A 144,179-nucleotide genomic window follows, 5' to 3' on the forward strand; every position below is an offset into this window, starting at 1 on the left:
GGGTGAATGCCATCTGGTCCCGGTGACTTGTTAATGTTGAGTTTATCAATTAATTCCAAAACCTCCTCTAGTGACACTTCAATCTGTGACAGTTCCTCAGATTTGTCACCTACAAAAGCCAGCTCAGGTTTGGGAATCTCCCTAACATCCTCAGCTGTGAAGACTGAAGCAAAGAATCCATTTAGTTTCTCCGCAATGACTTTATCGTCTTTAAGCGCTCCTTTTGTATTTTGATCATCAAGGGGCCCCACTGGTTGTTTAGCAGGCTTCCTGCTTCTGATGTACTTAAAAAACATTTTGTTATTACCTTTGGAGTTTTGGGCTAGCCGTTCTTCAAACTCCTCTTTGGCTTTTCTTATTACATTCTTGCACTTAAGTTGGCAGTGTTTGTGCTCCTTTCTATTTGCCTCACTAGGATTTGACTTCCACTTTTTAAAGGAAGTCTTTTTATCTCTCACTGCTTCTTTTACATGGTTGTTAACCCACGGTGGCTCTTTTTTAGCTCTTTTACTGTTTTTCTTAATTTGGGGTATACATTGAAGTTGGGTCTCTATTATGGTGTCTTTAAAAAGGGCCCATGCAACTTGCAGGGATTTCACTTTAGTCACTGTACCTTTTAACTTTTGTCTAACTAACCCCCTCATTTTTGTGTAGTTCCCCCTTTTGAAATTAAATGCCACAGTGTTGGGCAGTTGAGGTGTTCTTCCCACCACAGGGATGTTGAATACTATTGTATTATGGTCACTATTTCCAAGTGGTCCTGCTATAGTTACCTCTTGGACCAGCTCCTGCACTCCACTCAGAATTAAATCTAGAGTTGCCTCTCCCCTTGTGGGTTCCCGTACCAGCTGCTCCATGAAGCAGTCATTTAAAGTATCGAGAAATTTTATCACAGTCTTGACTAGAATAAGGGCTTGTCTTCATAGAATCATAAAATCATAGAATATCAGGGTTGGAAGGGACCTCAGGAGGTCATCTAGTCCAACCCCCTGCTCAAACAGGACCAATCCCCAATTAAATCATCCCAGCCAGGGCTTTGTCAAGCCTGACCTTAAAAACCTCTAAGGAAGGAGATTCCACCACCTCCCTAGGGAACTCATTCCAGTGCTTCACCACTCTCCTAGTGAAAAAGTTTTTCCTAATATCCAATATAAACCTCCCCCACTGCAACTTGAGACCATTACTCTTTGTTCTGTCATCTGGTACCACTGAGAACAGTCTAGATCCATCCTCTTTGGAACCCCTTTCAGGTAGTTGAAAGCAGCTATCAAATCCCCCCTCAATCTTCTCTTCTGCAGACTAAACAATCCCAGTTCCCTCAGCCTCTCCTCATAAGTCATGTGCTCCAGCCCCCTAATCATTTCTGTTGCCCTCCACTGGACTCTTTCCAATTTTTCCACATCCTTCTTGTAGTGTGGGGCCCAAAACTGGACACAGTACTCCAGATGAGGCCTCACCAATGTTGAATAGAGGGGAATGATCACATCCCTCGATCTGCTGGCAATGTTCCTCCTTATACAGCCCAAAATGCTGTTAGCCTTCTTGGCAACAAGGGCACACTGTTGACTCATATACAACTTCTCGTCCACTGTAACCCTTAGGTCCTTTTCTGAATAACTGCTGCCTAGCCATTCGGTCCCTAGTCTTTAGCAGCGCATGGGATTCTTCCTTCCTAAGTGCAGGACTCTGCACTTGTCCTTGTTGAACCTCATCAGATTTCTTTTGGCCCAATCCTCTAATTTGTCTAGGTCCCTCTGTATGCTATTCCTATCCTCCAGCGTATCTACCACTCCTCCCAGTTTAGTGTCATCTGCAAACTTGCTGAGGGTGCAGTCTACGCCATCCTCCAGATCACTAATGAAGATATTGAACAAAACTGGCCCCAGGACCGACCCTTGGGGCACTCCGCTTGATACCAACTGCCAACTAGACATGGAGACATTGATCACTACCCGTTGAGCCCGACGATCTAACGAGTTTTCTATCCACCTTATACTTTACATAATGGACCTAATAAAAGAGGGCAGCGGAGATGAAGGAGACTCCTGAAAGGAGCCTGAGAGAAGGCCAGCCCAGAGGCAGAAACCTTTGTGGAGAGACTGGAGCTGAAGATCCAGATGAGGACAAGACACCAGGGAGGTAACCCCTGAAAGTCAGCATTCTTCAGAAGACTAGATTGCTGGGGAGGATCCACAATGTTTAAAAGCCCAGGCCTGGGGAAGGGGCAGAATTTTCCTTTGGTGTGTCTTGTCTAACTATGGATTCGACTTAAAACACTCCAGTGAGAAGGCTTGGGGCCACCACTCTGACAGAAGAGTTGAATGGAAGAAGAACCAGGGCAAAATATGTCATCTTGATGCCCAGTATCAAGTGGGACACTGTCCATCTGGGACATTCATATCCCAGAAGGGGAGATATTTTTTAAGTGACCTGAGTCACAAGAAGAGAGACCACTGCAGGGCTGGAGCAGCCATCAGACGGGGGTGCTAGGTGATGAATGAGCTGCTACCCCACGCCCTGCCATGAGGAGGAACACCTGCAATAAGTGCACTCTTTTATACTAGGAAAATCCAAGTTAGCTGAGAAAGAAATCTAAGTGGGAAAGTTAAAAGTGGGAATATTTTCTGTGGTGATGTGCCCAGACAGAGAGAGAACTGTGTGCACTGGAACCTCACTCCTCTACATGTAACTAAACAACTTTTCTTATAATCTCAAAAAAGTTTCCCTTCCCCCACCTCTCATTACTAAGATTTCAAAACATACCACAGAATATCTGTTTTACTATGAATACTCTCTTATACTATCCTAAATAATTGAAACTGACTAGATTGCCATAATAAGGCCCCAATGTAGCTTTTTGTCAAGTGCTCCCTGCAAGATACCTCATCCCTTCAACTCCCACTGAGGCCAAAGGAAATCTCAGGTGCTCAGCACATCTGAGAAGACTTCCCGCATTTAACAGGATCGGGTTCTAAATGAACAAATTACCTCTTGGTGGTGCATTCTTGTTGCATTATTATTCTAATTGTTTATTTAATCACTAACTTGCAAAATTCATTAATTCCTGCTTGATCTACCTGAGATGGAATCAATGAGTTTCCTCTATAATTAAGAAGAAATTGGATAAATAGAAGGAGCACAGTGTAAAGTGAGCGAATGATCAAATACCACTGATTTAAATGCCTCATCTCAGAAAGTAGGGCCAGATCCACAGCTGTTACAGATCATGTTGCTGCAGTACTCCCATGTTGATGATCTTAAGCAAGTTTTGTTGCAATGTGCCTGTGACAACCCTCTGAAGGATGCTATATGAGAGTATTCTTTCATTGTTCAGCAACTAACAGTTTTATTACAATAAGGAATAAATGCAAAAGATTAGGCAGAGGTGGTCTATGGAAAAATAATATTTGAATAAATATATGATAAACAGACCATTTTGGATCTCAGGGGATTTGGAAAATCTAATACAGAGGTAACAGAACAGTACGGAACCAAATTCAGTCCTGGCAAAAATGGATGTAAGTCTATTGAAGATTCCATGGTGATGAGTGACCTTATAAAAATCTAGATAGAAACATGTAAGTTGTGCTTCCAAAGCTGAATTGTACTTGTTGTCTTTTAGCTTCAGGTTAATTTCAAATAACAGCAACCTGTCCATTCAAGGACAGCAAATCGCTCTTTACACACATGTATAGTGGTAATGGTTGGGCCACTTATGAATTTTATGACTTTACTAAGTTTTCATAAACTCTAGATGCTATAATTTACCCAGAGGGTATATTTACTATATGCTTTTGTTTCTTCTCTGTTACAAAAGAAATAGACTTGATTAACTGTCTGTCCTTAGTTGTGTTCTATATCAACATACAGGCCAACTTTTTCTCTCTTTGAGACCTAAAGTGGGATATCTAAATCCATAATTAGTCATCTAAGTAAGTGGCCTGTTTTTCAGAGGTGAAGTCCATGGGTGCTGTGGGTGCTCATTATTTTCAAAGGTAAGGCCAATAGACTTGGGCTGAATTATCTTTTTCACGGAGTCTCTTACTCAGTTCTACATCCCCCAGAGGACAGCTGCTGGGACTGCTTCTCAGGAAGTGCTGCTTGGTAAGTATGGCTCCAAAGGAGCTGTGCTACTGTGGAACCAGGAGAGAGTTTGTCAGGAAACAATCATAGTATAAAGATACAGGGTCGCCATGCAGAGAACTCTGCCCTCTCACAGATCTGGATTTGATGTGAGCCCAGCAATATTTTCCATGGTGGAGACAAACCCTGCTTCTGCAACAAGAGGATGTGGAGAATCTCTGCAAGGGGATGTCCTGGAACCTTTCTTTCCTCAGAACCTCTCTGTCCCAATAGGCTTTCCCACAGGAGAAAATGATCTGTCTCTAAGATTAAAATAAGATGCATTGAGAAATGCATAGAGAAGGGAATGACTTAGAGGTTGTATATTAACACTACTATTAACTCACTTTTTGTGGACATTGCAGCAATGAGTCTCGAGGAGGGATCTGAAGGAGAAAAGGGTGGTGGCAGAGCAAACTGGGAGTAGCAGGATATTCTGTGGAATTTGGCCTTTGGTTTATTTTTTGTTTTGGAAAGTCAAAGGTTAAATCTGTATTGTTACTATTATAGGGGAGCACCAGCTCCACTGTAGTTAAGGTTGAGCAGAACTTTCTGTATAAAGGTTGACTCTTCTAAGGGTACATCTACATTACAGCGAGGGTTGTGAATGGCAGCCTATGTAGATTTACCCATGTGAGCTCTATTCTAGCTAGCTCACTAAAAATAGAAGTGAGGATGCCATGGTGCAGGCTTCAGGGCTAGCTGCACAAGTAAGTATATACCTGTGAGGGTCAGGCAGGCTTGTGCAGCCTGCATTGAAGCCCACACTTCAGCATCCTTCCTTTTATTTTTAGCTAGCCAGCGAGAGTACAGGAAGGGCAGATACATCTACACGGACTGTAATAGGTAATAATTGGAGATATAACAATCTCCTAGAACTGGAAGGGACCTTGAGGTCATTGAGTCCAGCCCCCTGCCTTCACTAGCAGGACCAATTTTTGCCCCAGATCCCCTAAGTGGCCCCCTCAAGGATTGAAGTCACAACCCTGGGTTTAGCAGTTCAATGCTCAAACCACTGAGCCATCCCTCCCCCCTGTCATTCACACTCCCGGTTACAGTGTAGACGTACCCAACATGCTCTAAATCTGCCTGCAAACTCAAATTGTCTTGAAATATGTTGTTCCTTATGGGGTGCTGGGTAGTGATGGTGGTCCACATCTGAGGTCATTTGAGCAAGGAATTTCAGACATACAGACCCCTCTCTACCCCTTCCTCCTGCCCAACATTTTACAAAATCAAGAGCTTCTTACAACTATTTTGTGTACGGCTGGGACTCAAACCATGTCTCCAATCGTCTCCCCCTGAGCTTGGTCAGCCAACATTTACCTCCACTATGGCATGGCACCCACTGCCCCTTTGGCAAAGCAATAGTGCCAATGTTATTAAAGGAAGAGTTTGACTGTCTAGAGAGGTATGTACGAAAACTCTCAGGCCAGAGAGATTGACGTGCATGTGAAGCAAGACTAGGCAAGAGGGTTTCCAGGCAGACCACTTTCAGATTATATGAGTGGCTCGAGGGGACATGCTGTGGCCATTGAACGTGAGCTACACGCATGCACTGTAAATTCAAACCCTATCCTTGGCAGGAAGCTGAGAATGACGTGTAGGCATTTTGAAACAATCTGTTTGAAATAATCGCTATGCAAGGTGTGAACTGCCTCGGTAGGTCTCAGTAGGGCATTAATTCTAAAGCCTAACAACTATTTAAATATCAATGCTTTTAGCTATTTCACTGCTGATGAGGGGAAGCATGAAAGAAAGGAGGTCTTTAATATGCAAATCTTCATATCTCCTGAGTGGCATATAATTATAGTTTCATCTCTGGTTGGAGTATGGGTTGTAGACAAAGACTTTGAGAGTAGCACCACTTATTTCCAATCTGACCTCCAGTAGTATAGGAATGGTAGAATCAAAGTCTGCCTTGATGACAGAATCAAAGTCTGCCTGTGGCAATACAGAAGAAACACTGTATTAGCAGAAATAAGTTAAAGGACATCCGTTCTAATCATGTAAAAGCAGCAAAGAGTCCTGTGGCACCTTATAGACTAACAGAAGTTTTGGAGCATGAGCTTTCATGGGTGAATACCCACTTCGTCGGATGCCACGTATTCACCCACGAAAGCTCATGCTCCAAAACGTCTAATGAGACAGGAAGGGGAGAGTTAGCTGGAAATGGCTGCCAGGAGCGAGGGCGGGTTGCAGGGAGCAGTGTAGGAGAGATGCCATTTTTCTCTCACATGCTTAAAGTTGTTGTAACTAACATGGAATAAAAAATGGTCATGATTTTGGGCCATAGACCATGTCTGTGATTTCTCTCTCTAGCCAGTCAGAACTCTATCCTCCAAATAGTTCAAAGCACAATCGTTATCACTATTCTACTATAAAAATATACAGGATGGAAGAGGAGCACTTAGGAATCACATAGCTAGTGCCTCAGCCAGAAATCTATGTGATAACTACAGCTGTTTAAATGAACACTAACTCCTACAAAAACACCTAGGAAATTCACTGACAAAAAACTTTGTTTCTTGTGCCCTTCTAGAATGTTGAGTTCATAAAAACTCAGACCACTGAAAATCAGGAAATAACATTAAAATAAATTCAGACTTACACTTCTAAAGCAGAAAATATGGAGCTAAACTACAGGCCAAAAAAACCTTAACTCTGCCATCTTTGAGCAAACTGTCAAGATACCCATTAAACACGTAACTCACACTCATCCTTGACAGATAGTTCACATCGCTAAGGGAATAGGACACACAGCAGTTGTAGAACAGACTCTAATGCCCTCTCTTTGCTAAGGCAAAATTTGTGTTTTGGTGCACTGGACAGGAGCTACCTACACCTGCTGTACACTCAAACACTGAGCCTACTCCACAAAAATTAGCCCACCACACCTGCTATATTTTACAACCCCTTCACTGTTACACATAGGTTCCATCAAATACCACACTTTCATTTATCCATTTCAACACCCACACACTGTTCTTATATCCTATCTTACTGCTGACAGTCTCCAGGGCAAGAAGACTCCTGGGCTGCTAGGTACCACTGCTGATGCATGCTACACAACTCAACACTGAAATGAGGCAAACTGCACTCCCCAACGTACACATGCTCCTGTTTCTTTTCATCACCCACACAGGGTGAGGGGCAGGCAGATGCACTGAGCCCCCCACACTCTTGAGGGGCAGGATTCCCCCAGATCACCTCATATCACAGTCACAGCTCTGCCAAGCTTCCCCAGCTAATCCCTCCGTCATTCAATACAGCTACATCTAACTCAGAGAACACAGCTGGAGTGCATACAGTGGCTATTGCCAGCACTTGTGGGGGACAGAGTTAAGGTTGTGTTGGCATTTACCTTTACTCTGTATTTCATGGTTTTCAGAGGTTTGAGTTTTGATGAACTCAGCATTCTGGAAAGGTGTGAGACACCATCAGGCAACCTTAACTATGTGTCAAAGTTTTTTGTCAGTGAACTTATAGTTTGGAGGATCTTTGCTGGGCAAGCTTAATTCACAAGGTCAAAACCTGTTTTGCCAAGTTATGGCATTCTCATTTGCATAAGCAATGTGCCTGCCCAGTACTTTGTGAATTTTGAGAGTATTGTGTAAGAGGTAATTAAAGCAGTCTGTTTCTACAGCACGTTCTGTCTGTTTCTTCTTTTCATTATTAGATGTGATGACACATTTGCCTGTGTGGTTTCCCACAGATGGCACCGAAGTTTTGCTATCAAATGGTAAGAGTAAACCAACTGTCATCTCTGATCACAGCTTTCCATATTGCTCCCCTGGTGTAAGAATCTTGTTTTAATAAAGGACTCTTTAAAGTGACACTGTACACAGCAAGAATTGAATCTGAAAATAAAGTTTACAACTTTGAACTGGCAGACTCTAAGACACTATTAAGCAGTTTTGTGCCCAAAGGACAGATTTTATTTTCTTAAAAGGGCTTTACAAGAAACTAATACAACTGGAAATATTAACATGGTTTTATCTTTTCCTGGAAGACAATGGGGCTTTTTAAAATATAAACATTTCTCTGTAATCCTGAAAAACCTAAGATAGAGAGGAGATATCATTGAAACACTTTTGATACATACACAAAAAAGCTTTTTGATTAAATAGAATTTTTTGTGAGAATTTTCATTTTTGTTAAAATGTTTCAAAACAAAGAAAACAAAATTCTGTGAAAAACGTTGACACAATCAAAAAGGTTTCATTTTCAACTATTGTTTTGTGGAAAATAAAATTCAATTCTGAACCAGCTCTACTGAACAGTATTATGCTAGTACATTATTATCAGAAAGTAGGAATGCCCATGAAGTATATAGAAATTCAACAATCTAATTTTCATGGCCAAGCTAAATAAAATGCAAAATAAGTAATGTATATAGCAAAAATGTTTTAAAAAATTATTTCCTTTATAATGATCAAAAGTGGTGGCATTAGTAACCCAGATAAGGAAATTTAAAAATTAAATTTTTGGCCTGATTCTAATTTCACATTGCTTAAATCAGAAAACTGGTATAAACTGAGATCAGATTGAATGATGCCAAATTCCATCCTGAGGTAAGTGGGCTCAACTCCACTGATTATATCATAGAATCATAGACTTTAAGGTCAGAAGGAAACATTATGATCATATAGTTTGACCTCCTGCACAATGCAGGCCACAGAATCTCACCCACCCACTCCTTCATCAAACCTGTGTCTGAGCCATTGAAGTCCTCAAATCATGGTTTAAAGACTTCAAGGTGCAGAGAACCTTCCAGCAAGTGACCCGTGCCCCATGCTGCAGAGGAAGGCGAAAAAAACCCCAGGGCTTCTGCCAATCTGCCCTGGAGGAAAATTCTTTCCCGACCCCAAATATAGCGATCAGCTAAACCCTGAGCATGTGGGCAAGACTCACCAGCCAGACACCCAGGAAAGAATTCTCTGTAGTAACTCAGATCCCACCCCATCTAACATCCCATCAAAAGCCATTGGGCATATTTACCACTAGTAGTCAAAGATGAATTAATTGCCAAAATTAGGTTATCCCATTATACCATCCCCTCCATAACTTATCAAGCTTAGTCATGAAGCCAGATATGTCTTTTGCCCCCACTACTCCCCTTGGAAGGTTGTTCCAGAACCTCACTCCTTTGATGGTTAGAAACCTTCATCTAATTTCAAGTCTAAACTTCCTGATAGCCAGTTTATATCCATTTGTTCTTGTGTCCACATTGGTACTGAGCTTAAATAATTCCTCTCCCTCCCTGGTATTTATTCCTCTGATATATTTATAGAGAGCAATCATATCTCCCCTCAGCCTTCTTTTGGTTAGGCTAAACAAGCCAAGCTCTTTGAGTCTCCTTTCATATGACAGGTTTTCCATTCCTTGGATCATCCTAGTAGCCCTTCTCTGAACCTGTTCCAGTTTGAATTCATCCTTCTTGAACATGGGAGACCAGAACTGCACACAGTATTCCAGATGAGGTCTCACCAGTGCCTTGTATAACGGTACTAACACCTCCTTATCTCTACTGGAAATACCTCACCTGATGCATCCCAAGACCGCATTAGCTTTTTTTACGGCCATATCACATTGGCGGCTCATAGTCATCCTGTGATCAACCAATACTCCGAGGTCCTTCTCCTCCTCTGTTACTTCCAACTGATGCCTCCTCAGCTTATACCAATAGTTCTTGTTATTAATCCCTAAATGCATGACCTTGCACTTTTCACTATTAAATTTCATCCTATTACTATTACTCCAGTTTACAAGGTCATCCAGATCTTCCTGTATGATATCCCAGTCCTTCTCTGTATTGGCAATACCTGCCAGCTTTCTGTCATCCGCAAACTTTATTAGCACACTTCCACTTTTTGTGCCACGTTCAGGAATAAAAAGATTAAATAAGATTGGTCCCAAAACTGATCCCTGAGGAACTCCACTAGTAATCTCCCTCCAGCCTGACAATTCACCTTTCAGTACGACACGTTATAGTCTCCTCTTTAATCAGTTCCTTATCCACCTTTCAATTTTCATATTGATCCCCATCTTTTCTAATTTAGCTAATAATTCCCCATGTGGAACCATATCAAATGCCTTACTGAAATCGAGGTAAATTAGATCTACTGCATTTCCTTTGTCTGAAAAATCTGTAACCTTCTCAAAGAAGGAGATCAGGTTGGTTTGGCATGATCTACCTTTTGTAAAACCATGTTGTATTTTGTCCCAATTACCATTGATCTCAATGTTCTTGACTACTTTTTCCTTCAAAATTTTTTCCAAGACCTTGCATACTAGAGATGTCAAACTGACAGGCCTGTAGTTGCCCGGATCACTTTTTTCCCCTTTCTTAAAGACAGGAACTATGTTAGCAATTCTCCAGTCATATGGTACAACCTCTGAGTTTACAGGTTCATTAAAAATTCTTGCTAGTGGGCTTGCAATTTCATGTGCCAGTTCCTTTAATATTCTTGGTTGAAGATTATCTGAGCACCCTGATTTCATCCCATTAAGCAGTTCGAGTTTGGCTTCTACCTCAGATGTGGTAATATCTACTTCCATATCCTCATTCCCATTTGTCATCCTACCATTATCCCTAAACTCCTCATTAGCCTCATTAAAGACTGAGGCCTGGTCTACACTACGCGTTTAAACCAGTTTAAGGAGCATAAAACTGATTTAACGCCACACCCGTCCACACTAAGAGACCCTTTATATCGATATAAAGGGCTCTTTAAATTGATTTCTGTACTCCTCCCTAACGAGAGGAGTAGCGCTAGTATCGGAATTACCATATCGGATTAGGGTTAGTGTGGCCGCAGATTGACGGTATTGGCCTCCGGGTGGTATCCCACAGTGCACCACTGACCGCTCTGGACAGCAATCTGAACTCGGATGCAGTGGCCAGGTAGACAGGAAAAGCCCCGCGAACTTTTGAATATTTCCTGTTTGCCCAGCATGGAGCTCCGATCAGCACGTGTGGCGATGCAGTTAAAAATAAAAATAAAAAAAGAGCTCCAGCATGGACCATGCGGATGTGATCGCTGTAAGGGCAGGCAAATGTGTTCTATCAGCGCTCCGTTACAGAAGACGAAATTCAAAATCATTTTTAAAAATTCTCCACACAGACGCCATAGCAGGGACTCAGCGCACTGCTGCATGACAAGCGTAACGGAAAGCCAAAGAATCAAATAGACGCTCATGGAGGGAGGGAGTGGGGACTGGAGGACTCAAGCAATCCCACAGTTCCTGCAGTCTCCTAAAAGCATTTGCATTCCTGGCTGAGCTCCAAATGCTTCTAGGGTCAAACACAGTGTCCGCGGTGGTTCAGGGCATAGCTTGGCAATTTATGCCACCCCCCACCCACCCCCAGAAGTCAAAGGGAAAACAATCCTCTCTTGACTCTTTTACATGTCACCCTATCTTTACTGAATGCTGCAGATAGACGTGATGCTGCAGCAGTCATCACCAACATCCTCACTCCCCCCCCCCACCATGGGTGGCTGATGGTGCAATATGGCTGATATCCATCGTCATCATCAGCCTTTTGGCACATGGGGAAGTGCAAAAGGACTGGTAACCATGCTGACTAGCATCCAGTGAGGTCGATCATGGGCGCCTGTGTAAAAAACTCCTAATTTTTTCTGGTAGATGGTGCAGTATGGCTGGTAACCGTCTTCATCATAGCAACAGGGGGCTGAGCTCCATCAGCCCCCGCCCTTCATGTGTAAAGAAAAGATTCAATTGTCCCTGGACTAGCAGCGGGATGCTGGGCTCCTCTCCCCCACACTGCTTAATGTCCTGTCTGGAGTATCATAGCAGCTAGAGGCTGCCTTCCACTCATTTCTCACTAACAAGTCACTATGTCTTATTCCTGCATTCTTTATTACTTCATCACACAAGTGGGGGGACACTGCTACGGTAGTCCAGGAAGGCTGAGGGAGAACGGAATCAACAGGTGGGGTTGTTGCAGGAGGACCCCCTGTGAATAGCATACAGCTCATAATTTCTGCGGGATCTGACACAGATCAGCTGTGCTCTCTGGTTCTATGATACACTGGTTCTCTAGTACACTTGTCCCATATTCTAGGAGGACTGATTCTATTTTTAGATACCAAAAAGGAGGGATTGACTCAGAGAGTCATTCCCAAGTTTGGCTTTTGCGCCCCCGGCTGATCTCAGCCAGGGGCACTTATGACAGCAGCAGATGGTGCAGTGCAAAAGGACTGGTAACCATGATCATCTTATTGCCAATTTATGGCATGGTAGATGGCACAGTATGGCTGATAACCATCTCTGCGGTCATGCAAAAGCAAATGCATGCTGCTGTGTAGCACTGCTGAATCGCCTCTGTCAGCGGCATCTAGTACACATACGGTGACAGTCATAAAAGGCAAAACAGGCTCCATGATTGCCATGCTATGGCGTCTGCCAGGGCAATCCAGGGAAAAAAGGCGCGAAATACTTGTCTGCCGTTGCTTTCCCAGAGGAAGGAGTGACTGACGACATTTACCCAGAACCACCCGCGACAATGATTTTTGCCCCATCAGGCACTGGGATCTCAACCCGGAAATTCCAAGGGGCGGGGGAGGCTGCGGGAACTATGGGATAGCTACGGAATAGCTACCCACAGTGCAACGCTCCAGAAATCGACGCTAGCCTCGGACCGTGGATGCACACCACCGATTTAATGTGTTTAGTGTGGCTGCGCGCACTCGATTTTATACAATCTGTTTTGCTAAACCGGTTTGTGTAAATTCGGAATAATCCCGTAGTGTAGACGTACCCTAAGGCAAAGTATTTGTTTAGATATTGGGCCATGCCTAGATTATCCTTAACCTCCATTCCATCCTCAGTGTTTAGCGGTCCCACTTCTTCTTTCTTTATTTTCTTCTTATTTATATGGCTATAGAACCTTTTACTATTGGTTTTACTTCCCTTTGCAAGGTCCAACTCTACATGGCTTTTGGCCTTTCTAACTTTATCCCTACATGTTCTGACCTCAAAAAGGCAGCTTTCCTTGCTGATCACTCCCATCTTCCATTCCTTGTAGGCTTTCTGCTTTTTCTTAATCACCTCTCTGAGATGCTTGCTCATCCAGCTTGGTCTACAACTCCTGCCTATGATTTTTCCCCCTTTCTTGGGATGCAGGCTTCTGATAGTTTCTGCAACTTTGACTTGAAGTAATTCTAGGCTTCCTCCACCTTTAGATCCCCAAGTTCTTCAATCCAATCCACTTCCCTAACTAATTTCCTTAACTCTTTAAAGTCAGCCCTTTTGAAATAAAAAACCCTAGTCACAGATCTAGTCTTGGAGACCAATGAGTTTTGATCTTATATTTAGGGATCTACCTAGAATTCCTGCTTGCTAATTCAGGTATAGAGCAGAACCGAGAAATCTACTCAGAGCAAATAATTTATTTGCAGATTAGCCATTTTTTTCTATTTGAATTGACAGATTTGTGTGCTATTCAAAATTTTTCAAACATATTTGTGCCTGTGGTTTCTTTGAAAATTGTTTTAGCTGTGATTAGTCACCTAATCATAGGGTATGGTTTCTACTACCTGATTGGACAAGTGAGAATCTCATAAGAAAAGGGAAATCCAAGAAATATCAGAAGCCCTTCGGCATCAACCTTTGTTTTATCATACATGTGCATGAGTATCCATGAGACTTTTGCTTTCTGTTATGAATCTGATTTTTATTCCAGAAAATATTTATCAATACTCCACTCACCCCAGTATTCTCCAAGCTCTTGTATAGAGAGCGCAAACTTACTTCACTAGAAAAACTGTCAAAAAGCAACCAGTGGAGGCTGTCTATGGCATGTAACCCAGTTTTAAAACAGAGAGTGGAAAGCCTTCAATACGATAATTCTGGTACATAATAGTTCCATGCTGACACTCACTGTGGTGACCTGATATTCTTCTTTCTATCTAGAGGTCTCAAGAGACTGATTAAAAGGGGAGATCAATCCAGGGCTTCACAGTAATTTCACACTTAAATAGGATTTCTTCCACTCCTTCTCATAATTAGAATAACTGGCATTTTTCTATGTTAATAAGCTACTTTTATATCTTGGTGCAGGTTTCTTGGGGTATAATGAACTCCAGCATGAACTGGTTTGTTAATGTATATTGCTCTTTCTAGTTGTATAGATGCAGATGGTCTCTCGATCACATTTGAAAGGCCAACCTGACTAAGACAGTATCTGGCACTGAGTTTTCTCATGTGCAAATGAAATATTTTTTAAAGGTCATGGTAATTTTAAATGTAATGTCTGATGAACTTAGCAATTCAGTACAGTATGGGTTTGGGATGTATGTATTAACTCAAAGAAATTCAATTACAAAATTGTTCTCTAGTATGGTGGTCTTTAAAAACTTACCACTTTTATTTTAGATGACACAGAGGGCTTATTTCAGTTGCTTTTAAAGGCCACTACCATGGCAGCGAGGAAAAGCAGAGAGACCAGTTCACCTTCTGCAGCAATCCAGCAGAGAGTGCAAGATTTCACAGACAAGATCAGTGCATGTCCAGCAAAGCTGTACTTTGAGCTGATGCATAGTATTAGGTACTGATTGCAGTTTACATGCAAGATAGCTGGGGGAAGGGAGGGACATACAAACACACCCCCTAACCCAAACACCATGTTGGTGCACAGACTTCCATGTGTGCCAGCAAGAGTAGTGTTCTCTTGAATATTATGAAGAACTTCTGCCCAGTCCTTGCCCATAGAAGAGGCTATTTATACATAGCATAATCCCACACAGCCAGGCAGAGAGCAGGAATTAGCCCATCCAGTGCTTAAAAAATAACCCTGTCTGAAAAACATGACACAATAATCTTGTTTCTACAACACAGAAATAAACATCTTGTTTTAAAAATCAAATACACATCCTCAAGGCCTTGTTAAATTGCTGGATGTAAATTGCAGTTGGAACTGACTATTAAAGATCTTAGTAGGGTAGGTTAAACATCTACTCAATTTATTACAATTTTATTTGTACTTCAGCTGTAACTGGTACAATTAAGCCAATCAGAGCAAGCAAATCAAATCTAATTTATTATCTAATGGACTAAAAAGGAATGAATAAACACTGCAGTACTGGATTCAAATGATTAAACATGTCTCTGAAGAGACTTTTTTTCATTTCAGCCTAGAAAAATCATGGTGCTTATTCTATAATTAAGCACTTAGGGGTGACGTAAACCATTTGAACATTCATTCATTTTTCATATGTTTTCATAAAAATGCTAAGCAAAGCATGTGAATTTAATGAATTAGGTTCCGTCAGAACTGGGTAAGTTTACTTATAAAACCATTTTGTTTATATCCAAGTTTGTGATCAGATTGATATGACAATAAGAGACATTTACAGAGACCCCATTTCTAAAACTAGAAGAAAGTTAATTATGTGAATTTTTTCATTCCCCCCTCCTCCCTTTTATAACCAGATAAATTAAGATCAACATTCCGTGGTGATGTAAATAGTTGTTTCAGACACACACATCATATTAAACTCATTTTCTAATCAATTTGAAGTGTGTATAGAAGGTAAAGTAACATAACCAGCAATAATTTGGCTTTCAATACGCGTATGCAAAATGAAATTAGGGAACTGTCTCCACTACATTATAGCCATGAGTCAAATCCTGTTCTCAGTTACATCTCTATAAATCCAGAGTAACTCCTCTGTCACATAGACTATGAAGAAATCCTTAGTGTATAAGCTATTTACTCAAGTGTTGGAATGGAAGGGGATTTAGCCTAATTAAAAACCAACCAAACAAAATCCCCTTTAAATCATTAATAAACTGAATGCCTAGCATGATATAGTGGTGTTATACAGAAGCCCCACCCTTGCCCCAGAACCACCTTTTTTGTGACAGTGTTGTTCTTAATTACCTTTTTTACTGTAGGGACACACTTTGGTAAGGATTTTTTCCCATGATGCCCTTTTGGAGGTAGCACTGGGAGATTACAAGGAAGAGGGAAGCAGCTGTAGCCCCACCATTTTGTAGCTGGCTATTCCTTGTTCTTTCTCTCTCTCTCTTGTCTTGTAAGTATTCTTAGCTCAAGTTAAATTTTCCCTTTTTTGTTCTTAAGAAGATGACATACTCTCATATATAGGTAGACTTAAAGTGACATAACTTTCAATGTGAATGTTTTTATGACCTGTCAAGACCAGAGAGCAGCTTTCTGGGTTTATTCTGCCTTATCACAAACACATAAAGCCTTATAAAAGATGTTGCTTCCTGCACTGCTTTAGGGGCTTGGCAGGGAGCTAAATCCTGCAGGAGAGAAAAGAACCAGTTTTCAGTCAAATCTGGGAAAGCAGGAAATTATTTTAAAAAATCTGCTAAAAATTGCATTTCTTTGTAATCTTTACAGCTACCTGGCAAATAAGTTAGGATTTTTAAAATGTGACTTGTATTTTAAAAGCAATCTGCTTCACCTTTGAGCAATGATCATTTTATTTGCCTTGTGTTTACTTAGATTATAAACTCATGGGGCAGGGGACTGTCTTTTAGCTCTGTGTTAGTACAGCACCTTGCACAATGGGGTCCTGGTCTGTGATGGGGCTCCTAGGTGCTACTGCAATACAAATAATAAATGAGGATTGTGTTGCCTACAGCACCAGCACAAATTGCCTGGAGTAGAGAATAAGTCATGTTTTTATCGGTCCTTTGCATTCACAAAGTATTTTGCACATATGGCCGCAGAGAAGAGGGAATAATTCCCAGGGCCCAGGCAGATTTTCTTTGAATTGATACCTTTAGTATCAGAGCGAGTACAATATTGGGACTTCTCCATGTTGCATTGATGCCAGCTTTGTGTCTGAAGAGCTTCTTGTGATCTACAGTCTGTTCCTTTCTGTAACTAGAGTATATATTGGCGTTAAAAAAAACAAATGTTCTCTTTTACATTGAGATGTAAAATTGTCAACTGAGCAGATGATAATGGTTAGCGCAGTGGGGAAGGTGAGAAAAGAAAGGTCAGAGCGGTTGGGCAGAATAAAACGGAGCAGAGGTGGGAGCCCAAGACTTCTCTCAGAAACTGGTTGAACATACTTGGTTTATTGACCACAGAGAGTGGGAGAAGGTCCTTTATGTTCGCTTAGGACATTATGTTTGAAAGTCTGATGAGAACAGATTTCTAATAGAGTATTCTTACTATGCACATTTTGTTTAAGAGATGAGGTTGGTGATGCAAGCTTATCTTTGCTAGGTAGGGGACCCTTTCCATTACTTCTTTCATGGCACTGCTTTATTTAAGCAATAATGTCAATTAACTTATTCCTGACATTCTCACTTAGTCAAAATCCCTGTTACCTTCAGCAAGAGGCTTTCTTGAATAAGGATTTGTGGAGCCGGTCCAAAGGGCTTATACACTGTGACTTTGATGCTGAACGATAAATGCCAATGAAACATCGAGAGACTGGTTGGAAACTGACTCACACCAAAAAAAGTGAATTCTGTAGACAAGTATTTCAGCTTTAAATGCTGGAGCAGACATTTAACTGCAACATTTGCCTACAGATTTTTGTTCCTTTGGTTTTATGCAGACGTACAGCTGGGCTTTAAGCAATGCACTTCTAGAAAACACATGTCAAGGCAAAACCAAAATGTTTATTTTCTAAGTAGCAGACTGATCTGAAGTCACGATGAATAATTCACTTAACATGATTACTAATTTATTTATCTTTAAAAAATGAGTGCAATTAACTCTGTGTTTTACCTAACAAACATGAGTTTTTAAAAACCTACTTTTAAAATAATGTTGATAATCAGTCAGGAAAATAATCATGTAACAACTACTGGGATTACAATGGTCAGCAGCCACCTGAGAGTCTGGCTTCCAGGAGTCAAGTTAGTTTTAATTTGCAACAAACAAGTGGGGAATAAAGTTCAAAGGTACATGTCACTGTGGTATCTAAGTACTACACAGCAAAGCTGCAGTCAGGGCTCCATTTCAAGCCCCATTTTTAATTCCCCATAAGTTTAGTTAGGAAAAATGGGTATGAATGGAAACTGCCAGGTTTCTTCAGAATAAAAATTACCATGGGAACGTACAAGACAGATACTTTGTGGATTGAGTTCTGTAAGGAGAGGAATGAAAGGCGAGATAGGGTGGGTAAGAGAAATACACTGATGAGGGAGTGACTTAGATGGTTTTCTGTTGATAGTGATATGAACTATATTTGAATATTTGCTGGGTATTTATGAAATTATGATCTTTGTGAAGAACATAAGCGTTTATTGAATCAATCTCTGCTAAGGCAAGGGTGGACAGATGTTACAGTGCTGATTTGGTATAATGCACATCACTCATCTTCATAAAAGCTGTGAATTTCTAAGATACAAGCTAGGGTCTATTGTCATTTACTAACTATTGGGTATTTATCTGCTGTACTGGCAAACTACAATGACTGAACATTTCATACAATTTCTGGATAGTACAATCAAAAGGAGAAGTGGTCATCACACAGGTGAAGGAAGAGCAAACATCAAGCAATCCCAAGATATAAAGAGGTAATAACGGAATGGTACCATTAACACAGTTGGGTGTCCATATTGGGATAAAGGGGTCCCTGTCACCTTTAGACGGATGAAGACTTGGTGACCTGCTGTTATAGAATCAAAGAGATCTTCAACACAGGAACGTGGATATTGTTTTCTACATTACACTGGATTTACAGTTACTTTGAAATATCCACAAACCCTGATAGTATTATCCTTTTCTAAACACTGCAGCAATTAGTTGCCCATTCACAGTATACAACAGATGAAAGAATTCCTGACATGACTAGTTCCAAATCCACTTCAAGCTTTGGCATATGGTACTATCTTTGCCTTGCAATATTTGGGCTGGCTGCCCGACTTCATGGCTACTTGTACAGTGATGTCTTTCATGCTATTCAACTTCCCCTTGAAAACAGAAGCGTATGGCCATAACTCTGCTGTTTAGACACGTTTCACCTTTCACTATCATGAATTTCTGGCCAGTTCCCTTAGAATTTTTCATGCCACGCTCAGTGCAGCAGGGATAGTAGTCTCTCTTCACTACAAACAGTGGCAATCTAGTTTCTTTTCCATGGAGCTTCAATCTGTAAATCCAAAAGCAGCAGCATGATCTCTGTGTCCCCCATGAATAACTGCAGCACAGTTTTGGTAGCGACCAGGGGGAGGTGACTGTGTTAGCTATGTTTCAAGTGGTATTGCAGTGACTTCATCCAAAGTGACTCCTTCCCAGAATGGAATTATTCATTATCCAAGGGAATGTACAATGTTTTGTCCTGAGTGATCATCTCTGTGTTCTTCGTGGTCCTGCTGCAGGGAATGCAAGTTATTTTTCTAGCCACACCTCATTGGCCCCTTTTACCTCCTCATTTCCTGCATCCATTTTCTTCTGTCTGCACACGTGTTTCATGTGTCATCTTTTACCATGGTACTGTCATACCAAGACTTTACACCCATATAGTCCGTCTGAATGACCCTTTTAATACCATTGGTAACATCTTAGACTACCTGACACTTTGCTTGAAAATTCCACTCTTGTTCACTTCTGTTGTGAAGATGCAGCTAAGACTTCAACTACTTTTTATAGACAAAAGCAAGGGATTTTTCAGTGATATTAAAAGATAGTAATGAGACAGTAGAAAGTCTGGACACTCATTCTGAAAATTCTAGTGTCCCCAAAAAGTAAAAACTGCATAAATAGATTAAAGGTCTGAGGGACTATTCAAAGGGAGCTTGAGGGAGGCTGCAATAGGATAATGAGGAGGAAGAAGTATCTTCAGTGATTCAAGAGATCAGGATAAGCTTACAAATGTTTTCTTGACCAAGGCACCAAATCATTTCAGGTTAGCCATCACTTATCCTAGCACACTCCTGTTTAACTTCTAGCTTTTCTATGCATTTTTGATCTGGCTACCACTTATTATGTCTCTGAAAGGACTGAATGTACACACCTTGGTGAGTAATTATAGAGACTGCATATTAATGGTTTAAAATATCCATTTTGATGATACACAGTGGATAAATTTGGACTACATATGGCTCCTTATGTAAAAGAGACATTCTTTTTCTTTTAGTAACACATTGTCTGCTGTGTTTGCCTAGCACTCCCTACCATATGCTCCTTAAAACAAGCTGTTGCATTTCAAGAATTGTCCCTAGTAATTAGTATGAATTTTTTTTTCTAACTAAGCTAAATTACTTGGCATCCATACAGACTTATTTACTTCTGGCTAATGATTTTCATTACTCCTGGTCTCCCCATCTCCTTCAGTCAGCCCCTTCACTTGACCTTTCAGCACAAAAGTGTCCCCTTTACTTTCAAAAATAGCCTTCCTTTCCAACCATCGTCTTGTCTGTCTTTTCCCATCATCTCTACACTCTTTGAACATGCCATTTTCAACCAATGACTCAATAGATTCCTTCTGGGATCCCCTTCAGTTTAGATTTTGCTGCCTTCTCTCTCATCCATACTTGAACCCTATAAAGTCTCTGATGACCTATTTGTAAATAGGTCTCAGAGCTTCTTTTCCATTCTCCTTAATCCTTCTCCTGTGTCTGACCCATGTAGCCTCTGACTGATATTGGACAACTGAGGATGGATCACTGGATTGATTGCCTGTTCTGTTCGTTCCCTCTGAAGCACCTGGCTTTGACTACTGTCGAAAGACAGGATACTGGGCTAGATGGACCATTGGTCTGACAAAGTATGGCCATTCTTATATTCTTAAATCACTCTTTCCCTCTCAACTATCATTTCCCCTTGGCTTCTATGTGTTATGTTCACAGCATACTCACTCAGAAGTTAGATAAAAATGTAAATACTCTTGCTGGAAGTTTGCTACTGCTACCTAACTTACTAGAATACTGAAGAACAATAACAAGAAACCAAAAAAAGAAAAGAAAAAAAAAAGAAAAAAAGCAGAGGCAGCAAGGCACTCACTGCTCACTTCAGCTTGCTTTAAGGGAGAAAGGAAGGACCAGGAGAGGAGAGAAGACTGGATTGTTGAAAACCTGAAGAAGAAACAGGGGTGGGTGGGGGTGTGGACTGTTTGTTGTGTTGTACACTATCACTTTGAGTGTGGAGTAGGGAAGGGCAGGGTTGCAGGCTAGGGATCTCTACAGCAAAGCATGCAAGCAGAGTCAGTTATATAACATATATATGCTTGCATGCTTTGCTGTAGAGATCCCTAGCCTGCAACCCTGCCCTTCCCTACCCCACACTCAAAGTGATAGTGTACAACTCCAACACAGTCCTCAATACACCACCCCATGGCCTTCTGTTCTGGTTTTCCACCATCCAGTCTGTCGTTGTCTCCTTTGGTGGTTCCTTCTTTCCCATCTTGCCCTCTTTTAGGCTGCTCTGTAGGGCTACCTTCCTCTCTCCCTTCACCTTATCTTTGGGCCACCCCATCGGCTTGAAGGTTCAGCTATCATCTTTATACCTATGAGTCACAAATTGCCTCTTTACCTCTGACCTTCCAACTTCTGTCCAGCAGGGGCAGCTCTAGACATTTTGCCGCCCCAAGCAGGGCGGCATGCCGTGGGGGGGTGCTCTGCCGGTCTCCGGGAGGGTGGCAGGCGGCTCCGGTGGACCTCCTGCAGGCGTGCCTGCGGAGGGTCCACTGGCCCCGCGGCTTTGGTGGACCTCCGGAGCCGCAGGACCAGCGGACCCTCCACAGGAACGCCTGCGGGAGGTCCACCGGAGACGCCTACCGCCCTCCCGGAGACCGGCAGAGCACCCCCTGTGGCATGCCGCCCCAAGCACGCGCTTGGCGTGCTGGGGCCTGGAGCCACCCCTGTTGTCCAGGCTCCCATCTCTGGTCTTTCCAACATATCCTGGATGTCCAGCCACTATTTCAAATTCAATATGGTGAAAGCTGAGATCCATTCTCTTTCCTTTGATGTTGACAACATAATCATCCTGCCAGTCTCCCAGGCCCTCACTTCTTTGGTATAATTTTTTTACTCCTCCTCTTCATCCCATGTATTCAGAACCTCATGTATTCAGAACCTCACCAGCGCCAACAATTTTTTTTCTCCATGTCTCAAAACTTCTCTCTGACCCATTGGCTAAAATGCTTGCGTAGGCCTTCATTATCTCCCATCTTGACCACTGCAGGCTCCTTTGTTTCTCTGACTTCTCTGATTCCTAACTATCCAAAACACAAAAAATAAAATAATCTTCCTTACCTGCCACTTACATTCAAAGAAAAGAGTAAAATGGTCTTTCTCCACTAGATTTATTTAATCTATTGGTTTTATACTGCTGCCCATCACCACAGTATCTGAGTGTCTTGCATCTAAAACCAATAGCAACAGTAAAGTCCCTAGGAGACTTCATGGAATTTCTGGCACCTTCTCCCTTTTCAGAGTCAAAACTGTGTTCAGAGCATGTTTTGTTTAGGGAAGGAGCATTGAGAGGGGCTTAGTAATAAAAGGGGCATTTGAATAGTGAGTATTTCTTATGGTGGAAAGGCTTTCTTAAAGAGAAAGGCCTTGCAATATTTCGTAAAGATAGGCAAATCCAAAATCTGACCAACTTCTCTTGGAAAATTCTTCCATAGCTGGATCCTCTCAACAGAGAATGCTGTGTCCTCAGCTCTCACATGATTCATGCTGGGCTTTAAGATTTACATTGTCCCCGAGGAGCACAGCTGGCATGGCAGTTTATAGATTGAAATTTATTCTTTGTAGCTGGGGGCTTAATGCATTAATTGCTTTGAAAATTGGGACCAAGCCTTAAACTGGCCTTGGAAGCTGACTGGGAGCCAGTGGAGAGCATAGACCTGATATGCCTGTGGTGGTCTGAGCCCTGGAGAAGATGAGCTACCAGCTAGAGCATGAGTCTCATCTTCATGTTCAGCATCAGCTATAATAATCCAGCCTGCAGTGCCAAATGACTGGATCTCTGTGGCCAGGTCCTCATGGAGGAAGAAGGGACAAAATTTCCTAGAAGCTGGAGGTGAAATAAGGTATTTCTGCAAACTGATGCTACCTGGTCACCCAAGCTTTGTGTGAAGCCAAACAGTACCCTGAGGCTCCACATCACTGTGGCGAATGGAGGCTGTATGGCTTTAGTGGAAGAGGCAGACAACATCTTGGCCAGCAGTTTGTAGCGTTTCCCCTGCGTTTCTAGCCCATGTGAGTTGTGTAGAAAAGTTTGACTATGTAAGTCCGAACCAGAAGGTAAATAAAAAGAATCCATAAAGTAGTATTGGCTTAAAAGCCACAAGATTTCAAATTCAATATGATTTTGGTGGGGGTCTGACTGAAGATTTTTGAACACTTATGGTTGGCAATACTGTAATAACCTAGACAGTTATGCAAGTACTGGAGGAGAGAGGCTTAAACATATCTGTAATGAGTTGGCAGTTGTATGAAAGTTGTGCAATTTTTTTATGCTTCTTGTGGATTTGGTTTCTTCTTAGTTATTGTTACTTAAATCCTGCCACAAATCTTATTTGCAAAAATTGCACACTTTGGAGTGTTTGTAAATGGTGATAAGAAGCCTGACTTACTCTGTCCTCAAGGAAAAAAGCGTGTCCAGAGGGATATCAAGGAATGCCACCCAGCTCAGGAGAGCTGTAACCAAAACAGAGTAGTGGCAGTGTAATGGCCTGGCTGCAAGTGATATTGCCCACTGGTGATTGTCCCATCTATGGCTACATTCAGCTAGAAAAGTTTCTTTAACTAATTCAAGGCCAGGAAGGAATTTCCCCCCGGATCAGATTGGCAGGGACCTTAGGGTTTTTTTTTCACCTTCCTCTGCAACATGGTTCGCTTTCTAGGATTTTCTGAGTACGTGTCTATTCTAGGGTCCTCTGGCATTGGTGCAAATCAGTTCCTCCTGCTCTCTGCTTGTGGCACACAATGATTTTCATCTCCTGAGGGCTGTAATTCCTAGTTGCTGGGCTTGATGTGGGTGGTGGTGCGTAGTGGCCTGTGACCTACAGGAGGTCAGAGATAATCTGGTAGTCCTTTTTTACCTTAAACTCTATGACTGTGACTCAATGGCCTGTCTCTTTTTGGAACTGAATTACGAAGACTCTAGTCCAGTTTTATCAATGTGAGAGTCATATAATATCTGTCTGCAACACATGTATTCATTACAGTGACAACATGCAGTATAAAACTAAGGTATGCTCTCAAAAGCCATATGTTAAGAATAGGGCAGAATTTGCAGAGGCCCATGGAAGTGGGCACAGTACACAAAGTCTGCACACTTGTAGAGCTTTTACATGTGTTGCCACAAGGACTCAACCATAAGCACACAATGGGAGCTAAGACTGCATTATTCCCTCTAGGTATTAAAATAAACCCTGTAGCAAGGTGGTCTGGTTCCCCGCCACGCCGGAGAGTCTCTCTGGACACCAAAGTGGGTGGATCCAGTGAATCCTGTGCCCACCCCTCAGAGATCAAGGCGCAGGACAGGAAGTATAAAAGCCCAATCCCAGAGCTCACTTGGCTCTCAGGCACCGGAGTGACCAGACGCTTGTAGCGTAGCTCCCAGTTGGGAGACTACGGCAATCGGCGGCCGACTCGAGGACTGACCAGACCAGCCAATGCCTGCCGCTAGCCCGAGCCCAGAGAAGCTGCCAAGCCAACCGTGCACCAGTTACCCCAAGGAGCCCACGGTGCGTGACCTCTTGGAGAATGTTGTCCCAACCCAGGTACCTCTAGAGTGGGAGGTAAGAAGTAGCCCGGGGGCAGCCGACCCTAGTCTGGCTGCAGCACACCCAGAGCCAACATTGGTGTGTTGCGGACAGGATCCCCACTGACACAGCAGTGGGTCTTCTGCCATTGCTAGGGCCCCGGGCTGGGACGCAATGGAGTAGGTGGGCCTGCGTCCCCCCTGCTACCCACCTTGCGGGTGGCATCTCCCCCTCTCTCAGGCTGCTTGGAGCCAGGAACCTGGTGTTTGCTGTTCAACTGTATGCTCAGCCCCTGCCTGAGGGCCTGAGCTACTGACTGTTTGCCACACAGCCAGGCTAGTTCCCCGGCACACTTGACTGAAGTAGTGAGGCGGTCTGGCTCTCCGCTGCCCTGGAGGGGACAAGCCCTGGCCGAACCTCCCTACACATGGTGGAGAATGTGGACAGTGACCCCCAGATCCTTGTGAGAAGGGATCTGTGGCGGAGCGTGCCCGAGTGACCATGGATATGGACAAGCGTATTAAGTTCTTAGCTGAAAGCCAACAGCAGCAGCAGGCCTCCCAGCTCCAGCAGCAGCGGAAGCAGCTGGTCCAGCAGCTTGGGACCCAACAGCAACAGCTGATTTTGGAGCTGGGGAGCCAGAACCGGGACCAGCAGCAGCAGTTGGCGACTTTGCTGTCCCGTCCTGTGGAGCCCAAGCCTGCCCTTTGCCACTGGACCACCCAGCCTAGCCCCTCCCATCCGGTTGACAAAGATGGGCCCCAACGACGACCCAGAAGCCTTTCTTGTGACTTTTGAAAGGGTGGCGTTAGTCGCAGGCTGGGCCCAAGACCAATGGCGACTTTAAACCTGGGGACCGGGTCCTGCTTCTCCTGCCCTCGAGCAAGTTAAAACTACTGGCCCACTGGCAGAGCCCTACGAGGTGGTCCAGAAGGTGGGGCCCATCACCTCTGAGGTCAACCAACCGGACCGATGTAAGAAAACCCAGAGGTACCATATCAACCTCCTGAAACCCTGGCAGGAGCGCGAGAGCTCATTAATTAACCCCTACCCGCCGGAGCCAGAACTGGGTCCCTATGCCGCCCTGACCCAGGACACCGAGGGGCCCCAGCTTGCGGAGACCCTCATGGACGAACAACGCAAGCAAACCCAGTGCCTCCTGCAGGCGTTCCCACGAACCTTCACCAGCCAGCCGGGTTACACAACCCTGGTCTATTATACCATTCAGACAGAACCTGGGATAGTGGTCCGAGAAGCAACCAGGCCCTTGCTGCACCGAATGCAGCAGATCGACGAGGAAGAGGTACAAGCCATGCTAGAGCTTGGCGAATTGAACCCTCACAGAGTGAATGGCATAGCCCGATAGTGCTAGTACCCAAACCCAATGGGACGCGGTGCTTCTGCATCAACTTCCAACATGTCATTGCTATTTCTAAATTTGACACGTATCCAATGCCTCACATAGATGAGCTGCTTGGCTAATTAGGGGTGACTTACTTCCTCACCACACTTGACCTCAGCTAGGGCTACTGGCAGATCCCCCTTCACCCCGCTTTGAAGGAGAAGACCGTGTTTGCCACCTCAGCAGGTCTGTACCAATTCACCTGGATGCCCTTCGGCCTCCATGGGGCCTCAGCCACATTTCAGTGGCTGATGGACTGTGTCCTCCAACCCCATCGAGATTATGCGGCCGCCTACCTGGACGATGTAGTCATCTACAGCCACCACTGGGAAGATCATTTGGTACAGGTAGCTGCAGTCCTGAGATCCCTGTGGGCCACCGGGTTGACAGCCCACCCAAAAAAATGCTGCATTGGATGGCAATGCAATGGATCTGGGCTACACAATAGGGAACGGACCAGTGAAGCCCCTCGTGGGAAAGGTCCAGGCCCTGGCAGCCTGCCCACCTCCCACCACAAAGCGTCAGGTGCGACAGTTCTTGGGGCTCACCAGCTATTATCGGCGTTTCATTCCTCATTTTGCGTCTGTTGCTACCGTTTTGACAGGCCTTATAACCAAGGACAACCCTCAACATGTGGCTTGGACCCAGGAATGCAAAGACGCTTTCAGGAACTTAAAAAGAGTCTCTGCCAGGAACCGGTCCTCTACAGCCCAAATTTCAACCGAGACTTCATCCTCCAAACAGATGCCTCGGAGGTAGGACTGTGCGCCATCCTGTCCCAATAAATAGATGGGGGAAGACCATCTGGTCTTATATATCAGCCGGAAATTGTTACCGAGGGAGAAGAACTATGCGGTGGTGGAGAAGGAGGCCCTTGCAGTGAAATGGGCTTGTGATGCCCTACCTGACTACCTTCTTAGAGTCCCATTCACCTTAGTCATCGACCATGCCCCACTTCAGTGGCTGAACAAAATGAAAGCCAATAATATGAGAATACAGCGTTGGTATCTGGCACTACAGCCGTATGCCTTTACAGCTCGACAAGCGGGAGCCAGACTTAAGGGGGTGTGTGTGTAGTGAGGCAGTCTGGTTCCCTGCTGCCCCAGAGAGGGACAAGCCTCTCTGGACACCAAAGTGGGTGGATCCAGCGAACCCTGCGCCTACCCCTCAGAGGTCAAGGCACAAGATAGGAAGTATAAAAGCCTGACCCCAGAGCTCACTTGGCTCTCAGCCACCGGAGCAACCAGATGCTTGTGGCATAGCTCCTGGTGGGGAGACCACGGCAATCGGCGGCCAACCCAAGGACTGGCCAGACCAGCCAATGCCTGCCGCTAGCCCGAGCCCAGAGATGCTGCCAAGCTTGCCACTCATCAGTTACCCTGAGGAGCTGCCAAGCCAACCGTGCGCCAGTTACCCCGAGGAGCCCATGGGGTGTGACCCCTTGGAGGACACTGTCCAGACCCAGGTACCTCTAGAGCGGGAGGTAAGAAGTAGCCTGGGGCAGCCGACCCTAATCTGGCTGCAGCATACCCAGAGCCAATGTCGGAGTGTTGCGGCCAGGATCCCCACTGACGCAGCAGCAGGTCTTCTGCCATTGCTAGGGCCCCGGGCTGGGACGCAGTGGAGTGGATGGGCCTGCATTCCCCCTGCCACCCACCTTGCGGTGGCATCTCCCCCTCTCTCAGGCCGCTTGGAGCCAGGAACCTGGTGTTTGCTGTTCAACTGTATGCTCAGCCCCTGCCTGAGGGCCTGTGCCACTGACTGTTTGTTGCCCGCCCTGACCCAGGGCTGGGGCTTGCTCATGTTGAACTGTTTGCTCAGCCCCTGCCTGAGAGCCTGAGCTACTGACTGTTTGTTGCCTCACCCTGACCCAGGGCCTGGGCTTGCTAATATTGAACTGTTTTCTCAACCCCTGCCTGACTGTTTGCCGCACACTCAGGCTGGTTCCCCAACACACTTGACTGAAGTAGCGAGGTGGTCTGGTTCCCCACAGCCCCCGAGGGGGACGAGACCCAGCCAAACCTCCCTACAACCCCAAACTCCTAAAATGGTGGTACCTCAAGCATTACTGTAAGTCAATGTTGACTTTTCATTCAAGTGATGACCACTGTACTATACCAGATGGAAAGGATGCTTCCTTCCCTGTGTACCTGTTAATGGAGAACTTGGTTGAATTCACTTTTATTCTAGATTATTTAAACTTTTCAAAATGTGTTTTATGAGGGGGAAGTGGCCCAGAGGTTGAGGGGCTCACCAGAGTGACTGAGTATACTTAAAAAGAAAGTATTTAATATGTACATATAAAATTGCATACTGTTGTGGTGTATAGTACATATTTTGATGGTATCCCTTTCCCCACCATTCATATGTCACCCATCTTTGGGTTTAAAAAAAGATGGCACTAACAAAACACGCTTGCCAATGTTCCGGTCACTTTGGGTATGTCTACACTGCTGCAGGGAGGTGTGATTCCCAGTGAAAGTAGACAGACTCCACTAGTGCTGGAAATAGCAGTGTGGACATTGTGGCATGGGCAGCGGCTTGGGGGTCACGTGGGCATGGATTTGAGTGGCTGTCCTGAACCGCTGCCTGTGCTGCAGTGTCCACACTGCTATTTTCAGCACACAACTTTGAGCTGAGCTTGCATGAGTCCGTCTACCTGCATAGGGAATCACACGTCCCAGCTGCAGTGTAGACATACCGTTTGGGTGTATGTTGTATCTCTCTCCCCATCCCTTCCTTTCAGTATTCTTGGACTGTAAACTTCTAGGGCCAGCTATGTCTCTATGTTTGTAGAGCATGTAACACAATGGGACCCTGGTCTGAGATAGGGCTCTTAGGCATTGCTGCACTACAAATAACTAATACAAGAGGAACGACCACTGACTTTGCACAAACCCATAGAGTTTAATTGCTTCAGTTTAAACAATGGGTTTAGCACAGGGAGAAGGCACAAGCTGTAAAAATGCACTGGAAGACTGGCAACTGTTTGCTATTAATACTAATGGATTAATTAGACGATAAATTTGAGACGTTGCTGCCTGGAAATTTTTCTTTCCTGAACCTACGCACTGAAACTCAACAGGATGAACGAAAGCCTGGTTGTCAATGGTTACCCTGTAGCTTTTTGAAGAAAGAAGTTACCAAAAAAGTATTTAGATGAAAACATGTTAAATAGTAGTGAAATTTACGTTGCAAGATTTAATGTAGTGAAGAGTTAATTCAATAGGTGTAATGTTTTAAAACAGACCAGATGGATAATGCTATATTTTATTGGAACAATAAGTTATAGCATGCAGGTCTGCTGGATTAAGATGATTTGAGCCTTTATTGAGCCATACTACTTAAAATCAAGGATCTGGGGAGTATTTAAGGCATATGGATTTTTTTTCAGAGATGCACATTTTGTTACTTGGCTAGTATAGTTAAATTCTGTGGATATATGAAAAGTGTGAACAACAGTAACTGATCTACAGAGAACTGACTATTGGAAAATGGACACAAGGCAGGCAAAGGAAACAACATCAAAATGCTCTGTAAAGGAGTTTAAAGCTGTGTAGTATTGACTCAGTGCACGTGGGAACTTTAGCTGCCATTCAGGCTAATTGGCAACAGCGAATGATGGAGTGGAGTAGTTTGAAAATACTGTCAGTGTGACTGCAAAACAAAGCACCAGCAACGTCTACAAGAGCAGTCACATTCCGCTTATCAGCTGCAGCGGACAGTCTGTCCAACCGACAGCAGAGTGCATCTGTCGCAAAGTGGGCTTGATTGCCAGGAATGGATTCATAAGCTGTAAACCTAACATTTTAGTTTTGGAAAGCCCAATCCTGCTGCCACTGAAGTCTTCAATGGGACTGAAATTCAATGGGAGCAGGACCCCCTTATACCCACATGGTTCTTTGCAAGATCAGGACCTTGGCTTGTAAGCTTATTGAAGCATGGACTATGCCTTCTTACCTTGTCTGTAAAGCTCCTACCACACTAGTGCTTATCAGTAATGAATATACCACCACATTTTACCCAGTGTAAAAAGTTATGGAATTGGTTTGAACTGTAGTGAGCTTGTATTGAAAATACTCCTGAAAAACTTTATACTGGGGTTATCCTTGAATAGTGAAGCAGCCAAAAATTTCCCAGGTGGGATTGGGATGCCTGATCAGCTGCTTTCCCCCAGTGCTAAGCTGCTGTTTTGTTAACAAAATGCTTGCTAGCCTACATCCTATATATTCAGCATTGCATTAAAAAGGGAACCAGATGAAGAGGAGGGAGAAATACCTATGCAGATGTTTGAGGTGGTGGTGAAAAGTTGAGTTTTGGCTCTGATTGCTAAATCGTCAGTTTTTATTAACTTAAGGGTATTGGTAGAACAGATGAGCTGGTAGGAAGAAACAAAATGATTGAAGCTGCTTGTGTTTTAAAAAAGAACCAACATATTCCCTTATGATTGCAGGAGTTACTTGCATACGTCTTTGCAAATTGTGATAAAGGTGGAGGCAAGCCATTTAAATCTGATGTTTGGATGTCCAGATCAGCACGAAGGCCGTTTGTTGTGCATAGGAAGGATGGTCTCATGGCTAAGGATGGTTTCATGAGAGATGGGGTTTGAGTTCTTGCTCAGCCACAGACTTCCTGTGTAACCTTGTGCAAGTCACTTAATCTATCCTGTATCTCAGCTCCCCATCTGCAACAGGGGGAAATAATATATCCCTCACTCACTCACAGGGGTGTTGTGAGGATAAAGTCAGGGGTGCAGTGCTCAGACATTATGTTGATGAGGGCCACCTAGGGTATCTTGAGCGAGAAGTGCTGAGGATCCAAATGGAGGATTTGGATGGCCTCTAAAATGCCCATCTGTGAATATTGGGTGTGAGGAGAGTTCTAATCCATGCCTGTGCCTTCTCCAGCTCTTCCCCCCTCAGGTGCTGCTCATCACACAGGACCAGGATCCTCTGAGGCGCTGAACACCATCAAGTCCCTTGGAGGAGCAGAGGGCACTCAGAGCCTCACAAAAGTGGGCCTACATTTACTGTGCTGTCTTGACAAAGCCCTTCTCTGACCTTTCCCACCAATGGATGTTGGTGCTCAACTGCTTCCTTATTTGTAAATATTCATCATAACGTAATGATTGACTCCTTCATACGGTAGTGGCTTGTCACGTAAAAATGGATACGTCTTTAATCCCTGCTTCACTGCAGGTTACTGCATTGGTATGCAGAGGCGGTGCCAGCCCATTGGGGGCCCCAATCAGGAATATTTTGGGGCATCCCTCGACACAATACATAATAAAAAGTGAATAGGGGCCCCCCTGTGAGCTGCTTGGGGCCCTAAGCAATTGCTCAGTCTACTTATGCCTAGCACTGGCTCTGGAGATCTGCTAGATGCTCTTAAATGTACACTGGGGACCCAGCACCATCGTGGCTCTTGGATACCTTGGTGATGAGTGTGTGGCATAAATGTCTGGGTGGATAAACTGAAAAATAAACTACCAAGGCATGGCCAGTCCTGGAAAAACAGCACAGTAGCCATGGCAATGTGCAAGTCAGCTTTGAAACGTAAATTAAGGTCATTCCGATTTGTTCCTGCTATTGTCTTTTGTTTCATACTTAGATTGTCAGCACGTTGGGGCAGGGACCATTGTTTTGTTCTGTGTTTGTACAGCGCCTTTCACAATGAGGCTAGGACCCCTTGCCCCCTGCCTGGGGTTCCTAGACACTACAGCCATACAAGCAATTAATGAGGATGAGGTAGATTCAAGCTTCTATCAGGGCCACCCAGAGGGGGGGGCAAGAGGGGCAATTTGCCCCAGGCCCCGAGCCCCACAGGGGCCCCCACGAGAGTTTTTTGGGGCCCCTGGAGCGGGGTCCCTCACTCGCTCCGGGGGCCCCGGAAAACTCTTGCGGGGCCCGGGCGCAGGAGCTTCTGCCGCTCCCGGTCTTCGCCAGCGGGGGGTCCTTCCGCTCCGGGGCAGAAGGACCCCCCGCTGGCGAATTACCGCCGAAGACCGAGCGGGACCCACCGCCGAAGTTCAGCTCGGTCTTCGGCGGTAATTCGGCGGCGGGGGGCCCTTCCGTTCCGGGACCCGCCGCCGAAGTGCCCCGAAGACCCGCGGCGGGACCCCCCCGCCACAGAAGTACCGCCGAAGACCGGGCTGCACTTCGGCGGCGGGTCCCGCTGCGGCGGTAATTCGGCGGGGGCCCGCCGCGGGGGCCCGCCGCGGTCTTCGGGCACTTCGGCGGGTCCCGGAATGGAAGGGCCCCCCCGCTGCCGAAGACCCCGGGCCCCTGGAATCCTCTGGGCGGCCCTGGCTTCTATAATAGCAAAGATTACACCTGTTCAGGCTCTTCCTCTCAGTAAACAGGCTGGATTAAAGGCTGAGAAGAATTGTGCCTGCTAGTCCTCCAGCCTGTCACAAAATGCCTTCTCACTCGCCCTTGTCAGCTTAATTACATTGTACAAAAAGCAAATTAAAAGTGTGTGTGTGTGTGTGTGTGTGTGCGCGCGCGCATGTGAATACTTTCCCAAAGTCTGTGGCCCACTTCCTTAATTTACCTGTAGGGAACAGAGATCACCACACTAAAGCCTTTTTTAATCAATCCAAATGAGTTAAGTAAGGGGGGGTGGGAAATCAGTGTCTAACATTATAGTGTCTAACATTGGCAATATAATTATGTACCTATGGCAAAACTCCAAATCACTTTGATGGGAGTAGGCTCAGGCTGTTAATGGCTGCGCCTTTCAGGTTTGCCAATGAATTTCGGTATTTTCATTTAGGAGCACAAACGTTTCTTTGCGTCTCGGTGACACTTGTGCTAGTGTAATTGCATGCCCAGGTGTGGGAGGAGAGTGGGACTTTTCAGATACCTGACACAGGTGCATGGTTTTTCTGCAGATGGAGACTCCTGAATTATCATAGTAATCCTTTGCCCGCTGGCCATCCAAGTTCAGATTCTACAGTGCTTAGCTCACACGTGGAAATCAATTTAATGCTCTTATCCTAGTCCCTCTTGGACAATGATCCACATTTTAAAACTCATGTTAGTTTGGCGCTGTGTTTCTTGTAGATTCAGTACTGGGAAAGGAGGTGAGATGTAGATGAGGGCTGAAGTTGGGTAGGGATAGCTGCATAGCACTTGTCCTTTCCATGCCTGACTCCAGTCTTTCGCTTTTATGAGCACCAAATTTATACGCTTTTAAAAAAAGAAGTTAACATAAGGTCCCTGTCAACCAATCATAATGAGCGTTAGTATTTTGATACATGAAGCAGCTGGTATCTCTTACTAATATTTCATTAATATGAATACCAATTATAAATATTATTTCTGTGCACTTTGTGAATTCACAATTGGAAGAGTTGATCTAAGAAAGCATTTTAAATGCTAGCATTTCCTGAGAAGTCATACTGTGCCTTTTGCTATGACAGTCAGGTGGGATGCTCCATGCATGCTATCCGTAGATATTACAGGCTAGGCTAAGAGCACTGTCTATTACTGAGCTTGCTTGAGACTTCCCATTATAAGACTCTATTTTCAGTTGCTTGTAATTTTGTCAAACTTTAACTGTTTTGGCTGAAACTTTCCATACTGGGTGTTTGTCTCAGGCCAAATGTTTCTGGAAAATTTGAGCCAAAAGGGCTTAGCTATTTCCAAGAATGAGGCTAAGGAAAAAAATACATTGTTTTATCTATGTTAAATTGCAGCAAAGTTTTCTTTGAACACTTCTAGCACCCCCAAGCTATGGAGAAGGCACTTGAAATTTGGCAATGGCTGGCTTTTATGGCAGGGATGTGCCTTTTGCTGACATTGTGAAAATCTGTCCAAATCTGGCCAAGTTATAAGCCTTTGAGAAATTGCAGTTCACACATGCTCAGTAGAGAATTCTTGGATTTTCCCTCAAGAACGCCAGCCGCACTGGGCATGCTCCCACCTGAGGCTGAGCAGCACGTTCCTTGCAGTTGCAGCTCTGGGCAGACTGTGCCGTGTCTGGGCACCTGAACGAAAATCAGGAAACTTGTCTCTCCTGTTCTCTCAGTGCCCCCTGCTGGGCCCAGGAAGTGTGGAGGAGGAAACTGTCTGATCCAGATGCAGAGGGGACAAGAGCCTGCCTTGAGGAGGGGTTGTGGGGATAGAAATAGTAGATTGGAACAAGGACCCTAAGGATGGCGAGGGGGCAGAAACTGGGACTGGAGGAAAGGAGCGGGAGGAGGAATGGGAGCTTGGGGGGAAATTGGGGCTGGCTGGGCAAGGAGACTGGGACCTGGAGAGGAAAATGAGAGGGCTCAGGGAGCCAGTAGATGGGGGAGACATCAGTCTAGCTGGGCAAGGAGACTAGACTAAGGACCCATGGGGTTGGGGGGCAGATTTGATAAGAAGCCAGGGGGCAGGGAAGAACTGGGACTGATTGGGCAAAGAGCCTGAAACAAGGAGCTGTGCAGAGAGGGAACTGAGATAGTTTGAGGAGTCCAGAAAAGAAGATTGGGACTGGAAGCCAGTGAAGAAGGGAAACATGGAGGGAAGGAGTGAGAGATGGAGCTGAGTGGTGGAGAACTAGGAGTGTGTTAGCAAGGACATTGAGACTGAGATGAGAATCCTGAGGAGTAGAGACTGGGGCTGGCTAGGTGAGGAGAATGGGACTGGGATGAGGAGCGAGGGGTGGACAAGAGACAGGACTGGAATATGGACACATTGTGGCAGAAGGGATCATGCTTGGGGGCAATGGATAGATGAATCTGTGCCATTAGAGCACACTCCCCTCCACAGCCTGGCATGGAACCCAAGATTCCTGCATCTGTCCGTTCTCCTGCTGTCAACATATATGTGTGAACTCCACTGGCAAAGTGTATGTCTCATACTGTCCTAATGCTGGTCTACACTGAGGATGACAACCTACTACAATTATCAGTTAATCCATTAGCTCAAGTGACACTGGTCTGTATGATGGAGCTGAAGGTTCCAATCCTGCTGATGATCCAGGTGGGTGTCAATTTGATGCTGCATGATATATTTTGTTGTCCCTGCCCCCCCAGTTTGCTTTTTTAAAAACCTAGGTAATCAAATTATATATATGTGCATTATACACATACACACACACGCACGCACCATTAAAAGATCGTTATAAAGATTGCAAAGTCAAGGATTCAAAATGCCAGAATTAAGGTTGTCTGTGAAACCTTAATTTGCATCCCTTGTGCATATGCATAATTACATACTATTTTTTTTCACATGACCCTTTACTCATTCAATGCACCTTAATAATGTTTGTTTAATGTGTTTTGTATGCAAAATATGTATATAATAATATACATATCTTTCTATTATCTTTGGTAGACCATGAAATTAGTGTTCTGATAGCACCTATGTTTCTCCTTTAAATTTTATTAACACGGTTGTGCAAATGTTTCATTTTATTCTAAGTGAAGACTCATAAATAAATAAAGATAACTTTCTCTTCTTTGTTGCTCTCCTCAGCAGTAGACCTCTTAAATGGAAAAATGCAACCCTCTGTTCAAAGGAGCTGCATGTTCCCATCCTAAATTTGCAATTTACCTACTGTAAAGGTGTATGCTGCTGTTTGTTGCCACTTGAAAAACAAATGCAGAGGTGTTAGAAATATTGTCACAGTTGTCTGAGGAAGGCCATGTCAGCGTTTCCAGAAGGAGAGGGGAACAGCAGGAGTTCTTCAAATGTAACTTTAATTACAATACCCAAGTAATTCAGCATAAGCAGAGCATAAGTTACTGCTCCCTGTGTCTGATGCACCTGCCAAGAGGAATTTCAAATTCTTTTAGATATGTGTCTAATAACTGGTGTCATTCCCTTAAGGCACAGGCCTTCTGCTCCATATCCTCTTCCTCTTATTCACTCCTGATTAGACTACTAAAAGACATAACAAATGCTCTACAATTAAAAATGTACACAATGAAATAAGATTAATGAAACGCTTTATAAAATAGCTTACTCAGTGACAAGGCTAAATACTGCAGTTCACAAGTTTTGAACTTGGAAATTCACAAAGTAAATCATTTCTGTTTATTCATGCTGGGTGTATGTAACTCGCATAGTAACAGTAATCTTCAACAGATAGGCAGACTCAACGTAACTGGAACAAAGGAACCAGCTTTGCCTGCAATTGTTTATCAGTGTTCAATAATTTTTCTATTTTGATTTGTATAAGTTTTCAAGGCTATTCGTGAGTGCATAAAAATTTGGATTTGGAAAAATATTTCACTTGAAATCAAAGTTGCCTCATGCCCATGAGTAGAATGTGTTAAATTTTCAAGGCTAGTTTTAGTGCAGCTATAATAGCCTGAATGGAGTCTCAAAATATTTTATATCTGGGAGCTTTTTCCCCTCGCCTCCATTTTCACTGATTGTTGAGACCATTCCAGGAACACCTCCCAGGCATGTTACTGTAGAATTTCCTGTGGGTGTGCGATAGTCTTCCACTGCGACTGTTATTTCTGTAGGAGTGTTGGGCAGCAGTTTCAGATGAGACGGCAGATAGTATGCCAGTCTTAAAATCCGCTTCTAATCCCACATACATGTTATCAATGGCACTGCTCTCCTGAGTAAGGTTGGCAGGATTAGGTCCTATGCAGTGGGGTATTAATTTAATGGAATATATAGTGTAAAGGTGTTAACATAACCCTATCGCTGTCCAGCATTAAACAGTGTTAAACAAGGGCTGAGGTTTTGTATATAGAGACTTCAGCCTGGTTAGTACCATGGCAAACACACCAGGAAAAGAAGCGTATATTTTATACACACAGAAAAGAAGGAAAAACAGTGAAATCAGTTGGAATGTAAAGTATTAAATAAGGATTTCATTTTAACGACATCCCTTGTTCCCTTTCCCTTTAGCTGGAGAGAGTTTTTAGAAGGAACCCCCTTGTTCTTTGATAGTCTCTTAGATGATATCAAAGATAGTAACAACTGTCATAGAGTTTAAGGCCACAAGGGACCACCAGATCATCTAGTCTGACCTCCTGTGCATTACAGGCCACCAACAACTTAACATCTGCACATTAAACTCAACAACCGAAATTAGACCAAAGCATTACAGCCCAAAGATGCTAGACTATTAAGTGCAATGGGCAGAGAATAGGAGGGACCAAGACACACCAGTGCTCAAGGCCTCAGAAAAGGCAGGGGAATGATTAAGTAAGATATACCAGATAATACTGGGAAGTGACCCACACCCTGCACAGAAAAGCAAAAACACCCTAAGATCCCTGCTAATCTGACCTGGGGAAAAATTCCCCACATATGGAGATCCTTCTGGGCAAAAGAGAAGAAGTTAGTTGAGATGGCTGGAGTTGCTGTTGTTACTTCTGTTGTTAAAGTCCAATCCTGTTTTATCTCAGGTGGAGCTGGCAGGGTGGTGGTGTCATCTGGATCCCTCTTTCTGGCCTGACAGGATTTGGAGAAAGAAGATCTGGGGTCCCACGAGATAATGGGGGTGGTAGCCATGATAGTGAAGCTCGCACCAGTATCTTCTGTCTATTCTTTTTATTTCCTCAACCCCAAAGTGTCTCTTTAAGAACCCCAAAAGAGAGTGATGGGTGGAATAGCCCATCCCCTATTTTGTTTACCAATTAGGCCTAATATCTGATACACCAATTCTGGTTCATTAATTTCTGGTTCCACATCTTCTGCTTTTACCAAGCAGCATGATTCCAACATAGTCCTTGAATCATATCAGTGTGGCCTATTTTAAGTGGACAAATTTAGTCCTTCTGTCTCCTTTTTGTACCTTTTCCCATCAATATTTCTTGTTATAGGTTATTGTGACAACTGATGAATTTACACTCACTTACAGTTGAGCTCACAATTAGGGTAAATGTGTAGGTCCAATTATCACAACCGTGTGCATTGCCATATATCTTGAGAAATTTACAGTGGATGCTAATAAAAAGTTTACATTTGCTAACTGGTCCCACACTGGGTTATGAGATACCCTAGTTTTTCTTTTTCTAAGTAATAGTGACCTGCTGTGCACAAGTCTGATAGAAGATTTGCTATGAGACAAGATGGTACAAGCTATAGCTTAGAATTCAGTGAGCATGGAAACAGGGCAAAATATCAAATGGGTAATTTTATGGCTCCTTCATTTTAAAAGGGCAAAAATAAGATTTGGACTTGATGACTCTTTTTGGCCAAACTGATGCTCCCAGAGCATACAGTGTATGAGCAAGCGGTAGAGTAGCAGACTGATGCTTTTTCTGATTTTACATCCATTGCTGCTTAGTTGTATCGTTCTGTTTCCTGTCTCTTTTGCTTCTGCTTTTCTTTCCAAGAATGGAATTTTGTTCAAATTTTGTTGATTTGCCTTGAAATTTGGGTTGCAACAAACTTTTCTCGCTCAGTGGAAAAGCAATGGGAGGCTTTCCCCAGAGAAACTCTGGGGAAAGCCATTTGCTCATTGTACACTCGGCCCCTTGGGCGAGGCAATGATGAACCTCACCACTCCAGGGAGAGCTCTGGGATGAATTCTGCAAAGATCTCCTTTGCTACCTCATTGTCCTGCAAAATCCAATCCAGTCATTTCTACTGCCTAGGCTCCTCGCCTGACCACAGCAATGGTTACTGAAACAAAAGGGGAATGTTCTCCTGTCGTACTCTATTTCATTTGATGCCCATGTACCCAGTCCAAATCCCAATGAAGGCAATAGAAAGACTTCAACTAACTGCTGTGGGATTTGATTGGACCCTTAATCTCCTGGGCTTCACTGACATTCCTCCACTTCTTGGATCCTGGCACCAAAATGTTGGTCAAAAATAAGTCACCATCTAAGATTTTAACCCCCAAGCACCTTAAGTAAAATGGGAACGAAAAATCAGACAATATCCTACGGGAGCCTCCCCACCAAAACTGCTTTAAAATACTTTTGGAGGATGTTTTCCTGCTGTGTGGAAGGAAGTGGTGCTGGGACGATGAATCTGCACAGGGACCTGTGTGCCACTGAGCCTGATTTCTTGTACATTGTTCTGCAGCAGAGAGTTGAGCAGGAGCGAGGGCATTGCCAGAGAGTCTGCCAGACCCACTGGCTAGTTCCCCCAACAGAGTGTGTGTGTGTGTGTGCGCGTGTGTACGTGTGTGGAAGGGGCAAAATATCACAAGCGGTGTGGTAGTTTCTAGTACCCTGTGGCTAGATTGAGAGTCGTAGGGCAGCTCTACTGTCACGCCACACCAGTGTAACTCCTGAGGATTTGGGCCTATATCAACAGAGCACTTACAGCTGGAGCTTAGTGGGAAACAGCTAACCCATCCCACAAGAATTTGAGATTTTGAAAGCTTTTCCTGTCCTGCACTGAAAATTTGACAATTTCAAAACACTTTTCAATTTTATTTTTTAAATGGGAAATTCAGGAAAGTATCTCTCTGTTCCCCCACCCTCCTCAAATTCCATGTTGGACCTGAGAAATTCTCTTTTGCACTCTGTCTCTCACTCTCCTTTTCTCTCCCTTCCATCCTCCCCACTCAAATGCCATCCTAGACTTGAGAAGCCTCTGATGAAATGTTCATCTAAACCTATATATTTCCACAAAGAATTTCTATTTTGAAGGAAAACGTTGTCAGTTTTTTTGACCAACTGTATTTTTGCTATGAAAACGAGCAAAAATACCTATAAACAACTCGTGACCCTTTTAAATAAGAAGCAAACACTGGGCAACATGTAAACAGATCAGTTAGGAGCACCACAGTCTGCATTAGAAAAGCGCACACACATTTGTAGTGATAATCCTCCATTTATTTATCTTTCCAGGCACAGATGTCTCAGGCCTCAGGGCCTAGAATTAATTGTGAGAGGTCAGTTACTACTTTGAGCTATTTGATCTGTTTCTAGCTAGTGTATTATTTTTTCTATGTTGTTTACATGGGATTTGCAGTATCTGAAGTTAGAGGAAATGTTAATTCTGATGTTTCAACATTTGAATTGTAAATCTGAAAAAAGTCACCAGTTGAAATTTTTTTGTAGTGCAGAGATAACAAAATGTTGATTTGGAAACAGCAAATTGTTTTGATAATGTTGAAACATTATATACCTATATGATATTAAATGTATATATACAATATTCAATATAATATGTACATATAATCATCTAAATGAAATAAATTGAAATGAAACATCAGCATTATCAAAACAAAATGCTTAGACATTACTGAAATTAGTCAAAATGATTCATTTCAACTTTTCTTCTACAGAAAATTTAGTCAAAATCAACACACTCCTGCAAACAACTTCAATTTTTCACAAACCTGCCTTTTCTGTCCGCAAACTGGACCTTTGAAACTTTTTCAACCAGCTCTACAGAGCAACCTAGCTAATGAGTGTGATGATCTAACAGGGTGTATATGCTGCTACTCACTTTCAAAACATTGTCTAGTACAGGCTCCGGCGCAAAAGGGGAAACGGCTTCTGTCTCATCCTCCTATAGAAAGGAGCTTGGGGAATGGGGAAGGAGCAAAGAAGAGCAGTATATATGTAAGCATGAAAACAATTCATTCCCTTGCAAAGATGCATAGGTTAGAGAGAACTGGGTTCCATCCCATGAGAGAGAGTCTCCTGTTAGCAACATATGAATGAGTTTGTTGGGATAACAATACAGCTTAGTGAGCTCCTGGGAGTATATTCTTCTCTTGAGCCTGCACATAACTCCTATTAGCACTAATGGGTGTTACTCACAGACTTGAAGAGGGGAATCTATCCCTTGTCTGCGAAAGGCAAAGGCCTCAGTCAGTTTCATTATCATTCAAACTGATCCTGGCCTACCTCTTCATTTATCAATCAGCTGAAAGCCCTGGATTCCTTTCTCCTGGCTCACATGAACAGGAAATAGTGTGCACTTGGCCGTGCTGAGCTGCATCACTCCAGTGAGATATTCTGTCTAAGGGGGTGCATTGTATTGCCCCTGTTGTGCCAGGCTCCTATGCCAGCTGATGCACCAGCCTGGTCCAGGTGCCTCTCCATGTCTTCTCTGCATCTTTGGGTAACATGCATCCTTGTAGGCTCATGATGCAAGCAGTTACTGCCCTTTCCTGAGTATGGGGATTGAAATTCTAACATGAGGCATGCAGGGGCTAAAGGAATTGTCCCTGTGAGCCCCCCATGCACCCCAAATGTATTTTTTTTAAATCCTTTTGGTGGCTCTTCAAAAACGAACAGGTATCTGTGACTGACCTGCCTGGGTCACCATGGCATGAAAATGACTCGTTTTCTTGGCACAGTTGTATTTTGTTCTAAACTGCAGTATTTATCTGTAAGCAACTGCCCTGTGTAGCTTGAATGTATCTGAACTAGACTAGGCACAGTTGTGAATGCCCTGGTCTGGCACTGATTTCAATCCACCTTTCTTGAAAAAAATGCACTCCAGCTTAAATAAAAATGCTACTGCCACTCATCTTGTACTGGTACTGCTACTACCTTTTTATCAGCCTAGCTGCTTCACATGCCAAAATCCCATGAACATCTGTAGGAATCCCACATGTGAAATGGCTACACAATTCACCTCCAAGTTTCTAAAGTGGGTGCCCTTACAAGAAAAAAACCATTTTACACAAGCCCACCTATCTGGAAGTTTGGGGCATAAGGGATACTTTTTTCTCATCCTGTATTAAACTGTATTTTAGAAAAATAACTTTGGAATGCCTGAGCCTACTGCTGGCAACAGCCATTTTGCAAAAGAAACAAATAGTTTAATTGGGGACAGGGTGGGAGCACAATGTAAGTCTGGAAGGTGCTTTCCAATCTGCCTTAATAATCAAAACCTGAACTTTAAAATGTAATATTTAAATGTTATCAACATTCTATTCTAGAATGCTTATCACAGTGGCACCATCTGGTGGATCACAAATGCTGTAAGGCTTCTTCCTGCCCTAGAGTGTGCGATGCTGACAAGGGAGAGGGAGTGTAGACAACCCTCTTCAGGCCCATAAAAGGGTCCTGACCTACCAGAGGCAGTTTGGGGAGCACTGGTTGTATTGCCAGGCCTGGCCCTGCATTGACTTCTTGTGATCAGTGTTCATCTCTCCATGTGCTCCCAGAGAAAGGAACTAGGATTAGGTGCTGTGCAGTAGAACCAGGTGTGGTGATGTCAAAGCAGCTGAAAGATCACACAAATGCAGTGATCAGTGTCAGTATGGGGCTCACAGCTGGACATACCATCTCCCCTAAAGCTGTCCTGGTTTTATGTTGTTTACAGTAGGGAATCAGAGTGGGACAAGCAGATTGGAGTGAGAAGCAGTGAAGGAATCAAGAAAGAGCAAGAATTAGTGAGGGACAAGGAGGGGGGAGAAAAGAAATAGAGAGGGAAGTGGGTGGGGGGGGGGAGTGGAGGGACAAAAGCGAGGCCAGAAGGGAGTGGAGGATAGATGGGAAAGAGACAGAGATAGGAGGAGTAGAAAGGCAAAGAGTTTGAGTTGTGTGGGGAGACAGAACAATAATCAGGAAAAGGAGAGAGAAAGGAACAGTCTAAAATTCTGGGTATGCCCCTATAATGGGAGCAACAATGATAGAGTCTAATGAGGGGTTCTCGTAAGTAATGGAGGATGGGTTTAGAACAGTGGGTTTCAATCTGTGATCTACAGACCCCTGGTGATCCACAGTTGATGTTTATGATTTCCAAAGGGGTCCGCACCTCCAGGTGAAATTTTTTAGGGGTCTGCAAATGATTGAAAACCACTGGTTTAGAATGAACTGTCTTGGGAGGTTAGCTCCTGACAGATGACAGTGCTGTGCTATGGAAGGTAGCACAGCCATGCAAGTGCCATCTACGGACGAGATCAGAGATGTGCAGGAAATGCTGAGAACTAGTCAATTGCCTGCACTTGGGGTTCATAGAGCCACTTGGAAAGGGGCACTAAAAAGACATGTATGTATTTAAAGCCTCCAGTTTTATAGATAAAAATTTTACCTGTTTATCAAGGTGCCCGCAAGGCTGGAGGCCAGTTGTAAATATCAAACCCCTCAAACTGAGCAAATGGCTATGTCTATATGCAAAGTTGAACTGGTTTTACTTTAGATTGGTTTAAAAATAGATGTAGTTAACCAAGAGCAAGAGAGTGCAGACCCTTAATCCAGTTTATACCAGCTTTATACTAGTTTAGCTGAAATCAATTTCTTACCAAATTAAGCTAAATTGATATAAACCTGATTTAAATCTTATTGAGTGTCCACAACTGTGTATTACCACTGGTTTAAATACATCTGTTTTAAAATCACACCTTTTGTTAAACTGGTGCAAGTATGTATATAGACAAGGCCTGAGCGACAACAGAACCAGAGCTACCTGGCAGCAGCAATTGTACTTGGGACTAACGCTGGCCAAAACTCAGGATTTCCATTTCATGAGAAATGTCAGTATTTCAAAACTTGGTTTTGTTCTGAATCGGAACAAACCTCATTTTTTCAAAAATCCTTGCAGACCAGAAATCCTAAAAAAAAATATCTGTTTTGGAAACACTGATAGGTGGTGGTTCCAAGAATAAATTTTCTCTGCAGGACTAGCAGCTGCTGAGTGAAACTGACACTCAGCAGCTCCCAGCACTCCTAGCAACTGCAGCTCAGGGACAGCCCTGCTATGCAGACAGCCCAGAGCTGAGGACCCCAGAGTTTCCAAATTTCCAGGCCAAACGGCTTCCTGGGCTGTCTGACTCCCAAGTGGGTGTCTGGAAGGCCTGGGGATCCCCAGCCCTGGGGCAGTCCACATGGTGGAGCTGTCCTGAGGCTGCAGACCATGGAAGTCCATCCCAGGATCTCCAGGCTCCCTGTTGTGGTGCTGGGAGACTAGAGCCAGGACTCCCAGCTTCCCAGCCCCACAGCAGGGAGCCTGAAAGCCCTGGCTTTAGTCAAAGTTCTCAGGTCTTCCAAGCCCCCTGCTCTGGAGCCAGGAGCTAAGCTCCAGTTCAAGTCAGAGTTTCCAGGTTCCCTGCCACAGAGGTGGGAGCCTGGAAGTCCTAAGAGCCCCAGCTCATGTCAGGTCTCCCAGGAATGCAAGGCTACTGGCTTCACACCCTGTAAGCCCAGCAATCTGGAATGCCCTGGAGCTGTGTACTCTGGAAGCCTGGGTTTCCTTGCCCCAGAGGAGGACTCCTCAGCAGCTTGCAGGTCAGCTGGCAGGGAGTCAGACAGGAGAAGGGTGCGTCAGAAACCTGCCTGTGCCATAGCAACACTTGATTCACATTCCTGAGAAATGCCAAGTACTAGTACTATAGTGTAACCCTCCTACAAGGTGAAGTAAGCAGCAACCAGGGCCAGGTTCAATATCTAGGGGTTCCTTTCCATTGATACAACACAGAACTGGCTCGAGCCCCTGCCCAGTAACCTGGGAAAATTACACACCACCCCTGGGTGCCTCTGAGAGGCAATACTTCCCCACTCACAAGCACAGAGTCTGAGTGTAGAAAAGAAACTTCTAATTAAAGGAGGGAAGTAACTCAGCGTTAATTTGGGAAAACACCGCAAACAGGGTTCATAAACATAAACCATGAGCAAAAGACCCACCCCCAAGTAGGTTGTGCAGTGTCCTTTTCCCCCTAGGTTCTTAACTCCATCAACCCAAAAGTCCCTTTCATGTGCCTGACCCTTCTCTGCACCCCACTGACAGTTGCTGTCCTTGGTCAATGCAGACCCAGAGTTCACCTCCTACCCTGGGTGGGGTAAAGAGGTACCTTACTCACTCCACTACTCTGGCACTCGCTTGCCACCCTTCTCTGCTGGCCACCCTATTGGCCTCTTAGCAGCCGCTCCTGCCGGCTGCCTGCTCACCACTCTTGCCGCGCCACTCCACCAGCCGCCCTACTGGCTGCTCGTCGTGCTTCTCTGCTGCCACCCTGGTGGCCGCGTCTCTCTGTCATGATGGCTGCCTGCTCACCGCTCTCACAGGGCCTCTCCACAAGCCTCCCTGCTGGCGGCTCATTGTGCCTCTCCTCCGCACCAGCCACTCGTTCACCAGCTGACTGTCAGTCACCTTCTGCTGCGACCTCTGCACATCAGTCTCTTAGTAATTTTTAGCTCTTTGCAGGCCAGACAGAAGCACTGCCCCCAACTCAAGTGATTTCAGCTTTTAGGGGCTTTTAGCTCTTTTAGCAACTTTTAGCTGTTAGCAGACAAGGCAGAAACACAGTCCTATCACAATTGATTTCAGCTCTGATTGGGCATTTAACATAAAAAAGAAGCTCCCAATGAAGCCTGTTTACTCTATTCTTTGAACAATGGGGAGGAACAGGTCTAGGGAGGATCCTTGAGGGTGTACAGCCTTCTGGTTGGGGATACCTGTCTCCACCCTTCTTACTTTCACAGAGTTCTGACATTCGAGCCCCTGGCTTAATGAGGTTCTTTCAACTGAGGGTGGCCCCCCTCATTGGGACAGGTTAAGCACAGTCCTTAACCATATTGGTAACCATATTTCACTACCCCTACATTCAGCACTAAGGTAATTTGTACCCAACACCAGCCAAAGTTGATCACTTTGGCACCGCTGTATCTGCTGAATATGGAAGCAGAGATGAAGCAAACTGTATTTACACAAACACACCCAAGTCTCTCCCCCTCCCAGCTAGCTGTCAGAGAAGCATTCATTCAGACCCTGCTTACATCAGCGAAACAGAAGAGGGGAAATTCACTTGGAAAGGGTCTCTGCACCAGTCCTACATAAGCCACTGTGGCAGGCCATGGGTGGGGCCATGAATACAGTGGTTCCAGAACACTATAGAGCTAGTGCAGAGGGGCTGCGCCAATAAACCCATAAATCAGACTAGCAGCTGCTCTGTCTCCTCACCTTGGAACTGAGGGGTGAATTTTAAATCCCCAGCTGCTCCACCCTCCCCCACACCAAGGCAGAATACCTAGATTCTTTGCAGGTGGAATTAATGTCACCTTCACTGAACAATCTATTACCAGCAATAGGCACTGTTTGCATCTGAAAATGTTCACAACCAAAATGCAAATGTTCCCAAATAGAACCAATTTCCCCCAGCATGCTAGGTAGACAGCTATATGTGTTCATTTGTGGTGGGGGCAGATGCCCATCAGGACCTTAAACGTTACAAAAAGTGGGTAGGTGTTTGGAGATCCTATAAGTGTCCAATGCTTCCTTTTATATGCAGATGTATTTAAATAGTAGCTGTATCTGAAATACACGGACACATTTTCCATAGTAAAACAGCAATAGCAGAGAAACATAGAAACTTGTCTGCTTTTTTTTTTCCTTTGACTTTTTTCACACACAACATTTTCAGTGACTGTTTATAAGTCTGTGAGAAGAACCAAACCCTGCTTATTAAAATGTGTATTTCTGGAGGGACACACATTCCCATATAACCTTCCTTATGATGCTTCTAATTAACCAATATGCATCACAATAAAGAATCTAACTGTCGCCAAAATCAACACTTTTCAGTTATTAATAGATTAAAGAAAGAATGTTAATTTCTTCAAGCTCCATTTGGTTTGGTCTCATTACTTCACAAGGCAGATGGTTACAGGGCTAGACCTGTCAACAGTTACTGAGAGGAAGACTACATTCAAGAAATGCCAAGCAGAAGCATCATCTGAAAAATGAATTTGGAGCTGGCTGTTTACAACTCCCAGGCAAGCACACAGACTTATTCTGCAGAGAACAGCAGAAATCATGAATTGGTTTAATTTTAATTGATTTTCTCACCTCCATCTCCTGCAGTTCCAGGCCTTTCCCCCCAAATAACAGCAGCATATGCCTCCAACTGTGAGAGGGGTAGATCTCTATTCTTTTTAGGTGGCCAGTTAATTGCCTTTCTCCTCATGCAGTTAGAGCTTGCTCTCTCTCTCTCTTGCATTTGCTGAGATCATGCCAACTTGGAAGAGATGGTACATGGACATGCAATTTTCTGGAGACTTTCTTGTTGCAGGGTAAAGCATTTTGTCAAGAACAGTGAAACTATGTTCTATAGGTTGGGGCTCACCTTTTGTCTATGCATGGCAAAGCACAAGCTTACTCCCTGATAGGACTTGCTTTTACATCCTGAGTCAAAATACAAGGCTCCTCTTGGGGTCTAAAGACACTTTTTCCTTCTTTGGGTGTTAGAAATAAGTGCAGGAACTAAGGAAGGGTACAGAATGGTAAGTATTTCCCATTAATATTTTCAAAAGAAATGGAAAATGTATGGGTTTTTTTCCAAAAGTTTTCCCAGAAATTTTTAACTTTTTGGCAAAACAAAATGAAAATTTTCAATCTGATTCAAAGCTAAAATTTTGGATTTTCATTTTCTCCCAGTTTTCCTCTCTTTCCTGTTTTTCACATATTTAAGTATTCTTCTGGCCTTGTCCTTATTGTCAACAGTTTGGGTGTGGGGTAACGAGCCTAGGCACCTATACTGTTATCCAGTGTTGCAAGCCTGCTTATAGAACTTCTGTTTAGTGGTTATCTTTACATGACTCTCCAACACTCTGATCATCTAACAGCACCAATAATAGTGCTGTAAGTGTCCAGAGGTACACTGGATGGTAATGACAGGACGAGTGGGAGCAGAAGGAACCCTATCCATTCAAGTGGCACAATGGGCAGCAGGTGTAATGCTATATTTATTTTCAAAGGCTTTTTTCAAAATTTCTCTGACACCATCCCTCCCAGTTCTCTTTCCCACCCTCTAACCTTATTATTAGAAATGTTTTTCATGGCACTTAAGACTCTACACAAGCCAAAACACAGGGTAAAAGGAAAGACAAGATTTTTCTCTCCTCTCTTCTCATTTTGCAGAGCCTGTGTGTATTTCAAAAGTTTTTCTATTCTGGCATCCCTTTGTCTCCTGTTCTCTCTGCTATCCAGAATCCTTTCGACACAATGTCTGCCAAACACACTGGTCAGTTTACACGGGTGGGAAATTATACAGGTGAAAAACAGGAAAATGCCTAGGCCAACGATATAAGTTACGTAGATAATAATGGAAGGATACAGAAGGATACGTGACCAAGGCATGTTACAAAAATGTCACCCAATCAGGAAAAGTGTTGTGTGTGATTTAAAAAGGTAGCATGTATACAACATGAAATATACCAGGTATGGATAAGGGTGATGAAAGATCAGTTAGATAACATATGCGACAGCAAGGACGGTGCATGTGGGACGTACAGGTCATGTAAGTGTATAAGGGTAGACAAATAGTGCTAATTACTGACCACAATGGAGAAAGGAAAGATCTATGCACCCAAACAAGTATGGACTTGATCATGCCAGAAACAACCTTACCTGTGCCTCAGGACTTGGACAATTGGTCACTATCCTATCCTGCTCTATTTGTTTTATTTGTGCTTTATGCTTGACTATGGTGGTGATATATTGTCTTTAAAATGTCTCAGTAAAGCTTTAATATTCTCTAAGCTTAAAAATTGGGTGTGGACAGTGCCCTTCTCCCAACAGTACTGAGTGGAAGCCATTGCCAAACTGCTGAATTGCCTCAGTAAAACTGTGGTGATGGTAAATGTGAGGAGCTGCTCAAATGATTAGAGGCCTAAGTTTTGGGAACTTAAACAAACCTTTTGCCCAGGTTCATGGGGGCATGGGAGGGTATGGGTACTGATGGCAAACTTATCATATCCAAGAAAAAGTTGTATTCTTCTTTGGAATAATAGGGAGGAAAAAACCAAAACTGTGATCCCTCTGACAAGCTACAAGAAACCAGTGGCTTTAAGATTCATAGATTCCAAGGTCAGAAGGGACCACTATGATCATCTAATCTGACCTGCAGTATAGTGTAGGCCTAGAACTCCCCCAAAATAATTCCTAGAGCAGGTCTTTTAGCAAACCATCCAATCTTGACTTTAAAATGCCCAGCAATGGAGAATGCATCATGACTCTCTGTTAAATATTTTTTACTCACTATTAAAAAAGTACACCTTATTTCCAGTCTGAATTTGTCCCACTTTAACTCTCAGCCATTGTATCATATTATACCTTTCTCTAATAGACTGAAGATCCCATTATTAAATGTTTGTTCCCCACACAGATATTCACAGACTGTAATCAAGTCACCCCTTAACCTTCTCTTTGTTAAACTAAATAGATTAAGCTTCTTGAGTCGATGACTACAAGGCATGCTTTCTAATCCTTTAGTCATTCTCATGGCTCCTCTTTGAACCCTCTCCAATTTATCAACATCCTTCTTGAATTGTGGGCACCAGAACTGGACACAGTATTCCAGCAGCAGTTGCACCAGTGCCAAATATAGAGGTAAAATAACCTTTCTGGTCCTCCTCAAGATTCCTCTCTTTATGCATCCCAGGATCACTTTAGCTCTTTTGGCCATAGCATTACACTGGGAGCTCATACGCAGCTGATTACCCACTCCCCGCTCCCAAATCTTTTTCAGAGTCACTGCTTCCCAAGATAGAGTCCCCCCACCTTGTAATTATGGTCTATTTTCTTTGTTCCTGGATGTGTACATTTACATTTAGCTGTACCGAAATGCATGTTGTTTGTTTGCACTCAGTTTACCAAGTGATCCAGATTGCTCTGTATCAGAGACCTATCCTCTTCATTATTTCCCACTCCCCCAATTTTTGTTTTGTTTTGTTTTCTTCCGGGTTGTGAATAAAAATATTAAATATTGTAGGGCCAAAAACCAGCCCCTGCAGGATCCCATTGGAAACATATGTGCTTAATGAATATTCCCCATTTACAATTACATTTTGAGACATATCAGTTATCCAGTTTTTACTCAATTTAGTGTGTGCCATGATCATTTTATATTCTATTTTTTTAAATCAGATGTCATGTGACACCTAACAGAAGTATATTACATCAACACTGTTACCTTTATCAACCAAATTTGTGATCTCATTTTAAAAAGATATCAAGTTAGTTTGACAGGATTTATTTTCCATAAACCCATGTTGATTGGCATTAATTACATTACTCTCCTTTAATTCTTTATTAATTGAGTCCCATATCAGCGACTCCATTATCTTGCCCGGGATCAATGTCAAGCTGATGGACCTATAATTACCCAGGTCATTCTGTTTACCCTTTTTTAAAATTGACACATTAGTTTTCTTCCAGTCCTCTGGCACTTCCTCAGTGCTCCAAGATTTATTGAAAATCAATATTAACAGTCCAGCAATCTCCTCAGACAACTCTTTTAAAACTCTTGGATGCAAGTTATATGACCTGCTGATTTAAAAATGTCTGACTTTAGTAGCTGATTTTAACATCTTCCAGAGATACTAGTGGAATGGAGTTTTGCAAATACAGAACAGAAATATTTATTGAACACTTCTGCCTTTTCTGAATAAATATTGATGATTCTACCATTTCCTAGCAATGCACCAATGCCATTGTCAGGACTTCTTTTGTTCCTGACAGTTGTAGATGGAAGTGGTAAAATAGTAGACCCAGCTGGTAACACTCACAGGGAGGAATTCCATTCAAAATGCCAGAGTCAATAAAGAATTGCTCCTGCAAGTTTAAGTTTTGAATCTGTAACTTTCCCTCCAAAAGGTAAATTTTCTCTGGATGTTCAGCAAAGCAAGAGGTGTAAGATTTGAGATCCAGATTGCTACCAGAAAATGCAGAATGTCTAACATTTGTTAAAATTAACTTTACTCTACTTTAGTGTACGCTGGAGACTCGGTAACAAGTGAACTGGTGGATGAGTAAAGGCACCATACTGTCTGCTAGACTGAACTGTTCTTGCCCTCAATCTTTGCCATATGTGCTGTCAAGCCTAACTTTTCCTTCCCCCAGCGTGGCTTGGTGGCTGTATTTCCTAACCGTGTGACACCTGGTGATTGGATGGATGGTTCAGATAAGGTACTAGACTGGGCCTCAGAAGACCTGGGTTGTATTTCAAGCTCTGCCACAGACTGACTTCCTCCCTTGATCTCTCTCTGCCTTAGTTCCCCACCTTTATAACAGGAATTCTTCTATGTCCCTTCTCCACACAACCTGTAGTGAGGAGAAATCTATTACCATATGAGGACTGCTCAGATACCATAGTGATAAATGCTGTAGAAAAGGCAATGAATAATAGCTTGTTTTGATTTGATCCCTGTGTAAATGTCCCATTGCATTTATCTGCTTGTGTGCTGGGGAACAGAGTAGTTCAACAACAAACACTAGCAAAGAACCACCCCCCTCTCCTTTGTGGTGCAGTGATACAAGATGCTCTTAATTTCCTGCTCTGCTAGGGAGTCTGCTGCCAATTAGCCTTACTCCCAAAAATAAGAGGTGCTAAGAGGGGAGTGGTATGGCCAGCCTGCCTGTGGAGTGTGCTGATTCATTATTCCTGTAAAGCCCTGGCCACAGTTTAAAGCTACCCACCCTGAATGCCTCTCCCATTTTTCATCAGCGAAAAGACATATAAACGAGATAGCCCCTAAATAATAATGGATCAGTTAGGACTTTCTCTGACAAATACCAGGGACCTTTTAAAATAGACTTGCATGGAAGAATTCTGGGTCAGAAAAAAATGCTTTAAATGTGTAAGACAACTTCTTGTAACAGCCAAGTCATGGCTGACAACAATAGAATACCCTGTTGCTAGATTATTCTTAATATAGTGAGTGGCTTTGGAATACACATCCCTCATCACTTAATTTAGTGTATTTTGTGTGCAGCCCCTGTATGGCACATTGATCTGTTAGATGATCTATCCATAAGGCTCTTGGGCAGGTCTTAGTGATGCGGAGAAGAAGAATGGGCCAGTGGTAGGGGCGCTAGCCTGGGACTTGGGAGATCTAGATTCAGTTCCCCGCTCCTCTACACCCACCCTGTGTGGCCTGGGGCAAGTCATCTAGTCTCTCTGTGCCTCACTTCCCCATGTGTAAAATGGGGTGATTGCAGTTCCCTACCTCACAGGGGTGTTGGAAGGATAAATACAGCAATGACTGGGAGGTGCCACATAAGTACCGGGTACCTAAGATAGAAAGATAAATTGGGGTAGAAGCGTACGAATCATACAAGCTCATCTTTCATGGGTTTCCTTGACTGTTTGCATGGCACTGACTTACCATTGCACAGAAAAAATGCTTTGCCATTGAATCTCTGTTAATAAATTTACACACACAAAAAACCCAAAACCAAAACATTCTGCTCTGGATAAAGTCCTGGTCCCATCAAAGTTAATGGAAGTTTTGCTACTAGCTTCAGTGGGGCTGGGGGATTTCACTGGGAGTTTACCAAAATGCAGTTTGCAAAATTTAGATTATCCATGAAGAGTCCCTAAAGCGTCAACTGCTCCGTAAAAGCACGTGGGCCGTGTCTATACAGACAGTGCTGCAGTGGTGCAGCTGTACCGATATAGCTGCAGCACGTCTGGTGAAGATGCTGTATGCCAACAGGAGAGCTCTCTGGTTGATGTAATAAAACCACCTCTGCAAGTGGCAGAAGCTATGTTGGCAGGAGATGCTCTCCCACTGACAGTGCTGTGCACACAAGCACTTATGTCAGGTGTAATTTATGTCGCTCAGGAAGGTTTTTTTTCCCCACACCCCTGAGCCACATAAATTATGCCAACATAGGCTTAGCCTTGATCGGAGTCTTCCTCAGAAAGGGACTCTCCTCATAGCGTTTTTTTTTTTTTGTTTGTTTGTTTGTTTAAAATAGAGGTTGAATGGGCTCTCGACCCTGGAGTCTAAAGATGCCACTTGCACTGCACTTTTGGCTTTACATGGTTAACAGCAGCACTATGTGCAGCTGACATGGTCTGCCACCCAGTGGATCTTGAGCTTTATAAGGGATGTGCCGTGCCTCTCTGCAGAGCATCACAGAAAGTAAGCTTAGACAGCACGGCAGTGATCTCTAGAGGGTCTGATCACCTTCCTAAATACATAGTTTCTTTCATTCCAACTTCTGATCCTAACTGTGTTCCCATAGGGTCCTCCAGAATGCTAACTAGTCACCTACAAACATTAATTCATTGAACTTGCAGCCTCTTCATCATCCTGCAGCAGCACGTACTCTTTCTGTAAACCTAGGTCTGCTCTTAGCTGTTCGTTTCCTTCCTAATGGAGCCTGACCACGAATCTTAATAACTTACTTCTGAGGGAGGGGACTCTCGGAAGAATCCAGGTACTTCTCCCCCCATCTAAAGTAACAATGACATTAATGCCACTGTATGCTTTCATTTGGGATGAGCTTAAAATATGAACCAGACCAAATTTCAGCCCTGTCTCCAAAACACCCCTCCTCCCACCCAAATAAACACCAAGCATGTTAAAGATTCTGATAGATCGGGAGACACCTTCTCTTTTCACCCCTCAACAGCCCCATCACACTCTAGGCTACCTATTCCATCCTGCACCCCACACTCAACCTTCTGTGGGATAGCACCGCTCTGGCACCCACTTTTTGCTGGCTTCCAAATGTGGGTATTTTTTTAAAAATAAAGACGCTCATTGAGAAAAACTGAGAGCAAGTCTGGTTGCAGAAGTTAATTTTGTCTCTTTTCTCACCTCCCTCTTCTCCAACCCACAAAAATAAAAAGGAATTGTATTTTTGTTTAGTTTGTGGCTGTGCCCAAAATATACTCAGCACTTTCCATACAGAGGAAGCTATTACCCCTGCTATGACTAGGTTAAGAGTAGGAAGAAAAGGGTAACAACATGCCAGCAGAATGATCACACAAACAATGGCACTTGGCTTATTAGTAACTTACAAGTTTGAAACATGTTGTCTCATGTTAGCCACATTCAGCAACCACCAGACCTCTCCCTTCTTCCCGCATCTTCCTTCCCCCCAGCAATCTCCTGCTTCAGTTCTGGGGTGTTACACCTCTCCTTCTATGTAAATGAGCAGTTAACTAATAAGTGAGGAGAGAATATAATTCCCTGCTTTCATTGTAATGGAGGAAATGAGCGTAGAGGGGAGAAGTCTGAGAGGAAATGCTGAATAGAACATGGAGGCCAACTATTCTGTTTATTGGAAAGGCTGAGATTCAAGAGCACCTATGTCTTGTGTGACCCAGGAAGCCCCTCAATGCTAGCTGGCAGAGGGCAGCCCATACCATAACTCTCATTGGGTCTGACACGCTCATTGCCCCAACTCACTGTTGTCATACTCTGAATCTAAAAGAGGTTGTGTAAGGTGCCATATGCAAACTCGTAAACATGGTGGTCATTAATATTACTGCATGATGTATGCACGGGCGGTGTTTTAAGAATTACAGAGATGTGCTGGAAATATGTTCCTGGAGTGTGGTTAGCAGACAGTGCCTGAGCCCAGCCTGTCCCAGACAAAGGAACTTTTTCCCAGGCTTGACTGTGTCTCCAATATAAATTAAGCAAGATGTGACCAAAGACAATGAGAGGCATACTTACATGCAAGGTAAACAAAGGCATCAGGAGAGCAAGTACAGGAAGATGACCACTTAACAGTCTTGACAGGGGGTGGAAACTGCACCTCCAGGAAGCCTTTCTGCCTTTTGATACAGGGAGGATGAACTTTGGGAAGATATAAGCAGAGGCAAAAAGCCGTTTTGTCATCCCGCGCTGAGGGGCAACAGGGCACAGCACCCTCTGGGCCTATGAAAGTTGGGTCCCCTAGTCTGGAGCTAGGGATGCTGATTCCTTCCTTACTGGAAGCTAACTGCTTAGGCAAAGCTGGTAGCTTGCTAGAATTGTTTTAGTCACTAGAAAGCATGTTTTGTTTGTTTTATTTGTAACCTTTCCTATACTTTTCCTCTTACTTAAAATCACTTTAACCGTTGCTCTTTGTTGTTAAACTTACTCTTGTTTTCTTACAAAACCATCTCAGTGCTGTGTATTAAACTGAAGTGTGAGTCCTGAGCCACACTAGCAGGCTGGTGTGTTCTGTCTCTCTGGAGGCACCAGCTTCTGTGAGGGTCCAGTAAGGGGGACTGGACACTGCACACTGTAAGGGAGACAGTTTTGAGGTGGTTCTGGACAGGGACGGCAGCTGGTGTCACCCTGCAAGGAATAAGTAGGCTGTGTGAGTCCATTGTGCTATGAGCAGGCTGCTGGTGTCAGGGCTTGGAGCCAAAGCAGCCCAGCACAGAAGCATCCAGGGTTATAGGGCAGGTGGTGACACAGGGTTTGTCTACACTGCAATTAAAACCCTGCAGTTGGCCTGTGCCAGCTGACTTGGGCTCACAGGGCTTGGGCTAAGGGACTATTTAACTGTAGTGTAGACATCCGGACTTGGGTGGCAGCCTGGACTTTAGGATCCTGTGAGGTGGGAGGAGAAGTTAAGAGTATTTTTCTAGTTGCATGTATAATTGGTTTCTTTGTTCCATTTAACTCTCTTTTATACATTGTATTCAATTTACCAATGCCAGTGAATAACTCTGTATATAGCTGTTCTATTTCCAGATTTGCAGAATCCTGAATAGTCTGAATTCTACCAATTAGATTTAATGCTAATATTTCTAAACCTAAAAGAGAAATACCTTACCCTTTAACTACTACAAATGTTATGTCTTCTAAATTATCTTTAACTTCACAAATACCCATAACAGGAATTCTTTCACCACTATAAGACTGTAAATTACTATGCATTTGTTCTCTTACTACAGGTTCTACTTTTCTTCTGAAATTATCTTAGCTTGTGAACCTGTATCTCTTGCATATAAAATAACTGCTCCATTAGTAGATACTGTAACTGTCCAATCCTTCTTGTAGCTCAGAATGACTGTTTCAAAATACCCAATAACAAATTTTCTTCATCTGTAACATCAGCTCTGTATTTCTTATACAGTATTTTTTTCCAAGACTTCTTTGAATTATGAACTAAATGCATGTTTCTAAGTTTTTTCAGACTTCTCTGTTTACAGACTTTGTGAAATGATTCTGTTTCTTGCAGATATGACAGGTTTGTTCATATGTTGGACATTGTCTAGGCTTGTGCCTCCTTCCACATGTAGAACATTCTTATGCTCATATGTTTTAACATCAGTACTTTCATCCTATTTCCCTCCATAGACTTGTTTTTACTCTCTTACATCTTTCTTAATCACATCAGTTTGTTTTCTTTCTAAAATGTGCAATTCTTTTGAATAAATTCATCAGTTTAGCATATCCTCACTGCTTCTTCTAGATTTAGATCTGACTCTTCCAGCAGTCTTTGGGAAGATATCTTCTATACCCATCAGAATTAGATTTCTTATTATTGACTCAGATTCTGGAAATCACATGCCTGACTTCTTATCTTTAGAGCCGTTAAAAAATATTCAAAAGTCCCTTCCTCCATTTTATTTCTTGAATGAAATAGAAATCTTTCAAATCTTTCGTTTCTTTCTTGTAAACAGTATTCCCCAAAATTTTTAAGACAAACTCATAGTCAGCTCATTCTCTAACATAAAGCTCAAATAAATTACATAAAGAAATTGCTTCAGCACCTGCAATATTAAAAAAGATGGCAATATTTTGTTCATCTTCTTTATGGGTAGATTGTGATGCCTTCAAAAATAAATCAAATTCTTGTTTAAACCTTTTATAATTTTCTGCAGCATTTCTTGACATTTTTAGAAATGTGGGAATTCTTAATTGAACCATCTTATTTCATTCAAATGTGTCCTGCACTTAGGACAGAAGAATCCCATGCACTGCTACAGGCCGGGGACCAACTGGCTAAGCAGCAGTTCTGCAGAAAAGGACCTGGGGATTACAGTGGATGAGAAGCTGGATATGAGTCAGCAGTGTGCTCTTGTTGCCAAGAAGGCCAACGGCATATTGGGCTGTATTAGTAGGAGCATTGCCAGCAGATCGAGGGAAGTGATTATTCCTATTTATTCGACACTGGTGTGGCCACACCTGGAGTATTGTGTCCAGTTTTGGTCCCCCCACTACAGAAGGGATGGGTACAAATTGGAGAGAGTCTAGCAGAGGGCAACGAAAATGTTTAGAGGGCTGGGACATATGGCTTACGAAGAGAGACTGAGGGAACTGGAGTTATTTATAGTCTGCAGAAGAGATGAATGAGGGGGGATTTGATAGCAGTGTTCAACTACCTGAAGGGGGTTTGTAAGGCTCCAGTAAGGGGCTCGTCCTTCTCAGGCGCGGCGGGGAGCCAGGGTGCCTCCCTACAGGCAGCAATCCGTCTCGGGCTCAGACCCCTCCGCAGGGGCTGAGCAAACTAATAGTCTCTGAACAAGGCAGAGTCCCGGCCCTTTAGCAGAGCCTGAGTAAACACACTGTCTATAAGCCCGGCCCTGGAGCAGGGCGGGGCAACAAGCAGTCCCAGCTCAGGCCTTTCAGCAGGGGGTGAGCAAACCCAGAGTCTATAAGCCCGGCCCTGGAGCAGAGCGGGGCAACAAGCAGTCCCAGCTCAGGCCTTTCAGCAGGGCTGAGCACACACAGTATTCAAGCCCAGGCTCTTGGGCAGGGCGGGGCAGTAGCAGTTCAGGCTCAGGCCTTTCAGCAGGGCTGAGCAAACACAGTATCTAAGCCCTGGTCAGGCCAGGGGGAGGGGGAGTCTGTCACCCTTGGAGGGGTGGCAGGGGGAACGCAGGCCCTCCCACTCCATTGCGTTCCAGCCCGGGGCCCTAGCAGCAGCAAAGATTTGCTGCAGTCAGTGGGGATCCTGGCCACAACACACTGACATTGGCTCGGGGTCCCCGTAGCCAGACTGGGGTCGGCTACCCCCGGGCCACTTCCAATCTCCCCCTCCCTAGGTACCTGTCTCTCGCAGGCGTCATCCGGTGGGTCCCAGACCATGGGCTCTTCAGGATACTGGGTGTAGGGGAGCTCAGGCGACTCCTCCGGATACCGGGTATAGGGGAGCCCAGGCGACTCCTCCGGATACCAGGCACGGGGAAGGTCAGGCCAGCGCTCCTCCGGATACCGGGCACGGGGAAGGTCAGGCCAGCGCTCCTCCGGATACCGGGCACGGGGAAGGTCAGGCCAGCGCTCCTCCGGATACCGGGCATGGGGAAGGTCAGGCCAGCGCTCCTCCGGATACCGGGCATGGGGACGCTCAGGCAGCTCCTCCGGATACCGGGCACGGGGACGCTCAGGCCGGCGCTCCTCTGGATACTGGGCATGGGGAAGGCTGGGTCTGGCGGGAACTCGAGCACTGGCGTCTGTCCTCTCCAGCAGCCTTCCCCTAACTGAGCGCTGGGGCCGGGCTTTTATACTTCCTGTCCCACCCCTTGACTTCCGGGGGGCGGGGACAGGCGGCGGTGGCTCCGCCCACTCCGGCGACTGGTCTGGCTCGTCCTTCTCAGGCACTGCGGGGAGCCAGGGCGCCTCCCTACAGGGTTCCAAAGAGGATGGAGCTAGGCTCTTCTCAGTGGTGGCAGATGACAGAACAAGAAGCAATGGTCTCAAGTTGCAGTGAGGGAGGTCTAGGTTGGATATTAGGAAACACTATTTCACTAAGGAGGTGGTGGAATCTCCATCCTTAGAGATTTTTAAGGCTCGGCTTGACAAAGCCCTGGCTGGGATGATTTAGTTGTGGTTGGTCCTGCTTTGAGCAGGAGGTTGGACTAGATGACCTCCTGAGGTCTCTTCCAACCCTAATATTCTATGATTCTATGACTTGTCTCATGAATGGTAGCTCACAGCTAACCTGGCTGTAAATTGCTGTAAGGACTGCGGGTGAACATTGATCTACAAGTTATAAAAGTATCTAGTTAAACAAGTGTAGGTTCTAGAATTCTTTTATATGTAACCATTTGTTTTCAATACTTCTTCTTGCTATTACTAGAATCTTTATCTTTTGTTAAATAAACTACCACTTGATTTCACTACAAAGTTATTTAGGTGCTCTGTGTTAAGCAGAGTGGTAATCTAAAGCAGGGGCTCACAACCTTTCCAGACTACTGTACCCCTTTCAGGAGTCTGATTTGTCTTTCATACCCTCAAGTTTTACCTCACTTAAAAACTACTTGCTTACAAAATCAGACATAAAAATCCAATAGTGTCAGAGCACACTATTGAAAAATCCCTTATATTTTCACATCTTTATAAAATAAATAAATTGGAATATAAATATTGTCTTATGGTTCAGTGTATAGTATATAGAGCAATATAAACATGAAATTTTAGTTTGTACTGACTTCTCTAGTGCTTCTTATGTAGCCTGTTGTAAAACTAGGTAAATATCTAGATGAGTAGATGTATCCCTTGGAAGACCTCTGTGTACCCCAGAGGTACACAAACCTCTGGCTGAGAACCACTGATCTAAGGTGTAACTGGTAAATTGGGGTGTTCTGTTCCTTTGGAAGTAACAGATCTGTGGAACAGGGGCTGGATACTCCAGAGAGAGGCTCAGAGGGCTTGGGGGTTGGAGCATGTCTATCGCTAATCTGTAAAGAGAGAGTGGGGCCTGTGGAGGCCTGAAGGGGAGTGCTTGTGTTGCCTGTGGCGTTGCGGAGCTGACCCCTGGCAGGCACAGACAAGGCTTCTCATGCTAAGGGTAGGTGATAGCCAAGTGCATCCCAGTTGTGGGTACCTGCGAGGCATCACAAATTTATTTGAATTTGAACAGGACACTGGCATTAACATCACTTCAAAAAGTGCCATGGCTGGCCTGGCCCCGCACACCCTCCCTGACCCATTTCTTGATCTGCTTTGGCTGTCAGGCTCTGGGATCTGTGTGAAGTAGGGGTTGGAGGAGCTTTGCACTGCCACCAACTCCTGCTTGATGCAGGCACCATTCCCTGGGCTAGGCTGGCAGAGACCACTATGCCCCTGGCCACCCTCACAGGGGTATTTCATGTTTGTAAGCAAAGCATTTTTATTACACACCAAACTAAAGCTGCATGACTTCACAGACTAGCCCCTCTCCTAATGTGAAATAACTCTACAGAAGCCCTTTGTCTTTTCTTCTGACACCAGCCTATTTTCTTTCTTATCCACAGTTTCTGCCAAAACCTGTTCAGGAAATATAAGCTTTTGGCACCTTGTGACCCCCTTTGGTTAACCACAAACTGAATCATGCTGTACAGTTCAGCTGAGTAATAAAATATAATCTGATTGGCAGGCGGTATTAGAGTGGGCCACATAATTACAGATCTTCTTTTAACCCAGTTTAACAAGTTGCTCCTGAGAAGTTATTTATTCTAGCTGTCAACATACTGTTGTTGAGATGACAGCGATCAAATCTCTTTTAGATCCCAATCCTATTCTTCTCACTCCTGCCTCCCGTATTTGCGCCTCATATAAGCAATCTCACTTTTTGTCAGCAAAATGACGTTGGAGATTAATCATTTGTTGAAAGACACAACAATGCATTTTTGGTAATATCGACAGCAGCTATTAGCATGAAATAAATATAGAATAAATAGCAGACACGTGTGAATCACGGGGCCATGAAACACATGAATTGTTGCTGTGTTAAGCACCATGTGACCCCCATTTAAAACAAAAACATATTTCACAATTGTGAAAATCCACCAGCACATTTCAAGGAGTGATGTCACAGCAGCAAATTATAACACTGACACTCATGCTCTGATAGTGGCTGTCAATGCTGGTTGAGAGCCAGAGTGATCTCTGTTATCAAGTATGAAGAGTTCTTTTATTGTGCCCTATTGGGGTTGGGAATGGTGAGGTTTAACAAGCACACAGAAAACTAATGGAGGTGGAGGGAAAAACTATGTCAGACAGGTTCCATGTCAAAATGTACAGTCCTCTCACTTCAGTCCCAGAGGCTCTCGTCCCTAAAGGTTTGTCTGCTGCATTCCATCATGGTCTGGTGTTCTCTCCCTGGTGACTGACTGCCAGATCAGGGGAAGGGCACCATCTGACTGGGCCTTCTCCAAGAACTGGCAGCTATGCATTACTTGTAGGAGGAAGATCTGATTTGGCTAGGCAAGGTGTAGGAAATATGTGCTGTTTTTAGTTTAACTGATGGAAAAAATAAAATAAAATAACTCCCCCTAGAAAAGCTAAGGAGTCCTGGACTGGGCTGCAATTCCCAGGAAGCTCTAATTTAATATGTTACTGTCTGAAGGTAGAAAGAACATCATGAACCTTAGGGAAGTTCTCCACAAATCATCAGTAAGTGCTCAACTCAGTATTTAAGAATCACCATTCTAGGGAAAACCCAAGTGTTGCAGGTAATGGCATTAGTAATTTGGTTGGCAGGAGATTTCCTTCTGAGTCACTACTGAACCAATGCCTCCGCAAGACACTGGGGTAAGCCATGCTGCTGAGGGTGCTCTTGTATTCATTAAAGATCCCATGGTCAATATTTCCATTAACCCTTATGCCAAGTCAAATTTTAACCAAGGTAAAATGCCTACATGAATTCCACTGCACTTTCAATTTCATATGTTAATTCTCATTCCCAGTTCTAAACACTTGTGCAATGCTGCTATGTGTCGCAAAACTGCTGCCATGTTCTAGATCAGCATTGGTTGCATTTCAATGAAGGGTGAAGTGATCAGTAAAGATCTCCTCGCTACTTTTACAGAGATATTCTGGTGCTTAATTAATTCATGTTTAAAAGACACTTGGAGATCTTCAGATGACAGACACTATTGAAATTCAAAGTATTAATACAGATGTTATTCATTCATTTTTTAAATTGTTGGATGTTTAATATTTTGGACTCAGAAACAGTAAGATTAAATAAGTTTGGATAATCATATACATCACACAGAATGCAGAGTTATTTGGTTTAAAATGTTTGCATCTAACTGGCCAATTGTGAGTGTAATTACAGAGTTAGCATGCACAATTCCTGTAATTGTGAGTGCAAATTGGGCATGAGGTTGCATGTTCAATTTTAAATGTGGGTCACTAAAGTTTCTCAGCTTAATTCTGATCTTGTATAATTCAGGAGCATTCTCCTCTTAATAATAATTTGAATTCAGTTTAGTTAGTACAGTGTAAGTTGGATCAGAATGAGGCCCTCAGTCTTTTCAAGGCTTTCACAAAAAATGTGAAAATGCTGCCTCTGGTGGAAAGAAAAAGCTTACAGTAAGTTAGGCATCTAATTGACCACTTAACAATTAATCAGGTTGTGCATGGAGACAGGGTAATTGCATATACTCCAGTGCACATGAGGTTTTAGATTTCAGGCAGTAGATGATACCCTTTCTAAGGGCTCAAACCTGATCCTCTGAAGCCCCGGGGAGTAGAATCAGCACCAGTATTAGACACTTCTTGTTTGCTGAAAGAAATGGCCTCCTTTCTTCTACTTGCAATGTCACATTTTCTCCTGACAAACATAAGATCCTATGTACCATAAGATGTATATTAAAATGGCTGCACCATCATGCTCTGTGGCACTGTCTCAAACATATCCGGAGCAATGCACTGAGGCGGCAAACCCAGCCCTTTCTCTTTACCCCAGCTTCCCATGCATGTGTTCCCTGCTTGTTAGCCAGAGACTTCATCTCCGGCAACCACTTCATTGCAATTTTCATTTGAACGAAACCTGATGCTGTAAATAAAGAGTGAAAAATAAATTGCATTTTTTAAAAGAAAACTGACAACTTACACAAATGAGTGTCGTTTTCAAAAGTTTCCTAAACAAACAAAAAAGAAGAGTGTGACAGACACATCTCTGATGAGAAACCCAATTTGTCAATGTAGTGCTTCTCCACAATTCTAGCGCTTATATTGTTGAGGGGAGATTCGGTCTTCCCTCTTTGTTTCTTGTTATGCTGATTCATTGCCCTTATTTTGGAATCTCATAATTTAGAGACTGACGCTCGTGCGCAAAAGTGAAATATGTTCCTTTCTGATTTCCTTTGCTTGGCCTGGCTTTCTGCAGTGATGTGAATAAAGTGTGTATTGTACATATATATAAAATCTATACTATCCCTCTTATCTGTTCCTCATTACAGAAGGAGAGTTCTGTACTTTGGATATTCATTTCTTTCCAGACCATAGTGAATCAATGCTGTCCCATTTCTTTTTATGGTTATTTATGACTCTGTGTGGAACAGACCGTTGAAACTTAAAGCCATTGAGTCCTCACTCCACTTAAAACATTGATTTCCACATTGTTTGGAGTTTCTTCCTTTGTGGACATTTTTATTCGTAGCTTTTATTTCATTAATAGCTTTCATACGAATGTTATAAAAGAGTTGGTTTTTCCAGCCCAATGAGAAGGAAGCATGACTTTTCTTCCCTCAGGAATGTTTCTGAAACAGTATTTATAGATGTAACCAATTATTTGAACTAATGGTTTAAATTATGGTAGCTATTTTTGATATTTGTGCACACTGAATTGCGTTTCTGGGCAACACTGCTGTGCTTTCCTCAATGAAAATTACATTAAAATTGCAACATTGTTGTGGAATTTCATGAAATTAAAAAAAAATCAATGATTAATGTGATACAACCCCATTTCCAGGAGCACTTTCCTTTGTTCCTGCCTGCTCCCTGCTAATCTTCCCCACTGCAGGGTTGCACTGTTTTGGGGAATCTTTTCCCTGCATGCCTTTCTGAGGGCTGTTCCTTTTTATCTGCCAGGAGAAGTCAGCTTTAGTCACTAAGTGGCCATTTTGTAACTGTCTGCTGCCTTTTTTCCAGGCAGTAAGTACTCTGAATTCCTACTATGTTTTCCCTTTAGCTTTTCCTTTCTTAAACTTGAGGAGGTGGCATGTTCTCACTATGAGGCTTCACAAAAGCACTATCATTTGAGGAACTCTTTGTCATTATCCTTAATTGAATTTTCTGTACTAGTCCTCATAAATGTTACACCTGAAAAGCTTGTCCGACTCTTAAAAAAAGGTAGCGTTGTCACAAAACCTGAGGAATTGAGGAGAATTTTCCCTTATTAATTTCCTTCATTTTGTGCTATTGCTCTCATCCTGCTATTTTGAAATCGGAATACATCGAAGTGTCAGAGCCCTGAATCTGAGTATCAGGAGCATATACATCTACATGGTATAATCCTTATGCTGGTCTATAGCCTTATGTTCTTACTCAGGCCAGGGGAGTTTTGTCTGAATAACGCCCGAGCAGAAATTCCAGGATTTGACCTGTGGGCCACAACCTTCATCAGGATTTGTGCAGCAGTCTATCCCTGCAAGTCACAATGCAGAATCAGGGCTGTAGTTTCTAAAGTGCTTTGGGTCCTTTATGTGATCTGTAATTGTGAGGTATTATTTTATCCAGGCTGCCTTAAGCTTCCTCCATAGTGTGGCTCATCGTCTGGAGTCTGTACTCTTGACAGTTATCTGGGTGAGATTCAAGTCATGCCTAACATATTGCAGAAAGTAGTTTTCCTTTTGGCCTCCAGCTCCACTTCATTAGGAGACAGTTTTTTGTTTTCAATAAGAAGAAGGAAAACTTCCATAGGTGAAAGCTGTTTTTTTGCAGACAGTGAAACCTGGGAACACCACTGAAAAAAAGTGATTTAAAAATTAGATTAAAATTAAATTTGCTAGAAAAATTCAAGAAATGATCAAAACAGCAGAATGAATCACTTTTACTTTCCTTTTTAACACCATGTTAAATGGAAGATGAGTTAGCGACATGCCGGGTGCTAGGAAGTTAGGATATGTTCATTAAAGTCCCCTTCTTTGAACCACACCAAAGTAATTGGGTAACTTTCCATTGGACTGGGTAATGCATGAGTAACACTAGAAATGCTCCCTTAAAGTGCCTATGCAAAACAAACGAGGTTTACTTAACGTATGGACAATTATTTCCCCTATTAGTTTTGATCAATTGCTTCATGGTCACATTCATTAGACAGTCTAATGTGAACCACAATTAGATTTTATCCCATTAAAAGATAAAGCAGAATGCCGGGCCATTAATTAAAGGGTCTGACTCAAGTTGGTTACAAGATGGATGTTACATCCCCTTTACTGGTGACCCAACTCAGCAAAACAGAGCACTTTAGTTCTGAGTAGCAAATACTCTGGCACTAATTGAATGCAAACTTCTGCTCTCCTTCAGAGCAGTTGGAAAAAAGAAAATCATTTCATGTGTGCTTTCTTAAATGAGACATGAAATCCTAATGAGAGCCATGTGAATAGAGCTAGATTTACATAGGGCAAATTGTAAGAATGATCAAAATGCTGGAGATAGAAAAGTCCAATTAATATACCTGCTTCTATTTGTGGACAATGCTATTTCTCTCAGGGTATGTCTTCACAGGCACAGCAATGTAGGCCCATACTCCAGGGATGGAGCATCCATGGAAGAAAATTTGTGGGTGCTTAGCACCCACTGGCAGCCAGCACCCCTCTGCCCCAGTGCCTCCCATCTGCTGGCAGCCCTGCCAATCAACTCCTCCCCCTCCCTCCCAGCATCTCCCACCCACCACGATCAGCTGTTTTGAGCATGCAGGAGGTGCTGGGGGGAAGGGAATGGGGTGTGCTTGGGGGAGGGAAGAGGCAGGGAAGAGGCAGGGTGGAGTGTGGTGGAAAAAGGTGGGGTGGGGACAGGGCCCGGGGCAGAGAAGAGCGGGGAAGAGGTGAGGCAGGAGTGGGGACTTGGGGAAAGGGGATGGGTGGAGATGGAGTGAGGGGTTGAGCACTCTTGGGTCCTGGAGGAAGCCGGTGCCTGTGCTTCAGTCGAGGGTCAAGCCTAAGCCCCTTTGTATCTACACTGCAATTGCGCTAACACGGGGCTCAGATGCAAGATCCCAGGACTCTACAGAGCTGGAGGGTACAAGCTTGAGTTAAGTTGGGACCCAAAGTCTGAGCACTATTGCTTGGTAGTGTAGATGCAGGCCCACTTGACTCGGGTCCTGGAAATCATCCAGAAATATCCCACAATTCTATGGGACAACTTCCTTAGTCCTCTCTATGCCAACAATCTGCAATGTACTCTATTGAAAACGGAATTCACCACCCCCCATTGTGAGAATGGCAGCAGCTCAGGTCACCGTTAACCCATTCTCTTCCGATCACCAATCTACAAGCACACTATCTGAGAGCCTCCTGGGTTTGCAATGGAGAGCAAACTGCTCAAGGCTTTTGCAAAAGCAAGCTGCTTCCTGGGAATGTGCAGGGTGGGAAGTAAAGTTTTCCCACAGACTATGCACCATGGTCCTAAGGCTAGAGTGGCCACATGGCGGGGGAGGGGAGGGGAAGCTAGGCACTCTGGGATATGGTTACTTTGACTCGGGTCTGCGCACTGCAGCATGGATGCCAGAGCCCTAGGTTTGAACATGGGTTAGAAACAGGGTGACCAGATAGCAATTATGAAAAATTGGGGCACTTTTGGTTTTTTGGGGGGCAGAGGGTTATAGTTGCCTATATAAGACAAATCCCCTAATATCAAGACAGTCCCAATATTATCAGGACATCTGATCACCATAGTTTAAAAAGTCTTAACATAGAGTTAAAATACAAGGTAGATGCTCAAGCCCAAAGTTTCCTAACCTGGGTCAGCTGACTCAAGTCCCACTAACCCTGGGCTTACATTGCAGTATAGACCTACCCTCTGATACTGTAAATAGGTTAGTGTCTTGTTTTCAGTCCCCGAATGCCCAGATCTCCATTTATTTCTAGTGACAAACCCCAACCCCTGTACCTGGGAAATCAGGAAGCTAATTACAATCTCTGTAACTGAAAACTACCAGTCAGAGAGAACATTATCACATATTCCCAGAATAAAGCTGGGTCTGTGCAAATGTAAGAAAACTGGCTATATCCTATGTATTACTTATTGCATCATTGATTAACACCTTCACTCCACCAGGATTCCCAGCCTTAACTGCCAATTAGTCCACTTTCCCCACAAGCACTCCTGTGCTTTATGGCACAAAATCCCTCAACACATTCAGAAAGCCACTACTATATTCTTTTTCCAAGCCCTCCATAAGACTCACCACTTCTGAGATGCTGACCACTGATGCAGTTGAAAGCAGCTAAGCAGGTGGCAAACTATATTGTGCATACAACTACTCTATGCAAAAATGTGCTTCTCTTGTTATCTCATTCTCTCGTCCTCCTGCCTTTATCCATTTGTTTCATCCTCCTGGTGAATCTCGTCTTTATCTTGATTAGAAACCCTTTGAGGCAGGTATGGTCTCTTTACTAGGTAATCTGCACACATCTTGCAAAATGAGGTCCTGATCAGGAACTCTTATACCAATAATAATAATGCTAAATAATAATGCAAATCCCATAAACTTTCTTTATTTCTACTCAGTCAAAATTCCTACTTTCTGCAGTGAGAGATTTTCCTAGGTAAGAACAGAGAAATGACTTTATTCTTTCTATCCTGGGAAGCAGTGACTCTGAAAAAGGTCTGGGGGTCGCGGTGAATAATCAGCTGAACATGAGGTCTCAGTGCAATGCTGTGGCTAAAAAGGCTAATGTGATCCTTGGATGCATAAACGGGAATCTCAGATAGGAGTTGAAAGGTTATTTTACCTCTGAATTTTGCACTGGTGCAATCACTACTGGAGTACTGTGTCCAGTTCCGGTGTCCATACATTCAAGAAGAATTTTATAAACTGGAAAAGTTTCACAGAAAAACCACAAAAAATGATTAAAGGGTTGAAAAACACGCCTTGTAGTGATTGACTGAAGGAGCTCAATCTATTTAGCTTAACAAAAAGAAGGTTAAGTGGTAACTTGATCATATTCTGTAAGTACCTATATGGGGAACAAATATTTGATAATGGATTCTTCTATGAAGCAGACAAAGATAAAACATGATCCAATGGCTGGAAGTTAAAGTCAGATGAATGCAGGCTGGAAATAAGGTATAATTTTTAACAGAGAGGTGGTAATTAACCATTGGAACAATTTACCAATGGTTGTGGTGGATTTTCCATCACTGACCATTTTAAAATCATGACTAGAGGTTTTTCCTAAAGATGTGCTCTAGGAATTATTTTGGAGACGTTCTGTGGCCTGTATTATACAGAACATCAGACTAGCTGATCACAATGGTTCCTTCTGGCCTTGGAATCTATGAATCTTCAGGCCTTGATGAACATCTCTGAAATAACCAAATGTCCTTGTGAAAGGTGTGGTTTATATACATTGTCGCATCTCTTGTGTGTTAGCCCCATTCAATACAAGCAGACCTATGTGGACCACTGAAGTTCGGCAAGCAAGGATTTCACAAATATTTTTTGTAAAATGTGGTTCAGGGGCCTTGATGAAGTTTGAAGAGTTCTCTGATTTGAATGACCTCTGTTTTCCCATAGTTGAATCTCAACCCCAAGGCCCTCTAAACTGAGTTATAATTATTATAGGAACAAAATAGCAATGGGACATTTCTAATAATTTATGAAGAATCACACTTCTGATACAAAACCAGAACTTCGATCTCACTCTTTAGAAGCTTATGCTACATCTGAATATCCACTAACCTAATTCGGCTGCTTTCTTGGGGTGATTTGAGGTTACTGGTCTATTCAGGTTAATTTCTAATTTTAGTGCTCAGATGGGAATTTCAAAAGCACCAAAGTGAGCTAGGAACACAAGTCCCATTGAAAGTCTAAGGGAGTTAGACGTCTAAGTACCCCCTGAAACCTGTTTTTAACATCCACCCTGATCTTTCCCTGTTAGCAATACAAATTTGATAAGCAATCACAGGGGCCCTGCAGTTGAGACCACTAGAATGTAGTATGTTAAGGACAGCCCAGCGATTAGGGTGCTAGTCTGGGAACTGGAAAACCTGAGTTCAATTATCTCCTCTGGTACAGACTTTATGACCCTGGGCAAGTCACTTAGTCCCTCAGATCCCCATCTAGAAAATGGTGGCAATCTCCCAGGGATGTTGTGAAGATAAATTCATTAAGACTGTGAGGGGCTCAGATATTATAGTAATGGGGGCCATAGGTAGATAACAAGTTCTGCTGTGATAAATGGGGATTTGGGAAATGGTGAGGGGTGAACTATAAAGTGGCTGTTTTTAATTGGTAAATCTTTGTGTTCAGGATTTTTTTTTAATACAGGACTTGTAGCTGCTTTCATCTGGTGTCTTTTGGGGCCCCTTTCCTTTTCCATCAATTTGAAATAACAAGCCTGCTATCAAGTAACTTAAATGCAAGAAAAGGCTGCTTGTTGCCAGTGGGGGGGAAATATATTGCAGTGCTTGGCAATAAGGTCCTGCACTTATACCAATCTTCTCAGTATGTAACCGCAGATGCTTACTCAGCAGCATGAGAGCCAAAGTGCACATAGAGAACATTTTAATTAGTTTACGGTTCATTATTAATAGGAAGCCCACAGTAAATAACGTGTAATTTGTAAATACACACAATAACCTATTTTCAGTCATTAAGATAGATGACATAAAAGAAAAGAAAGAATAGCACCTGAAGTATGAACAAATGTAGGAGGCTAACTTACATCTGGCAAAGGTTTCACTCAAAGGTTTACCTAGCGATTTCTCTTGCCAGTGCTAAGCACCTTAAATTCCTGCTGACATCCATGGGGAGTTTTGGATGGTTGGTGCCTTTCAGGATTGTTCCCTTGCCTTGGTTTTATGATGGTGGTTTACTAAATCCTAGGGAAAAATCTAACAGATACATGTCCTTTAGGACAAGTAGTAAATGTAGAGAGTAGTAACGCAGCAAAACCTGACACCCAGAACTGGACACAATAGTCCATCTGAGGGCTCACCGGTGCTGAGTAGAGTGGGACAATTATCTCCCATGTCTTACATACGACACCCCTGTTAATACAGCCCAGAATGTTAGCCTTTTATGCAACTGCATCCCATTGTAGACTCATATTCAATTTATGAGCCACTATCACACCCAGATCCTTTTAATCAGTAGTACTCCTACCCAATTATTCCCCATTTTTGTTTTTGTGCATTTTATTTTTTTTCCAAGTCATTAATTAGCAGAGCACCAGGCGAGTAAACTGGAGAATCAGGGCAAATGTTGCCTGAACCATGATCATGCTACTTGCAGGGACTACATTCAGAGTTTAGCAGTAGAGCTGGTTGGGGAATTTTTTGATGAAGCTTTTCTTCATCAAAAAATGCCAGTTGGGAAGCGGGTCAGTTTTGACAAATTCCTCAGCTCAACAAATTTTGAAAATAAAAGTTTTGATATTTTACAAATAAAAAATTGTGGGTTTTCCAGTTTGAAATTTTTCATTTAGAAGTTTAAGCTGCTCATAGTGCAACTTTTTTTAAAATAAAAAGGTGAAAATTGAAATGAAACTTTTCAAAATCATCAAACTGAAATGTTTTGATTTACCTCGATTGACTTTTTTAAATTTTTGGTTTGCAAATCATTTCAAAATTTTGCTTTTCATCCCAATCTGAAATGGATTTTTTCCACAGAATCTCAAAAAAGTTCATGAGATGGGAAAACCATTTTCCACCCAGCTCTAGTTAGCACTGAGATGCAGTTTCTTCCCAACAGCAGGTGCCAAACAACCTCTTTCTTTACCTGTATTGGTGAATTCACAGTTTTGTTTCTTTTGTTTTTTTAAAAGCCCAAAATGTATCTTTAAAATAGGAGGAATTAAGAGCCTGATCCAAAACTCATCAAAATCAATGGGAGTTTTTCCATTGGCTTCAGTTAGCTTTCCAAAAATTTCAGATCTGTAAACATGTAACTGCACATGCAGTAATACTTACAATACTTAGTCCTGCCTTGAGTGCAGGGGACTGGACTAGATGACCTCTCAAGGTCCCTTCCAGTTCTATGATTCTATGATACCAGAGACAACTAGTCACTTACATGTGCAACTATTATAACTATGCACACAATCATAGTGATTGTGCCTACAGATCGTGCCCCTAATCTTCCAAACATTTACACATCTGATAACTTTACTTTTGTGAGCAGTCCTGTTGAGGTTAGTGACACTACTTGTGTAATGTTGCTTGCATAAGTGTTTCCAGGATCAGTGTCTACGTATGTCCATATCACAAAATGGAGGTCTATTATATAAGACCTTTATAGAAAAGATATTTATATAGTTTGGATTGCAACTTCAGACCAAATATTTTTTTCTGCCTTAACAGAGAACACCAAAAGGAAAAAAATTGGTAGCAGTTTAAATTCATTTGGGATTTTTGATGTATTGCTGCCCACCTGCTGATTACACAATCTGCCGCTTCCTAATTTATCACTCTAATATTAGAGTTAGTACAAAGCACCAGTGTGCAAAAGGTAAAAAATAATTATAAATTATACTGACCAGCTCACATTAGTGTGAGTGTAAGCAACAGCAAGGTGTTTCTATTTATCACCATTTGCTTTGATAGGGCACCATTCATTTCATGTATCAGCTGATTCCTTTCAACTACTACTTCTTGAGAAGACATACAATCAGCATTATTTAGTTCGAATTGTGTTTGCCCGAAAGATTTTGTAAAGCCCATTAAAAGGAAGCAGTTGTTGGGTATATGTGGACTAGATCTAGAATTTCTCTCTCGTTTTTGTTTGTGGTTTTAAAAAATGTTTTTAAATGTGTTTATTTTATTGTTACTAAGCAGATCACTTTATACTGTATGCTCAAAAGCAATACAGTAAAAGGATTTGAACATTTTTTTTTTGTATCTCAGTGTATTGAATTTTTGACTGGAATAACTACCAGTTTGACAATCCTCTGCCAAAACCCTGCTTCATATACTACTGATTATTATTTCTATTTTGGTAGTACCTCAGACAAAGCCCACAGCCCCTTGTCTTAGACACTGTACAGACAAATGACACAAAAGATGTCCCTCTGTGAGAGCCTGATCCAGCACCCACTGTAGTAAATGGAAAGGCTCCAAATGACATCAATGGCCATTGGAACTGCCCCCAGAGAACTTACAATCTAGATGTCAGACAGGATCCCACCTGTGGCATAAAGAGACAAACAGGGTGAGGAAGGATGAGACAGATGTCTCAACTCACCACTTGTCAAAACTAGCTCTAAGTAGTGGAAATGCTGATGCCACAAATGTAAATTGGTGGATTGATATATATATATATAAATCCATGGTATGCCCACATCCTGAATACTGCATGCAGATCTGGTCACCCCATCTCAAAAAAGATATATTGGAATTGGAAAAAGTACAGAAGAGGGAACAAACATAATTAGGGGTTTGGAACAGCTTCCATATGAGGAGAGATTAATAAGACTGGGACTTTTCAGCTTGGAAAAGAGACAACTAAGGGGGGATATGATAGAGGTCTATAGAATCATGACTGGTGTGGAGCAAGTGAATAGGAAAGTGTTATTTATCCCTTATCATAACACAAGAACAAGGGTCACCAAATGAAATTAATAGGCACAAGGAAGTATTTCTTCACATAATGCACAGTCAACCTGTGGAACTCTTTACCTAACAATTTTGTGAAGGCCAAGACTATAACAGGGTTCAAAAAATAACTAGATAAATTCATGGAAGATAGGTCCATCAATGGCTATTAGAGTTGTCCCTAGCCTCTGTTTGCCAGAAGCTGGTAATTGGCCCGGAGCAGCGATCCGCGGCTGGTGGGAGCCGCAATCAGCCGGACCTGCGGACGAGGCAGGTAAACACATCGGCCCAGCCTGCCAGGGGCTTTCCCTACACAAGTGGCGACCCCTGTTTGAGAAACCCTGGTCTAACCCAGTATGTCTGTTCTTATGTTCTTATGATAGTAGGTTGTTCTTAATGGAAACAAGTTCCCTCTAGTATTTTGGGCTTCTCACTTTAGTATATCCCACATTATACAGACCGTGGAGACACTGAAGCAGGACTGAAGATCAATAAATCCTACTTTTCTTCCATCATAAAAACTACACTACCCCCCACTGAACTTTTCTGTATTGCGAATCACTTTGTCAGCTGAGAATGCCTTATTTGATTCCAGAGCTCAGTATCTATCTCTGGGAGAAAAGATTAGTCTACTTCATGGAGAATACTATCACTCACATAAAGCTGGCACCTCTGAACATCAAGAGTCACACACTGAACACAGGGCCAATAATATGGTACCTGTCTCCTCAGAAGTCTGCCCATTCACATAACAGGAACATTGCAGGACATTTGAACTTCTAGTTCAGTTCCATGCTCTACTTTGCTGATGTATAAGAGATCATCACTTGATTTGAAGGGGATGATTTACCACTCACTTCGAAATATGCATTAGTCTGACTACTACTTAAGAAGCCGTTGCTTGATGCCGCTAGCATCACAAACTTATTAAACTTGAGAGGAAACATGGTTAGGGCTCTGGCTGAGGACTTCAGAGACGTGAGTTCAAGTTCCTGCTCCACCACAGACTTCTGTGTGACTTTGGACATGTCGCTTAGCCTCTCTGTGCCTCATTTATCCATCTGTAAAATAGTACTTTCTTACCTCACCAGGAGGTTATGCAGCACTCTGATACTACAGTAATGGGAGACATATACGGGACTAAGATAGCTAAAACTACCACCCAGCAACTGGCTCCCTATTGGATGCCAAGGTTAAGGTTTTTCGGGGACAGATTTTCAAAGGTATTTAGGTACCTAAAGATGCAGTAGATGTCTAGTGGAATTTCCAAAAGGTTCTAAGCAAGTTAGCTGCTTAACTACTATCAAGATCAATAGAAATTGGTCACCTAACTCACACAGGAGCATCTATAAATCTCAGCAGGTACCTATTTGCATCTTTAGACATCTAAATATCTTTGGAAATCTGACCTTTGGTCCTTATCTACAAGTCCTACAAGGATTCTCAGCAGCTGGTCCATAACTGTGGAACTCACTTCCAGGAGAGATTACAATTCTATTCTACTTAAGTTCTTGTACAGTGAAGCAGGGCTGAAGATCTGACAAGTACTAAAACACAAAACACTGTATTTATTCAAATCTGGATTCCTTTTAACTTGAGGGCCTGTGAACAAATTCTAGTGAAACAACTTCTTGATTAGTACTCATCTTCCAACAATTTATTCATTGTCAGATGAGGAGGAAAATGACATCTGGCCTTCCTCAGACAGCAAGGAACTTTTCTGAGAGTCTGAAGATTCATTCTTTTAAAAAAATCTTTCAATTTACTCCACTTTATTGGTGCCATTTTCAAGTAATAGAGCCTTTGCTCTTAGACACTATACAGACAAAGCTGTTGCCAGTGGAGGATAATTTAGATAATCACTAAGAGCCCAATATGCACTTCAAAGTCAGAACAAAGCACTTTGGATGAGCAGAGAACACTTTTACAGCTCTTCCAATGTAGAGGGTCTACCTATTGTCTGAACATTACCAATATGCTTCTGAGATGGGGATCTCTGTACCCTTCCTGTGGCTGACTCCCATCCAGCCTCAAATGACAGATGTTCCTTTAAAATAAATAAATCTGAAAGTGTCATTCAATCTGCAAGTTCAGAGACTAGACTAACTCAAAGCATCTTGCTCCATGCAGTAAATATTTTCCAAAGAAGCTGAAAGCAGCATTGTCTCTCATAATGATGAAATCCCCAAGATTTATCCTCTTGAAAGGTTTCAACCCTAACACTGATAATTACACTGACACAATGGCCCAAAATCTATCTACACTTTCCACCATAGGAGTCTTGCAGGTAATCTCCAGTTCTACTTATATTCAACCAATCACATCATTGGATCTAATCTTCAGACTGGGCATGGGTATGAGGAATGTGAGAATTATCTTTTATGGGGGACAGAACATCACCTCCTTCAGGCTGAAATCGGAACTCCCACCACCTCCAGACAGAGAAAGTCCATTGCAGTTCTCTGACAACCTACAAGAGAAGAAGCTGGAAGAACAACTCCAGCATCAATTATGAGAAACATGAGCACTCACAGGTAGGTTTTGATGCAAGGAATTTTTACAAATCTGCATATCAGCCATGGAAGAGGCCAATAAATCTTACTTTTCTTTCATCATAACAACAACTACACTACACTACACTGAACTTTTCTGTATTGTGAATCACTTTGTCAGCTGAGAATGCCTTATTTGACTCCAGAGCTCAGTATCTATCTCTGTGAGAAAAGATTAGTCTACTTCATGGAGAATACTATCACCCACATAAAGCTGGCACCTCTGAACATCAAGAGTTGCGCAATGAACACAGGGTCAATAATATGGTACCTGTCTCCTCAGAAGTCTGCCCATCCACATAACAGGAACATTGCAGGACATTTGAACTTCCAATTCAGTTCCATGTTCTTCTTTGCTGGTGTACAAGAGATCATGTGACTTTGGACATGTTGCTTAGCCTCTCTGTGCCTCATTTCTCCTTCTGTAAAATAGTACTTTCTTACCTCACCAGGCGGTTGTGTGGCACTCTGATATTATAGTAATGGGAGCCATATTCGGGCCTAAGATAGCTAAATCTACCACCCAGCAACTGTTTCCCCATTGGATGCCAAGGTTAAGGTTTTTCGGGGACAGATTTTCAAAGGTATTTAGGTACCTAAAGATGCAGATAGATGTCTAGTGGAATTTCCAAAAGGTTCTAAGCAAGTTGGCTGCCTAACTCCTATCAAGGTCAATAGAAACCTAACTCACACAGGAGCGTCAGTAAATCTCAGCAGGTATCTGTTTGCATCTTTAGACACCTAAATATCTTTGGAAATCTGACCTTCGGTCCTTACCTACAAGTCCTACAAGAATTCTCAGCAGCTGGTCCATAACTGTGGAACTCATTTCCAGGAGAGATTACAATTCTATTCTACTTAAGTTCTTGTACAGTGTCTATCACTATGGTATGTGTTTCTGAACTACCACAAAACCCACAACAAAACAAAACACAATCTACAATTGACTGATCAATCAAAAAGTCACAAACTGGTGAGGTAGGACAAAGATACCCAGGACCCTATTGTCTTTACTCGTAGAATGAGTAAGATGCTTGGATACTATGGTGATACAAGTCATGATTAGACAGAACCCATACTTTGAAATCTGGGTTTGTGAAAGGGCACAATCTGCTAGACATTTTCCTGCACTACTAGTGCACACAATTCTGCTAAAGTTTTCATCTTAAGTACTTTTGTCCTCCAAAGGGCAGCATCTGGCCTTTAGAGTATTATCATAAATGCTTTCTTTTGGGGTACAAGATGTACAGCATAGGAATTGTTCAAAAAGTAAACCTGGGAAGCTATTAGACATCAGGAAAAATATCAAAGGAAAGAACATATTAATAAAACATTTGCACCATAAAAACTAGAATATCATCATTACTCCTCAAATTAGTTGAAGAGTAATTATCCCCAAGATGTTCTCGTACCATCCATATCTTGTTTGCAAAAGTATGACAAAATGAATAGGTAAATGCATTAGATCTAAGATGCCATTAAAAAGGGGGAGAGAGAATTAGAATTAACTGTTACCAAACAAATGCAATGTGTGTGCATATACATGTGAGCCTCTGAATGCACAGTGAAGGTGACCTCTGACAGCCCTGTTTGATAGAAAAGATTAAAATTCCTATCTCAGATATCATCATTACCTACTTTTAATAAACAATACAAGCCTAGTGGAAATGTCCAGGTGATTGTTTATGTGCCTAGGTGCTTTACCAGCTGAAATCGTGCTGCGGTTTTCACTTAGATGATTTAGACAGAGTGCTTATTAACAAATTTTAGGGGCAGGAGAATACTTTGTGAACAGGCTGAAAAATGATCTTATGAGAATCTTTATTTTAAAGACAGTCATTTGACGATCTCCTTAATAGATTTGTACTTTAGGATTTTGTTCCATAAACCTGTCCACATCCTAACTACAATGAGGAATTAAGGACACCTCTGGATCTAAGCGGTCTAAAGGCAGCGCAACATGGGGAAGCTAAGTTTTAGTCTTATCTTTATGATCCCTAGGTTCAGACTTAGTCTTATCTTTATGTTCCCTAAGTTCAGGGCCGGTGCAACCACTAGGCGAACTAGGCAGCTGCCTAGGGCACCAAGTGGTTGGGGGCGCCAAAAAGCGTGCTCAGGGGAGGCGGTGGAGTGGAGGTGAGCTGGGGCAGGAGGGCACGGGGAGGGCTGCCCGCAGCAAGTAATGGGGGGGAGGGTGGGGTGCAGGGGAACCGCTCCTCCGCTCTAATTCTCCTCCCCTCCCAGACTTGCCACGCCAAACATCTGATTGGCGCCACAAGCCTGGGAGGCGGGAGAAGTGGAGCGGTGCCGGCGTGCTCGGGGAGAAGACAGAGCAGAGGTGAGCTGGGGCGGGGAGCTGCTGCGGGTGCCGCAGGGCTGGGAGCTGTGGAAGGGAGGGCAGGGAGCTTCCACACGGGGGGCTCCCCAGCTCTTCCCCATGGCCTCCGCCCGTGATCCGCCCCAACCCTGCCTCTTCCCACCCCTGCTCCACCCCCACTCTGCCCCAGCCCCGCCCCCACTCCCCTGAAGACTGCAGCCAGGCCCAACCCTGCACTCACTGGTAAGTGGAGCGACCTGGCCCAGCTGGGTCCACTCCTCTGGCTCCCAGCCACGCCACTGGCGAGTGCTGGGGGGGCGGTTCCCCCTCCCTCCAAGCCTGGGAGCCAGGGCAGCAGAGCAGTCTGGGGTCCCAGGCCTCCGTGGGGAAGGGGAGGGAGAGGAGGCTGGCTACGTCCTGCAGGAAGTGGAGTGACCTGGCCCCAGCCTGCTTCACTTCCCTGGCTCTCAGGTTTGGGGGGAGGGGGAAACCGCCTCCCTGCACTTGCGGCTGGGAGCCAGGGGAGTGGAGCAGGCTGGGGCCAGGTCACTCCACTTCCTGCAGGACCAGCCCAGCCCAGCCCCCGCCCCCGAGGCCTGGGGTGGGGCCCCACACAGCCCCCCTCATGGAGGTCTGGGCCCCCTCTTCCCCCCATGAAGGCCTGAGACCCCACACAGCCGCTCCGTGTGGGGGCTGCGTAGGGCACCAAAATAGCTAGGGATGGCCCTGGCTCCCTGGGCCGGAGGGTGGGCGTAAGGTGGAAGTTTCGCTTAGGGCGCGAAATATCCTTGCACCGGCACTGCCTAGGTTGGCCAGACTGGGAGCCACTACAGACAGCACACACACCACGTTGCTCTTTGAAATTCCCCTGGCTTACTGAAGATGCTGCATTGGTGGGCTTAGCAGCAAGACATATTCCCCTCCATTCACAGGAGGAGGGTCTCTTGTGAGTATGTTGGGTACAATATAAAGTGAGGATCCTGGAAGACCCTTCCAATCCCCTCATCTCCCAAAAAGATGAATATTCTGCTGTACATTGTGCTAAAACATGACATTTAGACATAAACAGTTTAAATAGTCCCCTGAGCTATGTTAAAGGTACTGAACAGCTGTATGGATAATTAAGTAAAGCTAATTAAAATAAATTAAATTAACTAGAAAATCAGTCCACATGTTTATTCCTGAAAGTTTTGTTGTTTGCTAAAGTTTGAGATCCTGGAAATCGGCATGTCTGGGGCCCATGAACTTTGTCCAACATTGGTACTTTGAATAATGATGAGCTCATACCTCTCACCAGGGGTTCTGATCTGAGGTTGTAAAACCTGTCAGAACTTTTATCCTACTTCAGATTAAAAACAAGGGGTCTGATTTCCTCCTCTCATGCTCCAGTGAAAATCCAGAGTAATGCTGCAATGTCAACAGTGTCACATTAATGTATTATTAGTGAGTGTTGTAAAAGAGGAGGCTCTGATGCTCCATTTCCTAAGATTTCTCCCACATGCTGTACTGATAAACCCCTCAAATTTCAGTGTGGCAAAAAAGAAAGGGCCTGATTCTGATGTCACCGACACAAGGTTTAAAGCTGTGTAAGTCATTTGACTTCTTTAGAGTTACTTCTGACTTCCACCAATGTAACTTAGATCAGAATCAAATCCAAAAAGAGCAAATATAATTCATGGCATTTATTGCAAATCTTTTATAAAACATATAACGATATCGTCCTTCAATGTAGCAGCTGCACAGTGTATTCACTAAGGGCCAAATTGTGGCTCAGCTAGTGCGGAGGTGTAAGGAGGGTACAAAAGGCCTTTTTTTGCACTTTTCATCACAGATAGAAGCATGGGAGGGGAAGCAGACGCTATAGAGCTGCTATGTCTCTCCCCTTTGTGCAGGTGAGTGGGAGGAGACAGCATGAGTCAGGGCCAGGGTGGCATTACCCTTCCTTCCTCCAATGCACCAGCCGGTGCACCTGCCCTGGTATGCAAGGGAATGCATGCTGCCCTGGGTATAGATCTGTCACAGATTATTCCCTCTGTAGAGCTGCGGGGGAACTTTCTGAGTTACAACTCCTGGGGCAGTGCAGCCATGCGTTTGTGGCAAGCCAGGAATGAACCTAAAAGTACAATAGGAAGCTAAATTTAAGTCACCTAAGTTACAAGGTGTTTGCTTTTGTTTGCTAAAAGGAATGTCGGCACAGTTAAAAAAAAAAGACTTTTTTAGAATAAAAATGAGCAGGTAACTATCTTTAAATGGCTTAACATTATGATTGGTATAATGCTAGGGTGACCAGATGTCCCAATTTTATAGGGACAGTCCTGATTTTTGGGACTTTTTCTTATATAGGCTCCTATTACCCTCCACCCCCATCCCGATTTTTCACATTTGCTGTCTGGTCACCCTATATAACGCAGTCCTCATAGACTATGAAATTATTTTTATCAGGCAGCTGTAAGGAATATTTCTGGGAACCAAGGCAAATTAAGGTTTGACCTTTTTAATACGGTCTTTCTTGACACTTTCTCTTATATATACTTGTTTTCAGCTTTCAGAAATGAACTGCATTGATCCTGGTTTTGGAGATCAGTCATTGTGGTAAACAGCAAGGCTCCATGATTTATGACTAGGCCTGCTGATAGTACCTTAGAGATGTCTAACCACCTGCAGATTGAGAACTGGCTTTAGGAACTAGGGATTCAAACATTTCAGGTAAAGCTCTCCCAGACACTCTCATTTGTGAGATGAAAGCAATCATAATGAGAAAGTGATCACAGTCAAATAAATAAGAAAACTGATAACTGCCCAGTTCATGATAAACAGATTTTTCTGGTCTTAGAATTATTCTTTTCAGTATATTCATTAACTCCTTGGACAAGAGGCACAAGTGCAAGATTTCTAACACCACAGACAATGATGTGAAATTTCTCAGAACAGACCAGAATTGATGGAAGAGCTTTCAGTAAGATTTTTCAAAACAACCAAATGTGCCACTGCGCCGCTGACTCTCAGTATGATTTCATACCAGCCATGCTATGAGGTGAGATACAGTGTGTATGCCTTTGTTGGTCATACTAAGGGGCAAGGGTACAAAATAAAGCAAAAACTGTAACTATGTACAGTAAGTCTGATTAATATATTTATTTACCAACATTTTATTAGCATAAAGGTACACTGTTGAAAAAACAGCCTGCCCTTGACAAGGTCAATCCATTGTGGACATTACCTTGCCTAGGAAGAACGTGGGACACCTTGGAGAGGACCGTCAGTGTAAGAGATCCATCAAGATCATCAACTTTGAATGAGACTCTGTGATTGGCCCACCTCAGGGGACAATGGTTTTCTTTACATGGGACTTGCATGGCTGGAGTTGGAAGTGACTGCGGCGATAACTTTGTCTTTGCAATTTTCCCTTTTTCAGTCTGTTTGAATCTGTCTTGTGTCACTGATCTTTGGTCTATTGCACTTATCATCAAAAGTTTTTCTCTTCCGTTTTTCCCTTGGCTGGCTCAGTCAGATCATACAGAATGAATTTTTGAAGAAGAGAAAAAACTTCCAGTCTCTGGAATGTTAAAAAAAAATGAAAGCACTTAGAACGATTATATGTTGTTTGCAGTTTTGTCCCCCTCCTCCTTTCTGAGGTGGAAATGCTGCTAGCATCCTCTGTGGGGAAGAAGCATGCCAAACAGTGGAACATGTGAGACAGGATAGTTCTCTGCATCTTCCTTAGTGGGCTGACATGCTGGCAAGGAGCAACATAAAAATCACTCAGCTCCTCTTCCATCTCACTGGGTCTGCACGGGGGATGTTGAGCGTAACTAGGGGGAAGTGTCAAGCAAGGCATTGTGCTCTCAATAGGATGTTGCTGTTACAGATAATTCTTTTAGTAACTTATTTTTGTTTACCCCTGGGCAGAGGACCAGTGCAAGAATTATGCACCACTTAAACAGCTTGTAAGCCCTCAAAAAAAAAAAGGGAGGACTTAAGTAGCACATAAGTCTTGAGCTGGCCCTCTGCATAGGAGATGTTTACCTTCAATGTACAGAATAGGAGGGCAAGGCAAAGATAAGGTGCTATTACCTTTTTGGGGGTGGTATGAAGGAATTCCTGATCTTGACATTGCTACTCCCAGAGAGAAGATAGGAGGAGTCAGTCTTGCTACATCCAGATGCTCCTTTCTGAGAGTTAAGATACATGGCTTTCCAGAGGGCCCGACAGCCCGTCCATACTCACCAGTGCCCCCTACAGTTGCTGGGGACAAGGAGGGCCTCCAGTGATGGAGAAGTTATCAGACAGCTAAAGACCAGGACCTTCACACTGCTATACAACCTGGCTTTCATTTTTAGACTAAGAATAAAAAGGACATCCCAAACTAACCAGACAATATAAATCTTGTATTATAACATGACCTTTAATACACTGATGGATGACTTTTAAAAATGCCTTCTTATTATGTAATTCTAACTACATGCTTTAGAAAAAGAAATATGCACCTCTGTTCTTTAAATATAACTATAAAGCAAATGACTACTTTACCATTAAGAACTGGTTTACACAGTCATGAAAATAGCCAAATAAAATAAAAATCTGAGCCAAGTTATTTAAGGCTCAGGGAGAGATCTGGCATTCAAAGTCTGTCACCAGGTTTGAGAAGTCTAGTTATACTAACATAACTGATTCCTGAAGATATTTTGCAGTGTGTTTCATTGTGATATTTTCATTGGGCTTTTTGTTAACTACCAGCCCAAATACAGATTTAACCCCACTGACTGTGTCTGTCCGAGCATAAAGATGTGCAAGTCCAAGATTTTTGTTAAAAGTAACAGCTTGTTTCTCTTGGGACGACCACTGCATCAGGACAGTCATATCTCAAGCCCCATAAGAGAACTCCATGCAACTGGACAACTGTGATATGAAAACCACTGCTCTAGATAAAACATCATCCATAGAACAATGTGGTCTGAAGCACCTCCAGAGAAAAGCCCCCGACCCTACCAGCAACATGAGTAGGTAGAGCCCAATTACTATTGAAATTCCATTAGACACCTAATATGGCTGGTAATTATATTGCCATTGAGAAATGGTAAGGTTTTGGCTCTAGCTATTCACAATGTATATATTTTATTGTGAAGTTTATTATCAATGGGATAGCTGTGTGCACACCTTAAAATAAAGGAGAGTATAAATGTGCCTTCAGTTAAATGAGGTTATACAAACACTCGGTGTAACTGATAACACCTGACACTGCTAGTGCAAAGGTTGTAATTGTATAAATATGAAAACTGACATTGATTTAAAATGAGCAAAGGTTAAATGGTTTGTTTTCTTTACCAACTGTACCAACAACATGCCTTTTCTCAATGACAATATAAAAACATCCTTTTAGGGTTTTTTTCATCATATCCACTCACTATACTATATGAATCAGAATAAATTGTCAAGTTCAACAAAGCACCACACTGATTTGACCAAAAGGCTGTCAATTCATGTGTGACAGCCAGATGCACCAATCTACACCTTCATTTACACTTTGAAATCCTGCCCCCTCTGCCATCTTGGTTACTCTCGGTGGTGAATTAATTTCTTCCTTTAAAATCTTAAAAGATGACAAAGAAATACAAAAAAAATCCACATTTTTCAGATTTATGTCTCTGCAAATGAAAGAAGGAACAGAAGTAATCTCTCCATTTGTCAGCCTGTCACCTACATGAAACTGACAGAGCTGCTATTGCAGGCAAATCCTATTACAGGTGTAAAGCAGACACTTTTTTCACAAGAATTCTTGTCATTAATTTAAAAATCCCTTAAGAATAAACAATATATGAAATGGTGCACAGTGGAAGGCTAGTTTCATCTGAGTGAGGAAGGGGCCTTAAATCATAATTCACTTGAAGTTCCACCTCTTATGAACCCTGATTCCTTTGTCACTCTGCAGTGATCCTAAAACTAGCATATTCTGTGTAATACTCAGATATAGATACATTTGTTTCTGAAAAATATGCTAGGCTCAAATCTTTTCTCGCTTACTTCAGTCTTCCACCAAGGTAACTCCACTGACTGCAGTGATCCTGATTTACTGGGATGAATGAAAAGATAATCAGGCACCGAACTAGTTTCCAAAGAGCAGAGCTAGAAAATGAGATGTAACAGAATACATTGTGGCATTAAGACAAATTGTTCTGTGTTCTTTAAACTTTTGGGGGTTGAGGACACAGGTGCAGCTTTGTCAATATATAATGTTTAGACAGGTATCAGAGCGGTAGCCGTGTTAGTCTGGATCTGTAAAAGCAGCAAAGAGTCCTGTGGCACCTTATAGACTAACAGACATATTGGATCATGAGCTTTCGTGGGTGAATACCCACTTTGTCGGATGCAGTGCAATGTTTAGACAGTTATGCTGTGTCTTTATCCACAGCTTTTACTCAGTATTAAAGATATACTGAGCCAAAGCTGCTTTCATGTATATCCATACAATCCAATAAAGTCAGAATTTGGCCAATTATCTTTAACACAGAGCAAGAGACGAAGATGAAAATACATGTATCGACTTTATGGGGTTGCATATTATAGATATACAAATTACATATTCCATATATAGCATAGACAGACACACATAAGTAGAAATCAAGAACTGTGTACAGTACTGCTAGACATGGGTCAGAAGATGCCTGTACTCATTTGCACTGAATCAGTACACCACTGATTTACCTCAGTTTTCATGGCTCATTATCCATTTTAGGATTCCAGGCTATATTTCCATCTTCAGTCTTCTACTCTCTATTTGCTTCTGCTGCTTAGCCCAAGTTTAGTGACTTGCCATGACAATGAACATTCATGATTAACAGCAGAGATGGATGAACTACAAAATTCTCAGAGTTTTAGTGTGAATAAACACCTACAGGACTGGGGACAGCATTGTGCCTGGGGGTAAGTAAGCAAGTGGATCCCCATTAACTTCCTTGGAGTTGTACCTACCTATCCAGGTTTGAATTTGGTTCTAGATGCTTATCAAATCAATCTAAACCAATGTGGCCTGCAAAAGGGGCCTAGAAATCTCATAAGAACAGGCTCTCCTGTAGCACTTGAGCTACTTCCTAGTTTTAGACTGTTCTTGTATAATTACAGGACTTTCCCATGGTATTTTCACTCTTTAGAATCTTCTCCCAGCAAAAAATAGCAAGTGCAGATGCATATAAGATACAAAACAGTAGGGCAAAACTTATTATAAATGCACTTTTTCAAACCTCAAAATGGTTCTTTGTAGCAGAGTTCATTTAGGGGAATTCAGTAAAGCTTGTCTGTTTAATTTTTTTCTAAATATTCCAGCCATCTCTAGTAAAAAAACCACCACCAACAAAAACAAAGCAAAAAAGCCTTCCCACTCCCAAAAAATCAGTTATGTTCTTCATTCCCTTAATGCTGGCAACTTATCTGCAGTATACTGTTCTTCTAGAAAAATATGGCACTATGTAAATAATCAGGAAGGCTTCACTTCTCTCAGTCATTCTGCTAATCATTTTGTTTTAACTAAATGCTGGAAAAGAGAACTGTACAGTGCAGCTCTGCTTTAAAGAGCAGCTGTTGTGAAAAGTGCATTGTGGGCTTCTACATTTGTTCTATCCACAATATTCATATAAAATGTGCTCAGTTTACAAGTAAAAAGATGTGGGGAGGGATTCTCTGAGGCCTGCAACCTCAGCCTGATCTGAAAGTTAAGCTGTCTTCTTCTCTTGTGCATCATCACTAGTAATAAGGACTCTGAAGGCCAAATGCTCCTCTGAGGCCTAGTCTACACTACAAACTTAGGTCGATGGAAGCCACTTTATGTCAACCTAATAATATGTGCGTCTACATTACCAGGTCCCTAACTTGCCTGTTACTTAATTACTCTACCTCTGTGAGATGCGTAGCACTTAATATGATGTTGATAGGTTGATAGATGCAGCGTTGTATAAGTTTACTAAATTGGCCTCCATGAAGGTCCCCCAATGCTCCACTGTGATGGCTCTGGTGGTAGTTTTCAACTCTGCTGCAAAGCAGCCACATACACAGGAAGCAGCTCCTCCCCTCTTAAAGTCCCGGGAACTTTTGAATTCCCATTTCTTGTTTGATCAGTGTGGAGAGCTCGCCAGCCCAGCTGATCATGGTGGCTCAACGCCCAAAATGCACTCTAGCCTGGAGTACACAGGAGGTGGTGGATCTTATTGGTCTGTGGGAAGAAGAGTTTGTGCATGGACAGCTCTGATCCAGCCATAGAAACCTTGACATCTACAAAAAGATTGTGCAGGAAATGGGGGACAAGGGCTACACCAGGGACATGCCGCAGTGCCATGTAAAAATCAAAGAACTTTGGCAGGCATACTGGAAGACAAGGGAGGTGAATAGTTGTTCTGGTTCTGCACCACAGACACGCCTCTTCTACAGTGAGCTGCTTGCGATTCTTGGCGGCGACCCCATGACTACCCCCAGATGCAGCATGCATAACTCACAGGAGTCTGAGTCCTGGGCCACCTCAGGCAACAACAAGGAAGACATTGTGGATGAGGAAGAGGAGGAGAATTGGAGTCAGGCAATTGGGGGATCCATTCTCCCTAAGAGCCAGGAGCTTTTTTCCCCCCACAATGGCCTGCAAACATCGCCATATTCCCAATCCCCCTCCCACAAACATTCCAGGAGGTGCGGGGTGGGGGGAAGGGAAGGGGAAGGGGAGGAAATGTGCAGTATCCCTTCCACTCAGCACCAGGGGAGGGTACTAAGAACAAAAGGTGGCCATTCAAAGACCTTTGATGGCAAGACTTCTGTGCTTATATGGACAAGCTGACTTGGTTTCTCCCTTCCCAATTTTATTACACCACTAGTCCAAGGTTAAATTATTTTCCTAGTCTTTCAGTTTCTTTATGTTTGTACAATAAAAGTCAAGGTTGCAAGAATTAAATACTCTTTATTTATTCCAAGCATGGAAGTTTGTGGGGGCTAGGGGGAAGGGGAAGGGCGGTACAAGGAAACTGATGCAATGGAGAGGATGGTATGGGAAAGCTCAACACAGATAAGTGGCACACATTACTTGTGGCTCATTATGGAAACAGGTTTTTAAAGCCTTCTGGAGACACAGAGGGGGCTGAATTAAAGTGGCACAGGCAACTTAATTCTGGCATTTCCTATTTTTGAGTACTTGCAATTTTACCATTCTTTTAAATGTAGGGGTTGGGGTTTTTTGGTGTGCTGTATATCTTGTAATGCCCAAATGCCCCAATTAGCATCAGGACTCCACTGTGCTAGGATCTGTACATGCATATAAAGACAGTCCCTTACCTGAAAGAGTCCTACCCTCTAATCAAAGACAAGTTACTAAAAGTAGAGCTCCTGAGTAAAAAGGTGCCATTTTACATAGTCACTCTCCAGAGTTAGACCTTCCTTTTTAATAAATCGGTTAATATATGTCAAATAGTCATTTAGTACATTATGAAAAGCAGCAGCAAGTTCAGACAATTGCTTACAGCAAAGAAATATTTATTTAGTACTTGCTGTTATGATAGAATATCGAGATCTGCTCTGTTCAGAGAAGGGGCGGCTCTAGCTTTTTTGCCGCCCCAAGCACGGCAGGCAGACAGCCTTCAGCGGCACGCCTGCAGGAGGTCCCCAGTCCAGCAGATTCGGTGGCTTGCCTGTGGGAGGTCCACTGGTCCCGCGGCTTCGGCGTACCTGCTGCCGAATTGCCGGCGAATCCATGGGACCGGAGGACCTCCCGCAGGCAAGCCGCCAAAGGCTGCCTGACTGCCGCCCTCGCAGGGACTGGCAGGGCGCCCCCCACGGCTTGCCGCCCCAGGCATGCGCTTGGAGTGCTGGTGCCTGGAGCCGCCTCTGGTTCAGAGATTAGAGATCTTCCACTGATTTTATCAAATGAGATGTTAGAGTCTTAACTGACAGTTCATGGATGCAGTCAGTTTTTAAAGGATGTTGATAAATTGGAGAGGACTCAGAGAAGAGCCACGAGAATCATTACAGGATGTCTTAAACATACTTTATAGTAGTAGATTCAAAAAGGTCAATATATTTAGTTTAACAAAGAGAAGATTAAGGGGTGACTTGATTACCGTCTATAAGTATATACATGGGGAATAAATATTTAATAACGGGCTCTTCAATCTAGCAGAGAAAGGCATAACATGATCCAATGACTGGACATTGAAGCTAGACAAATTCAGACTGGAATTAAGATGTACAATTTTGACAGTGAGGGTAACTAACCATTGGAATAATTTACCAAGAGTTGTGGTGGATTCTCCATCACTACCAACTTTTTAATCAAGATTGGCAGTTTTTCTAAAAGATCTGCTCTAGGGATTATTTTGGGGAAGTTCTATGTCAATGTTATAGAGGAGGTCAGGCTATATGATCACAGTGGTCCCTTTTGGCCTTGGAATCTATGAAGTTATGACACAAAAGTACTTCTTAATATAACTTAATGACATACACCAGTACACAAGAAATTGAAAAGAGGAAAATCTGGATCTGTGCTTTTTTCCTGCTGAGAAGATAAAATGAGTAAAGCTTTAATTTTCTGAGTAAAGTTTTTTTCAAAGTTTTGAGAATAGGGCACTAGATAATTCACTATTTTTACTCTGAGACTATTATTTTTATCCTTTGGTTTTAGTGGAGTTGGCATGCTCATAAATCCCACCTTCCTCTGGCTGTTATTTCTGTCTGGTAAATTATTTTTTTATTCACAAGGCAATAAAAGGTCACTGGGAAGAAGAATATAATATTCACTCCCATAAAATAAAGTTAAACAGTATTTAGCATTTATATCTTTCCAGGGTGGTAAACAAAATATGGTTTATTTGACTCAATGAAGACCTATGATACTGAAAAAGATAAATCTAATGACTTGTTTTCAGAGAGTATGATAAATCTTTCAAGGCAAATCTTCAATAATGCCATGTTGTTACTGTGGAAGTCCATTGTAAATTTATACATAGGTGCCCATGGAAAGCACAGTACTTTTGGACCTCACCTGCCAAAAATATTCATGAGCCGTACAAGTGGATCTTTTAGCAAAAATCTCTAGCTGTACAGCTTATCTTGTAAGCTGTTTACTTGTTGTAAGCAAAACATTGTTTAATAAAGCTCAGTATTAGATTGTCAGCAAAATTGTAGGAATAAAGGACAATTTCCATCATTCATAGAATCATAGAATCATAGAATCATGACTGCTGCAGGCCACACCGCCCCACCACTCACCACAAGCACCTCTGCCCCCCCCCTGCCCCATGCTTCGGGAGACGAAAAGGGGATTGGCCCCATCCTCTCTGGGAAAATTCCTTCCCCCTTCCTCATGGCGGCACTTATGACTGTCCCCTGAACCCCGGCAAGACGGCCCAGCCAAAAGACAAAAAAAGGTTAAATCATACCATTGACCCATTGTACTATTTACTATTGACCTATTGACTATTGACTAAATTGACTATCCTATCATACCATTCTCCCATAAACTTCTCTCCCTAATCTTAAAAAGCTTAAGTCATCAAGGTCCCACTTCCTTTCCTGTTCTAGGCTGGCTGTTCAATGCACTCACTCTGATGATGAAAAACTACCCTAATTTTCAAAGCCTGAATTTCCTGACTGACAATTTATCCGTTTGTCCGTGTCCACATCACAGCAGCACTGAGCTGAAATAATTCCTCTCCCCCTATTATTTATCTCTGATATATATAAAGTGTAGTATAATCTCTCTCTCTCCTCTTCTTTTTTTTTAAAAAAAAAAAACCGAGCCTCCTCTCTCTTTCTTTCATAAAAAAGGCCTTTCCATTCGGATTCTAGTGGCCCTTCTTTGTGTACCTGTTCTAGTTTGAATTCATCCTCTTAAACATGGAGACCAAAACTGCACACAATACTCCAAATGAGGTCTCACTAATGAAGACCTGAGCCCTCATCTCCTTTTGAGTGTCTTACCCAACCTGGCATAGTCTCCTTGATCCTTTCTAGGTGACATGAAGATCCATGAATGATGAATGATCAAAGGGTTACCCGCTCCCTCTTAGGATCCTTTTTCTCCTCAGGTTTTCCACATGCATTTTAGCACACACCTTCTGCACACAGCCTTCTGTTCCATTCAGCCTCAGCCCTGTCACAGGCCCTGGTCACAGACCTGTCCAACCTCCTCTGATCACGGACCCTGGGACCTGGGACTCCTAACTATCCCCTCCCCCTCCCCCCCTCTCCCCTCCTTCCCTTCCCATCCATTCCTCATTCCCATCATCCCTGCATCCTCCCCCCCATCCTCCTTGGGCCCAAACCCTTCCCTCCTCTCTTTTCCTACTCCTCTGGTCTTCTTTCTCTTTTTCTTTGGCCTCCCCTCGTCCACCACCACCACTGCCTTTTTCCTTCCTCTCTCAAACCACCTTCAAACCTGTTCCTTAGCTCGATTTCCCCCTCGCTAGCTCTCCTTTTCCTTGGCCTGCTTCTCACGGTCACATGCTTCCACCGCCCATCTTCCTCCTCTGGTGGTCCCCCCTCACTGGCCTTAGCCCCTGCTCCCCCATTCATTCAACTTCATTAGGATTGAGGGAGCACAGAAGGTTTCTGATTAGTATTCTCTGGCCTTAGAGTTGAACTCAATGAATTATTTTTTTCTGGGAAATTTAATTCTGCTTGGGAGGAAAAAATCAAAATAATTGGTTTAAAAATGCAGTATTTTTTTAAACTACCTGTTCAATGTGTCATTTAAATGTGAACAAATAGGGGACCTGTGGCAAAAATAGTATGTGAACATGTAATTAAAGATCTGTATCATAATGCACACACAGAAGAGGGATGGATTCAAATTACACTGGCAACCTTAATGCTGACATTTCCTAACTACTGAATGCTTGACTTTGTAACGTAAACATTTTAATGTAGCCTTTTATGTAATTTCGTAAGGTGGTTTTTTTTCCATTTGATTGTTGTTTTTTTGAAGCAACTGAAAGAACAGAAATGCCATCATGTGGAACCATGCTGATCCCTACACGGTTCATGAGTGGGGTTGGGACCCTTAGATCCACAACACAGTATTTTAATGCTTACACTAATGGGTTAATTGGTAACAGTAGTAAACCGTTATTTTCTGTGTGGACTAGCCACTAGAGGGGGACGAGCGACACACATGTTTCTAATGAGTTTCTCAGTCACTGGCTAGACAGTAATAGTAGAAGAATGCTGAGACTTGGGACTCTTGGGTTCAATTCCAAGTTTTGGAGCGCCATTAAAGGCTTCCTGCCCCCACTCCCTAGCTCCTACTCAAACTTCTGCTCATTCCCCCCACCACACACACCCTTTGCTCCTCTCACTCCCAGTTTGCTCTTCTTTCCCCCTGCTCCTCATCTCTTTGCATTTTACTCAGTCAGCTTCCTCCTCCTCCATGCTGCCTGGGCACCAGCAGGGTGTCACTGAGAGCACAAGTATCCCTGCTTTCATATCTGGTGCCCAGCAGCACAATGACCTCTAGCTATCATGAGCAACAATTGCAGGGCAAGTTCTGCTCAGCCCTTGCACCCAGAAATGGCCTACTGTGGACATGGTGCATACACAGTCTGGTCAGCACATAGGAGCCATGTGTGGATTGAGTATGCTCAGTTCAGGCAGAATCACAGAATAATACTTCCAGCCCCTAAGAAACCTCTACTGAGCATGTGCGCACTGATTTTTCAGAGGTTTGTAAACTGGCCAAGTCTGGGAGGACAAGACACATCCCTCACATCAGTGCAAACCCCAGTTAAGTTCTTGCGAGATTCTCAATGAAATGGTTGCAAGAAATTTTTAACATCAGCAAAATAACATATTTCCCCCCCCCCAATCTTGTTCTTGAAAATAGTTGAACTGCTTTTGATTAAACTTAAAAATAAATCAGTCAATAAAAAAAATTAAGCCTAAGGTAGATACCTGGCATTGGAAATTAAGGTTTGAACAGTTTAAATTTGACAAAATTATAAACTACTTAAAACAGGGTCTTATAATGGAAAGTATTAGGCAAACTTATTCTAAGTGTCACTGCTAGCTCTGCATGTAATAATGACCAAATTTCCAAACTCAGGACCCTTAAATTAGGCACCTAAATTATAGTGGCCTGATTTCTGTTGGTGCTTAGCATCAATAACTCCCGCTGAACTCAATGGGAACTGCCAGTGCTAAGCATCTCTGAAAATCAGGCCATTTTTCTTCAGGTGCCTAACTTTAGAGTTTGAATATTTGTTAGTAAATAATACTTAGCACTTTAATCAGATGTTAGTATATCACTTTGAATGAGAAATTTGGGCATTGTCGCAATGGGACTACTTCCATGAGGAGGATGAGCAGGATTAACTCATTATCTAGCTAAGTCTAAAAGGAAGCTTCAACAATTACAAATATATGTGTTTATAAATGTAAAATCAGTTCCTCCTTCACTTAGCTGACAGATCTTGAATTCAGGGCTTTGTGTTTCCTCTGCAACAACAGGACATCTGGGTCAGAATCATGCAGTCAAAATTGAAAGCCAAACTCAAGCAAAATTCCCACTAATTTAATCATGTAAAAGCCCCCAACCACACTAAGCAATTAATCTTTTGCCAACAGAGTTTTTCAGCATTAGAACCCCTGAAGTGGTATTGAAAACTGTTCAACTGCGAGTGTATACAGAAAAAAAACTGTTTTCAGTGCAGCATCTCAGAGATATTGAGACTTGGTGGAACTTTTTCCTTCATGCTGTCTCAGCCTCTAAAATCAAATATAGTCACTATTTATCCTTCTATCTACACAGATCTCTGCCTTGGGCTTCTCAAGTGCCACCTTGTAACTTCAGAACTCCCATAAATCAGGTAATCTTATGCATTCAGTCCTAGAAGTGACAAGATCTCATTTTTTCCCCAGTAAGATTTATTGGATCATGATTTTTCATGGCTTCTGGCACCTCAAGACAGTGGATATTTATATTTTTCATCCCAACTTATTCACTAACACTTCATATCAATGATAATATATTTGAATTTGTGTTCCAAAACTATCATTTCATGACCAGTTTCCCATGCCTTTGTATGCACATGGTCTGAGAGTGCATCTACTTTATCAACATGGTTCAGTGTGTTGTAGCTTTTTGAAGAAAGGCTTTTCTTGCCTGATACCTTGGACATTGTCTGTTTTGCATTGTACTGATTCTTTGAAGGAGTTGACAATCATAGAATTGTAGGATTGGAAAGGTTGGAATGTGTTGGAATAATAGAGCTCCCCTACTGGTGTTTCTATACGTATGGCAAGTTATAGGCTATGAAACACTTGCAGCTGTATGACATGCCCCCTGATTGACTGTGAGCCTATCCTTGTTCTAGATCTGTCTCTGTAATTACATGTTACAACACATGGGATCACTGAAGTGTTTATTGATTATATACACTTGTATGTTCAAAGACCTTGACCAGAGTGCAGCACAAGTCATGGATCCCAGATCTTAATGAGTAAAAGTGAAGAGGTGAAAGGATCCCACATCCTAGCTAATCTAGCTGCGTTTATCCAGCAGAATTCAGTCAACCTCTTCTGAGGATAGCGCTTGTCAGAGGTGCTGACTTTGAATGACAAAGTCTTCGCATAACCTTCAAACAAAGCCTCAGTTCAGTCCAATCACAGACATTCAAGTGAGTCCCAGAGCAGCAATAAATGTCTCATATTCATCTTTCACTGTACGACAGTTTGGAAGAAGGGCCTAAAAGCAAATCTCACACACACACACACACACACACACTATATTATATTTTAATGCTTATGATTTCCCTCCAGCCTGCATCCTAGCCACTTAAAAATAATTGTTATTCTGTGTTTCTTATTTTAAAGTTCACCAAAGTCATGTGGTTGTGGGGGAAAATAACCATAAATAATTATACCTGCATTTTCAATTAATATTTATTTCAGAGACATTTTCAGTCTAATACAAATCAAGAAAATTACTTCTCATGGCATCAAATTTCATGGTTAATTTTTCATGGCAAATGTTATAATTAAATTACACCTCAAAATTCACATACTGTATTTTTATTCTTGAATAGTTTGGAGCAAATTAAAAAACAGGTATTTTTAACATTAAGGTTGATTCCCCCCCCCCTCCCCCCAACACCAAGAATAGATGTTTTGTGTGTATGTATGTATGTATCAGAGGGGTAGCCGTGTATATACTCAAAAAACATGAAACAAAGTACACACAAAATTGAATTATTAATTATTGATGGAGATTCTCTATCGCCCAGTAAGGAGGAGAGGATGCAAGATAAAATATGGGTAGGATCTGATGAGGAACTGTCAAATGAAAAAGGGTCCTATTCATTTACATCACATAATGGCAGACAGCTAAAAAGTGACAAGTTTTTTAAATATCTACAAATGCTAGAAGTCTAAATAATAAGATGGGTGAACTAGAGTGCCTCATATTAAATGAGGATGTTGATGTAATAGGCATCACAGAAACTTGGTGTAATGAGGATTGTCAATGGGACACAGTAATACCAGGGTACAAAATATATTGGAAAGACACAACAGGTCATGCAGATGGGGGAGTGGCACTATATGTGAAAGAAACATAGAATCAAATGAAGTAAACATCTTAAATGATCCAAACTGTACCACAGAATCTCTATGGATAAAAATCGCATGCTGAAATAATAAGAATATAGCATTAAGGATATACTACCAACCACCTGACCAGGATGGTGATAGTGACTGTGAAATGCTCAGGGAGATTAGAGAGGCTATAAAAATAAAAAAACTCAATAATAATAACTTAATAATAATATGGGGATTTCAACTATCCCCATATTGATTGGGTACATGTCACCTGAGGATGGGATGGAGAGAGAAAGTTTCTTGACACCTTAAATGACTGCTTCTTGGAGCATCTAGTCCTGGAACCCACAAGAGGAGAGGCAATTCTTGATTTAGTACTAAGTGGAGCACAGGATCAGGTCCAAGAGGTGAATATAGCTGGACCTCTTGGTAATAGTGAACGTAATATAATTAAATTTAACATTCCTATGGTGGGGGAAACACCACAGCAGCCCAACACTGTAGCATTTAATTTCAGAAAGGGGGACTACACAAAAACAAGGAAGTTAGTTAAACAGAAATTAAAAGGTACAGTGCCAAAAGTGAAATCCCTGCAAGCTGCATGGAAACTTTTTAAAGACACCATAATAAAGGCTCAACTTAAATGCATACCCCAAATTAAAAAACACAGTAAGAGAATCAAAAAATTGCCACCGTGGCTAAACAACAAACTAAAAGAAGCAATAAGCGGCAAAAAGGCATCCTTTAAAAAGTGGAAGTTAAATCCTGTTGAGAAAAATAGAAAGGAGCATAAACTCTGGCAAGTGAAGTGTAAAAATATAATTAGGAAGGCCAAAAAAGAATTTGAAGAACAGCTAGCCAAAGACTCAAAAAGTAATAGCAAAATAATTGTTAAGTATATCAGAAACAGGAAGCCTACTAAACAACCAGTGGGGCCACTGAACAATCGGGATGCTAAATGAACACTCAAGGATGATAAGGCCATTGCAGAGAAACTAAATGAATTCTTTGCATCAGTCTTCACTGCTGAGGATGTGAAGGAGATTCCCAAACCCGATCCATTCTTTTTAGGTGACAAATCTGAAGAACTGTTCCAGATTAAGGTGTCATTAGAGGATGTTTTGGAACCAATTGATAAATTAAACAGTAATATGTCACCAGGACTTGATCGTATTCACCCAAGAGTTCTGAAGGAACTCAAATGTGAAATTGCAGAACTACTAACTGTGGTATGTAACCTACCATTTAAATCAGCTTCTGTACCAAATGATGGGAGGATAGTTAATGTGACGCCAATTTTTAAAAAGGACTCAAGGTGATCCTGGCAATTGCAGGCCAGTAAACCTGACTTCAGTACCAGGCAAACTGGTTGAAACTATAGTAAAGAACAGAATTGTCAGACACATAGATGAACATAATATTTTGGGGAAGAGTCAACATAGTTTTTGTAAAGGGAAATCATACCTCACCAATCTACTAGAATTCTTTGACGGGGGTCAACAGACATGTGGGCAGGGGGCATCCAGCAGATATAGTGTACTTAGATTTTCAGAAAGCCTTTGACAAGGTCCTTCACTAAAGGTTCTTAAGCAAAGTAAGCTGTCATGGGATAAGAGGGAAGGTCTTCTCATGGATTGGGTTAAAAGATAGGAAACAAAGGGTAGGAATAAATGGTTAGTTTTCAGAATAGAGAGAGCTAAATAGCAGTGTCCTCCAGGGGTCTGTACTGTGACTAGTCCTATTCAACATATTCATAAATGATCTAGAAAAAGGAGTAAACAGTCAGGTGGCAAAATCTGCAGATGATACAAAACTATTCAAGATAGCTAATTCCAAAGCAGACTGTGAAGAGTTACAAAGGGATCTCATAAAACTGGGTGACTGGGCAACAAAATGACAGATGAAATTCAATGTTGATAAATGAAAAGTAATGCAATCGGAAAACATAATCCCAACTAAACATATAAAACGATGGGGTCTAAATTAGCTATTACCACTCAAGAAAGAGATCTTGGAGTCATTGTGAATAGTTCTCTGAAAACATCCACTCAATGTGCAGTTTTAAGTGAACAGAATGTTAGGAATCATTAAGAAAAGGATAGATAATAAGACAGAAAATACTATATTGCCTCTATATAAATCCATGGTATGCCCACATCTTGAATACTGCGTGCAGATGTGTTTGCCCCATCACAAAAAACATATATTGGAATTGGAAAAGGTTCAGAAAAGCACAACGAAAATGATTAGGGGTATGGAACAGCTTTCATATGAGGAGCAATTAATAAAATTGGGATTTTTCAGCTTGGAAAAGAGACGACTAACGGTGGATATGATAGAGGTCTATAAAATCATGACTGGTATGGAAAAAGTAAATAAGGAAGTGTTATTTACAACTTCTCATAACACAAGAACTAGGGGGTCACCAAATGAAATGAATAGGCACCAGGTTTAAAACAAACAAAAGGAAGTATTTCTTCACACAAAGCACAGTCAACCTGTGGAACTCTTTGCCAGAGGATGTTGTGAAAGCCAAGACTATGACAGGTCTTCAAAAAAGAACTAGATAAGTTCAAGGAGGATAGGTCTATCAATGGCTATTAGTCAGGATGGGCAGGGATGGTGCTCCTAGCCTGTTTGCCAGAAGCTGGGAATGGGCGGCAGGGGATGGATCACTTGATAATTACCTTTTCTGTTCATTCCCTCTGGGGCACCTGGCATTGGCCACTGTTGGAAGACACGATACTTAGATGGACCTTTGGTCTGATCCAGTATGGCCATTCTTATGTATTTCTATCTTTGTTTATAGGCCATATTCTGGCCTCAGTTATACCCATGCAAGAATGGATTAGCACAGATATAATTAAGAGAAGAATCATGATCCTTGTATGTAAAGTAGGTTTATAGGCATAAGGCAGTAAAGGTCTGTAACTATCTGATGGTCGCAGAACAGATGTTTGTATTCTGCCAAGGAATTTCAGTGATAAGCAACGCCCGCCAATTTTTTCCAGTTGAAGTTAGCCCAGTTTTAAAGTGGATTATCTGTTGTTGAAGCAGCATTACGTGAGCTCTGCTGCAGCCTGAAGCACAGGATTACAGGGTACTACCACTGCCCTGTTGGAAAAAGAAATCTTGGTGCGCTGCAGCTCCCTGTAGAATGTGGGAGCAGTGGTCATTCCTGGTGCCTCATGTATCAAATTTCTTGATCTTAAAGGCACATTGCAAGTCTCATCTATCCTCCCAGGCTTTTCCTGAGACAGAGCAATTGTGGGCAGCATTTTAATTGGCATGTCAGGAGGGATTTGATATGGGTGTTGGTTCTGCCTTGATCAGAATTGTTTCTGTACAAGTACTTTCCAAAAACTATTAGAGTCTCTTAGTAAGAACATTTTTAAAAATCAAAATAAATCAAATAGACAGAATCCAGACTTATGGCAGATTTGGAGTTTGGTGCAAACATTCTCTCCAGCCATAGGATGAGTTCCCTAGCTCTCAAAATGCCCTGGAATGTAATTTTAAAATGAAATAGATTATAATTTACCAGCAATATCTTTGTGCTCCTGCATGCAAGGCATGCTCCCTGTAATGATCCCAACTTATATATCCATTTCAGTGCTGTGCAAAGTGCCAAAAAAGTTATTTAGCCAGAATTCCACCCTGTAAAGAGCAATATAATGCTCTAGCAGTTTGACTGGATATGTCAAATTCTTCCCTCAGTTACTCATGTAACCTTATTGATTTCAGTAGAATTTGGCCTTACTAGTGTGGCCCTTCGACACTGCAGTATTCTAGCTCTATCAGTCTGACTCTAGCATTCAGTCAAGTAAATGGAGCTGTATAGAATATGTTGAGTTTTAGAAAGGGTTAAATATGTTAAGAGACTTGTCTTAGCTGTTATTAAAATTCCATGTGGGTCAGATTCTGCTCTCACTTCCAGTGCTGTAAATCCAGTATAACTCCACTGGGGTGGATGGGTTTATTTTAGATTCACATCAGTGTAACACAGTAGAACCTGGCTCAGTGTTGGGGCCTTCTGCAGACAAATGAATTTAAATTTGGAGTGTCCCTACATGGGAATTCCTCCACTACAAGTTTGTTCTCTTCTTCATTTCTGATGTATTTCTTGTCAAACCACACTGTTTTTTCAGCCTCATTGACTCCTACACCTGCAAACCCAGCTGCTCGTTGCTATCTTTGACACCCTTTCCTAACACTGAGACATGGAAACTGAGATATCTTTCCAGAGTTTTAGGTACTATATACAGGGGGTGTGAGTGTGCATGTACACTCTGACAAAGTCAGTCCTGACAGATATAAGAGTGTGGGAGAGGGCAGATATATCAGCTCTAGAATGGTGAAGGCCCCTGTTCTCGATGAGCTGAAAAAGGGCTACCTCAGGTTAACTGGAGACACCTGAGGCCAGTTAAGGGCTGCCAGCGACTTGGAGATTTGGAGATTTCTTTTGTTTTGCTTGAGAGAACTTTTTGGAATTACCCAGAGGCTCACCATGTAAATAAGGGAAAATTAAAACCTGAGTGAAGAGAGAAACCCTCCAGAGTCAGATTGGTTTAGTCCAGGCCCCTTGCTACCCAGGGGAGAAACACTGAGGCAAAGGAGGTGTCCTGCCCCTCCACACACCCTCCCCCCCAGTGTTTTTTTTACCCAGAATAGAAAATGTTTTTGTTGCCGCCCCCCAAAACAAAGGTACAAGAAAAAAATAAATAAACACCAAACAAAAAAACTGTCAAGCAAAAAAACAAAAACAAAGCAACCCCCCCAGGGTCTTGGCACCCCCAAAATCCAATGATTTGGTGTTCCTGAATGTTGTGCCTTGGGCAACCACCCTGATTGCCCACCCATGACTATACAGTACCTATCTCTAACTGCAGGGAATAACACTGCACAATAAACAGAGATTCAGAGAGCCACTCGCATGCCAGTTGTAAGCCTGATGGAAATGTGCTGGTGAAGGGAGAGATTGAACTTGTATGATCTAGTCGTTGGCATGAGGACTGTGATTCTGTTACCAGCTCTTCCGCTCACTCACTGTGTAACCTTAGGGGCAGATTCTGGATTGTATCTGAGCTCTGCTCAGGTGTAGCAAGGGCACAGGGGGGACCATGGAGGAGCCAGCAGTGGTTCCTTTATCCAGAGATGCCCTGCCCCAGCTCACATCTTCCGCTCTATTCCATGCTGATTAGGCCTCAACTGGAGTATTGTGTCCAGTTCTGGAAAGATGTGGACAAATTGGAGAAAGTCCAGAGAAAAGCAACAAAAATGATTTAAGGTCTAGAAAACATGACCTATGAGGGAAGATTGAAAAAATTGGGTTTGTTTAGTCTGGAAAAGAGAAGACTGAGAGGGGACATGATAACAGTTTTCAAGTACATCAAAGGTTGTTACAAGGAGGAGGGAGAAAAATTGTTTTTCTTAACCTCTGAGGATAGGGCAAGAAGCAATGGGCTTAAATTGCAACAAGAGAGATTTAGGTTGGACATTAGGAAAGACTTCCTGTCAGGGTGGTTAAGCACAGGAATAAATTGCCTAGAGAGGTTGTGGAATCTTCATCATTGGAGATTTTTAAGAGCAGGTTGGACAAACACCTGTCAGGGATGGTGTAGATAATACTTAGTCCTGCCATAAATGCAGGGGACTGGACTAGATGACTTCTCAAAGTCCCTTCCAGTCCTATGACTCTATGAAAATGGCAGAGTAGCAGCATTAACTAACACCACCGGTATAAGTGCCTCAGTGACCTTAAGTCAGTAGAGGATCGGGTGTACTGGAGACCTTCTATGCCTTGCCTCTGAGACACCTTTTGTGTCCTATAAAGGGGGCTCAGGCATACGTGGCAGTGGAACCACCTCTAGTAGCTCTCTGCCAGCTGAGTTCCCCTGCATAGGGGAAATTCTCTGCAAGCCATCCCCAGCAATTTAAGTCCACTTTGCAATGCTTACATAGATCAAAGTGGACTTGGAGTACCAGAGACTCAGGCCCCTTACCCTTTCAGTGCCTAACTTTACCCATAGGCAAAATGATGATATAATAGTGTATTTTCTCACTTTTGTAAAGTGCTTTGAGATCCGTGGATGAAAAATATCAATAATATTCAATCCTATGAGAACAATATGAGTTGGTTTTTTTTCTCACCCCATACCTGCCTAGGTGAGAAATTCTTTCCCATGGATAGCACTGTACAATTGGCTTGTTGCATTGTGGGCCCCCCTTTGCCTCACTTCTGACTTATTGAGTATTGGTCACTACCAGGGGCCCAATCCTGGAAGACATGTCTTGTGTTTGGGGAATTTCAAAAGCAACAGAGAATTATTTCACTAAAGAGCTGAGGTAGTAGGTGGGATTTTGGGGGAACATAAAAATACTGTGAAATGGTAAAAAAAATAAATAGCTTTTTGCCATTTTCAAATACAAAAGATTTTGCTTTTGTGAAACTTCTTTTTCTGCACACTCTGCCCCACTCCTCCTGCGTGCATGCAAGCACACACAGGTAGAATATGGAAATAGGGCAAGTAGACTCATAGTCTTTCAGTTACAGAAAGAGAACGCTTCATAGACTGTAAGCAAGATAAAATATCCAGGAACCCATAAAACAGCCTGCAGAGCAGAAAAAAAATTTCAGTAGCTTTTGCAACCTTTTATCAGGATTTCTCTTGAGAAGCAATAGATCTAGAGGAAAGAGGTAACTATTCCAGCGTTCAGAAAATGTTACCTTGCCCAACTTAGACCCTGACAAAGCAAGACAATGAAAGTACCCTATAAGCCAAAAAGGAACTGGAAAATGGACTTAGATTCCTTAACAGTAGCTCGAACTGGATGAGTATAGTGAGAGTTTTAAACATTTGCAGTAGCACAGCCTTGTGCTCTCTAGGGAATTTTAGCCAGTCAGACACACCTTCCCCTCAGGTCTCAGCAATTGGCAACAATTTGTGTAATCCCCTAAAAGCGAGAGCGTTCACTCTGTGACATATAGTCCAATATTTTCCTTCCTGAATATCAATTTTAAAGTACTAAGCAAGATTCTGTGGTAATGGGATTGAATGGGTAGTAAGAGACCATAGGGCCCTTGCTGAAAAGAGAACCAGGCAAGACTTGTATGCAACAGGTTTGTTTCACTTAACCATATGGCAAAACCCTATAGAACTGAATATAGGTGAAACCCAATCGGGTTCTATAGAAATTGAATAAGGTTATATTCAGTAATTACTGTAAAAACCTACAGAATTTAATAGAGAATTTCTGCTTTTCTGAATCTTCTTGTCTATAATAGGGATAAAGTTTTGTGTTACATTCAATAGTCTGGTTCAAAAATATAGCTAGATTATCATATAACATAACTTCTATGGATCTTTCCCATATGGGTAAATGTAATAATAAAATCTCAAAGGAAAACAGAATAGCTTCGGTTAGTAATAGCGATATCCTGTCATCTGTTTTTAAGCAGAACTCTCCCCAGTTAGAGGGATAAACCAAATGGTAGGTCCATAGTACTTCTCAAAAATTACACTATGGGCCCAATCCTGAAAATGAGCACTACCAATCAAAACACTGTGCTCATATGGAACTGTGCGTTCAGGCACCCAACTTGCAGGATGCAATTCCCAGGCCCCACACTGAAGTACGGGCTGAGATATCAGTGAAGTTTCCAGCTGCTGCTATATATACAGCTGCAGCTCCCTGCTCCCTTCTGTGTTGATTTGGGAAAGGTGGATTTGTTCTGTGATCATATCCACACACCACACCCCTGGCATGCTCATATTTCTCCCTGTTTCATTGCCTTGTGAAGACTTAATTTCTTCCATGGTGGGCATGATGTGAAGTCTGTCCCAGGTTGTGATCTCAGAGCCTCTTTGCCACTAGTGCTGTGAAAAAAGCAGCATTTCTTCTGCAGTTGGCACTAATATGTCCACCTGCATGGGTTTAGAATTGTGCCACAAATTACATCAGTGTTTGAGTAAATTATACATTTTTAGCCAGTTTGAATCAGAGCAGCTGCTCTGAGTTGTGGATAAATTGTAATAATGGCACCTTTTGCAGGTCTCTGTGAGACGGGCCAACCTGAACTAGTCAGGCTGTTCTGATACGTTTTGTGACGTGTGAAAACACATGCATGTGTGTATGGGTTCAATAAACAGGCATGTCTCAACATGCAAGCAATCGATTTTATGAGATAATACCCTGTAACAAATGCCCTCCCTGTATCTGAGTTCAGAATTGAGCCCATAGTGTGAATAGAGCCTTAAATAATAGTTTTTCATCAAGAGTTATAGAATGGCTGCTGTGAAATGTACAAATCACTTTGATGGAATTTTCTCAACCTTTTAGGAGCCTTTCAATCACTGGTTTATGTTTTTCATTATCTTGGAAATCTTTTTTTTCCATAATTTTGTGCCTCTGTTTTGTATTTTGCATCTGAAGAAGTCCTCTTGCTTTTACCCTGTGTTGAAGAACAACTATGTTTTTATACCTTATAAAATCTTACAATGTAATCAGCATATGGCCAGGAAAACTTGAATCATGTCATGCAACAGTTCGAAAGACTGAGAACTTGTTTTAAAAATAACATGCCATCACCCTTATTATATTTTTGAGATATATCATGTAACTGAGAAAGTCTTGCAGCCAACAATATTTACCTCTCTTCTGAGGAGCTGCTTTTTTTTTTCTTGTCCTGGATCAAAATGTTTTCAGGCTTAATAATTCCTATAAAATGTCACTTTCTCCACTACAAGCTACTCTACTGTATCATTTTCTTAGGAACTAAGATTTACATTGTACACTCCAGCAGTAGTACTTTGTAAATCACTTCAGTTCTTCTTCAGTTTGTCTCAAAAATGTGTTCTTCCTCTCCTAAATCACTTATTTTTAAACTACCAAGTCACAAAAGGAAATATAATGTAAATCTTGAACAAGGAGAGGATTTTGGTTGTATTTGCTTTATAAACTTCTAGTATGAAAGGAAAACAAACAATGCAAATCTAAGCATGGGCTGGAAGGATCAGCAATTTTACAAAAGATAAATGAGCAATGGGCAAAACAAGAGCAATCCTTTCTTTGATCTTTGAACACCTTTGTGCTGAATAGGTTTAAATCACTTTTCTTATTACAAATTTTTTCAAGGAGTAAATTGCAATAACTTGATAAGTGTGGTCCAACATCTTCAGCTTCAGCCATATTGGGAAAACCCTGCCTGGGAGCTAAAATACTCACTATGCTTTACTCAGCTTTCACCTATACCTGTTCTACACTGCTTTCGTGTATTGGAGAAGCTAATACTGATTTAACCAGTGTGACTCACAAGAGACTCGGGTCCAATGAACGTTTACTCACAGAGGCCCAGTCTAATTCCCTGTGAAGTCACTTTGAGTCTTTCTATTGACTTCAGTAGCACCTGGATTGAACCAAAGGTCCCTTCAAATGGGTCAACTGGGGCAATAGGAGTGGCTCTCTAAGGCACTGATAGGGAGCTTGGACTCAATGGTGGTTTGCGTGATGTAAGTGTCCATTTCTGCACTTCCGATGCTTGGGTTTCTCTTAAGAGGAGCTTTGAATTTCCTGCGTTTCCAAAAGTTTGCGGTTGTTTTAATAACTAAGAAGTTCTTGTATTACTTTCCCCCTAAGTCAGTGTGTACTCCCAGCTTTCACTCCATCTTAATGACAGTTTCATTTTCATGAGGCCTGCTCTAGCTTTCATCAGCTGGCAACAGTCTCCTAGATACAATACACACCTGGAGTGAGCATGATCCCCATTTCTTCCTCTCCACCACCACCCCCACCTCCACGATGTGCCCTGTGCAGCTCCTGGTCAGGGCCAGTTCTAGGGTCCCATTACTGGGGGGGACGGACATGTGGGTATTTGGGGGGCCCTAGACCTCACTATTTAAAAAAACAAAACAAATGTAAAAGAGCTAATTTGGCCCCTGGAAAGTCTTGGATTTTAAGGTTGAAGAAAGTAGAATTTGGCTACAGTGTCAGTATTTTGTCATCGTCACTTCCGCTGCTTAACACCAGATAACTTTGTAGGTGGACGTATTTTGGCCTTTCTGACAATAATTTCGAGCTCTTTGAAGACTGTTTGTGGGGACAAAGCCCCTGGTAGTACTGGGACCCAGGTGCAGTGAAGGATGTGTAGGAGCTGACTTGGTTGGCTCTCTAGAGCCATTGGCAACTCTTCCACATGAGGGGGGGAGCCCCAGCAGAGGCCTTCCTTATGGCTGATTTCTGCTCCCTTTACACCGCCTGAGTGATGCAAACGGAATGAAACGGAGCTGAGAATCTGTCCCAAAACAGTGATCACAGGATGGTTTTGAAATATGGTCAACCCTCAGGCTGAAATGGTTGGATACCACTGATATAGGGCATCTGCTCTCCAGCCTCTCTCCCTTCCTATCACCAACCGCCTTCTCTTGCCCAACTCACAGACCCTCAAATGCACAGAGTGGCTGCAGAGGTACTTCAAATGGCATCTGGGGAGGGGAGAGCATGCTGCAGGGGTAGCTCTACCTCCCTCTGCTCTTCCCAGCTCCTTTTTTGGCCTCTTCCGCACCTCAAAGTGGAGGGGAACAGATACCCCATAATACTGAGTTTGTGGCATCGCATTTCCATGGTGACAGACTTTTGTTATATCACAACCACAGGCTTATGATTTCAGAGGGGGACAAAGCTGAAGGAAAAGCTGGCCTGAGAGAAAAGCAGCTCTTCTCAAAAGCAGAAAATAAGGAAAAGGAATATGGCCAAATAAATAGCTGCTTTTACAAATGCGCTTTTTCTTCCAAGTGTGAAAGTCCCTCTTTAAAAGACTCAGTATTTTAGGTAATGGAGAATTTATTCAGAAATCGACTCTTTTTATTTCATTCCTTCTGGCACCTCTGAAGTGCTAGGTTGGATAACACAAAATAGAAATTCTTATGAGCATGTTCAGCAGTAACAGATGGTTATAATAATGGTCCAAAACTCAGTAATACAGTTATTCTATGATATTGGGGTTCTCCTGGCACTAAAGGGATTAAATTGCTCTCTTAACATTGAGAGCTTCATGTGAAACTATCAAAAGTGTACCTGTGATGCGGTTTCTTAACAATTATTTAAGATGCATCCAGAATTCTCAATTTAAAAGAAAAATGCAAACAAAAAAAATTGCTGTGTTAAACAACTTCAGGGCACGTTAATCAGAAGGCTGAGTTTTGGTTCACTGTTGCTTAAAAGAACTTTAGAGGCAACTAAAAGGAATTTTCCACCTTATCTACACTAAATGAGAGGACAAAAGGGAGGATTGTCCAGAGTACAAACGATGACCTATAAGATTAAAAAGAAGTCTCTTTGTTGCAATCTTATCATCACTTGTAAGTGACAAAGTACCAAAAGACAGGGTTGTGGCAGCAGCAATATATTTTCTTCAGGGCAGTAAAATCATCAGCGAGGTGGCTGTATATGTGTAGCACTGCTTGAATATGAAAGCAATTTTCTGTAGCCCTGTGGCTTAATTCTGTTGTTTTCGTCAGGAACGAATATTCTGGATCTCAATTTGCAATGACTGATAATAATGGTCATGACTTGACAAATGGATGAGCAAGCTCCCCAAATGATTGCTGGTCAAGGCTCCAGTACCATCGACAGCAATATTTGCATTTATCTAAAAAGAGATTAAATGCTAACGGGGCTTCAGTACATTTGTCTGCCTGGCATCTGTGCATGGCTTTCTCATTAAATTAAAGGTGGGGGTGGGGAAGATGGGGTAGGACAGTATAGGAAGAGAAAAAAAAGAAGATGAAAAAAAAAGGAAGGCATATTGCATACAGAATGCAACTTTTACCTCCCATTTTCTAAAGACATGCACTAGGGTAATGTCAACTGGAGGTACAGGAGTACAAATAGCAATATAACTGCACTATCAAATTATTCCTGGGTAATGCAAATCAGTGAATGTTCTTCTACTAATCTACTAACATATCTTTACAAAAATCTGATTTTGCACCCAACTAGTATCCATTCTTAATACCTCCTGAAAACCTCTTCCCATATGTGGCGGTAGGTTTTCTTGCAGCAAGATCAAACCTTCTAGCATTGGAGAGTTGCATAAATTGTAGGCAGCTTTAATTACACAATTCCATCCATCATGGGCTAGATCCTTCATAACCTTCATATTCAGAACTTGCACTGACTTTTAAAGAAGAATTGCATGTGCAGGATTGCACCCCACATAAAAGCTTGGAAGAATTCCATTTTAATTGGCAAGTGCAGCTAGTTGTTGATGTCTGCCTCCACCCAAAATCAGCCAAAGAAAATTGCCATTGTTGTTCCAGAGATAGGATGCTAATTAACAATATGGACATATTCATCACTTAAGAGCTAATAAGAGTGTATGAGTTTGATCCTGCTCCCACTGAAGTCAATGGCAAAAGTCCCGTTAATTTAAAGAAGAACATGAATGAACCATTTTTGAGTGTCTGACTTGATGCAAGAATTCAGCATTTGGGTATTGATTTGCAAGGTGCTTAAACTTAACTCATGTTTATGCTTAACTTTAAGCGTATATGTAATCTCATTAAGATCATGGCATTTTCTTTGGCTGGTTTTGGGTAGAGGCAGATGTCAAAGCAGTGAGAAACAACATGGTACAAATTTATGGTGAAGTCAATTGGACGACTCACATGTTGGAAGGTAGGCCCTTAGTAGCTTAATCAGGCTTCTATGATAGCTGATAATTATTTAAAATGAAATTGTAAGGGATTAATATGATGCAATATGATTAGCAAATATTATGATTCCGTATCTGATTCTGTTGTGAATCTGGATTTCAACAGACATTATATTTTGAATAAAAAGCAATTAGGGGTGTGTGTGTGTGTGCGTGTGTGTGTGTGTGTTATTTATTTATTTCCTGCTACTGTAAAAACTGTAAACTGCTGAAAACAAATCAGGGAAATGTTCTTGGAAGTAAATGTCAATATTATTCAACAACATTTTTTAAAAAATGTGAATCCTTCCAAGTCTAATAATATGTGACTGGTTGATAGATCTGTTGTGTCACAGTAATGCTGCTCTGCTGGAGATGAAGATTGTCGCTTATTGGGAAACTGCAAAAAGATTGCATACTTGGGGCCAAATTCTACCCTTGGTTATGCACTTGCTACTCTCATCCATAGAGTTCAATAGAAGATGCCAATTCTTACCCAAGGACGATTTGCCGATAGTTGTCTGTTAGTGCTTTCCTTGAGTAACAAACTGTCACCACTGTTAGTTATCAATGGGGAAGATATATAGGATCTTTTGCAACAAATAGGCAAGCCGTTATTTTTTGAGATGAAGGAGAACTCCACTGGCTATGAGAAGACAGCAGGCTGGATAGTTATTGGAAGGAGACACGATCTAGGCCACCCAGTATATGAAACTTGTTGGCTAATATAAGAAATCCTCTTGCCTGACCTCCATGAGTGAGGAGAAACTAAAGCATTATATTCTGTCCTCTATGCCCACACTAGAAATGTATAAATAACAAATAGCTGAAAACAACTATCACAAACAAAGCTGTTAGTCAGGCCAAATATAACAGTGGAAACTGACTAAGACTCCAGTCCTGCACATTGGTCCATGGGGGAGGATACCCCTATTTAAAAGCAAAGCATCATATAGGCAGAAAGTGCATTTTTGCTGATCAACATGCAGAATCAGTGCCTAACTGACCAACTGCCTATATGAGGTAAATAGTGAAACTTCTCATGCACAAAGTAAACAAATGGAGGGAAATGACACATTTTTTCCTCTAATTCCTATCAATTACAGTAATCTCTGATACTGCTTGTAATAATAGTAGTCTTAAAAAATTACAGGACTGATTTTCATGTTGACATTGTCCCTGAAAGTATGAAAATGAATAATGAATCAGCCCAGTATTTCTGTTGTTTATTTTTATTCTGAATTCAATTTACAGTAGAATCTCAGAGTTATGAACCCCAGAGCTATGAACTGACCAGTCAACCAAACACCTCATTTGGAACCGGAAGCACACAATTGGGCAGCAGCAGAGACAAATATAGCACAGTACTGTGCAGGGCCGGCTCCAGGGGTTTGGCCGCCCCACGCAGCCAAAAAAAAAAAAAAAAAAAGTCGCTATAGCGATCTGCGGCAATTCAGCGGGAGGTCCTTCGCTCCGAGCGGGAGTGAGGGACCCTCCGCCGAATTGCCGCCGAATACTTGAAAGTGCCGCCTCTCTCCGGAGTCGCCGCCCCAAGCACCTGCTTGATAAGCTGGTGCCTGGAGCCGGCTCTGATACTGTGTTAAGCTTAAACTACTAAAACTATAAGGGAAAGTTTAAAAAAGAAAGATTTGACAAGGTAAGGAAATGTTCTGTGCTTGTTTCATTTAAATTAAGAAGTTAAAAGCGGCATTTTTCTTCTGCATAGTGAAGTTTCAAAGCAGTATTAAGTCAATATTTAGTTGTAAACTTTTGAAAGAACAACCATAACATTTTGCTCAGTTAGGTCCATTTCATAGTTACGAACAACCTCCATTCCTGAGGCGTTCGTAACTCTGAGGTTATGCTGGCTGTGAAGGGACACGTCTGCACTCTGGCAGATAAGAGACTAACAGGCCTATTCAACACCAATTAGGTGCACCTGCACAGCTTGTTCTGCCTGGAGGGGGGCAGCTTAAAAGGGAAACCCTGACCTAGGAAGGGGCGGTGAACAGGAAGAGGGTTGCCTCAGGCAGCTGAGACAGAGATAGCAACAAGTCACACTGCTTCTGAAGCCGCAAGACCCAGCCTCAGAGCAGTATGCCCCACGAGGAAGGGCTGGAGGTAGAACCCAATTTAGACTAAGCCCAAAGGGCTGACCCAGCAAGCCTGCCTGGTATCCAGGTCACCATTACCTCTCTTGATTTTCCTATGAACTCCCCTCTCACATAAGGGATGTAAGAGGGGGAGAGGACTTTTCTTTTTTTGTTTGCTCTAGGAAACCTGTGAGCATCTGCTGAGGGGGAGAGAGAAAGGCATTATAAAGAAACTGAAAGGGGGTATCTGGAGGATACTTGTAAGAGGGGAGGGATAGCTCAGTGATTTGAGCATTAGTCTACTAAACCCAGCGTTGTGAGTTCAATCCTAGAGAGGGCCATTTAGGGAACTGGGGTAAAAAGCTGTCTGGGGATGGGTCCTGCTTTGAGCAGGGGATCAAACTAGATGACCTCCTGAGATTCTATGACCCCTGACTCATTCATTTATTTTATGATGACTCTAAACTGTCTGTGGGGGACAGATTATTGCAAAGGTAATGCATACCTGTATTTAGAATTTGGCAGGGAAGTTGAAAGTCCAGACAGGGGGTTGGCACCAGTTAAGATGTGGGAGGCAGTTTGGGACTGAGGGATATATACCCTAGATGGATGTTTCTGCTATAATGATGAGCAGTGCAATAGTTAACAGTTGACATTTATTTAAATTGACCTCACTAGGCTTCAGGATTAGCTCATTGAGATGTACAGTGGCATTTCAGATCTCTTTTAGTAGTTAGAGGTGGTCAAAAATGGGGATTTTTTTCATGAACAAATTTCAAAAAAGTATGGTTTTTGTGGGGAAAAAATCAAAAGCAGCTCTAGTTAGAGCTTTAGTTAAAGGCTGCATGCAGACCCAGATTACATTGCATACATTCAGTTCTCACATGGATGTTTTCTTTACAACTATAAGGATTAAAAGCATTTTTTGTTTTTAAAGGAAAACTTAAGGTTCTTTTTTTTTTTTTTAAATAAATTATATCAATCTCTCCTAGAAGAGAAGAAGGGAGAAAGTCAGGTCAGCCCCAGCCCTGCCTTCACCACTAGGAGGAATTTTGCCCCCAGACAGACCCCTGGCCCCTCAAGGATTGAACTCACAACCCTAGGTTTAGCAGGCCAATGCTCAAACCACTGAGCTATCCCTCCCCCTGTACTACATTCTGTAGTACAACAATGCAGCAAAGGATTCATTTTGCAGCAAATTCTACTGCCATCCAATCACAGAATATACTGGCCCCTATGTAAACTCATGTTCTTATCTGACTACTTACATTTCTTAAATTTCCTCACTAGTGACTTCCTCCATGAGGAAATATAGCTAGTCATAACCCAAACCCATTACTGGATTATCCAGATAAGTCCCAGTAGGACCAGAGATTCTAGGAGGGAGTTCCAGAAAGATCAGACTATAAGCAAGAAAAATAAGTCCATTATTCACCAAGATATTGGCAGTCTGTCTCTTCATTCAACTAATTGAACACTGCACACGAAAACTACAGTACTGAAAATATACTGTATCAAGGATGGCACATAGATCTATGAACAATTTGTCCCTTCTGTCATTGCCAGAAGAAACCTCATCGCAAAACACAAAAACACCACCAACAAAAAAGCCTTGCTAAAATATCACCTCAAGCAGGAGCAGCTTTAACTCACAATCCTCAATATTATGGGCAAAACTTTCAAAACTAAGCAAATTCAAAATGGCGTATACACAAGCTGCATATGAAAATATACTGTGCACATACAAATCAGGCATTTGTGCATGCGTTTGGCCAGTTAGTCACTTCAGTAGCCATATGCACCTGCATTACAGTAGTTGATAAATATTATTAAAATAATCATATTTATTACAGTAGTGTCTGAAGTCAAACAAAAATGGGGCCCATGGGGGCAAGCCACCCTGTTACAGGCAGAATTGCTTTCTTTTAGGGAAAGGCATGTAAATTCTCAATGATTTCAACTTGGCCCTTGAATCTTTAAGATTGTAGAGCTTCTTATCTGTCTTCTGTGAGAAGAGCATAGGACAGGGGTTGGCAACCTTCGGCATGTGGCCTATCAGGATAATCCGCTGGTGGACCGCAAGACATTTTGTTTACATTTTCCGTCCACAGGCATGGCTCCCTGCAGCTCCCAGTGGCCACGGTTCACCATTCCCGGCCAATGGAAGCTGTGGGAAGTGGCACGGGGCCGCAGGGATGTCCTGGCCCCATCCTCTTCTCAAGAGAGCAGACACAGCAAGTGAGGCCCCATCCTGCAGAGACTTGCACATGTATTTAACGTCATGCACTCTGAGCAGTTCCACTGACTCCAATGGCACTCCTCATGCGTAAAGTTTAGAAGGTAAGTCTGTGCAGGATCAGGGTCCTACAGTCCCAAACTCATCTGTGATTCTGATGGGAAGCTATGCACTGCAGTAATTAGTAAATAATCTCTTCCATGAATTGTGCATTCAGGAACATTTTTCATACACTAAGGTATTTTTTTATTTCCCCCAAATAATCAGCACATGCTTTCCTTGAATTCTCAATGAAAACAGTGGTCCAGATCCTCAGTTGGTGTAAAGTGGCATAGCTTGATTGACCTCAATTGAATTGTACCAATTTACACCAGCTGAGAATCGTGTCCCGGTATGTATTGTATTGTATTGTATTTACTCACGCTGCAAATTAGGCCATCTGCTCTCCTAGACACTCGTAGAAGCAGCAAAGAATCCTGTGGCACCTTATAGACTAACAGAAGTTTTGCAGCATGAGCTTTCGTGGGTGAATACCCACTTCTTCGGATGCAAGCACTCGTAACACTCAGAAAATGCCCTGGCTGAGGTGGTGAGCACTGTCATTGGTGGAGAGGGAAAGAGAGAATTTACCAAGACAGACAGAGAAATGGAAACAAGACTTTTTTAAAAAAGGATTTGGGTACAGATTTTAAATGCTCTCCTTGCAGTGGCTGGGGACTGCTTTCTGTCCATTGTAACCTCATGTGGCTTGTGGGCTTACACAATCTATTTTACACTGTAGTTTTGCCAAATTATATAGGGGTTTTATTTCAGATTTTTTTGTGATTTTATAGTTCCAAAGCTGAGTATTAACCTTTCAATCTGCTTATTAATACCCATGTCATGGCTCTTGTTGAGAAAAAGGTTTAGTGTCACTGTCCTCAATCAGTGTCCTTTCATTAAGAACCATGTTTTCCTGACAAAGGATAACAAATGGACACTGTTGGTCCCTAATGTGCTTTTTGACTACAGAGCCTAAACCATTTCTCTGAAGCAGTGGCAATTATTTGTCATCTTAATATGACTTGGCAAGGAGACCCAAAACCATAGGACCATTATTCATCAATATGTATATTTTGTGCTTGCATTAATATTAGAATATCGTTATTATTATCCTGACTTTGTATGGGCTAGATAAAATTACCTCTTGTAAAAAATGTATTAAACTATGTTCAGCTATATTCATATAGCAAGGCAAAAGCAATTTAAAGACCTATAACATTTTTGTGTTGAATGCTGCAATTTATTATGATTAGTGGTAGAGCACCTTTACCTTTTGTACTAATACAATTTATATCAATATTTTTCCACCACTAATTGGAAGTAGTATAGCTATATGTTACAACCACCATCAAAAGGTACATCAGAGTTTCATCCATTCTCTTCGCTCCTAAGATGTTGTGACATCTAATATTTCTATCATTCTAGAGATTAAATTAACGTGATAAAAAGGCATTTTTTATTAATATTGGAGCATTAACAAAATGCCATGTGTCTGCAGTCTCTCTCCTATGCAAGAATTTCTGACCTGGGTTTGTGAGTAGTACTTGGGTTCAAGGGTGCTGAAGTTGCTCATTATTCTTCTAGCTGATGCATTGTGCTTATTTAGCAGGATTTAGTTTAGAAATTTATTAAATATAGCCAAGGATGAACAGCTATTGTTCTACTTCTGTGTAGAGAATTGTATGAAAAATAGTTGGGGAAAACTTTCCAATTCTATTTTATACCCTTTCTTTATCATCCTTTCTTATCACTTCCTGAAAAACAACATTAGCCTTCCCTGCCCTAGAAAGGGTGGCAACGTAGTCTAGGGGCTAGAATCCTGGAAACAGAGTCAGGAATAATGGGTTCTATTCCTGACTCTACTACAAGGGAAGTCTTCTTTACAGAGTTAACTCAAGTTACTCCTCTTCAGTTAGCCGAGCTGAAGTGAGAGTAGCCAAATGGTGAAATAACACTTGAGCTGCTGCGTCCACATTGGTATTGCAATCATTTGTCTATAATGATAAAAGTCCTGGGACACATCCCATGGTTCTTAGTACTGCAGTAAGTTGAGCTATTCTCTGAATTCTTCCCTGTGAATTGTTGGAGAACTTAACTGTCCTTTCTGGACACATGATGTGAGTTGTGAGAAGCACACTGGAGGACTAGCAGCATTTTAGTGCAGCTAGTTTGCACCCACACTATGGAGTGGGTTTCTTAGCAGCTGATGTGTTGTGCTCACTTGAGTTTTAGCCTATACCCACTCTCAGGCCAGCCAGCTCGAGGAAAAAGCACCCCCAAACTTGAGCGATGGCTTTGTGTGTGGGGGTGGCACTCAAGTTAGAGGCAACACTTGAGTTATAACTCAGGTTAACTCTGCAGTGAAGCAAAACCCACAGATTTACTGTGTGAGCGTGTGGCTCAGTAAACTCAGGATAATACCCACTTTGTGATCCTTAGAAGAAAGGAGCTGTTCAAATTCAAAGTATTATTATTAAGGCTAAGATTTTGTCATGGATATTTTTAGTAACAGTCACGGACAGGTCACAGGCAATAAAGAAAAATTAATGGAAGCCTGTGACCTGTCCGTGACTATTACTAAAAATATCCATGACAAAATGGGGAGCTCAGCTGTGGGGTCCCCCACCCACCCTTGGTGGCGAGGAGCTGCAGAGTCCCTCCAATGCCTGCAGCAGCTTGGAGCTCAGGGCCCCCCCGCCACCCGTGGTATCTGGGAGCTGCTCAGCTCAGAGCCCCCGGCTACCTGCGGCAGCTGGGAACTGTAGAGTCCCCCCGCCGCCTGCAGCGGCCAGGAACTGCAGGGTCCCGCCGCTACCTGCAGTGGCTCGGAGCTCCTGGGAGCCCCTGCCGCCTCAGGCAGTGGGGGTAACCCACAGCTCCCGGCTGCCACGGGTGGCAGGGCTACCCTGCAGCTACCAGCTACCACTGGCTGAAGTCATGGATGTCTCTGGAAGTCACAGATTCCGTGACTTCTGTTACCTCTGTGACAAAATTGTAACCTTAATTATTATTAATTATTTGAGTGGGTTTTCCTCCCCTTTGCTCTTTTCTCTTTCAATGAAAAATGACTATTCCCTTTTTCTGCACACTCTGAGCAGCATCGCCTCCTCATGTGCGTGTCTCTCCTGTTCTCTGTCCCACTTCCCCTCTCCTCCCTCATCTGATGTTCCCGCTTCTCACATGACGCCAGTCTGCTCCTCAGCCTCTGGTTTGTTTCTTTATTCACACCTAACCCAAGCTCTAGTGACATTACCAAAGTTATAATGAGTAATTTGTGTAGATCCTCAGATCAGGCTTACACAGAGAGCACATACTCCATGCCTTACTGTAAATAACCTTTACCCCATCCCTTACTCAGATTAACCTCTGCTCTTGCAAAACCCTTGAAGCTACTCTAAGTTGCACTGGGGATTTGAGGGGGCAAGAGAGAAGGAGGAGGCAGAAAGCCACCTTTGTTCCCACCCCTCAGGTGCACCAAGTGCGGCTCTGGTAAACCTGAGGATCAGGCCCTTGGAATTTAGTAACCAAAATAATTAAGGCTCTGGAGGAACTGATTTATGAGGAAAAATTCAAAAGGACTACAGTCTGAGCAGGATGCAGAAAGATTTGGAGGTGCTGATCATTGCTAGGTGCTCTGTATCTGCCTACAGTTTACCCATTGAGATGCACTTATAACACTCTGTTGAGCTTGGGTTGCCATTCTTTGGCAGGAAGAAGGGTGTAAGAGAGAACTTTACATATGGAGGTGTAAACAGACTTCCTGTCACCTGAACCCCATCTGGAGATAATCTTCAAAGAGGGGAGAATGGTCTAAGAATAGATAATACACACAAGACAAATTACCCCTCTCTCCTGCTATCCTCTCTGCTCACTGCAGCAACAACTGCAGCAACCTGAAGAAACACTGAACGAGGGGAATGGTTCTGGCCTGAATGCTTCCAGACAGTAAACATGGTAAAGAGCATGTGGTGAGAAAATCCTTTGTGGGCTAATTGGTTATTAATTTGCACTTTATCTTTTTATTTTTCTTTGTAACCAATTCTGACTTTTATGCCTCATTGCTTGTAATCACTTAAAATCTATCTTTCTGTTTTATTGTTTTACCTAAACCAGTGTGTTTGGATTGAAGTGTTTGGGAACCTCCACCTGAGATAACAGGATTTGTGCATATCATTTTCCATTGATGAAATGATGAACTTTCTATGAACTTGCATTGTCCAGGAGGGTGCTGGGCAGTACAAGATACATTTTCTGGGCATAAATCTGGGACTGGGAGATTGCTGGTGTCACCTTGTATGTTAATTCATGAATGACTGGCCAGAGCATTCATGTAATTCATCTGGGAGTGATTTTACATGTTAGAGGCTGTGTGTGAGCAGGACCACGAGTGGTTGCTCTTACAGTGAAGCAATGTAAAAGACACACCAAGTTGGAGATTTGAGGGGACACTGCTGTCTATCTGTCCAGATTATACCCTGGCTAATGTTACAGATGTATAACACAATACATCTGTAAGCCAGCTGCTAAAGAACTGAATGTGAAGTGCTCATATAGATTTCAAATTGATATGGAGAGATGAGACTTCTGCTTTTATGCTAAACTCTGATCATTTTATTGTTACCCCATCGCCAAATAATAACTCTTTTTCCCTGGTTTGTCTCTTACATCCAGCCTGACACCTAAATGTTGAGCTCTCTGGTACAAAGGATGTCTTCTTTACTTGTTTATACAATGCCTAGCATAGTGGGACTCTGATCTTTGATTAGGGTTTCTAGGCACTACCATAAAAGAAATAAAATGTACTATTATTATTTTGCAGTGGCATGAAAAGCTTTTTACGGCTGCAGAGGATTCCATTTAAGATCATTTCTCTGTTTGGGTTTTTTTTTTTCAAGTTGCAGTGTAAATATTTATATCTTTGGAGGTCAATGACTGGCAAAATAGAATTGAAATCTGCCACACCTGTAAAACTCAAATACATACTGCTGCATTGAGAACATCTTCAAACTTACTAGCCAAAGTACATTCACTGTCCTTGACCTCCACATTCCCTTGGGGAAGAGAGAGAGAATTCTGTTTTTAGCTTTTCTAAACAGCAGCAAAGTCTAATCAAACTGACTTACTTCATTTTATAGCATGTGTGTTGCCTTACACTGAGGTCTGCTGTCCACTGGGAGCTTAACCCAAACTGAGGATATTTCCCATAGAATTTCTGATGGTGCTGAAATCTCAGCTCCAGTGGAAGTCCATGTCAAATAATTTTTGGCTGATCTGTGGTCCTCTAGATCTGCAAAGAAACGCAGTCACATTTCAATCTGAACAGCCTGATATTATATGATACCTTTTCAGTTGCAAAGTGATGCAAGTAAACTTATTTGGCAGAACGGGAAATTTTCCAACCATAATAGGAACGTTTTTTTTAAATGGTCCTAATATCTATTTAAACAAACATATTGTTTATTGCATAAGAATGATCATTATGTGCTTTCCATTATATAAAATGGGATAGCTCAGTGATTTGAGCATTGGCCTGCTTAAACCCAGAGTTGTGAGCTCAGTCTTTGAGGGGGCCACTTAGGGATATGGGGCAAAATCAGTAGTTGGTCCTGCTAGTGAAGGTAGGGGGCTGGACTTGATTCCCCTTTGGGGTCCCTTCCAGTTCTAGGAAATAGGTATATCTCCATTAATTTTATATTTATAAAAAGAAAAAACCCTCTACAGTTCTTTTGTCAATAAAACTCCTGGTGTTCGCTCCCATTTACTTGCATCAGGACAAGTTTGGGCCTGATTTTAACACACAATTTTCTGGAGGACTCTTAAGTTATTTAGAGTTGCTAAGGAGATTGCCAAAGATTGCTGCTTGTGATTATGACCAAGGACACCTTGTTGTCTCCCTGGTGGAAATCAAATAATTACAATCCACTCCACAGTTACTCTGCTACTATAACAGTTGCTTGTTGAGCTTCCCTCTTCAGTTCCAGATACTGTATTTTTAATTAATCTTACAGACTTCTAGACCATCATCAAGGACATGAAGTTGAGTTCTAACAAGTATGGAACCCCGTTGTCTGAGGAGGAAACATCCAAACCACATAGGCTTTCGATTTTATATATTTTATTACCTAAACAAAATTAAGCAAAACTATACAATTAGCTGGTTGATTAAATCATATCAAATAAACCAACAATCCCTTTGAAGCTCTATGTAATAATCTGAGAAGGCAATAGTCTTGTTTAGCTATTAGCCCCAAGTCTCAATGCTAACCCATATATTTAGGTTCCAGTCAAACAGCTGATACAGAGAGGGTCAAATCACTTTCAGGTTGAAGCCAATGTTGAGACTACAGCTCTGATGCTAAGAAAGGTAACCTGTCCAAACTGCTGGTGATAGTGAATCTCTTCTCTCCCAACATAGGGTTACAATGAAACATTTCATTACAGCTCTAGATGATGAGGCTTCTTTCATTTCATATTCAAATGATGAAGTTAGGTGAAAATAATAGGATCTCTCAGGATCAAACATACAACTCTTAACCAATCATATATATGCATGTGATGTTTTAGAGAGGAAGTTTGTTTAACCTATGGCTGTCTTATGTATTTGGGAAACAATTCTATAGGCTTCAGAGGGGTAGCCGTGTTAGTCTGTATCAGCAAAAACAACGAGGAGTCCTTGTGCACCTTAGAGACTAACAAATTTATTTAGGCATAAGTTTTTGTGGGCTATAACCCACTTCATCAGATGCATGGAGTGAAAAATACAGTAGGCAGGTATAAATATACAGCACATGAAAAGATGGGAGTTGCCTTACCAAGTGGGGGGGTCAGTGCTAATGAGGTCAATCCAATCAGGGTGGATGTGATCCATTCCCAACCCATCTTTTCATGTGCTGTATATTTATACCCGCACACTGTATTTTTCACTCCATGCATCTGATGAAGTGGGTTATAGCCCATGAAAGCTTATGCGCAAATAAATTTATGAATTCTATAGGTGCAATTCTAAATTCTGTAGATTTTAGCCAAACACAGATGTGCATGCTCTCGCTACTGGCCATCTCTTAAATGTTAAAAATAAGTGCAAGAATGCTGAGGTAGAGGTATCTCTGTACTAACAGAGATTGGAAAACAAAACCCTAAAGGTTGACACTTATGCAGAATGGTTATTGTGATGCTTGTGGCTTCATTCACCTTCAGGAAGCTTGTATGTGGTTGAAAAGATAAGCCAGTGATTGGCTCTGACGTTTAACACGCATTGGCTCTGATGTTTAACGTTGCAGATTTGCTGAGTGGCTAGAGTTACTTCCTTGCAGATGTCAAAGTAGACACACATGTTGTTGGAGTCCTTTACCTTGGTGGCCAAGCAGAAAGTGTGCAGGAAACACAGGCTTCTTTGTCAGGCATACTGGCATTGCATAGCCAGAGACCAGAAGCCAAGGGCCATAGGAGCAGTCACTGCAAGCAAACAAGCCAGAAGCAAGCTTCTTCCTTTCAGTTTTTGAAGATAGGAGGCTGGTTGGTTCCTCTCCTTTGGAACGCCTCTCATGATGATCTTGTGAAATCAGAATGGGGCTGCTCTCTTCTGAGGTCACTGGCATCACCAATTGGGGTCCGATTAGGTCATCTTTATGCAAATGAAGAACTTCACTATCCCAGTAACTTTGGGCTCAGAAATTCCATGCATCCAACAATATACCCAATCAGCAGGTCCATAGGTATTTGGAGACATTTGAAGCCATGGATCACTCTTCTGGCATTATTTCAACCCCCTAAAAAGTCCAAGTTCAAAAATAATATCAAAAATGCACAGCTAGCAAAAAGCTGGAATTGAAATCTTAAGAAAACCCCAATCTGACATTCACTCAGCTATGTCCAGAAATGGACAGTGCCTGTTTTACAGACATAGACTTATAATTTCTCCTTTACATTTGGGTTCTCAGCAGCTCAACTTGGAACAGTATTTTTTGACAAACAATTTGGGAGAAAGGTTAAGACTTAAATTTAGTCACAGTAAAAAATATTTTCCTCCTGAAATCACAATTTTGATGTTCAGTTTTTATACGCAGTCCTAGCTGCCTCACAGTGATAAAAGTGCCAGATCCTAAGCAGCTGCTAAGGGTCAAACCCTCCAATCTTCAGTCTTAGGAAGACAACATATGTACTTAAGAGTTTTGCTTAAATAAGGAATAAAAGCCTGATCCTGTTCCCATTAGAGTTGATGGGGATTTCACTATTAATTTTAGAGATCAACCACTGAGTAAGGGCTGTAGTAATGGACCTGGAGCTGTGCAGCATATTTGCACTAAAATGCAAAATACAGGCAACTCAAGGGCTCTTGAATTTTATTAACTGCAATACAGACCCTTTTCTAAGGAAACCTTTTCACTAAGGCATGCAAATGTTTTCAATCTGAAACAGGTAATTTTCCACTGAAATTTTCAAGCCAAAATTAGGTAATTTTAAAAGCGAGGAGGTCCATTCTTTATGAAAAGATGCATCTTACTTTTGCAAACATGCAAACATTCATATTTTTGGTGAAAAAAGATGAATCAAAATAACAAAATGCAATCTGAAGTCATAAAAGCACAAAACCCAAACTGTAAATTTAATGCTGCCTCAGTGTTCACCTCTATGTTTAATAGTATTAAATCAGTTTCTTATAAACAGGAGAATTTCATTCATTCATTAGCTGTCTTGTTTAACTGGATGGATGGATTAGCTATGGGGGATTGATCTAGCGGACAGCACATAAGCACAACTTCTACTGAAGTAAGTGAAAGGGTTGTCTGTCTTACTGTAGTCAGTATTCCAAGTCATCTTTTTAATGCCCATTTAAAAACAATTGGTGAAATCTGGGCTCCACTGGAGTCAACAGGAGTTTGGCCATTGACTTCAGTGGAGCCAGAACTTCTGATATATCTGAATTTGTTGAACTGTTTAAATTGTATGCTGGAAATAAAGAACTACGAATGCAAGCATTAGTGAAATCTACCCCCAGTTTAGATGGTGTAATTAGACAAGTGTGGGCTACTTCTCACTTTTCTGTAAATAAGATCAAGATATAAACTGTTTAACACAAATCCCCGAAATACATTTCAAACTTTGAAAGATGAAGGGGTGTAAACACTTCTAAGAAAAAACCTCTAACTATGACAAATTTACACATACGAAGTCATAGTCAAAATTATTTTCAGGAATATTTTGTGTAGTTGAGGAGAAAGTTTTTCTTTAAAAGAAATTCCCAATACTTTCTAAAATGGACCATAAAAATAACATAGACCTCCTTTTGATCCTCATGAGTATACTTTATTTGTCCTTGAAAAAATATATCCAATGTACCTTTCAAAATGATTTATTATGTGTTATTGTTACAGTGTTCAATATTGTTCAATACTGAACTATTGTACTGATTACCACTCTCCCACTCTGCTTTAGTTCTATCATGTGCTTTTATTTACCTCCTGAGGCAAAAACATTTTAATTGGTTTAGTGAAGCTTGAACTCTCTTTTATCAATGACAGGTTTCATCAAAATGGAACTAACCCAGAAGCTGTATGTATTCTCCAAGTGTTGAAAAACAATGATTTGTTTGGGAGTTTTATGGTTTAAAACTGAACTTCTGTAGTGTAGATTACTTAACAATCACTTAAATAACAATCTCTCTCTTTTTTTTAATTCGGAGAATGCTTCTCCTAACTATCCTGGGCTAACTTCTCTGTGGCTTATCTTCATTGAAGACAAATAAATTTGGCAAACTGAACATACAAATTCATACTGTGATGTGTACCAAAATTCCAGAATGCAATGCAAAATGGTTTATCGTTTTGAAACTTATAAAAGGAATGAATAATGTATGCATTTTCTCCTAGTTTAATGGGCTTCTTTCCAAATTATCATTACACAAAATGTACAGAGCACTGTGATCTGATATGCAATAATGTACTATTATTTACTATGGTAAAAACTCTTCTCACACAAAAAGTGTAGCCTTTTAAATGCCATCTGATTTTCATAAGGGCTTATTTCTCAGGACTCAAGTGACTTATGAACAATAGAAATTGTCTCCAGTCCTCCTATACGATTAAAATTGTTTGGCTAGGCCTGTACAACACCTGCAGGTTCTCTTTGTGGATCTTAACCTTAAAAAAAACAAGTACAAAACAGCAAGACCTAATTCCAAAGTATGTGTATTATTGTCACATTTATTTTAAATATAACATTAATACAAGGCAACAATCTGGGTGTGGAGGAGAAGAGAATTTATATACCCAACCTGAGGGCAGGTCACGGGGTGAGATAGCAGCACTACTGCACTCTCTGTTTGCTCCACAGAGTCTGCAGCTCTTTCCTCAGTCACATCCAAGCTTCCCATCTCCTCACTGGTTTAAAGTGATCCAGTGAGCAGCCCTTCTTCATCACACAAGGGAGAGACTGCCAATGTCTGTCTGAGACACCATTTGCAGATGATATATAAAACCCCATGTGCACTATTTAAAAGTTCCCAGTCCTCAAATACGTTTTGCAATTGGTTCTTGAAAACCATTCCACATCACAGTGTTTTGTTGGCAGGTGCTGGGCTATGTAAATAAGAAAAAACATCTTTAACATAGTTATTGTAAACCATTTAAACCTTAGGTTTTGGGCTTAACCTGACTCATTATTATTTGGCACGTGTACTTGGCACGTGTACTTGGCACATGTCCTACCATCCAGTGTTAAATACAGGAGAGGAAGATATTTTACTTATTAATGAGAACCATACTGGCCAGTAAGACCTAATGAAGTGTCTATTGGAAATGTTAAAAAAAAAAAACCACCACAACAAAAAAACTATTGCATTTTAGTTGAAAAATGCTCCAAAACACAACACACATGCACATGGCTGGAAAGTATCCAGATGCAGTGAAAAGGGCCAGGTTTGCTCACACCCATTTCTGAGCTATAACCTAGTGTGACAGAATACACCTCTGTGTTCACACCCTACATGCTAGTGTAATAATTTTCTACAAGGTATGCCTTCTAAGGCTTCATTTGCTGGTCAGTAATGTCTGATTAAAATATGTGGGGTAACATTGTATGTGAAGTTATGAGAGTCCCCTGTATGATGTTATTAACACGTTCCAAACCCACAGCCCTGCCCAAATAGAAGTCAGCAAACAGGTCTATCCCAATCAAAGGAATGTGTGCTTGCCTTAATTTGCATTTAAGCAGTAAACAGGGTCATCAAGCAGGAATGGAAAACAAAAGAAGCTCAAACAGGTGGAAAAAAATAGTCGGGTATATCCTTCCACATACATGCTTTGTCTCATGGTTTTCAGTGGGAAATGTTTTTCAAGAGCGAAACTAAAATATACAAAGGAGGAGCAAACACCCCAAAGAACCCCTGTTTTCCTCTCTGCCCACCTCATTCTCCGCACCTGAAAAGACAAAAGGAAATAGCTGTTGGACTCTGGGGAAGGGGTCCTGACTTAAAAGTTTGGTCAGTAATCTGCTGGAGCATGTGGTGAGAAACTTTGCTTGAATCTATATAGTTTGTTAAGTTAGGCACCAGAAAGCATTTTATCTTTATTTTTCTTGTAGCTATTTTCTGACTTTTATGCCTCATTATTTGTACTCCTTTAAAATTTATATCTTAAAATGGACTTAATATATTTGTATTTATATAGGTTCTATCCAGGAGAAGGCAAGGAGATACAGGACATACGTTTCTGGGGGGAAATCCAGGACTGGGAGTGTGTTGTGGTCACCCTTCAGGATAACTAACGCTTGTGAGAATCAGAGTGTAATCCAGGGTGTGACTGGCAGGCTGCAGTTACACAAACACCTCTGGGAGTGACCTGCATGCTTGTGGTTGTCTGTGAGCAGTCCAGGTTGGAGGCTACAGCAGCAAGGCATCCTACATTAAAAGACAGAGGTGACACAGCCCCCCACCCCCACCACTTGATCTGGATTGTACCCCAGTGTGTCACAGCTATGTACACCATTTCTAAATTAGATTATTCCAGTTTACTACTGGCCTGCTCCTGTTTCCATCAGTCAAAAATTTACATCAGACCCTAATTCTGTTTGGAAGTCTAGAACATGAGTTTGTAACTGGGATGATGTCAGAACTTAGCATGTACTTAGGTCCATCTCTCTTCAGCAAAGTACTTAAGCCTGTGTTTATGTCCCACCAAAGTCAATGGAACTTAAGCATATTAAACTTAAGCATGTTCTTAAGTGCTTTATTAAATAGGGACGGACTCATGCATCTGCTTTGCTGAATTGGGGCCTTAGACCCTAAACCAAAAAGAACAGGAGTACTTGTGGCACTTTAGAGACTAATAAATTTATTTAAGCATAAGCTTTCGTGGGCTACAGCCCACTTCTTCGGATGCATAGAATGGAACATATATTGAGGAGATATATATACACATACAGACAGCATGAAAGGGTGGGAGTTGTCTTACCAACTCTGAGAGGCCAATTAAGTAAGAGAAAAAAAAACTTTTGAAGTGATAAACCAAAAATGAAGCTCAAAAGAGAAAACTGTAAAAAAAAAAAAAATCCTTTTATTTCATGAAATCTGTAACCTGTGATGCTACAGGCCAAATTTCAGTACTTTACTGCCAACTAAACTCCTTTCTTTAATGACACAAACAGAATCTACCCTAACCTTAAGACTCGTATTCTAGATAGGCACCATGATTCCTTATCAAAATAATAGCTTGCTTTGATCTCGTACCACCAAAAAAAGTGGAAACCAATTTAGACATTATGATTTAAAGTGTTTTTTCAACATAGTGAATAAAATATTCATTTCTTGATTTATTTTTTTTAAATGGTATACTATTTCTGAAATTCTTTTCTCCTTTCTTTCTATTTGTTTATTGGTTGCAATAAATTCTTATCCTTTCTCTTTTCTTAGTTTACAAGGTAAAAATTTTACTTAATGCCTTATCTTATGGGCAAAATAAATGGAAGTTGATGGAATATATTACTGTGATTTATATGTCTTCACTCGGGACTATGTTTGTGAATGTAGTCCCCTTGCGAGACTATAATGTTTTTTATAACTATCGTTTATTTCTGAATAAAATTATATGAAAAAAAGAAATATATAACCTTGAAAAAGAGAACTCCCCAATGAGCAAAACAAAGTTAAATGCTTCTCTCCTATCTATGGAGGCAGTAATTCTGTCTAGAATCAGACTTTAACATGGAGGATACATACTGATACATACCGGGGAACTATAGGTCAGTCAGCCTCATCTCAGTCCCTGGAAAAATCATGGAGCAGGTCCTCAAGGAATCAATTCTGAAGCATTTGGAGGAGAGGAAAGTGATCAGGAACAGTCAGCATGGATTCACCAAGGGTAAGTCATGCCTGACTGACCTAATTGCCTTCTATGAGGAGATAACTGGCTCTGTGGATGAGGGGAAAGCAGTGGGTGACTTTAGCAAAGCTTTTGATACGGTCTTCCACAGTATTCTTGCCGGCAAGTTAAAGAAGTATGGGCTAGATGAATGGACTATGAGATGGATAGAAAGCTGGCTAGAGCGTTGGGCTCAACAGGTAGTGATCAATGGCTCCATGTGTAGTTGGAAGCTGGTATCAAGCAGAGTGCCCCAAGGGTTGGTTCTGGGGCTGGTTTTGTTCAATATCTTCATTATTGGTCTGGAGCAGGGGTCAGCAACCTTTCAGAAGTGGTGTGCGGAGTCTTCATTTATTCACTCTAATTTAAGGCCAGTCACACATTTTAATGTTTTTAGAAGGTCTCTTTCTATACGTCTATAATGTATAACTAAACTATTGTTGTATGTAAAGTAAATAAGGTTTTTAAAATGTTTAAGAAGCTTCATTTAAAATTAATTTAAAATGCAGAGGCCCCCGGACCAGTGGCCAGGACTCGGGCAGTGTGAGTGCCACTGAAAATCTTTGGCATGCGTGCCATAGGTTGCCTACCCCTGATCTGGAGGATGGCATGGACGTCACTGCACTCTCAGCAAGTTTGCAGATGACACTAAACTGGGAGGAGTGGTAGATAAGCTGGAGGGTAGGGCTAGGATACAGAGGGACCTAGACAAATTAGGAGATTGAGCCAAAAGAAACCTGATGAGATTCAACAAGGACAAGTGCAGAGTCCTGCACTTAGGATGGAAGAATCCCATGCACTGCTACAGACTAGGGACCGAATGGCTAGGAAGCAGTTATGCAGAAAAGGACCTAGGGGTTACAGTAGACAAGAAACTGGAAATGAGTGTGCTCTTGCTGCCAAGAAGGCTAACTGCATTTTGGCTGTATAAGTAGGGGCACTGCCAGCAGATCGAGGGATGTGATCATTCCCCTCTATTTGACATTGGTGAGGCCTCATCTGGAGTACTGTGTTCAGTTTTGGGCCCCACACTACAAGAAGGATGTGGAAAAATTGGAAAGAGTCCAGCGGAGGGCAACAAAAATGATTAGGGGGCTGGAACACATGACTTATGAGGAGAGGCTGAGGGAACTGGGATTATTTAGTCTGCAGAAGAGAAGAATGAGGGGGGATTTGATAGCTGCTTTCAACTACATGAAAGGGAGTTCCAAAGAGGATGGATCTAGACTGTTCTCAGTGGTACCAGATGACAGAACAAGGCGTATGGTCTCAAGTTGCAGTGCGGGAGGTTAAGGTTGGATATTCGGAAAAACGTTTTCACTAGGAGGGTGGTGAAGCATTGGAATGGGTTATCTAGGGAGGTGGTGGAATCTCCTTCCTTAGAGGTTTTTAAAGTCAGGCTTGACAAAGCCCTGGCTGGGATGATTTAGTTGGGAATTGGTCCTGCTTTGAGAAGGGGGTTGGACTAGATGACCTCTGGAGGTCCCTTCCAACCCTGAAATTTCTGTCTCAGGGCTTGCCTTCACTGTAGTGTTAGCTCAACCTATAACTCAAGTGCTGCCCCTAAGCAGGCTCCTGTCCACACATACCACTTCACTTGAAATAGAGATGTGTGCTTTCAACTTGAGCTAGCTAGCCTGTCAGGGGGTAGGGGTTGGATCTCAAATGCTGCTGACACTCTGGCTAGTAGTAATGCAGTGGGGATGAAGCTACAGGTGTGAGTTAGCACAACTCATCAGCTGCTACACCACTTACTCTGTGCTACTATTCAAATCTCACGGTGTAGCTCCAGTGTTGTTTCACAGGGTGGTCACTCTCATTTGAGCTAGGCTAATTCAAGTAGAGTAACTCGAACTAAATGCTGCAATGAAGACAAGCTCTCAAAAAAACACTGACAGCAAACTTTCTTCAGTCGTGGGAATAATTAAATACCAGAGACAGCTGAAATGTAGGGTAATATGCTTATTAGTATAGAAAGATAGTCTAGGCACCAACAACAGGATTGACATAATTTCTATATATTGCCCCTACAAGGCCAAACATTAACTGATATAGGCCTACATACTTATGCATCAGTTGAATGGTTCTGATTAGATTGTCCAAATGAGATAAGAGGCTTGAGATTAACATATGGTTGGAGTGACCCAAGAGCAGGTGAGACAACAGGAAGGATTCCATATTTATCTGTATTGGAAGGTACAAAACAGAATAAGGGTCAAAAGAAATGTCCAGCAGATAAGGAGGAGGAAGAGAGGTGAACATGAGGAAGAAGCTGAACAAAACAGTTTCTTATTTTGAGAGACCATGTATTGTCCATATGCTGACAAATCTGTGTTGACTTCCTTTCCGAGAGACTATCTAGAGCTGGTCAGAAAAACTTCAATGGAACCATATTCCACTGGAATACACAATTCTCTAAAAATCAAAACACTGCACAGAACTAGGTCAATTTTGCCAGAATTTCATTTAGAAAAGAAACAGTGGGGAGTGGAGTGGGGGAAGAGTTCCAATGATGTCAAAACATGCTATTTTGATATTTTTGAATGAAATATTTTGATTTTTCATTTTGAAATGACTTTTCATTTTGAATTTTATTTTGTGTTCTAAGTCAAAATCAAAACTAAACATTTCAAATTTGTGAAATGGTCTTGAATGGCCTGAAACAAACTTTTTTTTTTGACATTTTCCTTCACAGAGAATTTCAAAATTTTCAGTTTTCACTCTGATATGGAACAAGTCTGATATGGAACAAAGTCAAATTTCAAAATCTCAAACTTCTTCATGAACTGGAACTTCCATGCTCTGCACAGCTCTGATAATATCCATTTCCTCTCAGGCTCCTCCATTTCTCTAGGTGCAATGACCTTTATATTGTAGGCTTTGAGGGCCAGATTCTCTGACCTGCTCTTTTCCTTTTGTACAGCTTCGGAAATGCAAAAGGGGCAGTATCTAGGCCTAAATGTTCCCTGCTGGGGACACTCACAGCACATAGCAGTCCCAACTACACTCCCCCTCCGCACAATCTGCAATGCAGGGGATGTGTTGATGGCAAGGAGAGGGCATGTCAAGAGTGAGAAGGAGATGCTGAAGCATATTGCACTCTGTCCATACTCAGCGAGCAAATAGTCTCTTGGGGATTGTTGCCAGGTGGTGCAAATTTGAGCAGAAACTGGGAAGCCATAACCAGTTTCTTGATCGACCCTACTCTCTGCTGAGCACAACAGAGAATCTGGCCCTGAGTATTTATTCCCCCACACATGCCCTGTTTCTGGGGGGAGAGAGCATGTTCCAAAAGATGCTACACAGTGCAGACGTATTGCTGAACTGCAAAGAAGACTCAAAAGATTAATTTGTTTTGTCAGTATGTCATTTATGTAGCTACTACAAATACAGAACCTAAAGATGCAAAACTTAGGGTGAGTATTATAACTAATTATAATATGAAGGCTCAGGCTTGTATGATGCAGTAAACCTGGTATGTCCAAAATTTATAAACAGATATTCATTTTATAGCATTACATGAGAAAGGAGTTATGGAGAGAGCATGCATAAGTGAGTGATATTGTAGCACAAAAGCATGCCCACAAGCAGCTATTGGCAGGCACTTGTTTTTCCTCTGCAACTATCCTTGTTTAGAATTAAATTGTGTAGTGGGGAGAGAGGAAAGAGGGAGGACATTGCTGGAAGCTGAATTCCTTATAGATTTTGCTGCCCAACACATGGCTGGGGAATACAGTGAACCCACCCTAGGCACTTTGTAAAAAGCTTATGCCACTGAAAGTATGTTAATGTAAATCAAGGCAACACCCTTGTGTCTATGTTTTTGTTAGAGTTAAGGGTTAAGAGGGAGAGATAGATGGAGTTTGAAATTCATCCCTAAACTCCCCATTCTATACTAAGTGTTGTAGAATACTATTCTAGGATGCATAGGTCAAAATACAATACAATCTGTGATGCACTTCACTGCCACTCAGTCTCATACTATTCAATAGAAGGTATTTCAGTTCCAGCTATTTCCAGTCACCCAACGGAGTGTCTGAATGTCAGGCTCTTTCTCATGTGGTCTCCAAAGGACAGCTATCTCGGGGAAAGATTGCCATAATGTCTGAGTTTTGTCTTTTCACTCTCTTTCTTTTAGAATAGTGTTTGCAGTGGTAGCTCTGCAGTTAGAGTTGAATAGATGCTTTCCTTATAAACCTCAGTTTCCTGGTGCTTAGACAGTTCTGAAAAAAAAAATTACCCTTTGGGCTGAAATTTCTCATGCTTGCTCTCAAACCAATGATGATTTCATTTGGAATGTCTGGTAAAACTCTGCTTGGTTGTGACATGTGGTGTTTCACACTGTAAGATCACTTTGATTCTTTAAAATAGTTCAAATGTTTCAATAAACCCTTTTCACCCTTTAATCATTAATAATAGAATAGTAGAAACTGTCTGGGGGGACAGACTTTTATCCTGATTAAGAGTGAAGTACTCTGAAATTTGCTTTTATACAGTGTCCTTTATTTGAAGATGTCAGAATGTTTTTCAAACATCAATTAAGCCTCATAAAACACCAGAGTTCAGCAGAGAGCGGGATGTCTGTGGCTCATTTCACCCACAAGTGAAATGTACTTCCCACTAGGGTGGAACCTGATAGTTATTTAATAGCAACACAATAACATTACAACAACGAGCAAGAGTCTAGAACAGGAGGTGAAGAACTACATATTCAGTTGAAACTTCAGGAGAAATGCAGGTAGACAGACTATATATGAATACAATGGAATTTTACACAAGACCCCTAATTGTATTAAAAGGGCCATATGATTTTTAGACATAAATTTCCAGAGAAATGAACATTACTGTCCTTATTAACACAGAGTAATTGTGATGGCTGTGACTGCATGTCTAAATTAGACATAAAATTGCATGCACAGTTTTTGAAAGTTTCTGCCTGAATGATCACAAGTGATTAGCTTTGTCTCATTTGAAAGATGGATTTGGCAATAGAAAACACACTGGATACAAATGAGGAAACTAATTTCAGGAGTTTGAGTATCCTTAGTGTTAAACTCTATTATATTGTCTTTAAAGCAAGGTATGCTGTATATTGGACATTGAATAAGGTTGGTCACATTAGAGTTATGGAAGAAAAGGAAAGAAGTTAATCACATACAGAAAACATTGAAACTAGTATTCTAATTTCTTTATAAAATGCCAATACGTGTGTATTGCATGTTACAAAATACATAGCTTAGAGAGGTCCCTGCCCATAAGAAATTTACAATCTACATAGTGTGACAAAGTTCCTCCTCTACCTTGGTGGGTCCTGCGCTTATTGGCAGATTTGCTCACCTCAGTGATCTTCCCCACAGACTGGATCAACTCCTCCTGTGTCTGATCAGGAATTGGGAGGTTTTTTGGGGGAACCCAGGCCCACCCTCTACTCCGGGTTCCAGCCCAGGGCCCTGTGGATTGCAGCTGTCTATAGTGCCTCTTGTAACAGCTGCATGACAGCTACAACTCCCTGGGCTACTTCCCCATGGCCTCCTCCAAACACCTTCTTTATCCTCACCACAGGACTTTCCTCCTGGTGCCTAATAACGCTTGTACTCCTTAGTCCTCCAGCAGCGCTCCCGCTCCGCTCCTTGCGCCTCTTGCCCCCAGCTCCTCACACACACTTCCTCTCCTCTGGCTCCTCCTCACCTGACTAGAATGAGCTCCCTTTTAAACCCAGGTGCCCTGATTAGCCTGCCTTGATTGGCTGCAGGTGATCTAATCAGCCTGTCTGCCTTAATTGGTTCTAGCAGGTTCCTGATTACTCTAGTGCAGCCCCTGCTCTGGTCACTCAGGGAACATAAAACTACTCATCCAGTGACCAGTATATTTGCCCTTTACCAGACTCCTGTACCACACTGGCCTGGGTCTGTCACAATAGATACAATACAGACAACAAAAAGAAGAGGCATGACAACAGAAGCCAACAGAATCATTGTAAATAGGTATAGAAAACTAGGCAAAAACATGGGTTAATTGACTGATTTGAAGGAGAAGAGGGATGATATTTGCTTCAAAGGACAGAGGTTGTTCCATGCATAGTGGGCACGATGAAAAGAAGTCTAGGAGTCTAGTGGGAAATGGTATAGGGTACTAAGCAGATAGGTCTGGGCAGAGCTTAGGGCCAGAGAATAGATAAAGGAGCAATATGAGTCACCTAGCAGTGTTCAGGTTGTAAATTGAAGAGTGTTCCCCTTTCATTGAAGTTCTAGAGTATCCTTCCCTAAAAGCTTTTTCCCAAGAATACCTGATACTCCGTGAAGTTCAGTGTATTTCAAATGGCAGGAGAGCAGTGGGGAGAAAGAAAATCTCTTTCAGATGCATTTTAATGAGGCCCAGGGCTATGCCATCTCTGGCAGAGATGATTTTTCTTTATTCAAAGACGTGAACTCCACTAAGGGACATCATCACACTCCTTTTGGTTAACAATGGCCCCCACAAGAGACCCCTCTCCAGTACATCCTGTGAGGGGCCCCACTAAAAAGGCCTGCTGCTGGTCTTAGACTTAGTCTATGCTACCAAGTTTTGCCAGCATTCTTATGATGGTTAGGAGTATGAAAAAATCACACACTCCCAGCCAACACAGCTATGCCAGCAAAGCCCCTGGTGCAGACTCATCAATGCCAACAAAAGAGTGCAACAAAAAAGCACTCTTTTGTTGGCTTAGCTAATGTCATCTGGGGTTCTGGGGTAGCTATGCTGCCAGAAGAACTCCTTATCTTATCTTCAGAACTCCTTATCTTAACTATCACAATGCAACCTAGGAATAAAGGTGAGTCCCTGTCTACTCAGGGCTTTATAGATCATAATCAGAACCTTGATGCCCATAAGCAGACAGGTAGCTAATGCAGAGCACAGGAGGGAAGGGGGTTGTTGTGGGGGGTTTTAAAGAAAGAAAACTAAAGACAAAAAAACCATGTAAGCATAACATTATAGTTGGGGAATTTAAAAGTACTGTACCAAAGTGAAGACATTCAAAGCCACTGTAGTGCAGCCACATTGTCCATGCAGTGCTACGTATATTAAAGGATAAAACTTATCAGCATATATGCAAACAGTATGTGCAAAGAAGCCAAGTCACAGCTGCTGTGGGAAGTCAGAACTTTGAAATTCTTTAATTTGTACATTTCAGATCAGATGCTATAAATTGACATAGCTTCCTGATCCTTAATTTCTTAACCACCAGATTGTGTTAAGAGAGACTTTTGCCCTGAACTAAATTAAATAGTATTGTTAAGGACATCTATACTAAGAACTACAACTCCCTCTACTGGGCAGAAAATTCTGACATTAAGAGCGGAAAATTCAGCTAATTTGGATGATCTGAAGTTACTGCTAATTGCACTGTTTTCAAAATGTCAAGTTTTAAGGTGTGACAGGCAAAATTACTGTCATATAAACTATGATAATGCACGTTCATAAAATACTGTGAGTGAGTTTATTTTTCTTGTGGGGTGGTGATACTCCCCTTGGTGATTCAGCTCAGGATGGATAAAGATCAAAATGTTCTAACTGAAAAATGTCCAAAACTGAACCTTCTTTGCATGGCAGTCACTTAGCTATCACCTCCCACTCCACAACAGGTTCTTACTCTATGACTCCTTCCTTCCTGTGAACCCACTCTAACCGGCTCATCATAATTAGGACCCTACCAAATTCACGGTCCATTTTGGTCAATTTCACGATCATAGGATTTTTTAAATCATAAATTTCATTATTTCAGCTATTTAAATCTGAAATGTCACAGTGTTGTAATTGTAGGGGTCCCGACCCAAAAAAGGAGTTGTGGGGGGATGGCAAGGTTATTGTAGCGGGCGGGGGGGGAGGTTTGCACTACTGCTACCATGACTTCTGAGCTGCTGCTGACTATGGCACTGCCTTCAGAGCAGGGCAGCTGGAGAGCAGCAGCTGCTGGCCGGGAGCCCAGCTCTGAAGGCAGAGCCACTACCAGCAGCAGTGCAGAAGTAAGGATGGCCTGATATGATATTGCCACCCTTACTTCAGCACTGCTGTCTCCAGAGCTGGGCCACCACTCTCTGGCTTCTCATCTCTGAAGGCAGCAGTGCAGAAGTACAGGTGGCATGGTATAGTATTGCCACCCTTACTTCTATGCTGCTGCTGGCAGGGCACTGCCCTCAGAGCAGGGCACCCGGCCAACAGCCACCACTCTCTGGCTTCCCAGCTCTGAAGGCAGCAGTGCAGAAGTACAGGTGGCATGGTATAGTATTGCCACCCTTACTTCTATGCTGCTGCTGGCAGGGCACTGCCCTCAGAACAAGGCACCCGGCCAACAGCCACCACTCTCTGGCTGCCCAGCTCTGAAGGCAGCGCAGAAGTAAGGGTGGCAATACCGTGACCCCCATGCAACTCCTTTTTGGGTCAGGACCCCCAATTTGAGAAACACTGGTGTCTTCTGTGAAATTTGTATAGTATAAGGTAAAAGCATGCAAAATACCAGATTTCACAGGGGGAGATCAGATTTCACAGTCTGTGGTGCGTTTTTACTGGCTGTGAATTTGGTAGGCCCCTAATCATAATCCACCCTGTGGACTTCTCCCCCATAAATTATTATTTATTTACATTTTGGGTGTCATTGGGAAGGTTAGATGAATGAAATGGGTTTTAGGATAGATTTGATGGAGGAAAGGTAGGATGTCCATCATATCAGAAGACAGAGGCTATTCCAAGGTTAGGGAACAGTGTGACATAGGTACAGATTGACAGTGATGAAGAATACAAAAAGATTGTTCCGAAGAGAGAATTGCACAGAATGTAAAGCACATGAGGTGCAGGAAGTGTCGGAGAAAACAAGAGCTGATTTGTAATTAAAACAAATGCTGAAATCACAGACTTTCCCATGATACAGAAATTCTCACTCCTGCACAGCTTTAATCAAGAGATTCCCTGCAGCCCAAACACTAACCGAGGCCACTGTCTCTCCAGAGCCCCGTTCTACACTTTTGATTCTCCTTGACAGAGTTCTAGTTTTTCATAGCTCATGTGCTCTGGTACTCCAATAACTTTGCTCTCACCCTCCTGGCAAGCTCCTTTTTCCACGTTATCCTCCCTCCTGATGAACTTCCCTGAAAGAGTCCCAGCACCCCAAGATACAGTCTTTACCTTCACAGACAGAATTTCAGCACTACATGAAATACCTTAAAGATATAAGAACAAGATTACTTGTGGCTCCTTAGAGACTAACATATTTATTTGAGCATAAGCTTTCATGGGCTACAGCCCACTTCATCAGGTGCATGCAGTGGAAAATACAGTAGGAAGATATGTATATCTACACAGACAACATATATCTTCCTACTGTATTTTTCACTGCAAATTTTTCACCTGATGAAGTGGGCTGTAGCCCACGGAAGCTTATGCTCAAATAAATTTGTTAGTCTCTAAGGTGCCACAAGTACTCCTGTTCTTTTTGTGGATAGACTAACATGGCTGCTACTCTGAAACCTTAAAGTTAAAGGCTCCTGAGTCCTGACTATTCATGCCTTATTTTTTTCCCCTTTCCAGACTTCTCACTGCTCTTGATCTTTCTGACAAACACCTCCAACAGGCTCCCCTAAACCTCCAAGATCCTGTAGCACTTCACATGGCCTCCCTGAAATGTTCCCACAACTTGTCCTCCCTCCTTGTAAGTGCCCCCAAATGATCCCAGGCCCCTGTAATACTCCCTCCATGACTTTCACACATTCCTATGACACATCCTCAATAAGCTCCTATGTTCTCCTACCTGTTCTCAGGCTTCCAGACCCCACAAAATGAAGAGGAAGTAAAACTTTGATTATGATGATAATCACTTCTCACTTAGCTTCATAAGAAAACAATACCAGAACCCCCAAGTAGTTTTTAATGAGTTAAACTATATTCCAGGAAGTCTCTGGTTCTATTTGTATAGGGAAGCAACAGTAATCTTGGGAGAAACCTGGTGACATCAGTTATCACTTAGATATTCAACTTCATGCTACATAGACATTCATTTTAAAATTGAAATCAAATAAAATACTCAATATAGTACTAGTAACAGTAAGATACATAGAACTGGAATGTTTCATAATTCATTCTTACAAGAGAATTTGGCATAATTGCTTGCTCTCTATTTTTTCTTCACTGCAGAGTTACTGCAAGTAACTGGTGCAATTTGCTGAAGAGTATTGCATGCACATGAAGTTATTAGTTGATTCAAGTATCCTAGACCTAAAATTTGTCTAAGCTACCTGTAAGTCAATGAAGCTGAACACAAAATATTATTATTATCGGTTATACATGCATTTAATTCTTGACATTCTTAATACAAAAATTTATTTTTTTGGCAGTTATATTGTCAGTTTTTTTCTCTTACCGTTCACAAGAATTGCAGTCCATAACCCAGAGCAATATGCCACAGGTCATATCCAGAGTAACCATGTGAATGTATGACAAAAACTGACTCTAAAATATAATTTCATTTTAATTTAGTGACAGGGCATCTCAACCTATGACTTTAAAACAAGATGAAGCAGCACTAAAAACAAAACAAAATCCAAACCATAAGAAATCAAGGAACTGAAAACTTCATGCTTGATAACTGGAAAAAAATGCATAAGCAAGTCTCTCTTATGTATGTCCACTTTCTTGTTTTCAGTGCCATACTTTTTTCCCTTTCTATCTAGACATCTTGTATCATTCCCTCTGGTAATCCTCAGCATACCTGCTAGATTTTCATGTAACTGCTACTGTACAAATAGGGATATTAATTCTTGTCAATGTTTCTACAAATGATGGTACTATAGTAGCTTGGTAGGCATCAATTTCAATCTGTGGTGCTGTAGTTTAAACTAAAGCACTGTTGTTAAAATATGAAAAAAAAATGGCATTCCTGCTTGGTTTGCAATTAAAATTATTAACTTTAATAGAAACTGAGCTATGAATCAGATGTCAATATTTAGGAGTACTTCCTCACCCTCCGTGAGAAGGATGACTACCACTAATGATAATAGCCAATATACACATGCATCAAGGGAAATCGATAGATTGTTTTATCTCCTTGATAGGTAACACAATTATAATTAAAATACTGGAGTATGGGTTAATTTTATACTATTTCCTATATTAAACCAATTATTTTCACAAAAGAAGATTGCCTGTTGTGCTCTTTTGGTTTCCGCTAGACCAGCAGTTATCAAATTGTGGTATACATACAATGGTGCAATCAAGTGGAAAATTGGTTGATTTATCAAAGTAAGAATCCATTATAATTACACTGATTAAAATTATGAAGGTGATACTCCAGGTACTTTTTAGGTTTTAGATATGGTACACTAAGTTTTCAGGTATGAGAATTGCTGATCTATGTGTAGCACAAAAAATCTTTCCAATTATATTGAATACTCTTATCTTATTATTCTCCCAGCTTCCAAAAGCACAGTCCATCTAGAAAGAGCTTGTCATTTACCTGAAATACTATTTTTTCTTAAATGTACATTACTTAAATTTTAAGAGGATGGAGAGATATGGTCTGTCTTGCAGCCAGGGTACCAATAGAAGCAATCAGATAATTACTTGCAGTCCAAAAGAGAATTGGGATCTCTACAGGGTAAATGGTGGGAACAATACATGAGACTGAAAAGGAAGTGTTGAAACTGTATGAGATCTTGCATTGGGGGAAACACAGTAGTATGTGCATGTTTGTAGCATTACTAAGGAAGAAACAGATGCTACTAAATTGTCTCTACAGAGGAATAGTTGGATGAGGGTACTGGAGGAATTTCTACAGGGTACTTCTGGTATAAGAACATGAGGTGAGGTCAGAAGAAAATCAGAGAATAGTCCCACCGTTTGAAAGAGAAGGCCAAGCATATTCCAATGGCATCAGCTATCTCCTGTAGCAATGTTCTTCCTATTGTATTTGGCACAATAATGAATGTATCAAGTGCTATGTCTGTTCTTAGCTTTGAGACATTTGTGTATCTTTCATTTCCACATGCTTACCATCAGCAATTTTACAAATAAGTCTGTAAATCACTATATGCTCTTTTAGTTTCATATTCTAGTGGTCCAGACAGCCAGTGGCCCTCATGACACAGCACAGGTGAGTCAGAGGACATTAAGGCCCATTCTCTCCCTACTCATACCCAATCCCTGCATTGCCTGTCTGGATTGCAAGTCCAAGGGTTGGGGAGATAGGCTCCATGGGGCTACTATTCTCTTGTCTGTGAGCAAGTGGGTAGAGAGGGGCAAGGTATCCACAGAGTGTAGGCTCTTCCCCTCCCTCCCATGGCAGCCACTAGAATTTGCCTGATGCAAGTGAGGAAGTAAACTGCACCTTGTGAAGAGGTGATGTAGATCACTCCCCACCACTCCTCTGAAAGCAAAGGTAAAGCAGGGGAGAATTTGCAACTAAATTACCATTCCTTCCCAAGGCTCCTCCTGGAGTGGTGCAGCTACCAGGGCTAGCTCCAGGTTTTCTGCCGCCACAAGCAGCAAAAAAAAAAAAAAAAAAAAAAAAGCTGCGGCAGCGCAATCGCACCACTCCACTCTTCGGCGGCAATTCAGCGGCTGGTCCTTCATTCCGACAGGGACTGAGGGACCCGCCACCAAATTGCCGCTGAAGACCTGGACGTGACGCCTCCAGTAGCGACCGGAGGGCTGCCCCTTGATATTGGCTGCCCCAAGCACCTGATTCCTTAGCTGGTGCCTGGAGCCAGCCCTGGCAGCTACACACTCAACTAGGAACAAAGGCCCAATCTAGCCCAGTAGCATTACTGTGCCACATTGAACTTCTAAACAATGTATTCTCGGTATAGATTTGGTGGACATTTTCTACTTCTTTTTCCCTAGATAACCAAAGCTATGAAGAGAGTAAATAGGAATGGGGAACCATAGAAACCTTGCCTTGGAAAGTCTAACAATATAATACTATATAACTCTCCACCAATACTAGAGCATCTGGCTACACAAGTGTGACTCTCTTCTCCACTGTATGCACTGAGCAGCTTGGCATTTTCTTCATTATTATTATTATTATTATTTATGTATTACCAGAGCTAGGGAATGCATTTTAAAGACAAATAAGATAACACAATCTCTGCTCTCAGGAACGTGATCCTGTGAGGTGTGAAGTGCCCTTAACTCCTATTGAATGCCGGGGCCGTAACTAGGGCGGGGCAAGTGTGGAAAAATGGGGCAGAAAAATGCCAAACACCCCCCGCCCCAGCAGGAGGCGCAAATACGTTTGCTCGCTCCGGGTGCTAAAATGTCTAGTTATAGCTCTGTTGAATGCCCCTGGGAGTTGACAGCCCTCAGCAGTTCACAGGACTGCACTTTTCAGGATTAGGCCTTTAATTAGTCAGAAAAAGCAAAGGGAAGATGGGGGAAGAGGACATACAAATACAGAAATTATAAATTGTTTATGTTTTTCATCCATTTCTTGTTTGCTGTGAGATAAATTTTGGTTTTTAAATGATCAGAGGTGAATATAGAAATATAAAGTAGTACAGGGACATTAATGGGGGAGAAGCAGAGTGAACAAAGTGAGTTTAGTGTAGAGATTTAAAGGGGGAGAGTGGTTGTTTCTGTGTCCTAAGAAAACAAAAGAGAATTAAAAAGCAATTAATTGTATCTTACTGGCAAAGAAAAAATAAGTTGAATAGAATTTTGTGTATTATATAGAAAGGAAAATAGAAAAAATTGTGTGTATTGAAAAGCAGCAGATACATTGTAAATTAACAAGGCAAACAGCCACATGATGGCAGCATAGAATTAAAAATGGGAAACAGCTCCTATGCATTTAATAAAAAAATAGGCAAAAACAACTCAGATTGTCACCATAAAGATCCATCCTTTGTTAAGAAGACTAAATGTGCATGTTAATTTGGAGATATTCAAGCAATGCTCCAGAGTAACAAAATGGCATTTATTTCCACATTTAACTGTCCCGTTCTTAAATTATATTTTCCATGCTGAGTCACACCTTTTACATAGAGCAGAGGTCAGATTCATATTATATACAGAGATGCTCTATTTGTGTGAAGCAGTATACGGTTATCATTATAACATGCAGAGCAGTTGGCATATTAAAATTAAGTGAAGTATTAGCTTCTGCACTGGACTTCAGAGGTGCCAATCAGTATTCAAATGGGAAAAAAAAAGTACTAGTACATTCTTAACTCAAAACAGCAATAGATCCCTACTCACTGCCTAATCCCTTTGTCCACCAAGTCCAACCTCACCCCCTCCAGTAAATTTGCACTCCCCCATCTAAGTTGTAAATGCCAGTGAACAACCAAGACATCATTCACTTAGCATATATTTGGATTCTTTGAACTTGGTATCAACTTTATTGCTCCACTCTATTAAAGGCAACAATATATTTTCTGAGTATCTTGACCTGTATTGCATAAAGTGGCATAAATCTTCTAAAAGGCATGTGTCATTTTAGCCCCGTGTGACTATGCAAACACATAACGAAGTGTGCACACAGCTCCATCACATTTATGCAGGCACTGGAATTTGTAAGTGCACACTTTTTAAGATAGGAATCAGTAATCCTTAGGCAGGCTAACTCAAATGACTTAGACAGCCAAGGCCTCACCTCTTTTATTTTGTATTCTGTGCTGCTGTTAATACCACTTACTATACTGATTGCCTTTTTTCATTGTTGTTACTGATACTGTGCACTGGCCTGATGATGTTTCCACAATAATTCCCTGATGCTTTCCCTGGCCAGTGTACTGGTTGATTGTTCTATTTGGCACATATTCCCTAGATTGGTTTCTTGCTCCCAGACTAATTATTTTGTATTTGTCTACATTGAACTCCATTTGCTGTATACCGGCCTCTTCCTCTGCATTCCATGCACTAAATCAGACTAAATCCTCTGCATTCCATGCACTAAATCAGACAAATTGGGGAACACTCCTGTGATCATCCTTCTCTCACCCTTATGTCCAGCTTGAAACATTTCCCTCTATGCCTACTCTTTGCCCCCTCCTCTAAGAACTGTTTTTAATCCTACAGTCTATTATACTTGTTATTCCATGACCACAGGCACTTGAAAATTGTAAGGAAAGTGCATCACAATTGCAGGGAATTATCTATTTTGTGGAACATTGTAAAGCACCTCATACACTATGCATCATTGATTCAAAATGGCAAAAAAACTGCAGAACAAGAAGAAAAAGACCAATTATTGTAAGAAATATGGGGTCTGATTCTGTTCTTATATTGATCATACAACAGTTTAATTCCGTTAAGCTCCCTGGAGTTACTCCTGATTTACGTTAGTATAAGAGCAAAATTAGGCCAATACTGTCAAGACACACAATGTCAATGCAGACAGGGAATTTGCTTCAGTTAAGCACCTTATGCAGTTACTCGGTGTAGAAAGACACTGATGAAATATCTTATAAATGTACCCAAACCAGTATCAGAACTCAATGGAAATGTGGAAAAGGCACTGTGCTGGAAAACTCAGACACTTGTTACTATAGCAGAAAGAAGTATAGCAGTGCCACCTGCTGATCAATCCTCAGTATTTGCACCCAAAAGAGAGAAAAATTCCAGCAAGAAGCTGCTGTACTGGTAAAACCAGAATAGTGGCAGGCTTGCAAAAGACACATAGGCTAAGTGTGCTTAGCCTATCAATAAAACATTCAGAAGTAATACTGGGTGATGACAAATTAGAGAAGTAAAATAATACAACCCCATCTTGTCTGTCATCTATAAAGCGAACTTTCATTGAAGTTTCTGTGGTAGGTCCACCCACAGAATGAATAGAAAACTGGGCCCTCTAGTTTTAGCTTTTACAGAAGGAAGACAGTGTTATCAGAACAGTTTTGTTACCCAGGAATATAAATGATTTAGATTAACAGACTATAAAACCAGAAGATAGCATTATCTTCTGCATGACACAGGCCACTGGTTTTCCATGAATTAATTCTTGTTTGACCTAGAACATTTATAGAAAAAAATATTTCTTGATTAAAAACCTTCTAGTGATAGAGACTCCACCACAAAACTAGTTTAAAACTAGATTGATTTAATTAAAGAATAAAACTGTCAGCATATTGGTAAATTTAGACAATTAAAAATGTGTCTCAGACAGAAGAGACATTGTTATTAATTTCACTAAAATCATGTAGGTCTTTTCATTTTCATGCACCCATAATAGTACAAAAAGGGTGCTTTCCAGCAAAAGAATAGTTCTGAAAATATTTTCAACAGTTTATATGAATAACCTAAGGAAGACCAAAATATTTTGCTAACAGTCCCTAAAATATATGGGAATGACTGCTTCATGGAGCAGCTGGTACGGGAACCCACAAGGGGAGAGGCGACTCTAGATTTAATCCTGAGTGGAGCGCAGGAGCTGGTCCAAGAGGTAACTATAGCAGGACCACTTGGAAATAGTGACCATAATACAATAGCATTCAACATCCCTGTGGTGGGAAGAACATCTCAACTGCCCAACACTGTGGCCTTTAATTTCAAAAGGGGGAACTATACAAAAATGAGGGGGTTAGTTAGACAAAAGTTAAAAGGTACAGTAACTAAAGTGAAATCCCTGCAAGTTGCGTGGGCCCTTTTTAAAGACACCATAATAGAGGCCCAACTTCAATGTATACCCCAAATTAAGAAAAACAGTAAAAGAACTAAAAAAGAGCCACCGTGGCTTAACAACCACGTAAAAGAAGCAGTGAGAGATAAAAAGACTTCCTTTAAAAAGTGGAAGTCAAATCCTAGTGAGGCAAATAGAAAGGAGCACAAACACTGCCAACTTAAGTGCAAGAGTGTAATAAGAAAAGCCAAAGAGGAGTTTGAAGAACGGCTAGCCAAAAACTCCAAAGGTAATAACAAAATGTTTTTTAAGTACATCAGAAGCAGGAAGCCTGCTAAACAACCAGTGGGGCCCCTTGACGATGAAAATACAAAAGGAGCGCTTAAAGACGATAAAGTCATTGCAGAGAAACTAAATGGATTCTTTGCTTCAGTCTTCATGGCTGAGGATGTTAGGGAGATTCCCAAACCTGAGCTGGCTTTTGTAGGTGACAAATCTGAGGAACTGTCACAGATTGAAGTATCACTAGAGGAGGTTTTGGAATTAATTGACAAACTCAACATTAACAAGTCACCGGGACCAGATGGCATTCACCCAAGAGTTCTGAAAGAACTCAAATGTGAAGTTGCGGAACTATTAACTAAGGTTTGTAACCTGTCCTTTAAATCGGCTTCGGTACCCAATGACTGGAAGTTAGCTAATGTAACGCCAATATTTAAAAAGGGCTCTAGGGGTGATCCCGGCAATTACAGACCGGTAAGTCTAACGTCGGTACCGGGCAAATTAGTTGAAACAATAGTAAAGAATAAAATTGTCAGACACATAGAAAAACATAAACTCTTGAGCAATAGTCAACATGGTTTCTGTAAAGGGAAATCGTGTCTTACTAATCTATTAGAGTTCTTTGAAGGGGTCAACAAACATGTGGACAAGGGGGATCCGGTGGACATAGTGTACTTAGATTTCCAGAAAGCCTTTGACAAGGTCCCTCACCAAAGGCTCTTACGTAAATTAAGCTGTCATGGGATAAAAGGAAAGGTCCTTTCATGGATTGAGAACTGGTTAAAGGACAGGGAACAAAGGGTAGGAATTAATGGTAAATTCTCAGAATGGAGAGGGGTAACTAGTGGTGTTCCCCAAGGGTCAGTCCTCGGACCAATCCTATTCAATTTATTCATAAATGATCTGGAGAAAGGGGTAAACAGTGAGGTGGCAAAGTTTGCAGATGATACTAAACTACTCAAGATAGTTAAGACCAAAGCAGATTGTGAAGAACTTCAAAAAGATCTCACAAAACTAAGTGATTGGGCAACAAAATGGCAAATGAAATTTAATGTGGATAAATGTAAAGTAATGCACATTGGAAAAAATAACCCCAACTATACATACAACATGATGGGGGCTAATTTAGCTACAATGAGTCAGGAAAAAGATCTTGGAGTTATCGTGGATAGTTCTCTGAAGATGTCCACGCAGTGTGCAGAGGCGGTCAAAAAAGCAAACAGGATGTTAGGAATCATTAAAAAGGGGATAGAGAATAAGATTGAGAATATATTATTGCCCTTATATAAATCCATGGTACGCCCACATCTCGAATACTGTGTACAGATGTGGTCTCCTTACCTCAAAAAAGATATTCTAGCACTAGAAAAGGTTCAGAAAAGAGCAACTAAAATCATTAGGGGTTTAGAGAGGGTCCCATATAAGGAAAGATTAAAGAGGCTAGAACTCCTCAGTTTGGAAAAGAGAAGACTAAGGGGGGACATGATAGAGGTATATAAAATCATGAGTGATGTTGAGAAAGTGGATAAGGAAAAGTTATTTACTTATTCCCATAATACAAGAACTAGGGGTCACCAAATGAAATTAATAGGCAGCAGGTTTAAAACAAATAAAAGGAAGTTCTTCTTCATGCAGCGCACAGTCAACTTGTGGAACTCCTTACCTGAGGAGGTTGTGAAGGCTAGGACTATAACAATGTTTAAAAGGGGACTGGATAAATTCATGGTGGCTAAGTCCATAAATGGCTATTAGCCAGGATGGGTAAGAATGGTGTCCCTAGCATCTTATTGTCAGAGGATGGAGATGGATGGCAGGAGAGAGATCACTTGATCATTGCCTGTTAGGTCCACTCCCTCAGGGGCACCTGGCATTGGCCACTGTCGGTAGACAGATACTGGGCTAGATGGACCTTTGGTCTGACCTGGTACGGTCTTTCTTATGTTCTTATGTTCTTATATGCTGCATAGAGAGGCTAACAAGCATTCCACTTTGAAATTCCAGTGCTTCAGCCCTGTAAGGTTCTAGTAGTTAGGAAGGCTTTTTGAAATCTTCTGATCAGCTGATACGGTATACAGAGTGTTCTCAAGATTATTAGTGTGTTAACTTTTTCCTTATTTCACAATTGATGTTCTGGTATTTGCAGGTCTGAACTTCTTAACATTCTTCCTCTCCTGCTTTGGATTAAGTGCTGCATAGGTGCACCTTGCGTACCTTCAACCAAGCTTTGTATGTTCTTTGTGGGCATACTTGGATCAATACCACTTTTTTATTCCATCACAGATCCTTGTAATAGTGGACTAAGAATGTTAGAGAGAACCCTCTCTTTAGAAGTATAGCTATAATTAAAAACTGCTTTTCTGAGTCACAACGTTATCCCAAAATTAAAGCAATTGCTCCTCAATTTCTGTGGAATGGTAGCTTTCTGACAAAGGTTGTGTGACAGGGTCTAGGCCCTGCTGTTTTCCAGCCAGCAGAGAGTCCACTCCCTGCTTACCCCTTGCAGAGATATATAGCATGAACAAGGCACGGCTGGGGACTAAAAATCTGATCCAAAGTCCACTGAAGTCAATAGGAGTTTTTCCATTGATTTCAGTGGGCTTTGGATCAGGCCTTAATGCCCTAAGGCAGAGGTCCCCAAACTTTTGAGGGTCATGCCCGCCTTACCTCTGTCACCCCCTCCACCCCCCTCCCCTCTCTAGAGCCAGGGCTCAGGAATGGGCAGGGAAAGGGGGCCAAGGCTGGGGCTACAGCTGGGGGTGGGCTGTGGGAGGCTACAGCTGAGGGTGGGTCTGGGTTTTGGAATGGGGCCAAAGCCAGGGGCCAAGGCAGGGGACAGGAGCAGAGCCACAGCCGGGCTGTGGTGGGGGCCTGCAACTGGGGCCATGACCAGGTACAGCTCTGCTCCCGGCCCTGGCCCCAGGCTTAGCTCCCAGGCCGGGAACAGAGCTGCTGCTAGTGGCGAAGGTGGGGGCAGGCACGGGGCCCGGAACGTGGCTGGGGGTGGGACGGGAGCAGAGCTGGGAGCGGGGAGGGGCTGGATGGCGCTCCCTCTGCAGCCCCCATGGGGGCTAGCCTGGGCCTCGCCATCCCCCCCAGATGTTCATCCACACCTCCCTAGGAGAAAGCACCCCACAGTTTGGGGACCTCTACCCTAAGGGAATGCGGAAACACTGTAAGAACCATAGAAATGTAAGGCTGGAATGTTAATTTCAGTTTACATTTTTGCCAAATTATTAAAAAATGTTT

The 144,179-nt window shown here is 42.2% G+C and overlaps 1 long non-coding RNA gene across 2 annotated transcripts; it reads left to right on the forward strand.

Moving 5' to 3' along the window:
* The first annotated feature begins 16,051 nt into the window (after nucleotides 1-16,051).
* On the forward strand, nucleotides 16,052-81,854 carry LOC120397035. Of its 2 annotated transcripts, XR_005593631.1 has the most exons (4): nucleotides 16,052-16,184; nucleotides 79,635-79,798; nucleotides 79,926-80,126; nucleotides 80,249-81,854. It is a non-coding gene; the product is annotated as an uncharacterized LOC120397035 (long non-coding RNA). The 2 variants fall into 2 exon arrangements; XR_005593630.1 differs by having other exon boundaries at nucleotides 79,635-80,126.
* The last annotated feature ends 62,325 nt before the right edge of the window (nucleotides 81,855-144,179 follow it).

Source organism: Mauremys reevesii, linkage group 2 (genome assembly GCF_016161935.1).
Source record: "Mauremys reevesii isolate NIE-2019 linkage group 2, ASM1616193v1, whole genome shotgun sequence".
In the NCBI taxonomy this organism is placed as follows: Eukaryota; Metazoa; Chordata; order Testudines; family Geoemydidae; genus Mauremys; species Mauremys reevesii.